The sequence below is a fragment of the Corythoichthys intestinalis genome, chromosome 18 (genome assembly GCF_030265065.1).
Source record: "Corythoichthys intestinalis isolate RoL2023-P3 chromosome 18, ASM3026506v1, whole genome shotgun sequence".
Taxonomy (NCBI): domain Eukaryota; kingdom Metazoa; phylum Chordata; class Actinopteri; order Syngnathiformes; family Syngnathidae; genus Corythoichthys; species Corythoichthys intestinalis.
The window spans coordinates 5,700,112-5,844,290 of NC_080412.1; the positions used below are offsets into that span (position 1 = coordinate 5,700,112).

At 40.0% G+C, this 144,179-nt stretch overlaps 2 protein-coding genes across 2 annotated transcripts; one reads left to right on the top strand and one right to left on the bottom strand.

Moving 5' to 3' along the window:
- The first annotated feature begins 3,060 nt into the window (after positions 1-3,060).
- Positions 3,061-66,420, top strand: jhy (junctional cadherin complex regulator). Its single transcript, XM_057821442.1, has 9 exons — positions 3,061-3,203; positions 5,710-6,043; positions 17,741-18,404; positions 41,896-41,982; positions 42,125-42,210; positions 47,434-47,707; positions 53,730-53,816; positions 56,374-56,502; positions 61,774-66,420. The coding sequence occupies exons 2-9, from the start codon at positions 5,865-5,867 to the stop codon at positions 61,975-61,977; spliced, it is 1,710 nt and encodes a 569-aa protein (XP_057677425.1). The 5' UTR covers positions 3,061-3,203; positions 5,710-5,864; the 3' UTR covers positions 61,978-66,420.
- Positions 66,421-83,145: 16,725 nt separating this feature from the next.
- On the bottom strand, positions 83,146-86,178 carry bsx (brain-specific homeobox). Its single transcript, XM_057821443.1, has 3 exons — positions 85,935-86,178; positions 85,143-85,333; positions 83,146-83,388 (listed from the first exon to the last, which is right to left on the bottom strand). Exons 1-3 carry the CDS (start codon positions 86,176-86,178, stop codon positions 83,146-83,148), a joined length of 678 nt encoding a protein of 225 aa, XP_057677426.1.
- Positions 86,179-144,179: the final 58,001 nt, after the last annotated feature.

Here is a 144,179-nt window from a genome sequence, read left to right on the forward strand (position 1 = left end):
GGCTTCTGGAGAGGTTGCTAATGACATAATCATTTGATTCAGGTGTGTTTGGGGAGTGAGACGTGGAAAACACGACAGGAAAAGTGGCACCGAGGTTCGGATTTCGTGAGCCCTGCTCTACACCATATCAAATTAGTTCGTTGAGTTTTAAGATGATTGCATAATTTTGTCCAACCGCTGTAGAATCTTCAGGCAAGAAGTTGATTCAATCCGATTTGTAATCAGCCTGTAACATAAAATGTGGAAATATTCAAGCGAGCTCTGAATACTTTCTGGATGCACTGCTTGCATGGTGCTAGAAAAAGTAGAGGACCACTTCAAAGACAGATCTAAGCTGGGGGGAGATCTTTCCTGATGAGTAGGTGATCATGTATTAGTACCAAAATTATGCCACATGTTTTTGGTAATGAAAAGGATCACCCTATAGAGGGGGAAATCAAAGACAACCCGAAAGTGATAAAATGAGGCAGCAAACAAGTCCATCTTGCCAAAATGCCATTGAAACAACTCTAAATGATTTGCAGTACTTCGTGTGGCCCCCACGTACACCTGCCTGACAACGTCGGGGCATGCTCCCAATGAGACGACAGATAGTGTCCTGGGGGATCTCCTCTCTAATCTGGACCAGGGCATCCCTAAGGTCCTGGTAAATCTGAGGAGCAACCTGGTGACACTGGATGGACCTAACACAATATACCGCAGGGGTGTTTTATTGGATTTAGGGGAGCCAGTCAATGGTATCAATTTTTTTCATCTTCCAGGGACTGCCTGCATACTCAAGCTGCATGAGGTCGGGCATTGTCATGGACCCGCTGCTTCTGCGGAATTTCTGACAATGGCTGATACCTAACAGAAGTCAGGGTGCCATTATCTCTCCTGTATAGGTGTGTGTGTCCTTCCAGGGATCTACCTCACCAGACCATCACTGACCCGCCACGAAACCAGTCATGCGGAATTCATGCAGAGGAACCGGTACAACGTTCTTGAATGGCCATCTTAGTCTCTTAGACCTGAATATTACTGAAAATTTGTCATCTGATTTCAAGCAGGCCATCCTTGCTCAGCAGCCATTAAAACTGAGCTGGAGATGTTTGGTAAAGAAGAATGGTCAAAATTACTTTCAACCTGGATCCAGGCCCTCACTGGTGGGCGTTTAGAGGCTTTTATTTCTGCAAAAGGAGGCTCTACTAAATATTGATCATGTTTTTCTAAAGGGGTGCCTAAATTTATGTACTGGCCTGTTTTCGTTTAAATAGTTATTGTGTATTTTCTGTTTATCTTATCAACTTCATTTTACTTCTCAAATATTACTGTGATCATCAGCTATATGAAAATTGAATTTTAGTGACGGATGGATATATATACATATACACACACACACACGCACACACACACACACACACACATTTATATATATATATATGCAGAGGCCCAATGGTGTGTTTGGGCTCAACATTGGAAGGGACTATATAACAGCATAACATGCATGTACACTTTTTGTTGGGGACGGGACAACCAAACAGATTGGGTAAATGGGGCGGTCGTACATTTCTAACGAATATGAACCTAATTAATTGATAGGCTAACTGTTCATTGCAAAATAAATCTGTATTGAGTTATTTTTGAAATATTTTCTGTTACACCCCTCATAGGAATACACTATGTGCTCATGCGCTGGTCCTCATGGGAAACACAGTCTTAAAAAAAACTACCGCTTTTGTCCAACAGCGTCGCTAAAATCGACCAAAACTAAAAAGTTACCAAGTGTTGCCACATAAGACCACATAAAGAAAACAAAAATGAAAATTGGGTAGAAGGGTGTAAACCTCGGTTCAATACATTTCTCACAGTTTAACTAATGTTAACAGCAGAAAATACATACAAAAGTGGAGGACACCTCTCTAAGCAGCTTCCTATTCGAGTTTTGCAGGTTAGCAAATTCACACAGTTTAATGTTATAAAAACTGATGCAGGTTGTAGCAAAATTTCAGTAGCAAAATTAGTGGTGTGTACCCCACCTTCATAACATTGACGTCTTTTTACATTAGTTACAGTGGCTGCTGCTGGCTGAAAAAAAAAAACCTTCCAATTTCCCTCCTCTTTGAAGGGGGCGGATGAGGCGGCATGTTGGCGACATGTTGTATTTTCGTCAGGTCAGTGCGTGTGTGTGTGTGTGTGTGTGTGTGTGTGTGTGGGGGGGTCAAGTTATAAGCTAATCAAACGTGAGTTGGGGGGGGGGGGAATTGACTAGCACATTCAGCAATTGAAAAAGGGGTAAATATAAGTCTGAACATACTGAAAATAATTCACTTTATAATGGTAGGGTCATTTGTATCCCTGCAATATGGGAAGGCAATCTAATTGACCTATATAGCTGAATGCAAATAAAGTTGCTTAAAAGTTGGTGGGGACAATTTGAGCATCCTGAAAAGTTGGTAGTGTTATGTCCCTACCGTCCCTATGCAAACCTATGCCCTTGCAGAGGTGGGTAGTAACATGTTACATTTACTCCATTACATTTACTTGAGTAACTTTTACTTAAGTAAATTTGTGAAGAAACGCTACTCTTACTCCGCTAGCCACTAGTTGTTACATTTTTCCTTATTTTACAAATAACCCTATACAGTATATGTATATACAGTGGGAAGAACAAGTATTTGATACACTGCCAATGTGAAAACACTTTTTTTCTCATTTTTTTTTAGATTAAAATTTCTTTTTCTTATTTAACAATACAGACACAAATCAACCTTCAACGGATAACACTAGTACAGTATTGTGTTAGAAATATGCCCATATTTTTCCTATAGTGGATCAAATTTGGTGTGATTTAACGCAGCCTGGGAAATACTAAACCTTTGCAGTATATTGTTTTTTTTTTTTTGTTTGGGTTAGAAATTGACCCGTGTTTAAGTTTGGGTATGTAAAACGTACTCCAAATCCGGAAACGGTCCAGTTTGACCCGAACTGAAAACAAGGGATAAACATGGATGGTCCAGTATGCGTCTGTCTCTATGGTTACGTACCGCCTCTCGTGTTTTCCTTATAATTGACGTCATTCGGGTCGACGAGCCAGCACGGCACTGCAGTTTAAACGAATATAAGACCAGAGTCGTCTCGACAAAATAACCAGATTAAACAAGAAGCGATTTGTTTGTCAAGGTTTAAGAATTTTGGCTACATTAGCCATCATAGGAGTCAAGGTAAGTTTAAAAAACGGTATAAGACATGATGTAGTAAACGATGTGACACTTGCTTAACGCGAATTTACGACAAATGAACTCAGATCACGTGTTTGTATGTCAGCCTCGATATATATATTTTAAATAATGACTGTGGTAAAGTAGTTGACAAGAAACACCTTGATGATCTTCAAGGACCTTTTAATCCGAGTGCAACCTCCTCCCACACTTCAAGTTAGCAATCAAAATGAAAAGCGAAAAAGTGACTCATTATCAATCCGTTCAAGATCGTTTAATTACTTCGTCAAGTCGTAATCTGTCAAAATGCATGACTTGTAGCCCACACCCCAGTCTTCCGCGGAAGTCTCATTGTCAACTCGTGTTTTTTTTTATTTTACTCTTAAATTAACAAGGTTCACAATTTCTTTGAGCCGATTGGTAAGTGTGTTGTTTTATTCAAAACTCGGTATTTGCAGTTGAATATTGGACACAACTGTGCGATGTACTTGGGGGTACCCCCCTGGTTGATAAATAGAACATTTATTGCTAGATGTCTCAAGGTGGAGTCGGCGACGTCAATAACTGGCGGCCATCTTGCGTCAGAAAACTTGCGAACACAAGGGAGTGATACCCTGTATAATTTGATATTAAACTCCTCTCAATGTTTTCGTTTTGATAAAATTATATACCGTACTTTATTACAGGAAACAAGCAAAATAAATTAAGATATTACTACCAAAGCATTTGAAATGGCATTTTCTGGGAGAAATTGAACATGAAGTAAAAGAATTGCAGGGGTGCCAATACTTTTGGCCAGCACTGAAGGTAGCATATTTATTCTATCATATTTTGTATCACTATTCCTGCTTTTCTTTTTTTCTGTCTTCCTAAAGCATATGCTATACATTAGCATCAAAAAGCGGGAGTCCTCTTACTGTATATTCGGGGTCTAGACATTATACCCATTCAAGACGCTAGATGACGCCAGATATCATTGGCAAGGCAAGGCAAGGCAAATTTATTTATATAGCACAATTCAACACAAGGCAATTCAAAGTGCTTTACATCACATGAAGATCATAAAAATCACATTTAAATCAACACAACGTAAAAACCAAGACAAAAGATCGCATTTAATCACAGAATAAAAATAAATAAATACAAATAAAATAAAAATAAAACAAAAACTACTACTACTAATAATAATTGAAATCAGCAGTGGAGATAAGCACAAGAGGAATAGAAAGCAGGTAGATTGAAATATATAGACAGTTATGGATATGCAGTGCTAAACAAAAGCGTTTTTAGCCCTGATTTAAAAGAGCTAACAGTTTGAGCATACTTCAGACGTTCGGGTAACTTGTTCCAGAGGTGAGGAGCATAATAACTAAATGCTGCCTCACCCTGCTTGGTTCTTGTTCTTGGAACATGCAGAAGACCGGTTCCAGACGAGCTTAGGGGTCTAGATGTCTCATAGGAATCTAACAAGTCAAGCATGTGTTTTGGTCCAAGGCCATTAAGTGTTTTGTAGACGAGCAGTAGTATTTTATAGTCTATCCTTTGACTCACTGGAAGCCAGTGTAGCGATTTCAAAACCGGTGTAATGTGGTCCAGCTTCCTTGTATTTGTGAGGACTCTGGCTGCAGCATTCTGTACTAGCTGCAGCTTCCTGACTGATTTTTTTTTATCAAGACCTGTAAATATACCGTTGCAATAGTCCAATCTGCTGAAAATGAATGCATGCATAAGTTTTTCCATGTCTTGTTGAGTCAGAAGCCCCTTAATTCTGGTTATATTTTTTACGTGGTAATAAGCGGATTTAGTGACGGACTTTAGATGGCTATCAAATTTTAGGTCTGAGTCAATAATTACGCCAAGGTTTCTGACTTGATTTGTAGCTGTAAGTGACATTGTGCTAAGTTGACTGCTTATCTTTGACCTTTCCTTTTTTGGCCCAAAAATGATCACCTCTGTCTTCTCCACAATGTCCAGAACCGAATTGAAGCGAATGCTCAGTGCTGAATTTGAGGAGTAATGTTCTGTCATGACAAATCTCAGCTACTCTCAAGTTTAAACAGTTTGCATTATTTTATTGCAATGTTTTTCCTTATTCAGATTTGTTTCAAGACTACAGTTACAGTTAGACCTCACTTTGATGGTTAATGCAGATATTGCAATTTTGTTGTTTTATCACAATAGATTGGTTTATTTACATTTCAAAAACCAAAAGCCATTCATTTAAAAATGGGGTTGCACTTTAGTTTACTTATTTAAATGTTCAGATATTAAGATTTGAATGAGGCAAAATACCATGCTTTTCTCTCAAATATATTGTTATAATCATTTGTTTCAGATGTACTGTAATTATTTTCTGTATAAAAATTAATTTGGTGTTCAAAAAGTCTTTTTTCAAACTTGAGTCTTGAAAAAGAGGGGCTGGTCTTATAATCAGGGCTGTGTTATATTCGGGCCAATACGGTATTTTTAGCATTTTATTAATCATGGCGTAATATATTTTCCTTTGCAGGGCTGAAGAGCGCACTTGGTGCAGACATTAATCTGCCGCAGACTCAAAGCTCACCCTCCTAATCTAAAGAGCAGCGTCTCAGACCAATCAGTGGGACACACTGAGGACAGATACAGAGCTTGGCCCATGAGAGAGTCAGCAAACAAAAACTATGGATGCACAATGGTGACTACATGAGGCTTTGGAGAAACATGGATGACAGTTTAGAGGGAGGAATTTGGGAGGTTGTCGATGCAAACGATGATCCAAGTGATGACAACTTGATTTCTGATAGTATCAATATAGATGCCCTTTCTCACAGAATAAGGGATCCTGGAAGTGACACTCAAAAAAGGTATGTCTACCACTGCTGATGCACTGAAACCGACGAAAATGTGCCGTTCTCTGATACAGTTGTTGTTATTTGCTATGAGTGATTTTATGACACTGTTCAGCACTGGATCTAAAAGACAAACAAGTTTCTATCATTGTGATATACAGGGAGTCTTTTGGTTACAATGTTCTTATGACGTACGAGGCTACGACGTTTCGACTTTAGGATGCCCGTGCCTCGTCTGCCATTTTTTTGCCCTCCTTTTTTCACATTATGGCCCCAAAGAAAGCTGGGTCTTCTAGGTCCAGCCAAAAGTAAAGCAATTACCATGGAGAAAAATGATGTCATTCATTTGTGCTAGGTTTGTGATTGTTTGTCCAGTAAAAAGATTAGTTTGTGCTGCTGTAGTTTTTGCGATATTAACAATTCTTTTAAAGGTCAAACTGAGGTCAACCATTCCCCCATTTTGATCAAAACGGTCTAAAAATTGTGTCTATCGTTTGTGCTACATTAGTGCTGGTTTGTGCTGCTATCGTTTTTGAGATATCGAGATATTAATTTCGAGTGATGATGTCATGCAGCCCGCCATTGATTGCAAAATGGAACCGAAATTGTGCCACTCGTTTATGCTATGTTTGTGCTAGAAAAATGTTCATTTCTGCTACTATCGTTTAATAGATTTTGAGATATTAATTTCAAATAATGACGTCACTTGCAGCTTTTCTGTATCCATTTCCAGCGGCTGACGGAGCATACCAACTCTCTCAATAACAGAGGGGTGTCCCAACAATTGGCAAAAATGTAACACATACGAATGGCACCCCTTCTGGTACATTTTTCTGTAAATGAGGGGCTTGAGATTTTAATTTTGAGTGATGACGTGACCCCAACACTGGTGTGTGTGTGTGTGTGTGTGGGGGGGGGGGGCATTTATCTTCTTGGCTGCTCAGCTTGTTTACAGAAAGGCAGAAAGGCATTTCACTGACTAGTAAAACACAAAATGTTGAATTATGAGTAGGCGTTTAAGCAATTAAATGACTAGTCGCACACATCCCTAGTAAGTACAGCATCTTATTTTTTAATTTATTTTCATATATTTGAGTTTTTCTCCACTTTAACAGTGTAATCAGACTCATGCGGAAATTCGGGTATACGTCGTTAGCGTGGGAACGGAACCCGTCTCGAGGACACGCTGTATATATGAACAAAATAAAGGGAAATCGTACCGTACACGAAATAGATAAAGTTTAAAGATTATTTATATAGCCCTAAAACCTCAAAAGATCCCCAAAAGAACAGAAACACAATCAACATTAAATCCATTGAATGAAAAGAGAAAAACAAATCAATGAATAAAACCAACTAAAAACACATCTAGGGAAAAGAAAACTAAAAGCGACCACTAATTGGTGGGACACCCTCTTTTAGTATGACGAGCCAAGGCACATATAAAGTATTTCAAATTGAAAACCTCTTCACAAAAAGAAATGACTTGGGAGTTGTTGGGACCTACTTTCTTCTAGCAAAAGGTCACTATTTAGGTCACTATTTGACATTGATTTTATATTCATAATGCATACAATGTATAAAGTAATACAATAAATATTATTCCAAAGGAGGCTCAACCGGTTAGTAAAAGCAAAGGCTCATATTTTTCTTCCAATATGTACAGGTATATTGATGTGCCGTTCAGTGAATACATGGAAGCATGCTGTCATTTTCTGGCACTTAATGCAATGCATTGCTTTGACATTGATGAATATCTAAACACGTTGAATGACCAATTTATTCTGAAATTCGGTTTATTTAAACAGATTCACTTACTTTTTGTTGTTACAGCGTGCACCATTCAAGGCCCCACAAAAAACATTTTTGTTTATTTGATCCAAGTTGCCAGTAGATGGCAGTCATGATCTTTGTTGGCTTGCTAGGAACAGTTTGCACCTTACACCTATTGATCCAATATTGGGAAGGGGATACATTTCCAACAATTTCATTGTATACTTGGATAAAATACTCTACTGTAAACAAATACCAAACTCCATTAACATTCACAGTGAACAAAAAGATGAATTTATGTTTCACAGATAGGTCAAGTCAGGGGTGAAAGTGGCTGGAATTTCTTGCCAGAACTCCCTGACATAAAGGTCGCCATGGTGCTAGAGCTTTTTTTTTTTTTTTTTTTTTTGGTGTCAAACCTCCTAAAATCACAGAAATGCAAAGAAAACGGCTTTTGGCAGTTATAACTACAACACACAATAAAACACAACATGTTTAACACGTGTATTAGGGTATTGCATTACACTTACCGCAACAAGGCATACATGAGAAACTAATTTTCATTCAAAATTCTATTTTGTTCAATGATGTGCAAAATAACAGTTAACGATGCGGAGTTGAAAGCACCGCAATTACCAAAAAGTGCAGATTGGTAACACAGTGTACTTCCGCCAGCTCTCTGATTGGTTGGCTTCGTGACACATTAGTAGCGTGAGCTGAATTGAGCGCGCAGAGAAAAAAATCAGACGAGCGTAGGAGTCAAGAATATGAGGAAGAGCTAGAGGTGTGCTCAAAATCCATTATTGCTCGCATACTGTGTAAATGCCATAGGCAGAAGGGGTGGGAGGCGCGTTCCTGTAAAGCCCCTAAATAACAGGGCGTGCAACTGAAAATGCCTTAATTTCAGGTAAAAAGGTGCATTTGTTGTTTTTATTTTGCCATGCGCTCACGTGCCACTGATTAACCCTTTCGCGTGCCAGTGCTGACACGCGCGTCCTAGGTTGCCCATCCCTGCCATACAGTAATGCCAACCTCCAGCTCTTCATTTTTATTTTCCCTCATTTCCTCTCATCTAAATGCAAAACTTCACTTGTAACTACTTAAGAACATAGATAGGATGTACATTAAAATTGAACATAATGTAAACATTCATTCATTCATTCATTCATTTTCCATGCCGCTTATTCCTCACGAGGGTCGCGGAGGTGCTGGAGCCTATCCCAGCTAACAACGGGCAGTAGGCAGGGGACACCCTGCACTGGTTGCCAGCCAATCGCAGGGCACAAGGAGACACACAACCATTCACGCACACACTCATACCTACGGACAATTTAGAGTGTTCAATCAGCCTACCATGCATGTTTTTGGGATGTGGGAGGAAACCGGAGTTCCCGGAGGAAACCCACGCAGGCACGGGGAGAACATGCAAACTCCACACAGGAAGGCCGAAGCCCGGGATTGAACCCTTGATCTCAGAACTGTGAGGCAGATGTGCTAACCACTCAGCCACCGTGCCGCCTAATGTAAACATTGACTTGTATATTTATATATACAGTGGGGAAAACACGTATTTAGTCAACCACCAATTGTGCAAGTTCTCCTACTTGAAAAGATTAGAGAGGCCTGTAATTGTCAACATGGGTAAACCTCAACCATGAGAGACAGAATGTGGAAAAAAAACAGAAAATCACATTATTTGATTTTTAAAGAATTTATTTCCATATTAAAGTGGAAAATAAGTATTTGGTCACCTACAAACAAGCATGATTTCTGGCTGTCAAAGAGGTCTAACTTCTTCTCATAAGGTCTAACGAGGCTCCATTCGTTACTTGTATTAATGGCACCTGTTTCAACTCATTATCGGTATAAAAGACACCTGTCCACAACTCAGTCAGTCACACTTCAAACTCCACTATCCCCAAGACTAAAAAGCTGTCGAAGGACACCAGAAACAAAATTGTAGACCTGCACCAGGCTGGGAAGACTGAATCTGCAATAGGTAAAACGCTTGGTGTAAAGCAGGGGTGTCCAAACGTTTTGCAAAGGGGGCCAGATTTGGTGCGGTAAAAATGTGGGGGGCCGACCTTGGCTGACGTCCTTTACATAGGACAATATATTTAAGCAAATTTTAGCAAGCCATTGGTTTGTGTCACATTTGCTTTAAAATAATCAGTAATTTCAACAATCTCGCAACTAGCCTTTGTGGCGTTCTCTTTCGACTCTCGGGCTCTTGCAAAATACTACTGCTGTGAAATTAAACTAGCTTCAAGTTGCTTCAATTTCTCGCTGCGTATCTTACCTATAATCTTGTCAGCGTGTCTTGTTTGGTAATATCGCCTCACATTGAACTCTCTAAAAACAGCGACTGTCTCTGCAAATGAGGCAGACACAGTTGTTGCGTATTTTAGTGAAGAAATAGTCTAATTTCCACCTATCCTTGACTTTCTTTTGTTGATTGTCACTATTTTAGAAAATTGGAAGTAAAGGGTCACACGAGGTAATGTTGCTTAGAGTGCTGCTGCCTTTCAGTGGGTAATTTTAGTGTGTAAGGTACTTCATATGCTCGTAGCAGTACTGCTGACCAATTTATCAAGTGGGCCAGTGTGCAGTCTGTATGTGGGCCAGATGTTATTGATTTTATGGAACAGGCTGGGGGCCGGATGAAATTTGACCACAGGCCGCATTTGGCCCCCAGGCCGGACTTTGGACATGTCTGGTGTAAAGTAATCAACTGTGGGAGCAATTATTAGATAATAGAAGGCATACAAGACCACTGATAATCTCCCTCAATCTGGGGCTCCATGCAAGATCTCACCCCGTGGCGTCAAAATGATAACAAGGACGGTGAGCAAAAAGCCCTAAACCACATGGGGGAACCGAGTGAATGACCTACAGAGAGCTGGGACCACAGTAACAAAGGCTACTATCAGTAACATAATGCACTGCCAGGGACTCAAATCCCGCACTGCGAGACGTGTCCCCCTGCTGAAGAAAGTACACGTCCAGGCCCGTCTGCGGTTCGCTAGAGAGGATTTGGATGATCCAGAAGAGGACTGGGAGAATGCGTTATGGTCAGATGAAACCAAAATAGAACTTTTGGGTAGAAACACAGGTTCTCGTGTTTGGAGGAGAAAGAATACTGAATTGCATCCGAAGAACACCATACCCACTGTGAAGCATGGGGGTGGAAACATCATGCTTTGGGGCTGTGTTTCTGCAAAGGGACCAGGACGACTGATCTGTGTAAAGGAAAGAATGAATGGGGGCATGTATCGAGAGATTTTGAGTGAAAATCTCCTTCCATCAGCAAGGCATTGAAGATGAGACGTGGCTGGGTCTTTCAGCATGACAATGATCCCAAACACACAGCCAGGGCAACAAAGGAGTGGCTCCGTAAGAAGCATTTCAAGGTCATGGAGTGGCCTAGCCAGTCTCCAGATCTCAACCCCATAGAAAATCTGTGGAGGGAGTTGAAAGTCCGTGTTGCCCAATGACAGCCCCAAAACATCACAGCTCTAGAGGAGATCTGCATGGAGGAATGGGCCAAAATACCAGCAACACTGTGTGAAAAGCTTGTGAAGAGTTACAGAAAAGATTTGGCCTCCATTAATGCCAACAAAAGGTACATAACAAAGTATTGAGATGAACTTTTGGTATTAACCTAATACTTATTTTCCACCATGATTTGCAAATAAATTCTTTAAAAATCAAACAATGTGGTTTTCTGTTTTTTTCCACATTCTGTCTCTCATGGTTGAGGTTTACCCATGTTGACAATTACAGGCCTCTCTAATATTTTCAAGTGGGAGAACTTGCACAATTAGTGGTTGACTAAATACTTATTTGCCCCACTGTATATATATTTTAAAAAGTAACATACATGGACAATAATAAGTACAACTGACTTACATTATGAACAGTGCAATGCAAGCATTGACTTTTTTATATTGCAGTGATCCCTTGTTTTTCACGATTAATGGTGACCGACCCCACACCCCGCGATAATCGAAAATCCGAAAAGTAGAGGCGGAGCTTATTTACATTTTTTGGTGTGGTGAATGTATTTATTGAGATTTAACATTGGAAAGTGATACATATAAGACATATCCCCCCAAAGTATAATTAAAAACAAAAAAAAACCTTTCATGTATATATATTTTGACTCTATAAACTCCAAGCATTTTTTGTAAAATTAGGGTTTGATTCTTTTATGAGTATTTATAAACTAAAAAAAGAAAACCGTTAAAACTGGCCTTGTTGTACATATTTGTATTCCTATATCATCAAAGGATTATGTCATGAATTTTTGTCCAAAATGTTTACATTTTTGAAAGTGTCATAGCCTGTTAAAGTTGAAGAATTTCGAATGCTAAATGGTGAGAATCACACACATTGTTTGATTACTGATAAACTATAAATCTCAGTAAGGTTTTGAAAACTCATAAGTAGCTGATAAGAGGTTTAGCAACTGAGCACAGAATAATTTACATTCCAAAAAGGGCATTTTTTCCCCTTCTTTTTTTACAATATTGTAAACAATAGACATTATTGAAACTTGAAAAATAACATTTTCTATTCATTTCAATGAAATGAAACTTCATCTTCTACATCTGGGAGGGTCTGTTCATGCCTCTGGCTCTACCTCTCGCCCTGCCCCTGGCCCTGCGTGGATTTTTGGCTCTGGCATTGGGTATTCTGAAAAGTGAAAAAAAAAAAAAAAAATTCTATTGTTTATGAATAGCCATTTTCGCTCTGTATTTTCAAATTCACACCTGATTATCTTACAAAAGTAAAATATAATAATGAAATCTCATAATCTATGAATGAATTTTTTGGTTTCTAATTGATTTTAGGAGTTTAGAAACAGAAAAAAACCCACATTTTTGTCATTGTACTCAATGATAAGCAATAATACAAGATGTTATTGATTCAGCAGTGAGGGTCACTCTGTTCAAGGTAGGTCTGGAGGGCTCAAATCTTATCTAATTTAACTGGGTCTGTGATATGTTCATGAGAAATGGAAATACTTTTTTCATTTTATTACCTTCTTTGAGGGGATCAGTGCAATTGTTTATCAATTCCTCTTTCTCCGAATCCATGTCCCCTCTTTCTGGAGACTCCCCGTCAGACTTGGCTTAATTTACTGCTCGTACTCTCCTCCTACGGACTGGATGGCCTTCTCCTGGTGTTCCACACCTTCTTCTACCCCTGCCTTGTTGTTGTGCTCCATAGTTCCAGTATATTTGTGATAAAAATTGATTATTCCAGCAGAGAGGACATAAAACTTTGATTCAAGATGGCAGCCACTGACGCGAAATTCGACTGGATATTTTCAGTCGCCAAATCGAATTTAGTTACGATGCGACAGTGCTGCCATTTGGTGTTGAATGAAAGAGCTACAGTTCTTCTATATACTGGCCAAACATGATGTCTTTATGACGAGTACAACAGACGTTATGGCCTAGAGAAATCAAAGAGACGCTGGCGTCCCCGATTGTACAGCGCAGAGTGTATAGGGTTAATAAATGGTTATTAAGCAATGCAAATGTAATAAATATGCTAAGTTTTAAACATGTTACTCTCCCACCGAATTATTTTTAAACAACAATGTAGCAAAATGCTCGTCTTCATTGAATGCTTCATTGATTGAGTCCACTCAAATCTGCTCAAGCTGCCGAGAACACTTACACACACGCAATGAGTTGCCACAGCACACTACCGCTAGTTTTTAACAAGCTAAATGACTCAGCTCCATTGAAGGCATCACTCCCAAGCTTCTCTGCCGAGATCAAAGTTTCAACGTCTGTCACTCATTGTTAACTTTAACAAGCAACCTACAGCTGCCATGGTGAGTAAGAAAAGCAGCAGGATGGAGGGTGAGAGGTCGTACGTGATCGCATCGGGACAACACTATAAAATACTGGATTTATTTATTTTTTAATTAAAAAAATAATAATAATCAGCGATGGAGTGAGGGTGCAAAGTTTGACGCGCGGAGTAGGTAGGGTTCACTGTACAAGGAAATAAATAGGTACCAGTAGCCTAACAAAAATAAGTCCAAAGTGCACACTAACTACAGTATATTCCCAAATGTATCACTTATTCGAGACAATCATTTCTGTACCTCATTGCAGTAAAAAGTTTTGTTCAAAACCTTATTGTGTTCAATCTCACTTTAGTTATATCTGTTTTACTATGAGAACTACATGCCATGCTTAATGTATCATTTATGGTAAAAATTACAGAACATACATGCAAATTATTTTTAATTTATAATATTGTATGTTTAATGACCACATAAAGCTTTCAAAAATAACCCAAAACATTTTCTGTTCATTATTTCTGGGGTCAGGTCAGGGTTAACATGGAAGATGTTCTGACCCTCCCCATCAGAGCAAATAAAATACAATAAAACAAAATAACTCTTTGACTCTTTCCTTTCTCTTAAAGATCTGATCAATTTTCCGTTGCATTGCCCTTTTTATATCGCATTAATTCAACAAGCTTGTTCGTTTTTGTTGTTGTTGTCCCAGAAACGTGCATATGATCCAATCAGAGCTAACTATCCATACTGATCACATGTCAGTATGTCAGCCAATTGAATGGACAACTAGAGTCCAGTCAGTGGGTTTGCATGCGCACATCCACGAGAGTCAATTGTCGTCGGACTCAGATACACAAGCTGGGAGAACTGTGGAATAAATAGATAATAAATATCGGTGGAAATGGATGACGCTACACAAGCACTTGTGTATGTAAATCTGACGTTAGTAGATTGTTTTTCTTCTTGGAGATGGGTGTGTGGCAGCCTGACAGTTTTTGTCTTTTTTAACATGGAAGTTTGATAGTTGCCGTCATATTTTCGGGATCAAAGCACTATTCCGCCCCCGATTTTTTTTACCGGAACAGCGTTCCAGCCCGCTTTCACCCCTTGGTAAAGTGAACACAACAAGAGAGTATCAGTAACATTCAAACGTCAAATGGATAATGGCCTGATTCCTGGAACAAGAAGAATAAAAGCCCTCATTTGAGGTCAATTATAGTTTTGGTCACTTGTGGACCCATAACAAAGGTAATAGTGATTGGAAAGGAGAGCGCGTTTTTTTTTGAGGGAAACTGTGTCTTGTCATGCTTTAGTACAGTACATACAATTCATTACTACCAATCTGTTTGCACTCTTCTCAACTCGAACTTTTGTCTGCTTCAGATAATGAGGGAGAGTAGATTACAAAAATGAATTTTACTCTCTTGCTGTTAGGACTTTGTAATAAATTCCATTCGTGTGCAGTATTGTTTCAGAGGAAAATAACCTTGATACATTTACACAAAGGGTTTCATCTCGTAGAGCTGTCGAACAGTACTATTCCCATTATCACGTACTCGGTCCATTTTATTGGCGCTTCAAAGCAGATAAGCCTTTTCACACAATGCTGCTGCATACTTTACTAACCCATTGGACATTCCTCATTCAAGTGAACAGATTTTTTTCAAAGCAGCTCCATTCATCTCTGTGTGCTATATTTTTCACTTATTTACTCAGTATTGATAGATAGTGAGGACGGTCCTTGGATCTATTTTCCTATTTTTCACTTGCTTTTGTATCCGGACCCCTGTACCCATGGGCAAATTTTGTATTTTTCCATCACACCCAGCTGCATGTTTTCCGCAAATTCTCTAACTCAATGATTCTCAAACAGAGACGCAAGAGATCAGGTGTGCTGTGATAAATGATCAAATGTAACCTTTTTGGATTCAAAATGAAGTATTTACAACAACAAGTTAGTTCATCTATCTATGCCTAAAGCAAATAGTAACAGGCATAACATTTAAATGTTACAGAACTCATCTGTGTCAATCAAGGGCATAGGTTACAAGTCAATCACATAATACTGGGTTCAAAACCTCAGATTGCTTATTTGTGTATGCTCCACCCCACCTAATCACATCTCTTTCTGACCCCCCCCCCTTTTTTTTTCCCTCCTCAGTGATCAGGCCCCCCACATGGTGTGCGCCAGAAATACAATTAGCTAATGATTGCACTACTCTATTAATAGTTTGTGTAGGCGTTGAATATATTCCTTGTTGTTGTTTGTTTTTGTCATCTGTCTCTCCTTTTCTATTTTCCTTTCTGTCCCCCCAAAACCCCTTCCCGCTCACTGCTTTCTCCTAATAAACGAAACACAATGAATGATCATCACAATGGGCGTATATCATACATAGTTTTAAAAATAAATAAATAAATACACAATACAAACTTGTTAATAATCTCTTTACTATCCAGGAATGCAAAAAACTTTTTTTCTTCAGACCACTCAGTTAAAATGGTTATTTTCATGGGAGAAAGTCATTTTTTAAAATGGGGGAATTTGCCGTTGCTTCATATAAAATTTACAAAGGTTTTTTTTTTGTGGGTGGGTGGCTAGATACTACTTAACCCAGGGGTGCTCATTGTTTTTTTTTGCTCCAAGATCTTTAATCTTTCAAGGAGACAACCTCCCACGATCTACCTTAACAGCAGTGGGGGTGTTAAAAAAAAAAAATGTGAGCAACATGTGAGGTTATGTTGCTCAAACAAGATAATTAACTACGTGCATTAAAAAAAAAAAAAAAAAATTCTTTTTTTTCCCATTGCCACGAGCTACCCACACTAGGGCTGCGCTCGACTGGTCGATTTCGATCGACGTAATGGGCACCCCTGACTTAATCTATACACGGAACTACACGTTAGCCAACATTGTCATTCACCATAAAAGCAGTACATTGCTTTGAATAGTTGTCTTTTTCATCTGCCTTATTTTCATCTCTAAAGTGCATCAGTGGCTTCAGCAATTATGGGAAAAAAAATCAGGATAATTTAAACTTTTTACCTTGATTATGATTAATGTATCATTATCTGAAAGAAAGTCTGCATAGGCTGCAAATAAAAATATTTTAAATAAATAATGTATAAAATAAATAAATACATTTTAATCAATAAATAAATGCACTAGGTATTTGGTTTCAAAAGTGTAACTCATAACATGCTCTAGCCTTCTTTCCTTCTAAACCAGGGTATTTACTAGAAGAAAAACACTGTCAACACTTTCAAGTAAAGCATAGACTAAGCCGCTTCTTCCTCACATTTTTCTGGTTTTATCGTTTCCAGCAGAGTTCATTACATTTTTCACAATTCAATTAACGTTAACAGTAGTAAACACATACAGGAGGACACTACTCTCTAAGCAGCTTCCTACTCCAGTTTTGCAGGTTAGCAAGTTTAATGCTATGCTAACTCTGATGCAGGTCGGACATTCCGGAGCAAAATTAGTGGTGTGTTTCCCACATCCACATCATTGTTATCTTTTTATATAATTAAAAGTGGCCACTGCTGCTTCTAGCTGAAAAAAAAAATTCTAATATCCCTCCTCTTCTGTCGGCGCTGTGTGCATGTGTGTGTGGGGGGTGTAGTTAACGTTATCAGCCAATCAAAGGTGCATTTGAGGTAAAAAAAATGGACCGGCAGATTCAGCAAGTGAAAAGGGGTATATGTAAGTCTAAACATCATGAATATAATTCTCTTAATAATGGTAGGGTCAATTCCATTCATACAACATATGGGAAGACAATCTAAATGACCTATTTGACCGAACTCATTATATTAAGCTAATAAGGTTGCTTAAAAGTTGGTGTGGAAAATTCGAGCATCCTGAAAAGTTGGTCGTGTTATGTCCCTACCATCCCTATGCAAACCTACGCCCTTGGTCTACTGGATTTGCAGGACAAGTTACCGTGACAGTTTCAGTTTTATTGAGAACTGACTCAATAATATAATGTAATAATAAATAACCTTTTCAAAGCACCAACAAGTGCACACTAAAAACATCTTGCACACAAGCTTGCTAAAATGTGCATACAATAGTTTTATTGAGTGGCTTCTTGTGTTTTTCTTTTTCCGTATAGCAAACTGGATGCCAGTGTCTACTCAGAATTGGGCTTTGACCCAAAATGGAGCAACACAACAAAGGAAGATGCCATCACTGGGAGTTTAATAGATACAGTCCCGAAACATCACCCCTTTTCTAGACAAATGTCTAGTCAATCAGAGAAGCAATTTATAAGAGGATATAGATACATAGGTGACACAAGTTCAACAACTGTAACAGTTCCTCGCAGTGATTATAATCAGCCATACCACCTACACCCCCAAGAAGACCAGATTAGTTTAATGACAACTCAACTCAATCATAATGACGCTTTGTATCATAGCTCACCGAAATCCAACTTATCTCGTAGTTGGTGTGATAGCACGACTCAAAAGCAGTTAAAAAACAAGACGCAGACGAGCTTTTCTAGTTTGGAAGATAATTTTAAAAGACCTCTTGAGCTGCCAGAGGACATGGAGGCAACACCGGCCAATTGCTTGAAAGAATACCAGAATACCTACAACCAGAAGGAACTGCAACAGTCCACCACTAAAGAGACTATTGGAAAGAAAAAACGATATTCTCAAACAGAAGACCTTGTAGAACGTAACAAAATAACATTGGGCCGCAGCACATCTGGTTATGGATCCTATGTGAATATGTTTGCGCTTCAGCAGAAGAAACCTCACATTCTGAACAAGGTATGTATAATAACTGATATTTCCCTTCCTATTGAATTGGCCGCACTGTTCATATCTTAGCTAACGTTTCATTTGTGCTATAAAGTCATTTTTTTTGACTGAAAGTGGCACAGTTTGAAATGGTATAGTAATTTTGATGCACTGACTTGAAGAACCCTCTTAGCATTTTATCGAAAGCATTTTGTGCATCTCATGATAAAACAATTTCTTCAATCTTTTTTACATTGTGCTAAAAAAGGGAGCATGCATATTTTAAATTACCAATAAAAAATCCATATAGTGTCTTTAACACTTAACAAATGCATTTAGTCAAATTTACATACAGTGAGGAGCAGAAGTATTTGCACCGCTTGTGATTTTGCAAGTTCACCCACTTAAAAAATAGGTAGAGGTCTGAAATTTCAATCGTAGATGCATTTTCACTTATTGAGACATAATCTAAAATTTTTTTTTAAAAATCCGAAACTCACATTGTATGATTTTTCAATAATTTATTTGTAATTTAAAGGGGTTCATTAGTATTTGTACCTATGATAAAATCAGCGCTAATTTTTAGTGCAGAAGCCTTCGTTTTAAAGGAACCTGACCTTCTAGCCAGACTGCCGAAATCGCGCCAGCTGAACCGCCGGACCCGCGCAGGCGCAGATCCAACGAGCCGGGCCGGCGGGATCCCGGCAATCCGGCCAGAAGGACAAACTCCGCGCATTTACCTTAGACTTAACCCTTTGTACTGACTCCATTTTGAAAGGTTTAAAGAAGGCTCTCCCAAAACAAGTTGACAATTTATTCAGGTCGACAGAGATCAAAATGGCAAGGCAAAACAGAAACACTCAGGCGGGGAGGCAAGGTCACTCTATCATACATCAACAAAAGGTTCCTGAGAAAAATGACAACGATTAGTCAAACATTGTCTTTTGAAGGCTCTTGCGGGGTATGTTTGGGATTAATTTCTGTTTGTGGATTGGACAGAAGGATTCAGGAGTTACTGTTGTTCGGGCAACAAGGATTGTGGATTTTGCCACCTCAGCGTCAAAGGGGCTTTTGGAGTCTTGTCAGTTGTGTTATCAGTTGGATATCAGGCGTTCTGTGTTCCTTGTGTTAGGACAGACGGTCCCGCCATTTGTTGTGGACTGTCCGGGAGAACTGATTGCGAGACTTTGTGGTGCAGATGTGTGCTTGTCAGCGTCAATCTTTCTCAGTTAGGTGTATGACGCACGCGCTGGGCTTCCGTGATAAGAAGGCGATGTTTATCTTTTATGCCTTATATTCTGCTTGTTTTCCTTAAACCAGGGGTTTTCAACCCAGTCCTCAAGGCACACTGTGGGTCCTGGTTTTTGTTCCAGCCGATCCAGCAGAGACAGTTGAACCAATGAGGCTTCTGCTAAAACAAGCCACACCTGACTGCAATCAACTGATTGCACTTGTAAAACACCAGATTGGGGAAAAAGTGTTGTCATCTTGTTTGGTAAGAATGAAATCCTGCACCCACAGTGTGCCTTAGTGGAATAGGTTGGGAACCCCTGCCTTAAACTACGGTATAAGTGCTATTTATTTTATATTAAGTGTGTAAGAGTAATACAAAACGTTAGGCGGTGCCTACAAGAAAAGGTGCTATCTCCTTCAGTTTACAATTGCAGTGGTCAGACGCTTTCTGTAGTTCTTCACCAGGTTTTCACATATGGAAACAGGGATTTTGGCTCATTCCTCCACACAAATCTTCTCTAGATCTGTCGGGTTTTGGGGCTGTCGTTGAGAAACACGAAGTTTCAGCTCCACCTATAGATTTTCTATTGGATTGAGGTCTGGAGACTAGCTAGGCTACTCCAGAACCTTGATATGCGTTTTACGCAGCCACTCCTAGGTCAGCTTGGCTCTGTGCTTCGGATCATTTTCATGTTGAAAGATCCAGCCAAGACTCATCTTCAAGCCTCTGACTGAGGGAAGGAGGTTTTAGCTCAAAATCTGACGATAAACTTACAGTACAGTCGTTCTGTCCCCTTTTCAAAAAAGCAGCCCCAAAGCATGAGGTTTCTACCCCCCATACTTCACAGTGGGGATGGTGTTCTTGGAATTGGACGCATTCTTCTTTTTCCTCCACACACGATAAGTAAAGTTTGCATCAAAAAGTTTGTTCTGACTTCCGGGACGCGTATGGAGTAGACGCGGGTTTTTTGAGCTCCCATCCGCCGCTTCATATTTTCCTTTCTTTAAGCCTCACCTACACTTTTTTTTTAGGTAGAACTTGACGTCTTCGTGACTATTTGCGGATATCAGCCTAAAGTCCTAAACAATTTCGAACATGGCAACAAAAGCTACCAGAAAGAAGTGTGACACGCTGGCCCCAGCCGTACCCGAGGATTGCATGGAGGCTCTTGCGAAGTTACTCGAAGAGCATAAGACTGCACTTTCCGCGGAGTTCAAATCGGCAATCGCACCGCTGGAGGCGAAATTGGACGTCGTGCAGACGACAATTATTGATCATGGGCAACGTATTTCCTCACTCGAGGCGAATGCTAACGAACTCAGCGACAGAATGGAAGCACTTGAAGCCAAATGCGCGGCTATGGAAGACAGCTACAACAAGCTAAGAGCCAGAACCATCGATCTCGAGTCACGTAGCCGCCGCAACAATATAAGAATAGTTGGTCTCCCTGAGTCGATTGAAGGCACGCAGCCCACATTGTTTTTCGCCGAACTATTGAAGGAAATCATCGGCGAAGAGATCCTCGTCGATGCCCCTGAGCTCGACCGGGCTCACAGACTACTTGTAGCCAAGCCAGCTCCAGGATCCAAGCCTAGGGCGGTGATAGCACGCGTCCACCACTACCAGACGAAGGCGTTGATCATACGGGAAGCCCGAAATAGGAGAGGCAAGCTTACCTACCGAGGAACACCGGTTGCCATCTACGATGACTACTGCCCTGAAGTGGTGGAACAACGCCGGATTTACGCGGAGGTGATGTCGCGGCTGTATCGACAAGGCTACAAACCAGCGCTCCTGTATCCAGCCAGGCTACGGATCACCACCAAGGACGGGAGGAAAAAGTTCTTCACTTCTGTGGAAGACGCCACAACCTTCTCGAAAGCACACCGTGACAAAGCGCCAGGACCCTCGGCTGGAGAGTAGGGGTAAACGCTAACATTTTAGTTGATCTCCGCGTTGACATTTGACTACCTTTGAGGCGTCGATAACCACAGTGTTTTCTCCGGTCGCCTCTCTTTTCCATTTCCTTTCCCCCCTCTCCTATTTAGATCACAGCACAATTGACTGATGCGCTGATTCTTAATTTATTTTGATAATCATGTTTTTGTGTCGCATTTACTATTTGACTGGGGGTTCTGATGCCGTTATGTTAATAGTTCAACCCGGCGAATGCTTTCATTATTTTTATTTGTCATCATTTTCATCATTATTTAATTTTGTTATTATTATTATTTTCTTTTGTCTGTTTACTTCTTCAGCCTTTCATGCTGGGCAAAACGATTAGACACATTGGGGCTACTAATTTAGTGGCACTGTTGCACATATGAGAGTGGGATCGAGATTAAGTGGATAGGAATTAGGAAGTAAATGTATCGTATAGGGAAAGTTAGGAAGAGCTTGCAACTTACTGTTGCTATCTGTAAAGTTTTTTGGAAGGTTTTTTTTGTGTTTTCTTATTTATTTCAATGGGTTGGGGAATGGGGAGGGAGAAGCAGTTCTTCATGCTCTAATTTAGGCACTTTAAGGGCTTGTATTTTTATTTTTTATTTTGATGATGATGTGGCAGCGCTATCACAAAGCTTTATATTATATTATGTCAGTACCAATATACTCTGCAGATTAGACAATACATGAATGGTGATCTTAATTTGGTAAGCTGGAATGTCAAGGGCCTAAATCATCCAATCAAAAGAAAGAAGGTATTTAACCATCTAAAGCAGTTTAAACCAGACATCGTCTTTTTGCAGGAGACACATATACGAGCATCTGAGCACCTCAGGCTTATGACGGGCTGGTCAGGGCAGCACTTTCACTCTGCATTTGAAGCCAAGGCAAGGGGGGTTTCTATTTTGGTTGCCAAACATATGCATTTTGAACCAGACAATGTCACAGCTGACTCAAATGGGAGATATATAATCGTTACTGGGAAACTTTTTAACACCAAAATTATATTTGCTAATGTTTATGCTCCTAATACGGATGATGTCCGCTTTTTTGATCATTTTTTCTCCCTTCTTAATGGGTTGGATACACATTACTTAGTTTTAGGGGGGGACTTTAATTGCTGGCTGGACCCGAGTCTCGACCGCTCCTCCAGCAGATCAGCAGTAGTGAGTAGATCTGCATCATGTATTCAATCATTCATCGCTGAATTTGGGATTTCGGATATATGGCGTTTTCTTAACCCTAGAGAAAAACAATTCTCTTTCTTTTCCAGTGTCCATCACACTTATACTAGAATTGATTATTTTTTTATTGATAGCAGACTTATCCCTCGGGTCAACTCTTGTACATACCAAAGCATAGTCATATCTGACCACGCCCCTATCGTGATGTCGGTGTCATTTCCCAATGTTCCCCGGCCTATGAGGCACTGGCGTTTCAACCCTGTTGTACTTTCAAACCCACAGTTTTTTAATTACATAAAAGACCACATTACTCTTTTCTTTGAAATTAATTGTTCACCTGGTATATCCTCTCTTCTGGTCTGGGACACATTTAAGGCATATATTAGAGGGCAAATTATTTCATTTACTGCAAACCTGAAGAGACAAACGCAAAAGGAGCAATCAGAGTTGATATCAAAAATTCAGGAGATTGATTGTCACTATGCTCTTGATCAAACCTCAGAGCTATTTAACCAACGTGTAGAATTGAAAACAAAGCTGGACCTTCTCACTACTTACCAAACTGAAAACCTCCTGTTAAAAAGTAAAAGCATGTACTATGAGAACAGTGAGAAGATTGGGAAATTGCTAGCTAATCAATTAAAAGGCCAAAAAGCTAAACAATTTATAACACGTATTCAAACAGACAATGGTGATATTTCTCTCGATCCTACTGAAATAAATGACACCTTTAAAAGTTTTTATGCCCAGCTGTATACCTCGCAATTTAACAAGTACGATGATGATGATGATGATGCAACTATTGCAGCCTTTCTTGACCCTCTACCCATCCCAACCATTCCATCAACATTACTGGGGAAAATGGAGGGTCCTGTGTCCCAGGTGGAGATAACCCGGGCTATTGCATCCATGCAATCTTCGAAGATGCCTGGCCCGGATGGTTTACCATCAGATTTCTATAAGACATTCTCAGCATTACTCTCACCGTACCTTGTCACCGTTTTCTCTGAGTCACTCAGGCTTGGTTCACTTCCTCAGTCCATGAATGAGGCTCGTATAACTCTCATTGCCAAAAAGGGTAAGGATCCCACACGCTGTGCTTCTTACCGACCAATTTCTTTGCTGAATACAGATGCAAAAATTTTTGCCAAGGCAATAGCACACCGGCTAGAGGAAGCTGCCACTTTAATAATAGCGCAGGATCAGACAGGTTTCATTAAAAACCGACACTCCTTCTTTAACACTCGGCGGCTCTTTAATATTTTATACTCAAGCCCGAGTAATGTTCCTGAATGTATAGTCTCACTTGATGCCGAAAAGGCGTTTGATCGGGTAGAGTGGAAGTACTTGTTTAAGGTCCTGGAAAAGTTTGGTCTTAGTCCAACACTCATAGCATCGATAAAATTGCTGTATTCTTCTCCCATTGCAAGAGTTCAAACAAATAGCATAAGTTCTCAGCCCTTTGCATTGGGTCGTGGAACCCGCCAGGGTTGTCCACTAAGCCCCATTCTTTTTGCCTTGGCAATTGAACCACTTGCAATTGCACTCCGGAACAACCAGGATATTTCTGGTACTTGGAGAGGAGGTACTGAGCATAAGGTGTCTCTGTATGCAGATGATCTCCTCCTGTATGTGTCTGACCCCAACACCTCGCTTCCAGCTGCTCTTACATTGCTTGAGCAATTTAGCTCAGTGTCTGGATACAAAATCAATATATCTAAGAGTCAATTATTCCCAGTTAATAGAGAAGCGCTGGTTTTGGACCATAGCAGCACCCCGTTCCAGATTGAAGAGAGACAGTTTACATATTTGGGAGTGGTCGTTACACGGCAGTTTAAGAATCTTCTAAGAGATAATTTTACTGTTTTGTTAAATCAGGTTAAAACATCATTATCACAGTGGTCTCCCTTAACATTATCGCTTGCCGGACGTATAAACTCAATAAAAATGAATATACTTCCAAAATTTATGTACTTATTTCAGAATATTCCAGTACTTATTCCAAAAGCCTTTTTTGTTTCCCTAGATTCCATAGTTTCCTCGTACATATGGCAAGGAAAAAGGCCTCGGGTCGGTAAAGCCATATTACGGAGACCAAAGAAGGACGGAGGTATGGGGCTCCCAGACTTTCGTCATTATTACTGGGCTGCTAATATTCGCTGTATCGCTTTCTGGACTCATTTTTATCTTCAACTGGATGGTCCAGGCTGGACGTCTTTGGAGCTGGACTCCTGTGAAAATGTCTCTCTTCCTGCACTTCTAGCTGCATCATCAGACTGTCAAATACCAAACTCACTTAACCCAGTGGTACGTCACACCCTTCGTATATGGGTCCAGTTTAGGAGATTCTTTAACTACAAACTGTTTTCTCTCTTGAGTCCGATTGCCTCCAACCACCTTTTCATCCCCTCTTCTTGTGATTATAACTTTCGGATATGGCACGATAAGGGTATCAAATCATTTGCTGACATGTTTGAAGATGGACACTTTGTATCATTTACTCAACTGACTGAGAAATATAATCTACCCAGAACTCACTTTTTTCGTTATTTGCAAGTCAGGCATTATGTGCGCTCTAATGTGCCCAATTTCCCCTTAGTACCCAGTCCTAATCCAATCGACCGGTTTCTCTCCTTTGATCCACTTTCCGAAGGTGCACTGTCAAAACTGCATAACTACATTTCGTTATCATTGGGTTCAGCTATTGATAAGGTAAGGGCAGCTTGGGAACAAGATTTGGGGCATCTCCCTGATAATTTGTGGGAATCTATACTATCTTCAATACATAAATCATCAATCTGTGCTAGGCACTGCCTTCTTCAGTTCAAGGTGGTGCACAGGGCTCACATGTCCAAAGCTAAACTGTCCAGTTTTTACCCGAACATTACGGCCACCTGTGATAAATGCAAATTTGGGGACGCTACATTGATACATATGTATTGGCTGTGCCCCAAACTGCAGAAATTTTGGTTTAATATTTTCCAAACTCTGTCCACAGTACTAAATAAGAATATTAACATCAATCCTACCCTTGCTTTGTTTGGTATTTTTCGTGAAGATAATGATCACTTGTCATCTACAGAACAACGTATGGTCACCTTTGCTCTGCTCTTGGCTAGACGCACAATTTTGCTACAGTGGAAGGGGGCTGCCCTGCCCACGCTTATCCAGTGGCGTCGGGATTTAATGTCTTGCCTCAAACTAGAAATGTTGCGCTTCTCTTTGACTAGGTCAAGGAGAAGGTTCCATACGACGTGGGATCCTTTTCTGACGTACTTTCACAAAACTCAAACAAAGCCATGAGATATGCTCAGATGTTCGGAGGGAACCCTTGAGACGTATGGATAAATACAATCATTCTCCTCCTATTTTTACATTTTCTCTCTCTAAAGATAAAGATATATACAGATATGGACATAAATGCAACAGCTTTTATTTTGTGATGCACTGCCTTTAACTCATCATTGATATGTATTTGTTTGCCTAAATACTATAGTTATTCAGGACATTTGGGGTTGTGGGTGGGGAGGGTTTATCTTGTGTTGTTTGTAAATTTCTGTTTATATACATGAAAAAATTGAATAAAAATATTTGAAAAAGAAAAAAGTTTGTTCTCATCTGACCACATAACTTTCTCCCAAGACCCCTCTACATCATTCAGATGGTCCCTGGGAAACTTCATACAGGCCTACACATGTACTGGCTTCAACAGAAGAACCTTCTGAGCAATGTATGATTTTAGACCATTGTACCGTAGTGGTCTACTGACAGTAGCCTTTGAAACTGTGCATCCTGCTGTCTTCAGGTCATTGACCATCTCCTGTCGTGTAGTTCTAGACTGAGCCCTCACTTTTCTAATCATGAGTGATGCCCCATTAGGTGAGATTTTACATGGAGCCCCAGTCCAAGATAGAAGCTGCTTTCCAGTAGCGTACCACACGAATGCTATTTTTAGACCGTGACAACGCCATCGTAACCCGGATGTGGGTCAACATAGACACGTCCTCGCATACAACTCATGTTATTACTATTTGTTTTCTGCCAGTAATCTTTCAAAAAAGAACATGCCATGCCATTGTCCCATAGCTTTTTCCAGCTTTGTGGAGCTCAACAATTTTTTCTCTGGTGTCTTTCGAAAGCTCTCTGGTCTTGCCCATGGTAGCAGTTGGATTGTGACTGACTGTGGGGTCCACAGGTGACAATCATGAGCTCAAACGGGTGGTGGGTGGTTCCTCATGGGGTAAATGTGGACTTTTTTTTTTTAAAGGTAGATTGACAGCTCTTTCAGTGTCATAATTCTTGCTGCTTCTCAGTGGTACAAATACTTATGAACCCCAATAAATTACAAATACATTATACATGTGATGTCTAGATTTTTTTAAGAGTATGTCTCTATGAGTGGAAAGGCATCTATGTTTAAAATTTCAGACGCCTACCTATTTTCTAAGTTGGTGAACTTGCAAAATCACAATACTTCTGCTTCTCACTGGATGAAACAATGAAAAAAATAAACTGAAAATATCCAGGACCAAATTTGAAATTTTTACAGAACATATAGTACTCTTGCATGACGTTTATTTCTCCAACAATAGTATTGCCAAATTCTTTTTATGCAAACAAACACACAAAACATGAGAAATAAATTGTATTTAAAACATTATAAAAATTAACACTCATAGGGTCTTTTAAGAAGGTATGTTTTACTTTTTATTATTATTATTATTATTTAAAGAAAAGAACATTGCAGTTATTCTATAAACAAGAACAGCTTTGTGTATGCGCGCACCATGGCCACTGGGAGGCAGCATATCGCAGAGAAGCTCTCGCCTGTATTGTCACACTGGTGGGAGAAGTACAATTGTTGTTGATCTCAGTTGATGGTTAATATCACTTGTTTTCCCTTCAATGAACATATGCCTTTGAGTGTTATATTTCTTGTGTGCTGGAGTATATGTGTGGAAATACACATCTGTCAATCCAAGGTTTCTCTTATGAAACATGGCTAATTACTTAAATACTACAGTGGGAGGCAGTTTCTTTCCATGAGATGTCACCACACTCAAATCAAGTTTGCACTAAAATGTGACTATCATTGCACTGCTAATGCCTTAACATTTTCACATGTATCTCACTAATGTGTTCTCAGACATCTGTCTCAGTCTGGGTGCTGCATAACCTGGGTACAATCTGTACAATATTTGCACAGTTACATTATAGCATGTTTGCCTTGTTACATCAATATCTATGCACAAACTGTCATTTGCACTATTATAGGTCAGCCATCTAGTCTGAGTACTGTAAATTGTTATATACATACTGTTATATTACGACTACATCACCACTTGCTGGTCACTCTCGTTGTACTCTGTACAATGACAATAAAGACTTTCTATTCTATTCTATTCTATTCTATTCTCTTCTATTCTATTACTTGAGTGTTTTTTCACCGAATACTTTTTTAAAAACTTGTCCTCGAGTAGATGTTTTTATTTTAATTTGATAACTGCGTTTATTTATTTATTATTTTTTTTAAGTAACATGACTCTTACTTGAGTAAAATCTTTGGCTACTCCACCCACCTCTGAAAATCTTTCGTATCCATATCCAAACCCTAGCAAAAAGTATGGATTCACCAGTCTCAGACGAGCACTCTCTCAGACATTTTATCATGTAGAACAAACTAAGATAAAAAGCTTGAAAAATAATAAATTAGTTCAAAAGTGCAACTCTTTGGCATTCAGAAACACTAAAAGAAATGAATAAAAAACAGTTGTCTGATAAAAACCAGCTGTCTAAAATTTCTTCGGGCAGTCATCATTGTAAATCTCACGGGAACAGCACCAAACAAAAGTTCCAGCATCATCACCTTGTCAAGAGTCAAGAATCTGCATTGGACAAGGTGTCAAGAGTCAAGAATCTGCATTGGACAAGGTGATGATGCGTGAACTTTTGTTTGGTGCTGTTTCAGTGAGATTTACAAAGATGACTACCTGAAGAAGACATCAAAATTCCCTCAGTCTTTGATGATATGGGGCTGCATGTCAGGCAAAAGCACTGGGGAGATGGCCGTGATTAAATCTTCAATTAATGCACGAGTTCACGTTGAAATTTTAGACAGCTGTCTTATCCCTTCAATTGAAAATATGTCATTTTCCAAGATGACAATACATCATGCCACAGAGCTAAAACTGTTAAAGCATTCCTTGGAGAAAGACTCATGTCAGTCAATGTCATGGCCTGCAAATAGCCCAGATCTCAACCCAATTGAAAACCTGTGGTGGAAATTGAAAAAAAAAAAGGTCCACGGCAAGGCTCCGACCTGCAAGGATGATCTGGCAACGGCAATCAAAGAGAGTTGGCACCAAATTGATGAAGCATACTCATCAAGTCCATGCCTCAGAGACTGCAAGCTGTCGTAAAAGCCAGAGGTGGTGCTACTAAATACTAGATGTGCTTTGATTGTTATTTCTTTGTTTGTTTCTCATGATTCCCTATTTTTTCCCTCAGAATGGAGTGATTCCATATATATTTCCGTGCACTTGCTCTATAAAAGTAACATTAACTGACCACCACAATGTTTTAGTGTTTCTGAATGCTAATGAGTAGCACTTTTGAATTAATTCCTTATTTTGAGTTTGTTCTACATGATATAATGTCGGAGTGAATCCTCGTCCGAGACTGGTGATTCCATACTTACGTAGTGTTTATGGTCCTGTCAGTCATGAAAACCAAAACGCTGTCCAATTAAGTTTAACTCCGGCTGGAAAATTGATTTGCTGGGCTTCATTTTTTTCTTTTTCACCGCATGAATGAGCCATACATATCTGGCTGTCTATGTAGTGCTTATTATGACTTGATGTGTCCAAGCAGAAACATGCTTTCCAATAGGCTCTCAGACATCCATGCACCTGGCTCAGTGGCATAATTGGTCTGGAAAGCACACATTCACCATTTGTTGGGCCACGGGACTGTTTTTCTGGCTATAATACCCTCAACCTTGTCCATCCATCTGAGCCCCAGTCCTCTACAATGTCTCATATCACCATTTGCATAGTCAAGAGCTGTTAGCTTTGTGTGGTGGTAAACAGAGCCAGAGGCTTTCCCTCTCTTGAACCCTTGGGTTTTGTCAATATCACTCTGAATTTGCTCATTAGTTTTCAATTGGCAGACACATATTACTTAACAATAATTGTTCTCATTCAATTAGTTCACTCAAGATATGAAATTTTCCATTCAAAATGTGTCATTTATGTTTACCAATGATAATATTGGAACAGAATACCATAGGACAAGGGGTGTCAACCTCATTATGGTTCATGGGCCACATTCACAGCGAATAGATCTCATATGGGCCGGACTATTATAATTTTGGCGGAATAAATTAATTCACTGGCTGCCATTGATGGCGCTAGACGTCCAATCCATTTTGGAGGTGAAGTCCAGTTAAATAGAATTGCCCATCGAGAGCCGCAGGCGGCACTCAAATATGAGCATTTGCAGCTACTCGTCTCAGGTAGTTATTTTGGACAGCTATTGTTGTTAATGGAAGCCATACAGTATTTTTTGGGTCACTTCCTTATAATTTTAAGGTACTTATGGTACTTGCTGTACATTTTGGGTCATCCCGTGGTCACTTCCTGTACATTTTGGTCATAGTTGGAGTTTGACTTTTGTGGCAGGGGGGCGCAAAACATGTTGATGACCCTGAAACACAGTGTCAGCAATAAAATTAACTTACAAGATATATGCTCAGAGAGTAGCTTAGCCCATGCTCGCTACCCAGCTGTGTGTGTGCGTGCGTGTGTGAGCGCACGGTTTTTGTCTTACCTAGTGGAGAAGTAGACGCCGCATCATTTTTGACTGAATATTCCAGTCAGAATTTGTCCTCAGGTGGTTTTGGCTAAGCAAAGCAAATGGCCGTCTCTAAGGTGCTTGTCACCTGATGTGTCGAAAAATAATTTTGTTATGAATGCTAAAAATATATATTTTTTTGTCCATTTCATTCATTTTTGTGTTGTTTGTTTTATTGCTTTCATCCCTGTCAACCCGAGGCCGTTGGCAATCTTACAAATAGTGACATATGCCCTTACAAATTGGTGATTAATCTTACAACGTTGTACACACTATATAGAATGCAATATGAAACAAAAATAAAACTCAATTTTTAAATTATATGAATATATTGGGTATATTGTAACATATAACCTGGTGCAATCAAAGAACAATCAGTATCTTCAGCTACATCATGATTACTAAAATTTAACAGTGACTTTTGTTATAACTCTATGTAGCACTTTTGGCAATTTCTATCTCATCTTTTGATGGCTGCACTTCAGCTTGCAAATCAGTTTGACTTGAAGGTAGTTCGTTAGTGTGTCCGATTATAAATTAAAAAGGTCAATTGATAAAATAAGCTTACCGATGCAATCTTTGAGTCAGGGAACATTTCTTTTGCTAATTCTGAGAAGTGATCAGCAATAGTTGCAGGCAAATTGTGTTCGGCAACAATTTGGCAAAATAAAATCTCCGCTTTTCGTCACTTTTCTTTCAGCGGACTGCATCTTTATGACCAGTGTTGTTAATCTTACTTTAAAAAAGTAATTAATACAGTTACATATTACTTCTTCCAAAAAGTAATTGAGTTAGTAACTCAGCTGAATGTAAGAGCAATTAGTTACTTGGCAAAGTAACTGGTGTTACCTTTCATGTTTTTTTTTCTTCATTTTTTCAAAAAAAGAAAAAACATAGTAACCTTTGCTATGTTTGGAAGTCATTCAATGTTGTGAATCAACTCTTAAAGTTGTTAAAATTGCTCCCGTTTTTGCATTAGTTCCCTTTGGTCTACTTTGGACGTGTGAAAGTTTTAAAACAGTTTCATCATTCAAAGATAGATTCAAGTCAAGATTTTGCAGATTTAGGAGTATTTTAGATAAAAAGTTACTTAGGTTCGCTAAGAAGGTTCACTACAACAGAGCCTTTCTGAGAAGTCGACTGCTTTAAAATGGCGACTGTTTACTAACGCCGCCGAGTCTGTCATTTCGCATCGAGTTCTATATGCATGTGATATCTAAGCGTAGCTTGTAGACTGTCGGCTACAGTCAGGAAATATTGGAGCCATCTAACCTAGCATCGGGTTTTCAACAGCATAACAACACTCTTCCCTTCTTCCCACTCCCGCTCTTCTCTCTCCGTGTCTCTGACTTTTCTCGCGTCATTCAACCAACATAGTAACGCATTGTAACGCACATTGTCTCTTTGCCAAAACGGTGACAAAATCCGAACAGAGAAAAAAAAAAAACGTAATGCACGAAAAACAGACAGATTTTGAACGTACGGTGTACACATTTAAAAATCAGTGCTCACTTGTACAAATTACGCCGAAATCTTACAACTTGACAGGTATGTGCTTTACAACTTTCATAGACAACATTTTACTGGCAAAGGCTTAATTTTAAATTCATATACAAAAGGCTGGACAATTACATGCAATGACATTATCGACCACCAGCCCCTTCGGCACCCCCTTAATCTCTGCGTATGATTTTGGTTTGTTTTCTGTTAAATTTAGCATTTCTGGGCCGCTTCCTGCGGTTTTGAGGCATTACCAAGTTGCTTCCTGTTGATTTCAGGTCACTTCCCCTTGGTTTTGGGCCATTTTTGAGTCACTTCCTTGTTAGCTCATTGGCTTCTGTTGTTGGCATTAGACTTTTAATCCATTTTGACTGAAAAGTTGTAAAAAAAAACAAAAACAAACAAATGTGACACAAAAGGACATCAGGACAGCAGTTGTGCATGCACTCATTCACATAAATCACAAAATCGGTTTTACAGCACCGATGGCAAAAATAAAAGCATGTGACAGGGCTCGAGACTACTAGACTAACATTTTACTGTACGAGCACAGTGGCCCCTAACTTAAAATTTTAGGGGCGCTAGCAGAAGATTTGGGGTCGCACAGTGTAAATCGATATGCAAAGTTTTCCTGAAGTTTTCACTGTTTAACCAATAAATACTTTCATCATAAACGCATAAAACTACAAACTTATGAATCTATAGTTTACACTCTATCAGTTTTAACACCAACCAGTATACTGCTTAGAAATGAGGTGAAAATGGGAATTTTGTTCTGTTTCTGTCCCTGTCACCTGGCACAAGCAATCAGAGATGGGTTTATTGATTGACAAATCACCTGCGAGGACACTGAGAAGGCAGCCCAGAGCCGAGTGACAGCTGCTACAAACCACGCTCCCGTGGAAACCACACCTGCTGTTGGTTCGGTGGCGTGAAGAATTCGTTTACTGTGTGAAGTTTAAAGGGTTTTTGGGACAATAGGCAATTCGTTACCTTAAACTTAACTAGACACATGGTTATTGCGGACACAGGGACCTACCTGGACATAACTAGATTGTAACCTTTGCTATGTTTGGATGTCATTTAATGTTGTGAATCAATCGTTAAAGTTGTTGAAATTGCTCCTGTTATTGCCTTATTGCTTTATTTCCCATCTTTCCACTTTCGACATGTGAAAGTGTTAAGACTGTTTGAGCACTTAACTCATTTGCTCCCAAAAACGTATAAATATGTTCTATTTTTAATTGTTTCAGTGTCCCAAAGATGTCTTTTACGTTTTTTTTTCATAAGAGACATCTCTGGGTTCTGATTCAACAGAGCTCCAATGCACAAAGCTGAAAATCCATTTTAAAGCAATAAAACTGGCCACTGAAGGGCAGTAGCGCATTTGGTAAGACCCGCAACCTGATTCAACGGCAACGAACGGCCGGGCAGCACGGCCAGGGCTGGTGGATGCCAGGCGGCGGACGACCGAGCAGAACAACCGAGAGCATGCCCGGGATTCCAGGTGCTGGACGACCGAGCAGAACGACCGGGACCATCAGTGCAGCGGATGATGTCGTTGTGTCCGTACTGCTTGCCGAGCAGACCCCGCAGAGACTCAAAAAAATCCATCTTTATGAGACAGGCGCCGATGAGGGAAAAGTTTACGTGACTGTCGCGGCAACAACAGTGTCATCTTTCAGTTAGTTATGTGTAAATAAATTGTTACTTTGCTATCAAAAGCTCTATTTGCTTTTTGTTTATGTTATTTTGTAAAAAGAAAACATTATTCAGATGTGTTTTAAAGTCAAAGTTTTATTTGAAATGTATGCTTTCACAAAAAGCTCAGTTTCTCTGTTTTTTTCACCAGAAATTGGAAAATTGCTCAAACTAAGCTATTTTCTAATGCTGATTTCGAAAGAATGGAAAAAGATATGAACAAAATTTTTTTTCCTGCTGAAAGAAGAGAATCTAATCTTTGTTTTTTGCTGGGTTCCATGTTTATATAGTAATAGAACAAAATTTTCTGTGGGCCTTGCAAAATCAGTCAAAATCCAGTAAAACGGGCGGGAGCAAAGGGCCTTGCTCCGGTGAAAATGGCTGGGAGTGAATAAGTTAAAGATAGATTCAAGTCAAGATTTTGCCGATTTAGGGGTATTTTAGATAAAAAGTTACGTTAGGTTCGCTACAACAGAGCCTGCCTGAGAAGTCTACTACTTGTTGACTAACGCTTCCAGGGGTTTGTCATTTTGCCTCTAGGTCTATATATGTGTGATATCTATTAGACGCATCATGTGGGCGTAGTTTGTAAGGGTGTGGTTTGTATGAGGCGTGGTTTGTAGCAGGTATCTCCTGGCTCTGGTCTGTCGTCAGGTATTATTGGAGACACTGGCCAACCCGGAATTTGACATCCACACGCCACACTTTGTCAACACGGAGGAGTATATCATTTTAGCAGTGTGCGACCAGCACATACTTTGTGATACCTATCGGCATGATTTCCAGTACATAAATAAAAAAATCAGTCGTATGGAAAGTTGGTGCTCAGAAAATTATGAAATACCCTCCAAATTCATAGCTAATCAGAGACGAGCAATGGCGCGCGGGCAGAAGGCGGTGTCTGTTGCTGCCTGTTGCTGCTGGAGTCGCATTGCAACTGCTGTCAAGTTTTCGCGCGTTTTGCTGGTTTTCCCTCTTGCAAAGCATGTAGAGGTCTGTAATTTGTATCATAAGTTCTCTTCAACTGTGAGGGACAGAATCTAATACAAAAAAACCCAGAAAATCACGTTGTAGGATTTTTAAATAATAAATTTGCATTTAATTGCATGAAATAAGTTTTTGATACATCACAAAAATCGAACTTAATATTTGGTACAGAAACCTTTGTTTGCTATTACAGATACCAAACGTTTCCTGTAGTCCTTGACAAGGTTTGCACACACTGCAGCAGGGATTTTGGCCCACTCCTCCATGCAGATCTTCTCCAAAGTCTTGAGGTTTCGGGGCTGCTGCCAGGCAACACGGACTTTCAGCTCCTTCCATAGAGTTTCTATCGGGTTAAGATCTGGTGACTGGCTAGGCCACTCCAGGACCTTAGATGCTTCTTATGGAGCCACTCTTTAGTTGCCTTGGCTGTGTGCTTTGGGTCGTCGTCATGCTGGAAGACCCAGCCACGACCCATCTTCAGGGCTCTCACTGAAGGAAGGAGGTTGTCAGCCAAGATCTGGCGATACATAGCCGCATCCATCCTCCCCTCAATACAGTGCATTCGTCCTGTACCCTTGGCAGAGAAGCAGCCCCAAAAAATGATGTTTCCTCCTCCATGTTTCACGGTTGGGATGGTGTTCTTGGGGTTGTACTCATCCTTCTTTTTCCTTCAAACACGACGAGCCAAGTTTAGACCAAAAAGTTCAATTTTGGTCTCATTCGACCACATGACCTTCTCCCATTGCTCCTCTTGATCATCCAGATGGTCAGTGGCAAACTTCAGACATGTCTGGACATGCACTGGCTTCAGCAGCGGGACCTTGCGTGCGCTGTAGGATTATAATCCATGACGGCGTAATGTGTTTCCGATGGTTTTCTTCGAGACTGTGGTTCCAGCTCTCTTCAGGTCATTGACCAGGTCCTGCCGTGTAGTTCTGGGCTGATCCCTCACCTTCCTCATGATCAGTGATGCCCCACGAGGTGAGATCTTGTATGGAGCCCCAGAACGATGCAGATTGACCATCAACTTGAACTTCTTCCATTTTCTAATAATCGCTCCAACAGTTGTTACCTTCTCACCAAGCTGCTTGCTTATTTTCCTGTAGCCCATCCCAGCCTTGTGCAGGTCTATTATTTTATCCTTGATGTCCTTACACAGCTCTTTGGTCTTGGCCATTGTGGAGAGGTTCGAGTTTGTTTGTTTGAGCATGTGAACAGGTGTCTTTTATACAGGTAACAAGTTCAAACAGGTGCAGTTACTTCCGGTAATGAGTGGAGAACAGGAGGGGTTCTTAAAAAAGAACTAAGACCCGAAATATTTACGAGTTGGTAATGTATCAAATACTTATTTCATGCAGTTAAATACAAATTTATTATTTAAAAATTATACAATGTGACTTTCTGGATTTTTGTATTAGATTCCGTCCATCACAGTTGAAGAGAACGTATGATACAAATTACAGACCTCTACATGGCTTGCAAGTGGGAAAACCAGCAAAGTCGGCAGTGTATCATCAAATACTTGTTATATCTTGTGGTATATCATTTTAGCAGTGTGCGACCAGCACATACTTTGTGATGCCTATGGGCATGATTTCCAGTACATAAATAAAAAATCAGCTGTATGGAAAGTTGGTGCTCAGAAAATTTTAAAATACCCTCCAAATTCATAGCTAATCAGAGACGAGAAATGGCGCGCAGGCAGAAGGCGGTGCGTGTTGCTGCCGGTTGCGGCTGCAGTCGCATCGCAACGCTACCTCAATTATAACCTCCTCCAGAGAGTCCACACTCCACCTGCCTCCACCTTCTTTTTCTTCTGTTGTATTTTCCCTTGGCAAACCAGCTCGTTACATTCCCGCCAACTAATGGATTTAACCGCAAAGGAGTTTGTCAGCATAAACAAAAAGGCAAAGTTACTGGTCGTGGATGTGTGAGTAGATGATAAAAATACTCACACTGAGTCTAATTTTAGTCGCAAAATGCAACCATTTAGTCGCAGTCTGGAGCCCTGTCCAGCAGAACAACCGCGTGAGCCGGATTGGACCCCCTCTCTGGCCGTACTCTTGACACCCTGCCATAGGATATCAGTAGTATTTAACAATTGTTAAGAACTAAGGATGCTGATTGTCTTACTGGATTAAAAATATAATTCAATTCAAAAAAATGTCAAGACAAGCCAGATGTTGCCATACCACAAGACCCCATTTTGACTTTTATATAAATCCCAATGTAATTACACACTATAAATGTACACCAGTTTCTAATGCAGCAATTGCTTGCGCCATCAAAGTCGCCCTGCGGCAGTAGCAATGAGTAGGTTTGTGGAGACTAGTATTCTTTGATAATAACAGAAGTAGTGGATCAATCTTCTGCTATTGCACTCACGGTCCCCTCTCCTCTTGCAGGCCCTCACTTCAAAGCCAGGGTAACATAATGTACAATCTTTTAATAGCTTTAGACCAAAGCTTTGGGAAGGCCTTTGCCCCTGCCTCAGTCTAAACACCCAATCAAGATTACCTAGGCTGTCTACAATAGCAGCTAAATGCAATTCAAGATCCACATCCTCTTTGATGTCATCATTGCAAAAAGATGTTTCTTGGGTACAGGAGGTAATACAGCCAGGTATAATTGCCAGGCTTTGTTGTGACATTGCCTCATAGAGAAGCAATTACTGGTCTGCCAATTTAGAAGAAAATATATTACACAGGTTACCATCTTTCAAATTCAATTCTGGCAAGATTATTTGCTCCATTTGATCATGAGGTCCGTAATCGGTGTCAAAAGGTAAAGACGGGGACAACACACATTTGTGACCTTGTCATAGTATTGAATATACTGCTGATTATACTGCAACTGTAAACAGAGGTGGGTACAGTAGCCAAAATTTTTACTCAAGAGTAGCACATAGACTTCAAATCTACTGACATGACAGAGGAAACGGAGTCGATTCGTAGGGGGCCTATTGTCAAAAACTTCAAATTCAAATATTTTCCATACCAAAGCTGCTACCGACAAAACAGGCACCTACCTTAGCCATATATGAGTCTCCATGAGCAGCGGCATAAAAAAATTCAAAGTCGTAAGAAAACTTAAAATGGCTATAAAATTCTCAGATTTTACACTAGATGCACAAAAATCACCAAATGCAGAGATAATCACCTATATTTCCAGAATAAATAGCAATATTTAACATATAACTTTTTGGCCAAAATACCAACTTATTTTTCTTTTATTTACTGCATGCTTTCAACAGCTAATAAATCACTCAATTTTAACATCAGAAACTTAATACTTGAGGAAAGCATGCAGAATATATATATAATATAATAATATATAATATATATAATTATATATATATATATAAATATATTACCAATATCAATAATAACAATAATATTACCAATAAATTATATATACAATCACAACTTTTTATAGAATAGAATAGCTCTTTATTGTCATTATACAGTTGTACAATGAAATTGTACAGTTGTACAATTTCTGTGGAATTACAATTCCCTTTGCATTGCATGATAAGTTCAAATCTCAAAAGTGACTTGCAAGTATGAAATCTAAATAAACAAATATAAAATGCGTATGAGATAGCCCTATGTTCAGGCAGTGAAAAGATTTGAAGTAAAGTAGCAGTTTGACAGTTAAGGCTTTGAATATTGCTGGTGAATAAGTATTGCATATAGAATATTGCATATAATTTAATATTGGACTAAGCCTTTGAGCATTTCCCTTTGCAGTGCATGATAAGTTAAAACCTCAAAAGTGACTTGCAAGTATAAAATCTAAATATAAAATGAGTATGAGATAGCCCTATGTTCAGGCAGTGAAAAGATTTGAAGTGAAGTAGCAGCAGCTTGACAGTTAAGGCTTTGAATATTGCAGGTGAGTGAGTATTGCACATAGAATATTGCATATAAATGAATATTGGACTAACTAAGACTTGGAGCATTTCCCTTTGCAGTGCATGATAAGTTAAAACCTCAAAAGTGACTTGCAAGTATAAAATCTAAATATAAAATGAGTATGAGATAGCCCTATGTTCAGGCAGTGCAAATAATTGGGAGTGAAGTAGCAGCAGTTTGACAGTTAAGGCTTGAATATTGCAGGTGAGTAAGTATTGGACATGGAATACTGCATATAAATGCATATTGGACTCTGCCTTGGAGCATTTCCCTTTGCAGTGCATGATAAGTTAAAATCTCAAAAGTGACTTGCAAGTATAAAATCTAAACAAATATAAAATGCGTGGGTGCTGTCTTCGGCTATTACGAAATGTAGCCCGGCCCCCTATTATAAGGGGTGACGCAAAGAATGACGAAGTGTCAGGTCAATAGATTATGAAGTCTATGAGTAGAGTTAATTCAAAATAGTACAAGTAAAAATCATCCTCCTGAAAATTTTATTCAAGTACAAGTGAAAAAGTTTTCAAGAAATGATTTTTTTTTTTTTTTAAACCTATTTTTTCTCAGCATGTCATCAATATGAACTATTATTATTATACTGTACCATAACCTATTACACGACCACATTAGGTCAGAAAAAATACACAAAAATAATTGATTTCTAACTCGAAAAATCATATCTCTGGTTTTCTGTCTCTTGGTGCCGAATAAAAACTATTAGAGAGGCTGATATCCATGCTTTTGAGTAATGCTGATGGCAGCGCACTATGTCAAAGAGTGGAGTTTTTTACGACACTTGAAAGACGCCACATGATTGAACGGGCCAGCGTCATCATAGGACTCCTGACTGCCAGGTTGTCATGTGACTATTGTGACGTCTGATTGGTGCGATGGAGTCATTGGTGAAACTGGTAGCCGCTGTTTCCTTTCTTTAAAGTGCATACGACAGAATAAAAAAAGTCTTAAATAGCATTATTATGTGAATTAGAATCATATTTTGAGACGATTCGACTATATATATAACAATTTGACAAAGCGCAGATGACGAGAAATTAGTCTTTAGCCACGCCTACCATTATAGGGCTCTAGCATCCCCAACAGGAGGATGACGTTGGCAGGGTCATGGTTCCATCTGATTTAGAATTCCGCCCATTGAGGGGGAATTATTCAGAACGAGGAAAAAGCGACAAAGTTAGCCGCAAAATGTCATCGTTTCAGTCTCTCTCGTCCAATATTTTTATAGGATATTCTTTTTATCGAAGTATTTTTTCCCTTATTGCTAAATAAATGGTACGGTCATGACAAATAACAGTCTTGTGCTAAATGGAATATGAAATAATAAAAATGCATTTATCCAGTACAACATGGCAAAAATACTCCATAATGGTCAAAACTGTTGACTTCACCTTTATTGTCGCACCTCCCGAACGATATTTTATGCCACCGTAGTTAGTCAGGCTTTTGTCATTTCCCTGTCCCGGCTTCGGAGAATGTAAACAAACCAAGAGGCGTGACAGCTAGCCGACATCCTAACCTGAGCCGAGTGACGTCTCAAAGTCTTATTTCTGCTTTTCGAAGCAAAAAATCACTCAAAACTACTCAGGATCATGTCGCACAGCTGCGGGGTTGTCGATTGTCTTCGTCAATTGGCAACCCGGCCGGCGGCGAGCAAGTTACAGCTCGTTTCCCTGCTACGGACAGGAGAGCTCGCCGGGGAAGCAGCTGGAGAGTACTGCTGGACAAACCGGCCGACGTCGGAGGAGCACGTAGCTGCCACATGGTCAACACGAATATGGCGTAAAAAATGCTTTGCTACACGGCTAAGATGTAAACAGAGAGCAGCGTGCAGTTGTTGTGCAGCTAACATGGCAGGATGTGTCTGTCTGAGAACTTTTTTACATGTCTGTCCATCATCAAATGTAAGTAAATAGTCCTTTATTTAAAGAAAGTTTGTAGTATTTACTTTTTAATCTCTGTATTTGCGGCCATTTTTAACAAAAAGTTGGAATTTCTGATGGGGTTGAAAATTTGACAGAAAACCGGGCACACAAAGAGGGCAATAAGCCGAGTATAGAGGCGCGTGTGCAAACAAGTCACTGGTCGTCGGCCGAGTGGCATTTTTTATTTTTGATGGAATGGTGCCACAGTTGTAGGGCTTGTTTTGGCCAATATCCGCTGTGAACGGGAACCTTTTGAAACCCAAAATGGCATCAACAAGGCATTTCCGCCCACAGAACTGCCACTCACTGGATATTTTTTCTTTTTCGGACCATTCTCTGTAAACCCTAGAGATGGTTGTGCGTGAAAATCCCAGTAGATCAGCAGTTTCTGAAATACTCAGACCAGCCCGTCTGGCAACAACAACCATGCCACGTTCAAAGTCAATCAAATCACCAACTGTGTGATGCCATCATGTCAATATGGACCAAACTCTCTGAGGAATGCTTCCAGCACCTTGTTGAATCTATTCCATGAAGAATTGAGGCAGTTCTAAAGGCAAAAGGGGGTCCAACCCGTTACTAGCATGGTGTACCTAATAAAGTGGCCGGTGAGTGTAAATTAAACGTACTTTTTGGTGTCATATGCACTTTAAACCGTGTATATAAAAAAACAAAAATTGAAAAGTAGTCATGATTAGTAAAAGTCATATAAAATTATAATTGAAAATGATTATTTAAAATTACAGTGCATCTAACACATTTTAATGGTTAGCCATTTTAAGAATTATTATTTCCTATTATTGTTATTTCATTTATTTTAATTACAATGCATCTAATGCATCTCAATGTTGTCATAATTACAGATAAAATGCAATTTTTTGAATTTTTTTGAATTGTGCTTCCAAATCAGAAATGATTTGCAGTTCACAGCTCCACACGAATGTGCAAGATTAATTTTTATGTGTGTGTGGGGGGACGGGGTAATTATGTCGCATGTCTCCTATGACAAATAGTCCAGTCATGATCGGTTCAATGTCCAGCTCACAAAAGAAGTGGCATTTACAGAATACTCCAGGCATTGGTGGTATCAGATTTGATATTGTTGTAAAGTAAACCGTTGCTCTGCATGTTTCATATCACTTTAACTTGACTTGTTCTTTTGATTAGGTGTTATGAGACTTGAATAATACAGCATGAAAAAAAAAAGATTAAGTGTCCAACAACACTGCATTTATTGAAGTTGCTTTCTTTTTCAACTTTTTTAAGCTGCATAAAACTGCTGATGTGGTGGCCACTGCTGCGTTTCAGAAGGAGAGTTCAAATCCAGAATTAAGTTTGATCCAGCAACTGGAGGTATGGACAGTATGTTAAACCTTTGCAGACAGCTTCCACAAGAGTGTATTTTATGAGCAGATATTTATTTCATGTGGACATCCTTTATTTGTGATTAAAGTGTTAAACAATGATTAAAGTGTTAAACAATCTCCAAACCCAGGTCACCCATATCAATGATGGAAGCAAAGAACAGGTGAATACAGAGCCTTCCTACAGAAGCATGGAGAAAAGCCCTGAATTGCAAAGGTGATTTACTGTCATGTTGAAGTCATAGACTTCATAATGATATTGACAAGTCACAGGGCCGATTAATAGGGGGCCTGCATTGTTGGCGTGGCCGTCAAAGCTGACCGAGTGGAATCACTGACAAAGAGCTTTTTTCGGTGAAAATTCTTGTGAATATATGCTTAAATCCCTGAATTCTTCATAGATATGGGCTAAAAAACAGTCTCGCTTCTTGGTGAAAAGCAGAAAAAAAAAAAAAAAAAAGTGCAGTTTGCATTTATTTTACTTTTATATTTATTTATTCTATTTTAATATGTCTTAGTATGATTAGTCAATGTGGGGGCCGCCATATGTAAACAGAGATTTTCCGGTGAAAATTCTTGTGAATAAATGCTTAAATCCCTGAATTCTTTATAGATATGGATGCAAAACAGTCTTGTTTAAATGCAAAAAAAAAAAAAAAAGTGCATTTAGCACTTATTTTACGTAAATATGTAGAAGTACGATGCTAATTTGTTAGTCAATGTGGCAGCCGCCATATGTAAACAGAGGTTTTCTGGTGAAAATTCATGTGAATAAATGCTTAAATCCCTAAATTCCTCATAGAAATTGATGTAAAACAGTCTCGAGTGTTGGTGAAAGGCAAAAAAAAAGAAAAGTGCAGTTTCGTATTTATTTTGCGTAATTATGTATGATGCAAGTCTTTTAGTTAATGTGGCGGCCGCCGTATGTTAACAGAGCTTTTTCTGTGAAAATTCTTGTGAATAAATGCTTAAATCCCTGAATACTTCATAGAAATGGACGTAAAACTGTCTCAATTCTTGGTGAAAAGCAAAAAAAAAAGTGCAGTCGAAGTACGATGCTAGTCTGTTAGTCAATGTGGTGGCCGCCATATGCATAGTTTTCCGGTGAAAATTCTTGTGAATAAATGCTTAAATCCCCAAATTCTTTATAGATATAATGTAAAACAGTCTCGATTCTTTGTTAAAAGAGCAAAAAAACGTGCAGTTAGCATTTATTTAATGTAAATATGTCGAAGGATGATGCTAGTCTGTTAGACAATGTGGCAGTAGCCGTACAACAAAGAGCTTTTTACGTTGAAAATTCCTGTGAAAAAACGAAAATACTTACCATGAATCCTGAAACAAATCACCCCTGAGACAATCCTTCCTGTTTGTATGCGGTACAGCTTTCATACTTTTTCAACCTAAATTTGGCGTTGGATCGCTGCATGTGTTGCTGCGACTGATTGCGAATAACTGAAGCGGATTGTGAGATGGCCCTCTATTTGAAAGTGTAGCGCAGTGGCAGACCGATGTAACCCGTCAATGCAATTATGAAGTCTATGTTTTAGTGGTGTTGTTCAAATGTATACAGGTAGTCCCTGGGTTACGATGTATCTGACTTACGTGATTTCGACTTTGCCACGCCAGAGTCTCGTCCGCCATTATGTCTCCAGTTTTTTTTTTTTCAAGCCGCGTAAGCGGTACCTTTTTTTACTTTATTTTATCAATATGACTGTTTTGTACTTTGACGAAATGTGTATTTGATTATAATATTTACTTCTGTTTTGTGATGCATGCCTTTCTTTAGGCGCGGGAAGCGTAGAGCAGGTAGTACTTCCTCACGCGAGGACGAGCACATGTACACACGAAGAAGAACGCACCACACACACAGGAGGAAGAGTGCATTTGCTCTCACGAAGAAGTCGCGCAGCCGACTGAGAGAGAGAGAGGGGAAAAATTACAGCTTAGCTAGCTGTTTAGCTAGAATTTAGCTCCAACGTCTTGGCGAGGACAGTACAATGTTTTTGGATTTGGATTTTGAGATTTTTTGGATACTTATGGGTCCTTAGGGGTTAATTCCGTTTTCCGCGGAACTCGTTCGTAACCTGGGGACTACCTGTTTATTTTATTTTACTGTAATCAATTTTATATTACATTTTCGTTGAAATGAAGAAATCCATATGTTTGCTGACGGTATCTGGCTCCATTGCTCCTTTAAGCGAGATGACCCCAGTGGGCTAAATTCCTTGAATTTGAATGAATTTCTTGATGGAGATAAAACAATGGCAACGTTTTTTTTTTTTTTAAACCTGTCCTGTTCAACTGTTTGACACGGAGAGTGGAAGTCTTGAGTGTCCGGTTGGTATTTTAATGTTTCACGTTGGAGTATGACCTACTCTCATTGTCCTCATTCAACATATCTCATTTATTAAGACAAAGCAGCAAACAGGAGGGGATTATGGGGAAACAGAAGAAAAGAAGGAGAAACAGAAGAAACACAAACAACAACAAGAAATACTTTGAATGCCTACATTAATTATGGCTATGTTGGTGATAACGTCAGCTAGATGTATTTCCGGTTGACACCATGTGGGGAGGCCTGTGAACTAGGGACAGAGGGGGAGTCTCGAAGATAAGTGATTGGGAGGGGTGGAGTGTACACAAATCAGTCCTATGATCTAGAACCCAGTAATCGTGTGAATCCCTTGTGAGTGTGAGCCCGTTGGCAACGTATGCTGCCCCATCGCCAATCCCGGCACCGAGGCCCGCCACCCGAACGTGCCCAATCACATCCAGCCACGCGCGAATCCCATCACACACGCGATAGCCCCGCAGACGAGCGGAGACACCACCCCAGGGCCACCCCCCCAGTCAACCCAGGGGGGAGGAAGGAGGGGGAGCAAGCCAACGCAGCCCATCCCTCCTCCCGCTGCCCGGCAAAGGGGCCATCGTCACCCCTCAGGGACGCCCCCATCGACTGGCCTTCGGGGTTGGGAAGCGGGGACGCACCACCAACTCCCATGCAGGCGACATCCAGCCGACACAACGGCGTCCAGCCAGCAACCCGCGCTGGAGCACGAGTTGGATACCTAGGCAGAGAACAGAGGGGAAGGCGGAAGCCAAAGAACACAGAGGAACCACTGCAGGGCGGCGCGAGACCAAAGCCCCGATCTCTCCCCACCCCAGCAGTTGGCAGCCCAGCCAGAGGGGAGGCCACCCCCCATCGAGAAAAAGTGTGGGACCCACCTACCACTCTATTGTTGCTGCCTGGTCCCCGTAGTATAAAACAATGGCAAAGTGATAACACTTTGCAGTTAAAAGTGGACAAATCAGAGACCCTGTTTATTGCCCATGATGATTTATTTCCTGGGGACTCTGGATAGATCCATCGTTTGTTAAGAAGGAGCAGAGCCGGATTTACCGGTCAATCTACGTTCCTACCTTTACCTTTGGTCACGAGCTGCGGGTCACGACCGGAAGAACAAGATCCCGATACAAGCAGCCGAAATGAGTTTCCTTTGCAGGGTTTCAGGGCTCTCCCTTTGAGATAAGGTGAGAAGCTCAGTCATCCGGGAGGTGCTCAGAGTAGAGCCGCTGCACTTTTGCATCAAGAGGAGGTAGATGAGGTGGCTTGGGCATCTGATTTGGATGCCTCCCGGGTGCATCCCCTCGTCCTTTCCCTGAGGGCTGAATAATGGGATGGTCCGGGGGACCGCTCTGGGTCCCGGCGGGATGTCAGTGGTTCCTTTGCCGGAGCTGCAGGGGGAGGGGTGTACTGCGCTCACTACCCCCTGATTTGTGGGGCGGTGCCGGGGCCCCAGGGTGATCCCCGTGTAGCATTTCCACTTTTCAGCTGGACTATTACAGGTCTTATTGGGTTCTCGCATGTCTAGATGCAAGTAGACACACTCAGGTAAATGAGATCTTCGGTGCCAATATTAGCGATCAGGTTGCATAGAATAGGATGTCAACATATCAACACTTATTTATTTATTTATTTTCCCTTCAGGCATGACAAATCCGAACAAACATACAGGATTTATATTTGTTTACAATTAATTCAATCCGAAAAGAAAAGGGCAGACGGGAGAAGCCGAAGCTTATTGAAACCCGCCCCCAGTATACCATATGGGACGCCGAAAATATCGAATAACAATTTTTGAGACTCAGATTTCGTAGTGATCACAAGTTTTTCTTTTTCTTTTTTTTTACCATCCCTTCTGATCTGATCTGTTCATTTTCCCAATAGTCCATTGTTGATCGTGGCAATGTGCTCGTTATGTTCATTAGATCCAGTGGATTAGTTCATAATTCAGTGGTTAGTTTATTCAGTTGATCCGATCTAGAAGATAGGGAATAGCTGCGGACTGATGGCAGGCCGTGTCCGCCACCCCCCTTTCGTCGACTTAATCCTCGTCGCAGTTTTCATTCCTTGCTTCCTCCCGATGAACATTCATCTCAAGGTTGCGCAGCTTCGTAGTAAGTTGCATCGCCATTCCGGTTTTGGATTCAGGGCCTGGGGTACTGTCGTCGCTAGGCCCTTCTGACCTCATAAGGACCATCCCAGCGTTCACTGTCCCACCTGGCACAATCTCCAATCCCCTGCAGAAGCCAGCAACGCACCAAAAAGAAAACATCCTCGAAATCGTTCCACTTCGAGTGTGGTCAGACACAGCGGCCGCCATCTACCCCAGCTATCCTCCACATATCCAGACTTTAAGGTGTTTTCCGGGCAGGTGCGTCTGACCGCATTGTAAAGATCTTGGCCAGGGCACACAGTGGCCAATCGACCAGTTCCGTGTCTTTACAGAATTTGAAGTCAGTTGTCTGTGCATTTACAGCCAACAGCTGATCTGTCCTTGTGAGTTCTGTTTGCATTGGCTTTGTGTCACCTTTGTTTATTATTTATTTTTTCCTCTTTTATTTTTGTCCTCCTTTGTTTTGGGTATACTCTGTTTTGTTTACAGTTTTGAGTTGCCACACAGACATTATTTACCATTTCTACAGTTTTTTTTTTATGTCCAAGAGTTAGCTTGAGTCAGCAACATATATTTTTTTAAATAAAGTTTGTTTATACTTACAGGTGATGTACATAATACTGGGTTGAACCCAGTGGGTTCCCCACCTCACATCTTGGGAATTGTGTACGCTCCCGATAACGATGACACCACTATGTTCATAGGTTGCATAGGAAATTAATGTATTTTTTTGTTGTCGTTTGTTTTTCACCTTTTCTGTCTGTGTGCGGGGGTGGGCCATGAAAATCTTCAAAGAACCGCCCCCCTTATGATTCTCTAAAGGGGCGCGTTGATCATGTTTGCACCCAGGCCCGTTCACATTTGTACCGCCACTGTACTGTCCCATTATTTTTTTCTTTAAAGTGTGTCTTTAATTGTCCTTCATGTTGTTATACCACAATATACATTTATCATGACCAAACAATATTTCTGTCTTTCAGCACACATGCAAGTGCATTAAAATGCCACTTTCCCATTGAGGAATGTGAACAAAAGTGGGGTCCAAATGAAGATTGCAATAGGCAAAGTCTCGAAGTCTTCGCGATACCTTCAAGTACTTCACACAATACCGGTGTCTATACAAAGCTGCCACCTATTATGCCGGAGCAGTTCTTGAGTCAAAGTGTGAAGGCAATCAAACTCCAGCATATAAACAGTACTCCTGATTTCTTGGCACAGATGGAAGATAAGATAAGGAAAAAAGCCAATTATAAGGTTGGTTTGAGCTACAATATTCTGTCTTTTTCCTTTTTGTGCTTTCAGATCTTTTACTGGATGCGCTACAAGGCCTTAAATCAAGCAAGCATTCTGTGTATTCACAAAATACCCTAATTAATTGGTTGAGGAGCTGTGGTTGTTTATTGCGGCAGCAAATACTTAAATTGTGCGGCATCTCATTCTAATCCCCATATACTGAAGAGGTTATACTACTTTGAAGTCACAAGTAATCCCCTCAGCAGTCTCCATCCAGGGTATGCCTAATCCATCCAGAGGGTATTAGTTACTCAGGGCACAAAACATCAGGTTAATTGTCTTGCTCCTCTAAGAAACACTTAATTGCAATAAGATGGCCAGAACTGCTGGCTCTGTAAAGCTGTTTTAAGATGTGTTAGACGATTAAATGGTTATACAACAGGGACCGTGTAAGGTGTAGGCGTAATTTATGGAGAGAACATAGGACATGCCCCCAGCTAAAAGGTGGTTTTAACAACCCTTGTTTTTGAAAACTATGATGGGAATAGATGGCAACACGACAATCACTTGTGCAACTGTCTACCTTTGTGATTTTGTGCCATCTGTCCTTGAAAGAAATGTGTTTGCCAGTCTTAAATCAATCTGTGAGTTGAGCTCAAATGATAGCAAGGATTAATGACTTATCAATACAGTGAGTGCTCGAGTTACCTGACCAACGACGTTTCAACTTTACAACGCCCGTGCCTTGTCCTCCATTTAGTCCCCAGCACCATAGCTTCTGCTGAGCTAGTGCGGCGTGCTTGTTTGTAAGGGTGTAACGGTACATGTATTTGTATTGAACCATTTCGGTACGGGGTGCTCGGTTCAGAACGGAGGCGTACTGAACGAGTTTCTGACGTAGTGTAACCCTTACTTTTCGAGGCTGTGAGTCGATCGGGTTACAGTTTCTTTGCGTAGATTATATTTACTCCGTCTTCTCTACTATAATGAGGACCAACACGGTGGGACATAACCCAGAAACGTCAACGGCGCGACAACGTGGCTGCCGCGAGAACGCAGTGAAATGCGGCCGTTAATCAGCTAATGCATACCAGTCGCAGTGCGGCCGCGTGTTAGACACGTCCCAGAGGCGGCTCAACGCGACGCACGCGAAAACAACGGCAGAGTTTATTATTTGACGCGAGACGCGGCACTCCTGCGTAAATACTACTAGCTAGGACTCGTGTAAAAATACAGTGGAAATGGTCGATTTTCAAACTAATATGCAATTGTAACCCACTTTTTGAGTCCATCAGATCTCTTGAGTGGTAGATCGGGGCGCAGTTGACTTGTTTTTGTTGATTTACTGCTGTCTTCTCTGCTATAATAATAACCAACATGGCCCCGTGTTCAATACAAAACCCTCCTACCACAACAAAACAAGTAGAAACTAATATTCACATAATATTTATTTATACAAAATAAAATATACAATACAAATGAATAATACATCACATTTGTAAAATATAAACACAAAATAAATAATAGCCCATTTAAATAAAATGAATTAAAATGAGCTAAAACATCTGTAATTAAATAATAAGAATAATACACAGATCCTGCTTACACAATTAAATTTATTAATTTCTGTTTAACTTGAGAAAATCCACCAATAAAGCTTTTAAAAACCGTTCATAAGAAAAATAAATGATTCATTGAGGCATTTCATTTGTAAAATGCATGTTAAAATTTTTGTCATTGGGATTCCTTTTCTCTTTAGCACATGACTTCTTTTTTTGTTCTTTCTTTCAGAAAGATAGCAGACCAATACGTGGGGTCTGAAAGGCAAATTGTTGTTGGATTATTATCTTTAAATACCCGCTAATTTTTGAGCAGAATTCTAGCTTTGTATAGGCTAATGGTCCTATTGTTGAAAGCACAAAAATGTGTAATAAAGAACTAGCACATTTATATTTTGCATTTTGTTTTCTTACTGTACCGAAAATGAACCGAACCGTGACCTCAAAACCGAGGTACGTACCGAACCGAGATTTTTGTGTACTGTTACACCCCTACTTGTTTGTGTTTGTGCACTGGAAGGGTCTTTGCCTTTTTCGCCTTCCTTAGCCTATAGCCATTATGGCTCCAAATGGGTCTTTTAGGTCTAGCCAAAAGAAAAGCAATTACCATGGAAATGAAGCTTAACATCACAAAAAGAACGGAGAAAGGCGAGACATTGATAAACATCGGTAAAGACTTGGGGCAAAACACATTGTAGTCGATGAGCGATGAAGAAATGCGAAAGTCAATGCCATCGTGCTGAAAGCCAACACACTGGGCGTGATACGACTGTAGCGGCAAGTGACAGCGACATGCATCCCCCTCTGCCTGTGCGTCATCGCTCATCTCTGATTGGCTATGAATTTGGAGGACATTTTAAAGCCAACAGTTCCCATACTGCAGTATTTTTATTTATGTCCTAGAAATCATACCGAAAGGTATCATAAAGTACAGTCATGGACGAAATAATTGGCACCCCTGGAATTTTTCCAGAAAATACAGCATTTCTCACAGATATTAATGAAATTACAAATGTTTTCAGTATGAGTGTCTTTATTTCTTGGATGTGCATTGGAAAAACACAAAAAGCTGAAGAGAAAAGCCAAAATGTGCACCCTCAACTCAGTATTTGGTTGCGCATCCTTTAGAAGAAATAACAGAAAGCAATCGCGTTCTATAACCATCAACAAGTTTCGTGCACCTCTCAGATGGAATTTTGGACCACTCTTCTTTTGCGAATTATTCCAGGTCTCTCAGATTTGAAGGGTGCCTTCTTGCAACAGCAATTTTGAGATCTCTCCATAGTGTTCAATATGATTTAGATCCAGACTCATCGCTGGCCACCTCAGAATTCTCCAGCGCTTTGTCTCCAACCATTTCTTAGTGCTATTTGAGGTATTTTATGGGTCAATGTCCTGTTGGAACACCCATGACCTCTGACGCAGACCCAGTTTTCTGACACTCCACCCTACATTCTGGCCCAAAACATTTTGATAGTCTCCATATTCGTGACTCCTTGCACACAGCACCAGAGGCAGCAAAACTATGCACTGTGTTTATTTCTTTGTAGGCCTCATTGTTTTTTCTGGCAATGGGTGCCTTGACAGTGTGCAAGGAGTCATGAAATATGGAGACTATCAAGATGCTTTGGGCCTGTCATGGGTGTTCCAACAGGACATTGACGCAAAACACACCTCAAATAGCACCAAGAAATATTGACAAAGTGTGGTGTGTGGATGTCAATTTCCAGGTTGGCCAGTCCTCGCAGGTTATTTGTCGATCAATAAATCCGTTGCTGATTAGTTGTAGTGCCAGGTGACAGTGACAGAAACAGAACCATTTTCTCATACAGCATCACTGGTCCGCGTGTGCATGTGTACGTGCACGAGCACGAAATTTCACATGCAAGAACATCGCCTGTCGCAATAGGGTTGGCGATTTTCGCCTCGTCTCGCTCATTCCATAGAACAGGGGTTTTCAACCCAGTCCTCAAGGCACACTGTGGGTCCTGGTTTTTGTTCCAGCCGATCCAGCAGAGACAGTTGAACCAATGAGGCTTCTGCTAAAACAAGCCACACCTGACTGCAATCAACTGATTGCACTTGTAAAACACCAGATTGGGGAAAAAGTGTTGTCATCTTGTTTGGTAAGAATGAAATCCTGCACCCACAGTGTGCCTTAGTGGAATAGGTTGGGGACCCCTGCCATAGAAAATGTATTGAACACGAGCGACATTGCCTCCCACGAGTTTTGCCCCTTATACTGGGTTCAAACCAAAGTTAAACCATCACATTCACACAAACCTTGCGTTGCCAAAAGTCAAAGCCCGCGAAACCAAACAATTTCCAGTTTGCGTACCCTAAAAATAAGTACTGTAATGTAACGAATCGGGTCGCGTGTATGCTTCAGTTCGCAGTGTTGATATGTTGAGTGTTGTGTTTTCTGGCCTGTCCCTAAACTCACCACGTTTCAGCAGTGAGAGAAGGAGGTGTGAACAAGTTTGCTGGAGCAAGAACGCTGTTTTTTTTGTTTGTTTTGATGGCGTCACAATAGTTGTGTTCAGTGCTTACAGTTGCAAAGAAACCATTGAAAACCCAAACTCTCCATCCACCGCCCAGCATTACTGGTAGTTCAGCCACTTATTATTTTTTATTTCAAGGGATTTTATTTTATTTATACGAAGTAGTTTGACGCAAATCTACACTTCAATGGTGAAATCTGACTTATATGGAAATTTGGGTTACGCCGCCAGCATAGGAACGTAACCCGTTTGTAACTCAAGGACTCCTTGTCATGTGTTGGCCGCCCGAGTTCAATTTTGAATACCCTGTCATCATTATAATCGAGTAAGCCATAAATTGTCCTTAGATACTTTTTCTTGTTTACCTTAGCGAGATCAGCTTTTTACATTTTTACTCCAAAGCTACCTCAAAATAATACCCCAAGTATCACCGTAATCACCAAATTTTTGTTCCTCCAAGACCGATGTTTCTTTGTCATGCCAATCAAATTTTACGCTCAAAACATCAAACTTTTTTTTGACAAATTGCCTGCAGTCACTCATTCCACAGTGGTATGAAAAAGTATTGGAACCTTTTGGAATTCCTCACATTTCTGCATAAAATCACTGTGCTAGTGCTTTCTGTAAGTGTCTAGCAGACACTCTAGGGTTCTTTTTTACTCCCCAGAGTATTCTGCGCTGAACTCTTGGCATCATCTTTGGTGGACGGCCACCCCTTGGGAGAGAAGCTGTGCCAAACTCTCTCCATTTGTAGACAACTTCTCTGACTGTCGATTGATGAACATCCAGACTTTTAGAGATGGTTTTGTATCCTTTCCCAGATTTATACAAAACACAACAGACAGCTCTTTTGACCGAGCCATGATGCACATCAGATAATGCTTCTCATCAAGACAATTCTTACCAGGTGTGTGTTTTGTAGTGGGCAGGGCAGCTTTAAATCACTTATGAGTGATTGGGCACACACCTGACTTAAATGTTTTGGTAAAAATTGCTTTCAGTTGCTTTAAGTCTCCTTCGGCATAGGGTTCACATAGTACTTATTTTCCCCCTTCTGTCATTGTTTGCATGCTATCCTCATTAAAAATTGAAAACCTATAAATGGTTGGGTGGTTTTAGTTAAGGCAGAGTTTTTTTCATCTGTGTGATTTTGACAAAGATCAGATCACATTTGATGGTGTTTTTTTGCAGGAATGTGAGAAATTCCAAAAGGTTCACATACCTTTTCATTCCACAGTATCACTTTCTATGTGCGTCACTCTTGAGGTCGGCTTGAATCGGGGATCTGCGACGTGTTCTGCAGTTTTTTTTTTGTTTTTTTTTTTTACTGGAGAAATGGCTAAATACATTCTAGCTGACAAAGTGAAGATGAAAGAGCGATGTATGTGCTGAAACTAGTGGTATTTTAAGCACTGATTGAAAATTACATATACAAATTAAAGCGTAAAGAGATCAAGAAATCTAGGCAAACACTAGCGACACAAGGAACTTTGCAATAGTTTGGGAAACAGCCTTTCGTACAGACTTAATCCAGGTATCTGGATCAAAAATGTTAAAGGTATTTAAATTAAAAAGCTCAGGTGGAAAGCCAATCAAAACCTTCAAAATGGTACCAAGATCATGCCATTTCGTTGACAAATAAGGGAGCTATAAGGAGCTTTAAAGGTTGCTGAATACCTTTGTTTTTCCCATTACTATTAAATATAATGCTTATCTTTTGGTATAAATGACCTTCATGTGAAAGATGGTTGGTCATGATGGCAAACCCAGATGCAGTCTTTTTTTCTGCGCTGCCTCAGGACCTTTCACACTAAGCTTGCGCTTGTGAGAAAATGCTTGAGTTTTTATCGCAATCAAAGCAAAAAAAAAAAAAAAAAAGACGCAATGTTGTTATCTATTGAGATAGAAGAAGAGTTCAACTAGACTTGACCGTGGTGCACAGAGATAATAACAATGTATCACAATTCTCTCTAATATTCTCAGATATACAGCCTGAGAGAATACAAGGAGTTGAAACTAGATGTGAAGTTGCAAGGTCTAGGTCCTGACTACACAGCAGTAAAGAAGCTTGTAAGTATCGCACTTAAAATGTTCCATCCATCCATCTATCCAGCAGGGGCAGCAGCTTCAGCAAGGAATCCCAGACGTCCCGCTCCCCTGCAACTTCATCTAGCTCCTCCAGTGTCGCACGAACTTACCCTATCAAACACCTATCTTCCCTCTTCGCTTTTCTTATCCTTCAGTTACTAGACCACCCCCCCCCCCCCAACACGGTGTCCTCTGGTACGAATACAGGTAGTCCCCGGGTAACAAACGAGTTACGTTCCTACACTGGGGATGTAACCCAATTTTCCGCGTTAGTCGGAATTAAACGTTTAAGTATTTCTAAATACTTCCTAAATCGTAAAATGACTATCCAAAAACATGTTTCATATGTCATTGTACTGTCCTCGTCAAGACGCTAGAGCTAAATCCTACAGTACTGAATACTAAACAGCATTTAGATCCTGTTTTGCAAGCATAGTAAAAAAAAATATGAAAATTATTATTCCTATGAGGCTCATTAATGCACTGTTGATGATACTCCATACCATCAAAATACAGTCCTGGCCAAAAGTATTGGCACCCCTGGAATTGTATCAGATAATGTTCCCAGAAGATGATTGCAATTACAAATGCTTTGGTAGTAATATATTCATTTATTTTGCTTGCAATGAAAAGACACAAAAGAGAATGATTAAAAAAAAAAAAAAAAAAATCATTATCATTTTAAACATAACTCCAAAAATGGGCCAGACAAAAGTATTGGCACCCTCAGCCTAATACTTGGTTGCACAACCTTTAGACAAAATAACTGCGAACAACTGCTTCCAGTATCCATCAGTGGGTTTCTTACAATGCTCTGCTGGAATTTTAGACCATTCTTCTTTGGCCAACTGCTCCAGGTCTCTGAGATTTGAAGGGTGCCTTCTCCAAACTGCCATTTTCAGATTTCTCCACTGGTGTTCTATGGGATTCAGGTCTGGATTCATTGCTGGCCAAGTCTCCAGTGCTTTCTCTCAAACCACTTTCTAACGCTTTTTGAAGTGTGTTTTGGATCATTGTCCTGCTGGAAGACCCATGACCTCTGAGGGAGACCCAGCTTTCTAACTCTGGGCCCTACATCATGCTGCAAAATTTGTTGGTAGTCTTCAGACTTCATAATGCCATGCACACGGTCAAGCAGTCCAGTGCCAGAGGCAGCAAAGCAACCCAAAAACATGAGGTAACCTCCACCGTGTTTGACTGTGGGGACCGTGGTCTTTTCTTTGAACTCCTCGTTTTTTCCCCCTGTAAACTCTATATTGATGTCTTTTCCCAAAACGCTCTACTTTTGTCTCATCTGACAAGAGAACATTCTTCCAAAACGTTTTTGGCTTTCTCCGGTAAGTTTTGGCAAACTCCAGCCTAGCTTTTTTATGTCTCTGGGTCAGAAGTGGGGCTTTCCTGGGTATCCTACCATAGAGTCCCTTTTCAGTCAGACACCGACGGATATTACGGGTTGACACTGTTGTACCCTCGGACTGTAGCACAGCTTGAACTTGTTTGGATGTTAGTCGAGGTTCTTTATCCACCATCCGCACAATCTTTTGTTGAAATCTCTTGTCAATGTTTATTTTCCGTCCACATCTAGGAAGGTTAGCCACAATGCCATGGGCTTTACACCTATTGATGACACTGCGCACGGTAGACACAGGAGGGGTCTTGTAGCCTTGAGACTGCCCATGCTTCCTCACAATTTTGCTCCTCAGACAGTTTTTTGGTCTTCTTTCTTTTCTCCATGCTCAATGTGGTACACACATGGACACAGGACAGAAATTGAGTCAACTTTAATCCATTTTAACTGGCTGCAAGTGTAATTTAGTTATTGCCACCAACTGTTATGTGCCACAGGTAAGTAACAGGTGCTGTTAATTACACAAATTGGAGAAGCATCACATGATTTTTCAAAGGGTGGCAATACTTTTGTCCGGCCCATTTTTGGAGTTTTGTGTAAAATGATCATGATTTAATCGTCCCCCCCCCCCCCCCCCCCCACCCCCACCCCATTCTCTTTTGTGCAAGCAAAATAAATGAAGACATTACTAGCAAAGCATTTGTAATTGCAATAATTTTCTGGGAGAAATTGCGCATTATATGACAGAATTGCAGGGGTGCCAATACTTTTGGCCAGCACTGTATATAACTCTGAAATATATGACTTCCAAAAGACATGAAGGAAAATCTTTTCAAAGTTATCTCCCTGGCTGAGTTTTCAGTTATCACTTATAGACTCACTTGCTCCTCTACAGATAAAATGCATTTACAAAGCAAATGAGAGTACCCATAAGAAGTCAAGTGTGCTTTGGCTTCAATATATTTTAATCCCCTATTGTACAAAGTGAGCATGTTTGACTAATTTACTCTAAATTGAGGCCTGCGTACCTCCAGGGCCGTGCCCATTACTGAATGATACGTATAATTGTTGATAGGCCAGGCAAATAGCTTCTTGGGTTTGGTTATATTGGGTTGTCTGCAGAGGCTCCTTTTTATATTCTGCATGTGAATGTCTTCTCATTTTCAATATTCTATTTTTCCCCATTTCCAGGCTGAAAAGGTGAACCAACAGAAGCTATATTCAAAAAGCGTCCGTGAGAGGAACAAAAACATGAGTAAGATGCCCTTTCTGTTGCCCAAAGACCCAGTAGTTAAAGACAGAAAAGTTGCCAGAATTAAGGTGTGTATGAATTTTTGCATACTCAAGCATGTGTGTCTGTACTTTTGACTGTGATAAGAAAAAACACAGCTTGTGATGAACAAAATAAAATTAAAAAAAGCCTTGAAGATTCTTTTTTAAATTGTTGTACAAACATTACATATTGACATTCTATACTAAAGTAGTATTTGCTCCTACTAAAATGTGATTTCTTTTTTTTTTTTCTTCTGATAACGGCAGATGTTGCATACAGTATATAACAATGGTATAACCTGTTCGTATTGTCCATGATTTTCATTTTGCAAATTGCATTCGATTTTTTTAGGGTACATTTTATTATGCAAAATGCCCAACTTGTATACAGCAGGAGTGTCAAACTCATTTTGGTTGATGGGCTACATTCACGGCTATGAGATCTCCAGTGGGTCTGACCAGTATATGTTTTCGCTAATAAATTAGAAATAACAGCAATGAAATAATCCGTTTCCCATATATAAGTACACGTAATACATACAGTCATAGACTTCATAATATATTGACACGACACGGGACGCGGGGTCGATCCATAGGGGGCCTAACTCCTTCAAAGCTGACCAAGTGGAAACACAGACGAAAAGCTTTTTGCGTTGAAAATTCTTGTGAATAAATGCTTAAATCTTTATAGATATGGACGAAAAACAGTCTTGATTCTTGGTTAAAAGAAAAAAAACAACAACAACAAACAAACAAACAAACAAACAAAAAACGGCCAGTTAGCATTTATTTTACGTAAATATGTCGAATGTGCTGCTAGTCTTTAAGCCACTGTGGCACCGCCTTATCACCACAAAGAGCTTTTTATGTCGAAAATTCTTGTGAATATAGGCTTAAATCCCTGAATTCTTTAAAGATATGGATGTAAAACTGTCTTGATTCTTGGTTAAAAGCAAAAAAACGGGCAGTTAGCATTTATTTTACGTAAATATGTCAAATGTGCTGCTAGTCTTTAAGCCGCTGTGGCACCGCCTTATCACCACAAAGAGCTTTTTACGTTGAAAATTCTTGTGAATAAATGCCTAAATCGCTGAATTCTTTATCGATATGGATGTAAAACAGTCTCGATTCTTGGTTAAAAGCAAAAAAAAAAACAAAAACAAAAAACAAAGAAAAAAATGGGCAGTTAGCATTTATTTTACGTAAATATATCGAATGTGCTTCTAGTCTTTAAGCCACTGTGGCGCCGCCTTATCACCACAAAAAGCTTTTTACGTTGAACATTTTTGTGAATAAATGCTTAAATCCCTGAATTCTTTAAAGATATGGATTTAAAACTCTTGATTCTTGGTTATAAAAAAAAAAAACGTGAAAGCTAGCATTTATTTAATTAATTTATTTAATTTATTTTTAACATTTCAAAATGCATGCATGGTACAAAAAATGTAATAATTACCTTGAATCCTCGAATAAATCACTCCTGAAACAATCCTTCCTGTTTGTATGCGGTACAGCTTTTTTACTTTTTCAACCTAAATCTGGCGCTAGATCGCTGCGTGCGTGTGTTTGAGAATAACTCCTCTTGATGCTGGGTGTGGGCAGGCCCCCTACTTAAAGGCGTGGCGCAGTGTCTGAGGGGTATGACCCGTCAATAAAATTTATGAAGTCTATGATACAATATTCCCACCCATAAATATTCACATTTACTGATGATTATCATGTTATGAATCTTTTTTTTGTAATCAACAAAACAAAAAATAGTGCCAATTTAACAATACGATGTTTTCATTTATTGTATTGTGTCATTACTGTATTGTGCAATCTCAAAGTTGTAAAACTACTACTTTCAACTCAACTATGAAGCTCCATCCACCCATTCCACTGTCAACATCATGAAAGAGTAGGATGTAGACATGATTTTAAATTTACATACATACATACATATCCATCTTGAAATCATGACAACTTCTACTTGACTCATCACACCCTACAAACTATAGTGGCAACTTTTCAGAATAAAAGTCCACTTGTGCTAAATGTAAGGCATCAAAATGTGTTGGGGCGTTACAGTGACATGTAGCTCCACATTTCCATTTGTAGAAACGTTTAACGAAGCATGCAACTTTTCATATTCATTTGTAACTGTACATGGAATTGCTTTCCAAACAATATGAAGATGTGATAAATAGAGTTGGGTAGAGTAGCCAAACATTTGAGTAGCATTACTTCAAAAATATTACTCAGTTAAAAGTTGTCAACCTAAAATTTACTCAAGTAAAAGTAAAAAAAAATAAAAAAGTATTCTGAGAAAAGAATACTCAATGAGTAACTGCTTACAATGTCATTTTTTTTTTTTTTTTTAAATAGCGGTATATGGCGGAAAACACCCAGGTGACTTAAAGTTCCGCTGTGAGACTCCCAATTTGGCCAACTTTCAAAATTGTCTGATATGCATGTGTGATACATCATTGGAAAGCTTAAAATCTCAATTTTCTGGGCGAAGAAAAATTTTGAACAGGAGGGCATTTAAAAAAAAATAAAAAATTTTTAAACAGCAAAACCCTATCTGGAGGTGAGAGCACGCGAGAGCAGAATTACAGACGCCATGACTTTAACGAGATATTATCGCGTACTTACCTTGCTTCGATCCAAAAACTCCATGTAGCATGTATCACTGAGTGTCAAGACACAGCTGTGAATGGCCACAGCTGGATTTTTTGGGGATTTTATGGGTGAAACATGGTAATATAACAAGGGTCGCGATGGAGAAATCGCAGACATCAAGGAATGGTCGAGATTTTCTTTTTCATATATTTACCCTTTTAAACTTTTTTTTTTCTTCCAATTTTTCTTTGGATCAATTATTTATCATCTAACATATCGGAGAAAATGCGACAGTAACAAAAAATACAATTAAGTGATAGTTATTACGTAGATATCCGTGACTTTTTTACAGATATTTTTTTCATTGTGACATAATTTGTTTAAAGGTTTAAAATATGTGAATAATTTTTTAAAGTCGTTTTTTTTTTTTTTTTTTTTAAAAACGAAATACAGTATAAGACATCAATTAATGATTCTAAGCTAAAAACCTTTTGAATAATAAATATAATTAATTCCCTTCGTTTTAAGGCTGGGTTGAAACAAAAGAGGTTGCGCGACATCTGTAAACGGGGGTTTTCAGGGTTAAACGGACAAATTAAAAATAGTTCGGGGGCCTAATGCGCCATGAATCTGCTATGGCAGCATATACATATTGTTCGATCAAACACAACAGTTCTTTTTGCTTAAAATACAGCAGTTTCTTTCAAAGAGGAGTGCAAGAGCAGAAACTGCTTTTTCAGTCTTGTCTGTGTTTTCCGCCATATAAATGTATTTTTCCACACATCACAATGTCATCTATGAACTGTTATTATTATAATACTATACCATGACCTACTACATAATGTTACTCAGTTAAAAGTTAAACCTAAAATTTACTGAAGTAAAAAAGTAAGTAAGTGAGTAACTGCTTACAATGTCATCTTTTTAAAACCTGTGGCATATGGCGGAAAAAATAAGAAATAAAAAGCGTTTTTATTATCACCTTAACTTACTGGCGAACGGAGCTTGGAAGAGACCGAGTGCATTTGTGTAGGTAGGGGCATAGACCTCATAGCCCATTGACATGACACGGGAAACGGGGCAGATTCGTAGGGGGCCTATTTTAAAAAACTTCAAATTCAAATATTTTCAAAACCAAAGTTGCTACCGACCTAAAACCAAACCCAGCGCCTACCTTTGCCATATTTGTTTCTCGATGAGCAGCGGCATCAAAAAATTCAAAGTCGTTCCCTTATAAAATCTTGATGAATTATTTTTTATATACAGTAAGTATAACACAACTTAAAATGGCTATACAAGTCTCAGATTTTATACTACATTCACAAAAATCCCCAAATGCAGAGACAATCACGTATATTTTCAGGATCAACAGCAATATTTAACATATCATATAGGTTTTTGACCAAAAAAGCAACTTTTTTTCTATTTACTGCAAGTTGTCAACAGCTGATAAATCACTCAATTTAACATCAGAAACTTAATATTTGAGGAAAATGCAGAATCAATTATAAATAATATTTAAATAGATTATTAATAAATTCTATATACAATCACAACTTATTATAGAATAGAATAGCCCTTTATTATCATTATACACTGTATTCTGTTAGTGAATGAGGCTAGCGGCCGCCTGGCGTAAACAGAGCTTTTCTGGCGAAAATTCTTGTGAATAAATGCTTAAATCCCTGAATTATTTATGTATATGGACGTAAAACAGTCTCGATTCTTGGTTAAAAGCAAAATAAACCATGCAGGTAGCATGTATTTTACGTAAATATGGCGAATGTGCGGCTCGTCTTTAAGCCACCTCCATTTCTAAACAAAGTAGAATTCTTGCGAATAAACGCTTCAATCACTGAATTATTTATAGATATTGACGTAAAACTGTTTCGATTCTTTGTTGAAAGAGCTAAAAACCGGGCAGTTACGCATCTATTATACGTATTTATGTCGAAGAATGATGCCAATGCCGTAGCGGTTCCCATTCTCCCGTTAATTTTTTTCACAATGTTTCAAAATGCATGCATGGTACGAAAAATATAATATTTATCTTGAATCCTCCAACAAATCCTTAGAGGATCCTTCGTGTTTGTATGCGGTACAGCTTTCGTAGTTCTTCCAAAATCCAAGCTTAAACCCGGCTTTGACATGACTGTGTGCCGCCTTCGACTATTACTAAATGAAGATTCAAGCTCGGCCCCTATGGTAAGGCGTCGCGCAAAGAATGACGAAGTGTCTCGTCAATAGGTAACGAAGTTTATGGTAGGGGGACCGGTGAGCTGCGTAGTTTAGCCATTTCACTCACACGCACACCATGCTCATATTTTTCTATTATTTTAATGGTCAGCATCACCTTTTCCTTTTTTTACCACCTGCACTAACCTTGGGACCCATGTTGATTTCTCTCACAAGAAAATCTGCTGTGTGTCGGTCTTATGAGAAAACAATTAAATTGCGACACTGTTATAAATCGTCGTATTTCGAGCATAAGCCGAGATAAATGCATGTCAAATTTTACGTGTGATGTCAAAAGGATCGTATGTCGATGCGGTTCTATGTCGAGGTACCACTGTATAAATCGCATCCGATTACAAGGCTCATTGTCAACTTTTAGGAAAATTGAAGACTTTTTGGTGTGCCTTATTGTGCGGGATACGCTCATTTTAATCCGTTTGAGTCCCAGCATCTTACAATAAGTCTTTCTTTCACTCTTAGGCTTTAGAATATGCTAAGACCATCGCCAAGCCTCTTACTCAGCACCCTCTATCAAAATCAAGTAAAAAACCACAGTCGGGAAGTTCCAATGGACACAAACCTTGTTTAGAGGATTGGAAAATTTCACAGCCGGCCACAGTGGACCTCGTGAAACGTCACCAAGAAGAAAAGGAGGCCCTCTTCAAAAAGGTGCATGTGGTTTGAGGAAATCTCAAGTCATTCTACTCAAAGACTGGATTCAATTAAATGCTGTAATGAAAAGATTATGTACTTGATCATGATATGAATAGTTATTAATCCTGGTTGCACAGCGGGTAATTGGTTTGCTCACAGTTCTGAGATCAGGGTTTCAATCAAGGGTGAGCAACGTCCAACTGGAAAAGCTTGAGATACAATGTATCGTAGCTAGGTATGGGAATTGATAAGATTTTTACGATTCCATTATCGATGTTGCTTAACGATTCAATTCTTTATCGATTCTCTTATCGATTCTAATTTGGACTAATGGACTCTATGAGGTTCTGTGTTCAATGTTTTATGGTTCATTCGCCTTGGGGTGTCTGTTAGAACACGAGGAGCGGAGAGTGGAGTTGGTATTTGGCACTTTTAATCTAACTTGGCAACAGGCACAACTATATACAGGCAATGGCACTTGATATGAGGATCGCTCAATGAGCAGATGAGAGCATGCGTGGAGAGATGTTGATGTAATTGTATGTGTGTGGACGAAGACTGGAATGAGTGGGTACATGTGTGGTTCTGAAAGGAAAGAAAATTACATCATATTAGTGCTGATGCAATGAACAATGCAAGTTGACTGTAAAGCAGTCACAAACAATAATGCACATACATGACTCGCGCAGTATAATGAGCACAAAGGTGGGGGGGGGCACACAACCCGGAAGCACGCTGCGTGCACGTGCAGTCATCTTAGCCATAAAGTGTCGAAAACTAACATTTACACTCATATGGATGTACAACATCATTTTAAGATGCTAAACTAACACATTCCCTCTTAACACAAATGTGCAACGCAGCGAGGACGAGCGGGAGCAACCAGCTGACGTAACAGTAAAAACATAAAATGGTCGCGCTGATAACGGTTCTAACTTATCATAAGAACTTTATGACATGAATAGGAAATGCTTACATTCGTTCATGGATGCACACAGATTAACACTTCCTCGCAGACATTTTACCAGGTGGCCGCACTCTGCTCAAAATGCACACCTTACACCTATTCTCGGTCCCAGAATACGCAGCGTGTGTGACATAGGACAATAACAGGAAGTAACTGACTGGTTGCTATGGGAACCAACGCTTACCCAAGGAACCTTTCTAACAGTAGTCTCTCTTTGAGTAATCATGTAGTCTTACTTGCCGAATTGACTGTGTGTAACAGGCGTAAATTACAAAACGTAAATCGTGCTGGTTGGAATCGATAAAAGAAAATTGTTAGATAAACTGCCAAACGATTCCATAGAATCGGAACACACGGAAGCGGTTCTCTATAGGAAGCGGTTGTCAATTCCCATCCCTAATTATAGCTGGTGTGGCAATGCCTATGAAGGCCCATGGAAAAGCTGGACCAAGTTGCTGGGGAAACTGACTGTTAAAGATTATTCTATATTTATCTTTTTCTCTTTTGGCCCGGGATCACCAAACCACTGACTGACCACAGCTTGACGACCTTCCATGATATAAATTCAAGCATGCATGAAACATGTCCACAGGGTTTGACATGGCAACAAATCTCCCACTTTTACCATCACCAAAGCACCTCAAAACCATTACATTACCTCCATCATGACAGATGACATCAGGCACTCTTCAGGGTGCTCTTTAAGGTAGAAGGTATTTTGAATACGGAAGGCTATCATTCATTTTCCAACATCATGTCATTCTTCCTACAACAAGACAATGACCCAAAGCACACTTTCAAATTACAGAAGAAATATTTGGGGAGCAGGTAGCTGCTACTAGCTAGCACAGGCGCCATATCTCCTAACCCCATAACCCCATTGAACTGTTTTGGGACCAGCTTCACCGTATCGTACGCAAAAAGTACCATCCAATTTATGGGAGGGACTTCTGGAAGCATGGGGGATAGGGTTGCCAACTGTGCCTTGAAAAATGTCAAAAAATATTCAGAAGCAAAAGTACGCGTCCCTTATTGAGTTTTCAAGGGAGATGCTTTGTCCCCTATTATCATCAAACTAAAATATAGTGTCTTATTTGTAGAAGTAACGAATACTGGTATGGTGCTTTCGAAGACGCTTATCCTGCTTTTTGACCAATGAGCTGACAGAACAATGATAATACAAAATCCCACTCCTCTCATTGGTCGAGGTACTGTCGCTAACAGACGACAACATAAGAATGTGGAAGAAAAGAGGTTTTGTGTGAAGTAAGAGTAAAAACCATGTTCAAAATGATGATAATTTTTATTCTTGTTCTTCTCTGTGTATTCCATATTCACTCACGTATTGTATTATATTTTTTGTGGATGTCCCTGATCCGATCACGTAATCGGAAATCAGGCCGATCCCGCCATTTTTCAGAGGATCGGAATTGGGTGAAAAAGATCGTGTGTTTAATCATAAACAAAATAATCCAGAAATACAATGGCATTGCCAGAAGACACAAAAATATATACGTTTTAAGCTCCACAAAACTCCTGGAAAAAGTGGAAGAGGAAGTACTGAAACTGAACAGTATTGTAACACGTTTGAAGCTTTTGTTCAAATATTAAAAAAATGGAAAAAATTCAGATTAGTATCTAATCGGGACATGGTAGCGGCAAAATTCAAAATGAGATGACTTCTCCGCTGCCCCACGGTGGCTTTTTGGCACTCTCGCCCACTCCAGGTAGGGTCACTGTCCTGCCCCGTGCATAGTTGGCCGTGGGGGTCCGGCGGTGTCCCATGTCGGCTGGGGTGTTCTGGCAGTGGCTGGGTTTTGGTGGTGGTGGTGAGGGGGAGCGGTGGTGCGTCCCTTATCCCTTGGCTAAAGGATGGTTAACGGGGCGCAGATAGTCCAGGAGAACACCCTAGATCCCGGGGGAATGACGCCAGTCTCCTTGCTGGAGCTGCGGGAGGGGGGATAGGCTGCGCTGGCTCACCACCCCGATCGGCGCGGGAGAAGCTGTGGCCCTGGGGCAGCCCCCGCGCAGCATTTCCTCTTGTCTGGAGGACTATCACATGTCATCACGCATGACCGGGTGCAATTAGACACACTCAAGTAGAGAAATGATCAGTCCCCAGGATTAGCGATAAAGCAGCATAGAACAGGATGTCAACATATCCACACTTACAAGTGATTCACAAAATAATGGGTTCTACACCTTACATTGCTGATTTGTGTATGCTCCATCCACCTAATCACTTCTCCCCCCCCCTCCCCCCTCTCCTTTTCCTTCTCGGTCATCAGGCTCCCTACAATATGTCAACCCGAAATACAATTAGCTAGCAATAGCTTTACAATCTTCATAGTTAGTATAGGCTGAACGAAAAAAAGCTGGCCAGATTCCGACTTTAAAGTGAGAATTCTGCAGATAAAAGTCAGAATAGTCAGAATTCTGGGAAGGAAGTCAGAATTCTTACTTTAGTCTCAGAATCTTGGCCACCATTTTAAAAAAAAAATTTATCTATTTTTTTATGCAGTACCCCTAATCCTCTTCCGTATATTTGGGGTGATCATTTGTGAAAATGTTATTGCTGAGGGGACTTTGAATGCACCTAAATTGAAGAAAAAAAAAACAACAACCTTTGCCTGAGAGGTTGTTTGTACTTTTTAAAACATGTATTTAAAAAAAAACGGCCTAAACCACACACATATACAGATACATAAAGGCTCAGGACCTTTAGCATTAATTTATTCAGTTTTTGGCAGGACAGATTTAATTCTAGTATATTTTGTACTAAAAATACATGGCTGATAATTCTTGTTTTTTCTATGTGCTTATATAACTCCCATATGCACCTAATTAACTCAGCCTTGAGTAAAATTATTATATTATCATTATAACAACAACCACATAATCATAATCACGTTTTCAGACCGGCAGGCTCTACCAATGAGGTGTCCCTTTTTTTCAGGGAGTTGGCAACCCTAATGGGGGACTTCTGGAAGCTTGGGGTGGAATTTCTCCAACACTGAAATCTTGTGTCTCCTAATAAAACAGCTGCATTTTTCTTGGGAGAAGAATGTCCCCTCACCCAATAGGTGGGGAGTCCCTCTTTGTGCAGCCTCACGGCGTTGCTGGCTGGCTGCCCCCTGCATTGTCTCTCTATGTAAAGTCACATGATTACAGATAGCAGATCCATGTGGAATCATTTTAGCCTGGTTAAACAAATTACTACACATGTAAATTTTCAAAAAAATAAATGTCGTTAACTCTTCAGATCCAACAATCTCAACATATTAACAGCAACAAACAATGCTAAAGGTCTGCAATGCTATAATTATTGCACATTGAGCATTTTTTGATGAAAGCATAGTTTGAAGGAAAAAATATTTCAAATAAAAAAATCATTATTTCTGACGATGCCAATGTCTTGACTGTATATTCTATTTATTTTGCAACTCATTTAATAAAAACGTGTGACTTTTCATCGAATATTGTCATGAAATAAAACTTGTCTGCGAATGGCGCAAAGACTTGTGGGGTCTCCTTCCCGTAACTGTGAACTTACAGTTGTGGTCAAAAGTTTACATACACTTGTGAAGAACATAATGTCATGGCTCTCTTGAGTTTCCAGTTATTTCTACAACTCTGATTTTTCTCCGATAGAGTGATTGGAACGGATACTTCTTTGTCACAAAAAAACATTCATGAAGTTTGGTTCTTTTATGACTTTTATGGGTTAACAGAAAAAGTGACCAAATCTGCTGGGTCAAAAATATACATACATGGATCTGAAAAAGCGAATCATTGACTTGAACAAGTCAGGAAAGTCACTTGGAGCCATTTCAAAGCAGCTGCAGGTCCCAAGAGCAACAGTGCAAACAATTGTTTGTAAGTATAAAGTGCATGGCACTGTTTTGTCACTGCCACGATCAGTAAGAAAACGCAAGCTATCACCTGCTGCTGAGAGAAAATTGGTCAGGAGGGTGAAGATTCAACCGAGAATCACCAAAAAGCAGATCTGCCAAGAATTAGAAGCTGCTGCAACACAGGTTTCAGTGTCCACAGTCAAGCGTGTTTTGCATCTCCATGGACTGAGAGGCTGCCATGCAAGAAGGAAGCCCTTGCTCCAAAAGCGGCACCTTAAGGCTCGACTGAAGTTGGCTGCTGATCACATGGACAAAGATGAGACCTTCTGGAGGAAAGGTCTGTGGTCAGACGAAACAAAAATCGAGCTGTTTGGCCACAATGCCCAGCAATATGTTTGGAGGAGAAAAGGTGAGGCCTTTAACCCCAAGTACACCATGCCTACCGTCAAGCACGGTGGTGGTAGTATTATGCTGTGGGGCTGTTTTGCTGCCAATGGAACTGGTGCTTTACAGAGAGTAAATGGGATAATGAAGAAGGAGGATTACCTTCAAATTCTTCAAGATAACCTAATGTCATCAGCCCGAAGATTGGGTCTTGGGCGCAGTTGGGTGTTCCAACAGGACAGGACCCCAAACACACATCAAAAGTGGTAATGGAATGGCTAAATCAGGCTAGAATTAAGGTTTTCGAATGGCCTTCCCAAAGTCCTGACTTAAACCCCATTGAGAACTTGTGGACAATGCTGAAGAAACAAGTCCATGTCAGAAAGCCATCAAATTTAACTGAACTGCACCAATTCTGTCAAGAGGAGTGGTCACAGATTCAACCAGAAGCTTGCCAGAAGCTTGTGGATGGCTACCAAAAGCGCCTAATTGAAGTGAAAATGGCCAAGGGACATGTTACCAAATATTAGCGCTGCTGTATGTATATTTTTGACCCAGCAGATTTGATCACTTTTTTTCTGTTCACCCATAATAAAGTCATAAAAGAACCAAACTTCATGAATGTTTTTTGTGACAAAGAAGTATCTGTTCCAATCACTCTATCAGAGAAAAATCAGAGTTGTAGAAATAACTGGAAACTCAAGAGAGCCATGACATTATGTTCTTCACAAGTGTATGTAAACTTTTGACCACAACTGCACATAGTTGGTGAATTCATAACCTGTGTGAATGAACTCTTTAAAGTGCCTGTGACAGCATAGTACAAATCTTATAATAACATTATTATGTGAATTACAATCATATTTTGAGAAGATTCGCCTATATACAACAATTTGGCAAGGTGCAGGTGATGAGAAATTAGTTTTTTAACCCTTTAACACCGAAGCCTATTTTGGCCGAATTTGCATGCCTCTGATGTTGCCTTTATATTTCAAAGAAAAAATTGTTCACAATGGCCAGGTTGGGTCCCTTTTTTCAGGACACCATAACCTCCATGTCCAAACTGTTGTTTTCTTCACTAATCAATTATAATCAACATTTTGGACCCACAAAGAGAAAGAATTTGCAAAATCTTTTTTTCAAAATTTGTAATATTGACGTCCCATTGACAACCAAACATGCTCGACAAACCGTTTTGGAGCTTGATACTATTTATTCAACTTGTCAGGATAAATATTCAATAGAAAAAAATAAGACTGAATAGTTTTATGTTTGACAATTCAACACAAACAGCAGGTATGGTCATACGCGTTTTTTGCCTCTACACATACTATGGTCAAAACACGTTATATACAGCGCAAAATAGTGAGGATTAAAAAAAAAAAAAAAAAAAAAAAAAAATATATATATATATATATATATATATATATATATATATTTTATCATCTGACACAAAAAGGGTTTGGAGGATATCTCTTTGTGAGGTTAGGTATTGTACCCATCACCTTATCAAAAGTATATACATGCAATCAAGCTTCTCGAGTACACACACCTATATACAAATTGAAAAGATTAGTAGAGAAGAAAAAAAATGAAATATTATGAAATATGAATAAAAGTATTTTCTAAAATATTGACAAGTAGTTCAGTTCAATTTTTTCAGGCATACGACTCAATAAAGTTTTTTTTTTTTTTTGCGACTCATTAGTTTCCTCTTGAACAGGACACGGAACTACGTCACAGATGTCACACAGCCTACTCTTCCGCCGTTTGCGCACTGCTGTGACACTTCTCTCTCCGTCACTTGCTGACTCATCCGAGGAAAACAACGAAAAATACGTCTGATCCTCTTCCTTGACTTCATGAAATAATGCATTCATTTACACTAAATTTAGCTCGCCAATTTATTAAAAATGTTCACATTAGGTTCGTCCTTCTTGACCTCACAACAGCTCTTTGGATATGTAGTCTTTCGTGCTGCTTTCGGTCAGTGGCGCCTCCAGAAATTTTTCATAGGGGTGGCCAGATGGGGCCACTTAAAATCTTGAGGTGGCACACCAAAACTAAAAGCCATAATTTCAGGTTTTCATTATATTATTGCAGTAAAAAGGTCAAGGGAAAACTATGAGAAAGACTTAAGGACACGGCTACTGATATACTTTGGTGTATTGTGTAATATTTGATGTTACTAATGATTTGTTGTGCATAGTCCATAACTGTCCAATCAACATTTTGAGTTCCACAGCAATTCTTATTGTTTTGTGTATATATATATATGCCATAAGGTGTAACATTTAACAAAACAAAATCATTTCTGGGGAAAAGCAGGTGCTGGCAGATAGAAATTAAAGCAAGTACAGAGGCAATCATATCTTAACTGGATATTTCGCAACCCAATGTTAATGTGACACAAAAATAATTATTAATGAATGAACAAAACGTAAAAAATACTTCCCAACAGGGATCAACAGATTACCAGGCTATGCCGTATGTGCAACATACACTCATATCGTTTTTTAATGTAACGCAAAAATAATTACTGAATTGTCTAATGGGATGAAATGCATAACTGATGCTACAACAATCTAACGATACAGTGCCCTCCATAATTATTGGCACCCCTGAAAAAGATGTGTTTTTTAGCTTATAATAATTTTTTTTAAATTCAATAATATGGGACCTTCGGGGTGCCAATAATTATGGAGGGCACTGTATACTGGCAAGCAGGGTGGCCAATGGGGTGGCCAACAAATTTATAGGTGGGGCCGTGGCCATCCCTGGCCACCCCCTGGGGCGCCACTGCTTTCCGTTTTGAAAAAGGACAAAAAATGACGGAAATATGGAGATACGCATGGTCCATGCAGCGTTTTAATGCTTATTTATGAGTGCAATAAAACTATAAAACTCAAATGACATTATCTCCTGTTTTACTTGGTCGATTGACTTTAAATAAAAGCTGGTGTGGACATCAACTTCCGCACTTTCAAATGAGAGCAACCAGCGGCACGTGGGTGACGTAATTACAGCGTGACGAGGCTTCAAAGATGATATGTGTAAACATGTCGCTGCCGACACGTTCGGTGTTAAAGGGTTAATCTGCCATTTAGCCCCGCCTGTCAGTATAGCGTTCTAATGTCCCCAGCTGGATGATGACGTCGGCAGGGTCACAATTTCATCTGATTTAGAATTCAGCCCATTGAGGGGGAAGATTCATAATCAGGAAAATACGACATAGAGCAGCAAAATGTCATCATTGTTTTAATTCTCTACTCCAATATTTTTACAGGATATTCTTTTTATCTAAGTATTTTTCCCCATTTGCTAAATAAATGGAATGGTCATGACAAATAACAGTCTTGTACTAAATGGAATATGTTATATTAAAAATGTATTTATTTAGTACGGCAGGGCTAATTTACTGCATAATGGGCAAAACTGCAGACTTCTTCCTCTCCCGAACGGTATTTTATGCCACCGGAGTTAGTCCGGCTTTTGCCATTTCCCTGCCCCGGCTTCGGAGACACAGGAAAGAACAGCTACCTGACATGCTAACCCGTACCGAGCATCTTTTCCAAGTGTTATTCTCGCCTTTTGGACTCATATTACATGGCGGCGGGGTTGATTGTCTTCACCGAATGGCCAGCCAAACCGGCCGACGTCAGAGTGTGGATATGAATATGAATATATGAATATGAAATTAGCTGTTTACAGTCCCTGACAAAAGACTTGTTGCTTATCCATTTTGTAGAAACAATTGCTAATAACCTGACTTTTAATTATTCAATTGGTTTCAAAAATGGCTCATATGAAAGCTAAGACCCTCCCAAATGATCTTGAATGCACAAAAATATATTTGTTTCACTGAAAAAAGATTTATCATTTAATAAAGACATAAAGGTCAAATTTTGGCAAGACAAAAGTATCGCCTACAGAAAGTAGTTTGAAAATTGAACAAAAATGTACTTCAAATTCAAAAATATGTTACATAACATAAGCAGATTAAGTAGTGGTGCTGTGAGATCCAAATTTAATATTTTGTATTACTTCCATGTGCTTGAAGGACTGCATCCATGCGGTTCGGCAAGGATTCATACAATTTATTGATGAAGTCATCAGGAACATCAAAGAAAGCAGTCTTGCATGCCGCCCAGAGTTCATCAACATTCTTGGGTTTCGTCTTCCATGCTTCCTCTTTCATCCTACCCCTGACATGCTCAATGATGTTCATGTCTGGTGACTGGGCTGGCCAGTCCTGGAGGATCTTGATCTTCTTTGCCTTGACGAACTTTGAGGTAGAGATTGAACTATGCGATGGGGCACCATCCTGCTGCAGAATTTGTCCCTTTTTATGGTTAGGAATGTAAGAGGCAGTTAAGATTTGTTGGTATTTCAGACTATTTATGTTGCCTTCCACCCTGCAGATCTCTCAGGGTGCAGACAATTAAAAAACCGTGTGGCATTTGCCAAGGCCCACAGCCTGTCAAAAGGATGGATGCTCTTTTTTCAGTGAAACAAATATATTTTTGTCCATTCAATATCATTTGAGAGGGTCTTAGCTTTCATATGAGCCTTTTCTGAAACCAATTGAACAATTAAAAGTCAGGTTATTAGCAATTGTTTCTACAAAATGGATAAGCGACAAGAGTTTTGTCAGGGACTGTAATGTGTGTGGCCTGTTATAATGTCACCAAGCAGGCTTATGTTTTTATTAGGGCTGTCAAAATTATCGCGTTAACGGGCGTTAATTAATTTTTTAAATTGATCACCTTAAAATATTTGACGCAATTAATGCATGCACTGAATGACCCGCTCACACATTGCCTCAAACAGATTACAATGATGCCATTTATGGACATTAAGAGTGAAGAGAATGCCACCGGCCGCTTGGGGGCAGCGCCGTTCCATACTAATGTTATTCCTTCTAAACGTGGGAGAATTAGTAGTTGTGAGACGTTTATGCTGTTGCATTGTGCTATTTGTGCTCCACACATATTTCTGTAAGTTTTCTTTCTTTTACTGGCAATTATGTGTCTTGTTGTATTTTGGGTAAGATATGTAGAGAGATGTTATAAAGGCGAGTGGACACAGGCGTTCTTTGGACCGCGCCGTTTGTTGGCATAAGCTTCGGCAACTCCTTCACATCAAACATAAGTATCATTTAGTGAAAGCACAACAAAAATAATATTCCTATCTCTCTAAAAAAAATAATGTTCACAAAAAGAAAAGCACTTCCGTCTGTAGTAATGAGGCCCTATTCTCACACAGTTAAACAACAATGCAAAATGAACTGGCATTCCATATCAAAATAGCTGTGCAAAATACAAGTAAAACTTACTCAGACTTTGGTCACTCTATTCTTATTATTGTTATTTTTATTCCTCTTATTATTATTATATTAACTCTACTTTTGATTGAAAATTTTACAAATTTTATTAAAACGAAAACATGAAGAGGGGTTTTAATATAAAATTACTATAACTTCTAACTATAACATTTATCTTTTAAGAACTACAAGTCTTTCTATCCGTGGATCACTTTAACAGAAAGAATGTTAATAATGCCATTTGTGGATTTATTGTTATAATAAACAAATACAGTACTTATGTACAGTATGTTGTATGTATATATCCATCTTGTGTCTTATCTTTCCATTCCAACAATAATTTACAGAAAAATATGGCATATTTTAGAGATGGATTGAATTACGATTAATTACGATTAATTAATTTTTAAGCTGTGATTAACTCGATTAAAAATTTTAATCGTTTGACAGCCCTAATTTTTATATTTAGCACTTGCAGCAGCAATCATGCCTCGAAAGGAAAGAATAAGAAAATTAAAATGTTTTGTTGACCCTTGCTAGTTTGGAATAGGTTACTATTTATTAAAATGAATAAATATGTAATTACGTATTACATCTGCAATGTTTTTTCTTTATTTTATTAATTCACATCGTTCGAAAGAGGTAGCCGGGCTGGCAGTTGCATACGCTGCAAAAGGTGCCATTTTTTCCCCCTCTGAACACGTGCCCCTCATATTGTCTATGTATGTCACTGAACACAATAATAACAATGAACAAATATGTATCATCCTATGTAATTATATTAAAATTTATTTCTACAGTACCCAGTCCATAGTTAGCTGGAATAGGCTTAGCACCCCCGTGACAATGGTGGGGATAAGTGGTACAGAAGATGGATCAATAAACCAGCATGTGCCTACAATAATAAGAAAATGTTGGTTGTAAATAACCCTGGTCAGCCATTGGGTACTCCTGTTTTATAGCTTACCATACTGTGCCAGCATTAAACTATGAGATTCAATTGATCCGGTGCCACTCATCCATAAAGAAGTGTTCCAAAGAACCGGCCCCGTCCTGGGGAAACACTCTAACATCGCTCCTTTTACTAATTGTGCTCTCAGATAATTATCAAAGCTCTATTTACCTCTGAAATATTTTAATTAGATTACTGTCTCTATTTAACCTATTGTGGACTCTTTGAAGCTCTGTTTTGGTGTTAAATCCTCAGATGCCTGATAGGAAACAAATGGCACAGCCCTTTCATTTGATGAGAACCATTGCCTATCGAGACTCAGTCGCTGCATCTGTTTTCAGTTCCACCTACTCGTTTTTACCCCACTGAAAGCCAGTTAATTGAAGGAGTCTTTCACTGCTAGACATGAAGGGCTTCAAATTAGCATCCTTTTCTGCCCATTGGGAAGATGATGCGGACGTGGAAGCTTTGATGTGAGAAGTGCGCTTCAGTAGGCGGCAGCCTTCGAGAAAATGAGCTGATGGCCGTGCTATTAGGGCCAAATGCAGATGCGGCCATGTGTTGCAAAACGCTTAATCTTTTAATTGATCACCTTCTGCACGGCCTATTCTCGTATTTCCCCCTGCTGTCTGATAATCTGAAACGCATTAGGGCATGGCGCGGTGTGGAGTGTTTTTCAAAAGGTAGACATTTTCAAATGGCATGACTACAAATTCAATACAAAAGACACAAGTGTACGCTATTTGAAAACATCATTGAAGGAGAGCTGCAGCTCATTAGTCCTCAAATTATTAAATTGGCATGCATGAAAGGCACTGACATTATTTCATCACATCAGTTCTATTTTAGTGTTACCAAGGCAATAATTAATGACAAATCAGCTTTTCCTGTGAACATATGAAGAAGGCCTGAATAAAAAAATGCACCACTAATGATGCTGAATATGAAACAAATACAAATACACACACTAACCACATACACTAGGCAATTAATTCAATGAATAATGCCTATAGGAAGGTACACAACTGCTGAGCATTAATGAAGTTCAAGTATATAATCTGGAAAATCCAAAAGATAAATACAGTGGTACCTCGACATATGATCGCATCGACACACGATCTTTTCAACATCCGATCTAAAATTTGACTCGCCATTTGTTTCTACATCCAACGACATGCTTGAAATACGACGATTTATGACAGCGTCGCAATTTCTTTGTTTTCCCGCAAGATGGATGCAGGGCGGATTTTCTTGTGAGATCAATCAACATAAGTTCCAAGAATGTTAGTGCAGGTGGTGAAAAAAGGAAAAAGGTGAGGCTTACCATTAAAATTAAGATGGGAATGATACAAAAATATGAGCATGGTGGGCACGTCCATAAACTGACTCGACAATACCATCGTAAAATGTCCAGAATCTCGATAGTCTTCCTCTGACATCCGTTCACCAGTCTTTATAAGTTAAGGTGACGATTATTATTTTGGTAACATCGCCAAAAAAACCCGCCAGCTTCGTCAGGTTTTTAATCATTTATTTCAGAACTTGTGAAACACAACATGCCTATTGTCCGCCTCAGCTGAACAAAGTAAAAGTAAAAAGTCCTCCCTCCCTCACTCTGTCAAGTCAGCCGCGCGGTGCGTTCAGGTACACCACGTAAAACACATCTGCCAAATTAGAACCCCATTCGTTACATTATTACAGGTATTATTATCATTTCTATTATAATATTATTTTTCCTCTTTTTTTATTCATAATTTATTTGTTTTACTCTGTGTACTTGCTAATTGCAATTGTACCGGCAGCATTTATTAAGGATTTAGTGTAGGTTTTCAGGCTGTGGAACGAATTAATACGATTATAATGGATTTTTATGGGAAAATCCTGCTCGACATACAAACATTTTGACTTACAAACAAGGTCCTGGAACGAATTAACTTCGTATGTACTAGAGGAACCACTGTACAGAAACGAAACATCGCCCACCTCATCCCAAGAGCATGAGTGCTCGCTAGTGGATAAACATATTTTCTACCACGTAAATAAAACGATCATACCTCTAGTTTTCAGTGGTCTATTGTAAGGTTGACGGCAGTACTCTATGTGATATGTTTATTTTTTACGGTGCTTTAAAGGCAATTATCAATACAACCAATATTAGTTTATCTTTATTACGGTGCGTTAAAGACGCCGTTTATCTTTTGTACGGTGTTTTAAAGACGCCACGTGATTGAACACCCCAACATGATCATAGGACTTGCAACTGCAAGCTTGTATATGGTAATTTGATTGTATTGTTACATCTCATTGGTATAATGGAGTCATGTAATTATGGCTGCTACGTCAGATTGGTGTAACTGAGCCATTGTGGGCATCCCTGACAAACATAAAGATTAAATAAAGAGTCTAGAGTAGCCTAAAGTAGTGGAGCAAGAGTAGCGTTTCTTCTTCTCAAATCTACTCAAGTAAAAGTATAAAGTATGGCGTTGTAGAACTATTCTTATAAGTACATTTTCATCAAAGCTTTACTTAAGTAAATGTAACAGCGTAAATGCAACGTGTTAATACCAACCTCTGTAAATTGGACCTTTACGTGCGTGATTCTCCAATATACGACTGCATTGAAGTCAGCACGAGATGACAACAGACTAGCAGTTTCTGTGAGTGTGTGAGTGACAGGCAAGTGGCAAGTTGTTTTTCTTTGAAAAAGCGAGGGACCCATGTAGGACAGATTATTAGGCTCAAAGAAAGAAAAAAAAAGGACAATGAGATTAAAGTCATACTCTTAGTATGAGAATAAAGTCGTACTATTAGTACGAGAAAAAACGTCTTACTAATTAGTACATTATTAAAGTGCCTACGACAGGAGAAAAAAAGTCTCAGAGAGCATTATTATGTGAACTACAATCATATTTTGAGACGATTCGACTATATACAACAATTTGGCAAAGTGCAGATGACGAGAAATTTGTCTTTTAATCTGTCGTTTAACCACACTTACCATTATAGGGCTCTAGGGTCCCCAACAGGAGGATGATTTTGGCAGGGTCATGGTTTCATCTGATTTAGAATTCAGCCTGTTGAGGGGGAATCATTCAGAACGGGGAAAATGCGACGAAGAGAGACGCAAAATGTCATTGTTTCAGTCTCTCTACTCCAATATTTGTACAGGATATTCTTTTTATCTCAGTATTTTTCCCCAGTTGCTGAATAAATGGTATGGTCATGACAAATAAGTCTTATGCTAAATGGAATATGACATTTTAGAAATGCATTTATTCAGTACGACATGGCAAAATTACTTCAAAATGGTCAAAACTGTCCACTTCTTGCACCTCCCAAACTATATTTTATGCCACCGTAGTTAGTCAGGCTTTTGTCATTTCCCTGCCCCAGCTTCGGACGAGTGTAAACAAACCAGGAGGCGTGACAGCTAGCCGACATGCTAACCCGACCCAAGTGATGTTTCAAAGTCTGTTCTCGGCTTTCGAATCGAAAAATCACTCAAAACTACCCATGTCACATGGCGGCGGGGTTTTCGATTGTCATCGCCGATCAGCAACCCGCCTGGTGGTGAGCCAGTTACACCTCGTTGCACTCGAAACAGAGAGCAGCGTGCAGTTGTTGTGCAGCTAACATGGCAGAATGTGTCTGAGGAGAACTTTTCTACATGTCCCTCCACGATCAAACGTAAATAAATATTCCTCTATTTAAAAAGTTTGTAGTTTTTACTTTGTAATCGCTGTATTCGTGGCAATTTTTAACACAAAGTTGCAATTTCTAATGGGGTGGAAAATTTGACTGAGGGCAATAAGCAGAGTATAGCGCTCTCCCGGCGGGGTGTGTGCGACAAGCCGCCGGTCGTCTGCCGAGTGGCATTCTCGGTGGACAAGGAGCATGTCAGCCAAAAAATGCAAGCCACCTTTATATTAAAACGTGTGCCATGATCCCAGTATTTGACATGCGATACAAAATACGATGTTTACTCACTTCCTCGAAAGTCCAATGGTCCCACAGTTGTAACACACTTATTTTGGCCGATCTCTGGGTAAACAGGAACTTTCTAAACCCAAAAAGGCTCACACGCCTCTCCCTGGTGCAGCTACAAAAGCCTGCAGCCGTTTGGCTGGCGTGATGCGAAAAATAAACAAATTCATCCGCAAAATCAGCTGAATCCGCAGTCCATCTGCATGCTATACAGCAATGCTGTATTGTGAGATGCTGACCCGGGTGACGTCACATTTGCATTTGTCCTAAACCCAAGACTGGAGCCGGAAGTCACTCATTTTCATGGCGCGGGATTCAAAAATTGAACATGTAAAACGATCGCTTCCACACACATCCAAGCGGTCTGTTTCATTCATGAGCATAAAACACCATGTGAAAAATGAAATAAACATGCTTTTTGGTGTCATACGCACTTTAAAGACATACTATTAGTATGAGAATAAAGTATTATTACGTAAGGTTAATGTAGCTGAATTAACTTCACGTAAATTAGCTTACCTTAGTTGGGAGGTACGATGATGTACTGGTAGTCTCCGGGTTACAAACGAGTTCCATTCCTACGCTGGCGACGTAACCCGAATGTCCGCGTAAGTCGGAATTAACCCTTTACGTACCCCTATATCTCATGATAACTATCCAAAAAGTCCAAAAGTATTGTATTTTGCTTAATGATGAAGGATAAACTGCCCTCTGGTGGAGCGTTGGGTCTGGCTGGACTGTCGCCTTGTTTGACTGAGAAGCAGACTCAGACGTTGTAACAGTCACCTCTGTAAATGGTGTACCTCGCGACATCCACCACGCGGTGGCGCTGCTTTATTTATATTGAATGGTTTCTACTTCTGGTACTGATTACTTTTTGTAAGAGCTCCTGAGTAACGAGTGGTCAAGGAAGATTGATATATTTTTTGTTAATAAAAGTGCATAAGTGGAAGCCTGTCCCCTTTTTTGTTAATTTTATGTACACATCCTACCTGTCACACGTTACAGCATTTGACATGGATAAAGGATAGCTGCACTCTAGTTTGGCCCACATAAAGCTGTAAGTTGTTTCAGATAATATATGTTTGTGTATGCATTTGTAATTAGGCTTACAGCTACAGTTTGTGGAGTTACGTGTGAGCGATTTGATGTGAGAGTTGTAAATTCGTTAGCATTCGTAGCATTTAAGGTAGCAGACTAATTTACATATTGAAGAGACTAGATCAGGGGTCCCCAAACTTTTTCCTGTGAGGGCCACATAACTTTTCCCTTCTCTGATGAGGGGCTGGGGTCAGTTTGTAACAGAAAAAGTGTGACGATTGCTGGAGTGCCTAAATGTTTTTCAGAAAGCCGTAGTTAAATAACCCTTTCTGGATTCTTCACGGAACAAAAGTAAATAAAATAAAAGTAATAATATAATAATAATAAATAATAATAAAATTATCAATTAAATAGATCATAACCAAATAACCCTCTCTGAGTTCTTCACAGGAAAAGGCCAGGAAATAAATAACACTATTGAGAAAAAAAAAAAAAAAAAAAAAAAATTCAAAATGCTCTCTGGTATTGTTCAGGGGGCCGGACTAAATGTGGGCCGTAGTTTGGGGACCCCTGGACTAGATGGATGTTTGAACACCAGTTGTTTTGTATCAAGTGTTTTATTGTTAAAATGCTTGTCGTTTTGACCATAAGTGTACATTTGTTTGTTACAGCTTTACAAATTGTCAAAAGTGAAGGACGTAAAAAGCTTCAAAAAGCACAATTGCAATTACAAAATAACACACAGGATTAAATTAAATCTACATTTACTCATACACCAATTTCCTTATTTTTTGTACATCCACCCACATGTCTTAGTACATGCATATTGATGATCAAAGACTTGAGTATACAAAGGGGGATCATCTTGAAGTGTTTGTTACTTATTATGTACCAGGATGGGTGTCCAAAACCTTTTTATAAATGAGAAACTTACAGAAAATTCCAAAGATCTCAAAACTGTCTATTTTTCACTCACCTGATTTGACCTACTACCTCGTGTTTAAAATCTATGTTGCCCCAGAAGGCAGAAATTTTAAGCTTTCCAATGTTTTTGAAATTTGGCCAAGTTTGGGTTCTCAGAGAGGAACTTCAAGTCACCTGAGTGTTTTCCGCCATATATTGTATATGGCATGGCATATCGCATTTCCCCCGATATGTTAGATGATAATCGATCCCAAAAAAAGAAAAATGAAAAAAAAAAAAAAAAAAAAAATTTCAAAGGGTAAATATATGAAAAAGAAAATCTCGACCACTACTCATTGTCAGCGATTTCAGCATCGCGACCCTTGTTATACAAGTATTCCCATGTTTCTCTGTTAAAATCCCCCCAAAATCCGGTTTTGGCCATTCACAGCTGTGTCTTGACACTCAGTGATACATGCTACATGGATTTTTTGATTGAAACAAGGTAAGTATACGATAATATCTAATTAAAATCATGGCGTATTTAATTATGCTTTCTCATGCTCCCACCTCCAGTTAGGGTTTTGCTGGTTTTTTTTGTTTTGCTTGAATATGAATAACTGGGAAACTTCAACCTTTAAAGTGTGATGAAATAGGGCCAGAGTTAATATTTCATGTAAAATTTATTTCAAATTCATTGCTCAGCTTCCAAAATTAAACAAATGCTAAAGAAACTCCCATCCTGGCTAAAATATTAGTTGACAAAGTGGTTAAAACAAGTATAGTTCCAAAATTATTATGATTTTGTTTTAAGTTATATTGTAATTATTTAAAATACAACAAAATAGAATTTTTCATCTCTCACAGTTGCCTGCAAGTGAAGATAAAGCTTTCCAAAGACCCTGCAGAGAGGAGCCTGAGGTAGCTTCCGCAGTGCTTACTACAAATCCTATCCCTGATTAGAATATTCTCAATATGCACCCTTTTCGTAGGGTCTGCAAGTCACAGGATCAATTAAGTACGCAAATATTATATGCTCTTTTACATTCAAATTACAAAATCACAAAAAAATTAGCCTAATTTGCCCAAAAAAAGTTTGCTAGCTTGAAGGCTACGAATGCTAACGTATTTACAATTCTCATAGCGATGTTTAATTTCAATGCAAACCTGTTTAAATTGTTAATATTTGACATAATCGCAATGCAGCCTCCAGTATACCAAAAAATGGAACAATAAATATTGTTGTGTGTTTATTTAATTATTAGTTTGACACTGTCCTCTTTACGTTGGGTCCGGTCGTTTAATCATCCCCCTTTCTGTTTATGTCCATGAAGAAGCCTACACGACTGGACAAACTTTTGCTAGCATACTAAGTATATACCTGTACATATGGTGGAAAACACAGACAAGACTGAAAAAGCAGTTTCTGCTCTAGCACCCCTCTTTAAAATAAACTGCTGTATTTTAAGCCAAAAGAACTGTTGTGTTCGATAGAACAATATGTCAATATGCTGCCATAGCAGATTCATGGCGCATTAAGCCCCCGAACTATTTTTAATTTGTCCGTTTTACTCTGGAAACCCCCGTTTACAGACGTCGCGCAACCGCTTTTGTTTCAACCCAGCCATTAAAAGAAGGTAATTAATTATATTTATATTCAAAATGTTTGTCATTTTTGGCTTAGAATCATTAATTGATGTCTAATATTTTGTTTGAAAAAAAAAAAAACTTTAAAAAGTTATTCACTCGTATATTTTAAACTTTTAAACAAATTACGTCACAATGAAAAAAATGGCGTCTGTAAATAAGCCAGGGATATCTACCTCATAACTATTGCTTAATTGTATTTTTTTGTTTGTTACTGTTGCATTTTCCTCGATGTTAGATGACAAATAATCGATTAAAGAATGCTTGAAAAGAAAACGTTTAAAAGGGTAAATATATGAAAAAGAACATCTTGACCGCTCCTTGATGTCGGCGATTTCTGCATCGCGACCCTTGTTATATTACCATGTTTCACCCATAAAATCCCCCCAGAATATGGCTGTGGCCATTCAGATCTGTGTCTTGACACTTGGTGATACATGCTACGTGGAGTTTTGGATCGAAACAAGGTAATACACAATAATATCTCGTTAAAATAATGGCGTCTTTAATTAAGTATTAGTGTTTCGCTGTTTAAAAAAAAAAAAAAAAGAAAGCCCTTCTGTTCAAAAAAACTTTTCCCCACAAAATTGAGATTTTCAGCTTTCCAGTAATGTATCAAACGTGCATATCGGACAATTCTTAAATTTGGCTATATTGAGGAGTCTCAGAGCGGAACTTCAAGTCACCTGAGTTTTTTTTCCTGCCATATACATTTCGTTGTCATTTAATTTGTATACTGGGGCATTTTTTCATCACTTTTGGTGGCATGGTTGTCATTTAGTTGACTGTTAGATACTGCTGTGCAATAGAAGTTCAACTCAATAAATGCAGTCCTGTTTTCTGTTGTGATTGTTACGATACAATGTAAAGTCAACACCACCAATTATACACACACGATTTCTGTCTATATCAAACTTTGATTCCATGTATAACTGACATATGTGGAACCCCCCACAAAAATTCTTGCCTCCCTCTCGCCATTTGTAAATACAGTACTTTTTTTGTAGATCCGCCCCTGCTTGTACAGTGTCTGGAGGAAATTATTTTTCGTTGTAATTTAGAAAAAAATGTCTGTTTTGAATTGTATTTTCCGTTGATATCAACTTAATTTCATGGAAGGCTAATCAACAAAGCAACAAGTTTTTTTTTTTTTTAAATAAAGAAAATCATTTGCCCCCCCCCCCCCCAAAAAAAAGTAATTTCAATTTCATACGAACAAAATAAAACAGCAATAGCAATAAAGCAAACTAAGTCGTCAGAGTTTTATTAATTTATAGAATAAGCACACTCTTCGAGTATCACACAGAACACCGGTCAAACACTGTGGCTTACCCGTAAAAATTCCTAATTACTCGGGGAAAAATAGAGATGATCAATGTCCCGCGTTGTTCCTTCCACTTGCCAATCTGCTAGAACACACAATTTTTATTTATCTGCCACTTGTTATTAAGCACAACACACAACAGGCTAACGAATAACCCGACTTCATAATGGGTCCAAAACGGGGTCCGTGATCAGAGTGCGTCTTTTCAAAAATGGTTTGACTGATAAACATCAGTGATGAGGGTATAATGTGCATGAAACAAAAATGAATATGGTTTATTTAGCGTTTTCCTAAACAGGACAGTAGAAAAAACTAATCCATTTTAAAATTAAACAACGGGTGTGCTTTAATTTTTTCCCCTCCAATAACTGATTTACTGAGAAATCAATGCACGCCAATGATTTTGATAGTAAACTTTATAGAAGTCACTCGAGGATGTAAATATAAATGTGTGTCTAGCCTTTATGAACATTGACAAGCTATTAAAAAAAAAAAAAAAAAAAAAGAGCAATCCTTCGGTGTGTCCCAAATAAGCCACCGTTCTAAAATTCAAAACATATAAAAAGCAAATAACGTGGATAAATTAAGTAATTTAATAGCTGACATTTAATGTTAGATTTCCTCATATATTTTGAATTTATTTACAAAGACGTACCGATTTACTTTTTAAACTGTCAACAGGTGCATGATCGCATGCCACGGTAGGCCTATCATTTTTCAACGATAAATATTTATCATGACAATAATATAAAGACAGCGTTATTTACAAACGTATATACAATGTGCGAGTAGCTGCGTGTAAAACAGCCACGCGTCCTACTATAGGAGATGATCCGGAGAGCAAATGTCATCCTCAATATCCACATCGTCGTCGTTTTCTTCTAGCAAATATGTGTCCCGCTCTGTTGGTCTTTTCAGTTCCTCGCCGCTCTTCTCGGTCAATTCACTCTCACTCAAGTTTTCTACCGATCTCTCCATCTGTCCGGGTGTCTTGTGCTCATCCTGGGCTTTCCTCAACTGCTTCTTGTGCTTCATCCGCCGGTTTTGGAACCACGTTTTCACCTGCAACCAGTAAAGAAACGCATTGAAAATAAATAAATAAATATATATACTTTATATATAAATATATATATGTTTGGTCTCAACATTGGTAGGGACGAAATAACAGCAGAACCTCCACGTACACTTTTGCTGGGGACCGAACATTAATAATACCAATTGGGTGCCAATAATACAGATAGGGTGAACGGGGGTCAGGGCTACATTTCTGACAAATATGAACCTAATTAATTGATAGGCTAAATGATCAATGCAAAAGCAATCTGCATTGACTTATAGTAACTTTCATATGTCTTGGTTCAAGTGATACACCGTTCGAGTCAAACCTTTGTTTTCAAAAACTACTAAAGAAGCATTAGAACACATTCCAAAATAAATGTCTGGATTTTTTCAGCAAATTTAAATTGCAATATTTGAATATAACTTAAATTATGTTAACATACACAATAAATACCAATTTGTTAACTATCCAGTGATGCAAATAAATAAATAAATAAATAAATAAATATACATAGTCAGGGAATAACAAAAATAAATAAATGAAATGGAGCCTTCCTTCAGGTTTAAGACTACTTATTTTGCCCACAAGCACTGCAGCCAAACTCAACAGAAATGAAAGCTCCTTTGGGCTGCTTAACCCTTTATTGCCAAATGTATCACATTTGATACACCTAAAATTTCATAATTTTGAGACTAATTCAGAATTTTGACATTTGTTTTTTGTAAAAAACAAAAAAAATGATGGATGCAAGTCAACACATGCATCTGCAGGTTCCATGAGGGAAAAAAAAACAGGATTTAGCAAGGGTTATAGATATTAGAGCACTTATTACACATAGAGTCATTTCGACTTTTCTTTTTACAAATTTGGAAAAAAAAAAAGGTTTCATTAGGACCTTATTTTTCAGATTCGGGGATTCTCTGATAATTGCTTCATGTTGCGGGTATTTAAGGGTTAAGCACCACATAAATAAAATAAAAATGACAACAAAAAATGACAGTGGCTGCTGCTGCTGGCCCAAAAAAAACTTCTAATACCCCTCCTATTTGATGGGGGCGGAGGAATCGGCATGTTCTCACATGTTCTATAAGTCATCAACCAATCAAACGTGTGTTTGAGAGGAAAAATGGACCGGCACATTCAGCAAGTGAAAGGGGTAAATCTGAACATTATGAAAATGATTCACTTAATAATAGTAGGGTCAATTCTATCCCTACAAGATATTGGAAGACAATTTAAATTACCTATATAACTGAAGTCATGAATCATGGTATAATGCATATAAGGTTGCTTAAAAGTTGGTGGGGACAATTTGAGCTTCCGAAAAAGCTGGTATAGTGTCATGTCCCTATACCGTCCCTAAGCAAACCTAACGCCCTTGAATGTGTGTGTCTGAATTAACGCATAAATGAAATATCCCACGGATCCTTGAACTGAAATGCATGTTCTACAGCGGATCTCTCAATTCATGAAATGTTTCATGTTTGGAGCATCAATTATTGTTTGCTTCCATTTATCCACCAATTGCAATATTTTTGTTTATATGAACGTTCATCCAAAATAAATCTTTGGCCGTATACAAGAGTGAAGTCAAGTCGGTCGTTTTGAATAGTTAAAATGATCTCTACAATCCATTCGCATTCGTTTCTTGATTTAAACAAAACAAACATGAATTTAAAAAAAAAAAAAAAAAAAAAAAAAAAAAAAAAAGCTGTAAAAAATGTTATATATTTTTCCTGTCCTTTTTCTGTTGTACCTGCGTTTCCGACAGGCTAAGCGCAGTGGCAAGCTCCACTCTCTCAGGTGTGGACAAGTAGCGCTGGATCTCAAACCTCTTCTCTAAACCAGAGAGTTGCGAGTCGGAAAAAACCGTCCTTGCCTTCCTGCGTCTGCAATGCTTCCCCGGTAAATCTGCGTGGTGCTGGAACAAGGCCGGCATCTGCATTCCTAGAGGGGGGGAGGACGAAGCATAGAAACTAAATAAAACATAAAATTACTATAAACCTATAATTGTCTTTAATACTAATTGGTAAATGAGTGTTTTGCATCAGAAGACAGTAAGGGAATCAATTAGACTCTGTCCATAAACTTGTAGAGTAATAAAAAACTATACATTTCAAATTCATCATCAATATTAAATATTCAGACTTCGCAATTTACACCAATAAAAAATGAGATTGCCAATTTTTAAAATTTGGACGTTAGTATGACGCGAGGGCCAATCCAAACAGTATTGTTATAGTTGTAAAGACACTTTCAAATAAATATTTTTAAATGGGCAGCATTCCCTTTGATGTGGAATTCGTTCATTTTTCAATAACGAATTGCCAATTAGTTTTTGTGAATTAAGAATAACATATTGCGCTTTGGAGAGGAGGGTCATTTAAACCTCAATGTCAATTTCATATTTGCTTGGATTTTAACCTTGAACTTTAAAATGTAATACGTGAAAGCCAAATTATAATTTCTTGATGACACTTAAAAAATATATGTATAAATGTTCGATGGTTCAACCTAACCAACTATAGATTATTAGATCTCTACTTACCAGATGTAAAGAAGTACTGGTGATGTTCCGGTTTGTGGAGCGGATGGTGCGGATGCGGGGCCAATACTGGCGTTGGCATCAATGGGTACCCATACTCCAGGATCGGCATACGCGAGGCCACGGTGCTACAGAAAGGCGATTGAATAACCTCTCTCAACGGCTTGGGCTTGTGCAATAAGATGTCTTCTATAAAAAATGACGTTGACCTCTGCGTGGGACCCGGTGTTGGATAGTTCATGCTCATGATGATAGTTATTAAAATAAGCCCTGCTGTTATTCAAACATGCAACAGCGCCAACCTCCGAACTCTTTCTTGGATTTAAAATGTTTCCCGTCAACACGTCCTATATATCTCGGAAAGGGCAGATTGCCATCAAGTTGTTCTTCAGACAGAACTGTGGAAATTGGTTTACCCATCAGCCAATTAGAGTACAGATGGGCGGGAGAGAGATATGACGGACTCCGTCTGAGCTCCTATTGGTTGAAATGGTACACTTCAAAGGTGATCATCCAGAAAAGCAGCGTGTTAAGCACATCGTAATTCGACTGGAAACAATTTAAAACGGTGCTTATTGGTTTCCAAGCAACAATGATGTTTTTATGCGCAATCTATACCAACTGAGATACAAGCATTAAAAAAAAAATTACAAGAAAACAGTCATTTTACCAAAAACTGTAAAACTATATTCTCAACTAAATAACCACATAAAATAAATATATGCGTATACGGGAGAACGAGGATATGCAACGATGCTGATTAGAATATATTTAGTCATTCATTTATTTTCCCCTCCCTTACTTTGTCATTCTCAATCAGTCATTTTTGAGGGATTCATTTTTGTTGAGAAACTGGTTGTGCTGACCGTTGGTGTTTTGTGCATCTATATCAGGGGTGGGCAAACTATTCCACAAAGGGCCGCAGTGGGTGCGGGTTTTTGTTGCAACCCATTAAGAGGACACTTTTTTTCACCAATCTGCTCTTGTACAAGTGCAATCAGTCGATTGCAGTCAGGTGCTTCTCATTCCTGCTGAAACCGCATTGGTTAAACTATCTGTGCTGGGTCAGTTGGATCAGAGACCAGGACCCACTGCGGCCCTCGAGGACCGGTTTGCCCAACCCTGATCCATATAAAGTTTTGCGGGGTTTATTTTTTTTATTTCAGTTTTTGAAACAAGTGTCACTGGAATAAGAAGTTCCCTCAAGTCTGTCTTGCGGTAATTGTTTATGAGAGTACAAATAAAGTGTCGTGTCACTTTAAGATTTTTTTATATGGCGTTGTCGTCGCATTTCCAATCACAACAGTTCATGCAAAAGTGCCTTAATGCAGGTGGAATCCGCTTGCAATGATCTGTACAGGCATTTAAGAAGATATTACAGCGGAAACTTTCAACCTGGATGTGTGGGACAAAACAACTTCAATGGATGGAATGAATGAATTGGTGGCAAAGTGGAGTGCTTTCACAATTTGACATAATTGGATGTTTGTGCCTCTTTGCGGGATTTAATTGTTAAAATAATACAAATTGTATTTGTGATCGTATTATGACTCTATAAAACATCGCGAGACCAATTGAAATAAGTAGTTTGAAAAATAAAAGTGTATTTTGAGGCTTTAATTACAGGAAAAGCATTTTCTCCAATTGCCGTCTGTCTGTCGGAATATTTTACGCAGAGGAAATAGAGAAAAAAAGGATCAAACGCCGATTCAAATCGCCTTTAGGTTTCGTTCTTTGGACACCTTTAAGCGGCTTTGCGGCAATTTCATCAAGTATAAATTGGAGTCGCATGGAAGTATATACGTCACTTCTTTTAAGTGTTACATTGGATAACAAAACACGTGATGATAATAGGTTTTGAAATGTCTAGAGTTTAAATTCACACCATCAAGTAGTTGTTGTTTACTTGTATAAGGGCGAGGGAATATGTTATTCCCGTGACACCGATTAAAAACAAAAACAAAACTTTGACAAAACACCAAAGTTGTCGATCAAGCGCAACTAAGATTTGCATCAGAATTGAAAACATTGCGAGTGACAGTTGTTAAATATTTAAATATATATGTTTATGTGTATTCATGATCAGTGGAGTCATCTCACAAGGACTGTTTGATCAAAAATGTTGAATGAGATAATGCACAACACAAAACAGTCATTTCTGAATAATAATTTGTCCAAAGAGAACGTGTTCATGCTGTGTGAATTAAATACAGGCGGGTTTCATAATTTGCGTCATGTTGACGGCAATATCATTTTACTAATTAAATCGGGTTGCATGAGTGTTGTTGAAAACAAATGAGTGATATTCTATTTCCATTAGTTCATTTTCAGCGAATTACATGTCTTATGGGAAAACTGGATGGGCGGTAACTTGCGACGCACCTACAGTTCATAATGAGCGCCCTTGTCATCCTCAACCGGTACCTGGGCGTCCCTCGTATACATCGACCTCGGCTTTCTTCTGTTCTTCTAGTGTGTTCCGATGTGCTCATACTTGCTTCTTTTTTTCGACTTCTTGTTCTTTGGCTTATTTTTGCAGTGACATTTTCACATCCATTTTTGTTTTTTCCTCCCTCCCTCCTCACCGATTTTCACCTTTTATTAGTTTTTTTTTGCGTGCTCCATTTGTTTGCGCTCCCTTGTTTGCTTCTCAGATATTAAAATGCTCAGAATCCATTTTGTCTGTGAGAATGTATTGGGATCCAACGGCTTGCCATTTCATACTGTAGTATATCTTCCTTATGTCTTTCAGCAGTTTCAAGTTATTTCATTCAGCATTATGGGTTTTTCTTCATGTAAGGGCAACAATTGATTCGTTTACTTGTGTACAGCATGTGTATACATTTTCAACATGGTTTTCCTTTTCATGGTTGCGAAGTGCTGATAATCATTCACACTCACATACAAGACAACTGCTGAGAAGGAAGTACTATAAATTATTCACACTGCCAGTACTATATATACATACACACATATGTGTATATATATATATATATATGTTAGGGCTGTCTAATAATTAAAATTTTTAATCGAGTTAATCACAGCTTGAAAATGAATTAATCGTAATTAATCAGAATTCAAATCATCTCTAAAATATGCCATATTTTTCTGTAAATTATTGTTGGAATGGAAAGATAAGACAAGACGGATATATAAATTCAACATATTGTACATAAGTACTGTATTTGTTTATTACAACAATAAATCCACAAGTGGCATTAACATTATTAACATTCTTTCTGTCAAAGGGATCCACGGATAGAAAGACTTGCAGTTCTTAAAAGAACAGTCGGGAACCTGGCAGCCACAGTAATAGGGTGGTAGGTGGGTCCCACACTTTTTTATATGGCGTGGCTCCTGGGGTGTGGCCTCCCCTCTGCCTCGGCTGCCGGCCGCGGGAGTAGGTTGGGGGGTCGGGTCTCCGATCTTGCATCGCCCCGTGGCAGTTCCTGGGCGTTCTCCTGCCTCCGCCTTCCCCTCTCTTCTCTGGCTGGGCATCCGCCCTGCGCTCCGTCGCGGGTCGCTGACTGGGCGCCGGTGTATCAGCGGGGCGTCGCCTGCACCGGCGGGGGACCCTGCCTTGCCTGGGGCTTGGTGGGCCGCTGGGGGTCCCGTGGCGTGCCGTGCCGGTTGGGGGGCTGCGGCTGTGGCTCGTGGCCCGGGTGGGCGGGCGGGGGTGGGTGTAGGCGTGGGGTTGGTGATGCGTCCCCTCCTGCCATCCCTGAGGGCCGGTTGATGGGTGCGCGGGTGGCCCGGGGGACCACCCTGGGTCCCGGGGGGGGACGATGGCTCCTTTGCTGGGCTGCGGGAGGAGGGATGGGCTGCGCATGGCCCCCCGCGCCCGCCCTCCCTCCCTCCCCGGGCTGGCTGGGTGGGGGCTGTGGCCCTGGGTTGGCGCCCGCGCGGCTTCTCTGCCCGTCTGCGTGGCTGTCGCGCGCCCGGTGGGGCCTGCGTGCTGCTGGATGTGGTAGGGCATTCTCGGGTCGGGGGTCCCGGTGCCGGGATTGGCGATGCGGCGGCGTAGGGTTGGTCGCCAACGGGTTTACTCATAAGAGATTCACACGATTACTGGGTTCTAGATCACAGAACTGATTTGTGTACACTCTACCCCTTTCAATCACTTAGCTTATAGGCTTATAGACACCCCCACCCCATTCTCCTCTTTCACTGGCCAATAGGCCCCCACATGGTGTAAACCGGAAATACATCTCGCTGACGATAGCACCAGCATATTAGTAACTAGTTTAGATGTTCAATGTATTTCTAGTTGTTGTTTGTGTATGTGTTTCTTTTCCTTCTTCTCTTGTATTTCTTTTCTTCTTTCCCCCCATAATCCCTTCCTGTTCGCTGCTTTGTCATAATAAAAAGGTATTTTGAATGATCACAATGGGAGTATGTCAGACTCTCAATGTGAAACATTAAAACTGTTCAGAATCTGGGCACTTAGACTTCCATTCTCTGTGTCAAACAGCTGAACAGGACAGGTTTAAATAAAAAAAAAAAAAAAAAAAAAAAAAAAAAAGAAAGACTTGCAGTTCTTAAAAGATAAATGTGAGTACAAGTTATAGTAATTTGATATTAAAACTCCTCCTAATGTTTTCGTTTTAATAAAGTTAATACCTCGCCATTGTTGACGTCGCCAAGCGGGACGTCACCAGAGCTCCCTGCCGTTCTTCCACAGTCTATAACTACGGAAGGTAGTGATTGAAATACACAACAAGGTGTCAATGGCGAGTTTTAAATTATTTAGAGGTCCAGCCAACGAGTGCGTTGACGCCGTAGTTTCCGAGTTCATTGTACCTTACGTTCATTTGAGTGTTGACTTCACAACATACGAGATCTCTGATAGTTTGTATATTGTAAAATTGCCATCCAATGTATTGAGCTAAACGAAATGTTTGAATAGAGTTTGACCAAAGTCTGAGTAAGTTTTATGTGTATTTTGCGAAACTATTTTAATTGTGAATGCCAGTTCTCTTTGCATTGAGCGCTTTTCTTTTCGTGAACATTATTTTTTTTTGAGAGATAGGAATATTATTTTTATTGTGCTTTCACAAAATGATACTGTAGCGACTTATATGTTCTGCCAAAATGCATGATGGGAAGTTGGGCAACCCTGACTGTTGTTTCTGGTTCAGCGCGAAATCACCGCCAAATAAAGAACCTCAACTAATATCCATACAAGTTCAAGCTGTCCTGCAGTCCGAGGATACAACAGGGTCAACCCGTACTATCCGTCAGCGTCTGAATGAAAAGGGACTCTATGGTTGGATACCCAGGAATACCCCACCTCTGACCCAGAGACATAAAAAAGGCAGGTTGGAGGTGAGCAAAACTTACCTGAGAAAGCCAAAAACGTTTTGGAAGAACGTTCTCTGGTCAGATGAGACAAAAGTAGAGCTTTTTGGGAAAAGGCATGAACATAGAGTTGGGGTTGCTATGCTACTTCTGGCACTGGACTGCTTGAGCGTGTGCATGGCATTATGAAGTCTAAAGACTAGCAACAAATTTTGCAGCATAATGTAGGGCCCAGTGTGAGAAAGCTGGGTCTCCCTCAGAGGTCATGGGTCTTCCAGGAGGACAATGACCCAAAACACACCTCAAAAAGCACTAGAAAATAGTTTTAGAGAAAGCACTTCCACTTGTTACTTGTGTTTTTTGGTATTTTGTTGCCCTCTGCTGGCGCTTGGGTGCGATTGATTTTATGGGTTTCAGCACCATAGTTATTATTGACATAAACAACGGCGAGCTACTAGTTTATTTTTTGATTGAAAATTTTACAAACTTTATTAAAACGAAAACATTAAGAGGGGTTTTAATATAAAATTTCTATAACTTGTACTAACATTTATCTTTTAAGAAATACAAGTCTTTCTAACCATGGATTGCTTTAACAGAATGTTAATAATGTTAATACCATCTTGTTGATTTATTGTTATAATAAACAAATACAGTACTTATGTACAGTATGTTGAATGTATATATCTGTCTTGTGTCTTATCTTTCCATTCCAACAATAATTTACAGAAAAATATGGCATATTTTATAGATGGTTTGAATTGCAATTAATTACGATTAATTAATTTTTAAGCTGTGATTAACTCGATTAAAAATTTTAATCGTTTGACAGCCCTGTAAAAAACAACCTAAAATGACAATTTATAATGCAAATTGATAAATTAATGTTGTTAAAATTATCTTATGTAATTCCATGCACTAACTGCGAAACAATGTGGTTATAAACTAACAACTATCAATATTGTCTTTGTCACACTTTGTTTGTATTATTTTGTTCTGTCCCTTGATCTTATGGGGACTGTATACAGTGGTCCCTCAACATACGACCGCAATGGACATGCAATCCTTTCGACATCATTGCATCATTTGTTTCGACATGGGCGACATGCTCGAAATATGATGACTTATGACAGCCTCGCAATTTTATTGTTGCATAGCAAGGCGGCTGCACGGCTGATTTTTTTGAGACAGAAATCAACATTGGTACCAAGAAGGTTAGTACAGGTGGTGAAAAAGGGTGATGCTTATTATTGAAATTCAGATGGAAATGATAGAAAAATATGTGCGTGGTGTGCCGTCAGTAAACTGGCTCAACAATACGGCCGAAATACAGTATGTCTTTAAACTTTAAGGTGACAATTATTATTAATATAACATCGGCAAGGAAGTCACTAGATTTGTCAGGTTTTTAATCATTTATTTAAGAACTTGTGCAACACAACATGGCTACTGTCCGCCGTAGCCGATGCCAACAACAACATGAAAAGAGAAAGTAAAAACTCTTCCGTACCTCTTTCACTCTGTTGTCAGACACATGGTGCGTTCAGGAACAGCATGCAAAACACAACCGTCATATAAGAACCCGATTTGGTACATTATTATTATTATTCCAATTTGTATTTATAATTGATTTGTTTTGCTATGTGTAATTTCTATTTGTAATTGTACCAGCAGTAGTTATTTAGCGCAGGTTTTTGGGATGGGAAACAAATGAATCGAATAATAACGTATTCTTATGGAAAAATCCTGCTCGGCATGCGACCATTTCGACTTACAAACGAGGTCCTGGAAGGAATTCAATTCGTATGTAGAGGTACCACTGTATTTTAGGTTTATTTTAAAAAGATGAATTGTTCATCTGTCCACAAGATGTCGCCGTCGTGACTCAGGACTCCAGGTTCTTTCTGTGGTGTTGCCATGTGCGCTTGGTGTACCCTAGTGGTGACTTACTGGAAGCAGCAGGCAAAAAGAAATTGGCGCTTCAGTTGAAGAAAGTCCTCGAGGTGTTCAGACGGTAGGTACACACTTTGTCTGTATTATCCATCATTGGGAATCCGTGATATACCAAAACTTTGCGCCTGTTAAGATAGGGTTTAATGTAATTTTGTTCCTTTGCAGTCATTTGTGTTAAGCGAAGCAACACATTTTTTGTGCTAAGCTAAGTTAGTCAATCCATTAGGTGTTCTCATTACCAAACTAGCTTTCTGTTATTTACTTTAAGACATGATTATTGTGTAGTAATATATGTTGGTTTATTGTGTGAACATTAAGAAACTTATGTGTGCTTTGTTGTATTCTTGCAGTTTCACAAAAAATAATTAGAAGGTCCTCCATTAAAGATGAAGGTGAAAGACTACAGTCTCCTGTCATTGTTTGAACTTCATTTCTAGTGTGTTTAGCTTGCTGTCAAGGTTGAGAAGGCATACATTCAACTGAGGGCAGAAGAGTATAAAGATTCTTAACACATCAAGCACATAAAACAGGGGTGGTGAAACTATTCCACAAATTGGGTGCAGGTTTCTGTTCCAACCCATCAAGAGGAAACCTTTTCACCAATCTGGTGTCTTGCAAGCACGATCATTTGATCACAGTCAGGTGCTTCTTGTTTCAGCAGAAACCATATTGGTTAAACTGTCTGTGCTGGATCAGATGGAACAAAGACCAGGACCCACTCCGGCCCTTGAGGACCGGTTTGCAAACCCCTGACCTAAGATGTCTCCACAAGACATTTCATCACCTACCAGCCAGGTGGTGGTCAGGTCAGAGGCCAGTTGTACCCGCTCTTCACGTACCAGTCAAGTACCAGGCAAGCTGTTGCACAAGCATGGCATGAGCAGACCCCAAAGCTGCCTACGCTAGAGCATGGTACATTAAATACCAAATCGACACAGATGTTGAGAAAGGCACGCATTGCAGCAATGCTACCCGCTCCAAAGAAGGAGGGTGAAGGGGAAGCAGCACTCGCCACAGCTAAAGTTTGAGAAGCAACATTTGAAGAAAAGGAGTGCCACAACATGAACCTGAAAGGGAAATTTTCCCAAGACACCACACTCCATCAGATGTGAACAAGAGTATGCGCATGCTCACTTTGATGAACAAAGTTTGCAATTAGATTGCATCCAAACGCCAAATGTCACAATGACTCTCAACAACCAGAAAAGACCAAAAACCATTTGTTGCCGTGCCACATGCACGTCCAACCAACATTGTTGACAAAGAGTATCTCCCACCTAATCGCACGAGAACAGACACTTTACAACAGCCTACACCCTCCACAAAGTGAACTATCTGACTTAGCAGCCTATCTAGCACGACTTGATCTACTGACATCGGGGTTCAAGGTTTATGATGACCGGGCAGAGTCTTACCATTCCTGGAAGTCCAAATTCTGCAATGTGACAGAAGGGCTCAATTCCAAGCCCAGGAAAGAGCTCGGCCTTCTCACCAAGTAGCTCGGCGGGGGAATCCCTCCAATACGCTCTGAGGATCAGGGCGGTCCACGTGAGAAATCCACAGGCAAGGCCTCCAAACGCCTGTGGCAGCGGCTGGACAAGACTCACGGCTCTCCAGAGGAAGCATTACTCTTCCAACGGTTGCAGACTTTTCCAAGAATCTCCAATGCAGGAGCTTGCTGATCTTCTGCTAGAGCTTGAGTATGCCAAAAGTTAAAGCTATTTGCCAGGTCTTAGCTTTCTCGACACACCGAGGGGGATAAACCCAATAGTTGAAACCACCCCACATGGACTCAAGGAGTCATGCGTTACGCAAGGGACAAACTACAAAAAGGAAAATGGTGCAGTCACTCCAATTTTTTTAGTATTTTGCTGGGTTTGTAAATGACCATGCTGAAATGAGAACAGATCCCAGCTTTATGTTACAAGTTTTAAACAAATTAAGCCAAGGGTTGATGAAAAACTGGGAAAACAAGGCAAATACAGAGTTCCATTGTCAGTAAATAAACCAGAGATCAGTCCAGCTAAACTGACGGCACTAGAGCCAGACAAACAATGTCCTATCCACTAAAAGCGACATTCACTCGCTAAATGCAGGGGGTTTAAAATGAAGTCACTGAACGAAAGAAAGAGTATTCTCAAAGAGCACACTATTTGTTATAAATGTTGTGCTACCACAAATCACAAGCTCAAAGACTATAAAGCCATGATCCCATGCTCAGAATGTAATAGTAACGCGCACGTGTGTGCCATGCATGTCAGTCCACCACCGTGGACACCTAAAGATTTTAATCCTTCACTCCAGAGTCACAGCAGGAAGTGCCCGAACCCTGTGACCACGCCAGTTGCACAGAAGTGTGTGGGCAAGGCGACAAAGGCAAGTCATGCTTAAATACTTTCTTCGTCAATGTCTACTACCGCACTTCTCCCCCCCAAAAAAGGTATATGCCACGTCCGAGTTTTTGCCTCTGTGACCACAACAGCTGCACTTCGCTTGGCCCGCCGGTACCAGTCAGCTGTCTCAAGAGACTCACAGGCCAACCATGCTCTCTAGGCCTCCTTCTTCAGCCTGATGGCACCCCTCACCTCTTGTGTGCACCATCTGGTTCGGTGGTTTCCGCCACGATTGGCACCAGCAATTTTGCGGCCACAGCTCTCAGCAGCCGCCTCGACAATGGCAGAACGAACGAAGGACAAACAACTACAACTACAATATCTCGAATTTCCAGAATGTACAGTACACTTCAATATCGGTGTTTTTAGCTCAACCGATAGGGATCGATGTATTCTGTGATGCTTCCACAAAGGCCATAGGTGTTATTGTGTACCTCAAACTCACAAATGAGGATGAGCAGAGTGAAGTGGGCTTGTGTCTGTGTGTTTCGGCTATCACCGTGGATCGGTTGAGCCGGCTCCACCCACTGACATAGGTGGAGATTCAAAGGAATTTGGAATTCACAAGCGGTCCCCAAACGCACATGTATACTAATGGTGCTGCTGCTGAGAGGTGTTGCCAACCCATTGGAGGGCAAGTTAGGGTTCAGTGCCCTGCCCAAGGGCATTTCAACAATAGGCAGTCGTAGCCGGGAATCAAACTGCGGACCCTTCGGTCCCAGGACAACTCGAACCACCACTGTGCCATGGATGCTCAAATGGGCGTCCTCCTCAACAAAGTGCGGTTGGCCCCTAGACCACATATCACTCTACTGAGACTTAAACTTAACTGTGCAGCAGTCCTGGGTGTGCAGGTAGCAGAGTTACAGTCGATTGGGTGAATTTTTACACCGACTAGTGCTCGGTTACATCTCAAACACCAAGGGACGGTTTCACGTTTATGTGCACAACGGAGTCAAGAGCATCAGGCGCTTTGCACAAACTCACTAGTAGCATTACTTGCCCACCCTGTTAAATCTAGCAGATCATGATACACAGACTTTGCCCGCTGAGCAGCTCTCTAGCTCCACCTGGCTCAGTGGCCCAGCTTTCCTCTCCAGTTCAAATCAAAGCCAAGTACGAATCCAAACCTTTGACCTCATAGACCCAGAGACCAAAAATGACACCAGCGCACTCAGCGAATCCCTCAAGGACAATAAAAAAGATAATAAACCAAAGTTAATGTAATAATGAATAAGCCTTTTTGCCAATTACACTTCAGTTGGATGTAAACGTGACTATTTACTGTGGGATGGGAATGAGCCATGAAATAATATTTTGCCTATGTCACTTGCCTAAAAAAAAGATGGTCAGTGCAATATTTGCATTCCTTACTCTAGCACAGGGGTCCCCATCTGCTGGGCCGCGGACCGGTACCGGTCAGTGGCGCATTTGCTACCGGGCCGCACAAAAATAATATTTTATTAACGACCGCATTCTGGCCGAATTAACTTTGACCTGTGCCCCTGCTTAACACATCAATATCCCTGTCTACTCTAGATATAATGCTACAGTATAGATTAGAATGTCGTCATAGAAATCCATGATTGGACTGCAAGCAGTACATCTTGTTTTGTATATATAATATATCTATGTGAGCTTGTCCTCCATAATAACGTATGACTAGGTCGAGGGCGCAGCACATTTGTTCCCCCACACAAGCGAAAATGACTGTTTTACGGCGAAAAATGGCACCTGAAAAGCCAGAAGATGAGCCTACAACCTCGAAGACCCACGAACTGCGGAGGAGTGGATTCGTAACCCGTTTGTGAATAAACTGCGTGATTCGAGCATGTCTGTGCAACAGGAGGATCAGCTTGTAGAGATCACAAATGAAGGCGACCTTAAACGTACATTCGAGACAATTAAAGTCATTCCGGAATATCTTGACAGCGCTACGAGAACACTGAAAACCTTGCTACAATTTCCAAGCAGGCTTCTTAATTAATGCTTTACGACACGGCGAAGGCGTTAACGGTGAGAGTGCGTGTGCAGTTAACATGGCAGGATTGGTCTGAGGAGAACAATTTTTCTACATGTCTGTCCACGATCGAACGTAAGTGAATATTCCTTTCTTTAAAGAAAGTTTGTAGTGTTTACTTTGGAATCGCTGCATTCGCGGCCATTATTAATATTACGCCATGCACAGAACCGCATAGTTGCAGTTTTTTAAATGGTTGCAAAATTTGTCAAAACACCGGTCCGTGAAAAAAAGACCCAAATCACACCGGTCCATGGTCCAAAAAAGGTTGGGGACCCCTGCTGTAGCATTCTTGTGTCAGTTATAATCTAAGTCAATGTTTTTTTTTTTATCCTTGTTTCCTACACACACACAAGGTGGGCCACCCAGCACAGAAATGCCAGATCCAGCCATTTTGTTTTTTGGTTCCAGTCCACCCCTGGTTGTAGACAAAAGCTGTAGTCTACAGAGGCTAGAGATGATAAACCCCATGTCAGCATGAGTAGAACATGCAAACCCACAGGAAAATGTCAACATCTTTAGATTACAATCCAGAACTTTGAGGCAGACATGCTAGCCTCATGTGGCACCACAATGTCCTTTGTAAAGTTAGCCACATTCGATTCGTCTACAGTGTAGGTGAATGGATTCATCTACAGTAGATTCTACATGAATCCACCATTGAATGCCCTATCTACCAATGGTTTCATTGTACGTGATAATTTCCCAGTCATACAATAGCAACACAGACCTTGTGCTGCTTGTAATTACCGGACTGCCGATGCTGCTTGCAGTTTCAGTTGCTGTGGAAACAATCAAGATGATGTTACCCATGCCTGCACAAAACATGAATCTTTACAACCGGCACCTTTAGAAACAGGTCATTTATCCACACCTCCCTCCACTCCACCTCACATCCAACCCATTTCCGGACTTGCAGTAGTATTTGTATGAACAAGCATACAATATAATACAATATAAAAGAATTCAAATTGTTTTATTTTGATCCCGAAAGAATGAGACCTGAGTTTAAAACTGACATCAAAAGCGCAATATAAAGACATGGAGCAGTAGAGCCTGGGTGCTATACTATAGTTAAAATGTTCAATGTTTCTGTCTAAACAAACTCTCTAGTCTAAAGTCTTCAATCCCATTTATTTGCAAATGGGAAGATGTATTATTTGGGGCGTGGTGTCTTTAAGAAAGAATCCATTAGTTCAGGAAATTCAGTGAGCTATGCACACTTCAGGCAACAAGAGTGTGTGAGTAATTGCTTTCTAATCAACAAATTACTGCTCCTGAATTGAGCGGCAGGGTCGCCAGTTTGTGTATAGTCCCCTTCATTATCAGTCCCTGAAGAGCGGCTTACACGCACCCTTATTGTTAATGCGCGCGCACATCTGCGTGTGCTTGCACCAGCATGCCCTAAATTTAGCTTATTTTGTGATGTTAAAATGCTCATTGCATTTCAATGTTTTGCAATTATACCCTAACCTTAAAACAAATATTTAGTAAATTCATTTGAGGCGATTGGTCACTCAAAATATATAAATGAAAAAAGCTTTTACAATTAGTTGGCTTTTTTTTCTTTATAAATATATACCATAGTTTTTGGACTATGAGCTGCTGAGAAACAATAATTTTCCACCTTCTCTGCAGATCTGTGCCGACATAAAGAAGGGATTTTGAAGAATTACGATTAAAGGAAAACCCATCCATGCACCTGTCTCGCTCATCATTTTGTACTCCCTATTCTATTTAGGGTCATTAACAGATGATTTAGTGAGAGAGGCGGGATGCACTCTAGACATCACCATCACCAATTGATGGGGCAGAGCTTTGGATGGTGAGTATATCGAGACACATAGAGAAGGGTGTCGCCAGACATTTTTCACTGAGGCATGTGCCCAAGTATAAATTTCACCCGTAAAAAAAAAAAAAAAAAACTTTCGGGGTTTGAATCTGCATTGCATCATCTATTGGGATGGGATTTGATAAGATTTTTACGATTCCGATTCCATTATCGATATTGCTTAACGATTCGATTCTATATCGATTCCCTTATCGATCATAATTTGGATTAATGGACTGTATGAGGTTTTGGGTTCAATATGTTGTATGGTTCATTCGCCTCGGGCTGTCGGTTAGAACACAAGGAGCGGAGAGTGGAGTTGGTTTTTGGCACTTTTAATCCAACTTGGCAACAGGCACAACTATATACAGGCAATGGCACTTGATATGAGGATCGCTCAATGAGCAGATGAGAGCATGCGTGGAAAGATGTTGATGTATTTGTATGCGTGTGGAAGAAGACTGGAATGTGTGGTTCTTGAGGGAAAGAAAATTACATCATATTAGTGCTGATGCAATAAACTATGCAAATTGACTGTAAAGCAGTCAATAACACACATACATGACTCGCACAGTATAATGAACACAAAGGTGGGAGGGCACGAGCGCGTGCGCACAACCCGGAAGCATGCTGCGTGCACGTACGGTCATCCTGGCCATAAAAGTGGCGAAAACTAAGCACTTTACACTCATATGGATGTACATCATCATCTTAAAGTGCTTGTGACACAAAAAAGCATGCTTATTTCATAATAAATAATACATACATAATACAAAATGGTATTTTATGCTCCTGAATGAAATAGACCACTTGGATGTGTGTGGAAGCGATCGCTATATTTATTTAGTTTTTTTAATCCCACGCCATGAAAATGAGTGACTTCCGGCAACAGTATCGAGTTGAGAAAGAGGGCGCGGTGATGTGTACGGAGGAAGGAGTCCTCTTCACTATACAGCCGTACTGTTGTATGAGAAAGACTAAGAATTCAGCTGATTTTGCGGATTAATACGTTTATTTTTCGCATCATGCCAGCCAGGCGGCTTGTCGCACAGCCCCCTGCCGGGAGAGCACTATATTCAGCTTATTGTGCTCATGTGCCCGGTGTTCTGTCAAATTTTCCGACCGATCAGAAATTGCAACTTTGAGTTAAAAATGGCCGCGAATACAGCGATTACAAAGTAAACACTATAAACCTTCATTAAATAAAGGACTACTCACGTTTGATCATGGATGGGGATGTAAAAAGCTCTCCTCATACACATTAGCTGCACATGTTAGCAGCACAACAACTGCAGCCGCCCACCTCCACTGAGTCTCTCTGTTTACGACTTCGCCGAGTAGTAAAGCATTATTTTGCCATAGTCGTGTTGAACATTTGGCAGCTACACGCTTCTCCGACGTCGGCCGGTTTGTTCAGCGGTCATTGTCCAGCTGCTTCCATGGCGAGCTCTCCTGTCCGTAGTAGTAGGGGAACGAGCTGTAAATTGCTCTCCGCCGGGCGGTTTGCCCATCGGCGAAGACAATGGCCAACCCAGTCGTCATGTGAAATGATCCGGGCTAGTTATGTGTTATTTTCCTCTTCGAAGACTTTAAAACATCACTCAGTTTGGGTTAGCATGTTGGCTAGCTGTCACGCCTCTTGGTTTGTTTACATTCTCCCTGAAGCCGGGGAAGGGAAATGACATAAGCCCGATTTAGGTGGCATAAAATTTCATTCGGGAGGTGCGACAGTAAAGGTGAAGTCGGCAGTTTTGACCATTATGGAGTAATTTTGCCATGTCGTCTTAAATAAATGCATTTTAATAATTTCATATTCCATTTAGCACAAGACTGTTATTTGTCATGACCATGCCATTTATTTAGCATTTATGTATTTATTTTGGGGAAAAAAATACTTGGATAAAAAGAATATCTTGTAAAAATATTGGAGTAGAGAGACTGAAACAATGACATTTTGCGGCTCTCTTCGTCTCATTTTCTTCATTGTGAATAATTCCCCTTAAATGGGCTGCATACCAAAACAGATGAAATCGTGACTCTGCTGACGTCATCCACCTGTTGAGGACGCTAGAGCCCTATAATGGTAGGCGTGGCTAACCGGCAGATTAAAAGACTAATTTCTCGTCATCTGTGCTTTGCTAAATTGTTGTATATAGTCAAATCGTCTCAAAATATGATTCTAATTCACATAATAATCCTATTTAAGACTTTTTTTCTCCTGTCGTACGCACTTTAAGGTGCTAAACTAACACATTCCCTCTTAACACAAATGTGCAATGTGATAATAATGTAAACAACGTTCTCCTCAACGCAGCGAGGACGAGCGGAAGCAACCAGCCGACGTAACGGTAAAAACACGAAACGGTCGCGCTGATAACGGCTCAAACTTAGCATAAGAACTTTATGACATGAAGAGGAAATACTTACATTCGTTCATGGACGCACACAGATTAACATTTCCTCGTACACATTTAACAGGTGGCCGCGCTCTGCACGAAATGCGCACCTTACGCCTATTATCGGTCCCAGAATACGCAGCACGTGTGACATAGGACAATATCAGGAAGTAACTGACTGGTTGCTATGGGAACGAACGCATACCCAAGGAATCTTTCTAACAGGAATATTAAAATGGCTAATAAATTCGTTTAGGATGATTGTAGATGCATATATGTTATATTTCTCTTATAGAGTATATATAAGAGGAATACTATAGAACCATTAATAGACTTTTTGGGAAAATTCACAATTTCTTTAAGTAGTCTCACGAATAATGACCTGGCCTGTGAAATTCATTGCAAACTCACTCTGTGACGACTCTCCAGATTATACTTGATGAGGGGTCTCTCTTTGAGTAATCATGCAGTCTTACTTGCCGAATTGAATGTGTATAACATGCGTAAATTATGAAACCTAATTCGTGCTGATTGGAATCGATAAGAGAATCGTTAGAAAAACTGTCGAACGATTCCATGGAATAGGAACACACGGAACCGGTTCTCTTTCGGAACCGGCTCTCGATTCCCATCCCTAATCATCCACAGAATGCACCCTGGTGGCCGAAAAATGTCATTGCATGTAATTGACTTTCCTATGTATGATTTTAAAATTAAGAGTTTTCTGGGAAAATATTGTCCATAAAAGTTGTAAAGCAATAAAACAACAAAAATAAATGAAATGAACAATTAAAAAAAAAAATTTTTTATAACGGGTCAAAATTATTTTTCGAACAGATCATGTGACTATTGTAATGATATGAGCATATCGTATCTGCACATTTGATTAGTTATGCCTGCTCGTCACAGCACACAGAAGTCAGAGATACGCAGCGAGCTCGAGACAGCTGATAAAAAGCCCGCCAGTGGACAGTTAATGTTGATGATGCCTCTCTTCTGTTCTGTAACTAAAGATCTGTCAGTAAACTCTTTCAGTAAGTTTTCTTGTTCAAGAAACCCACAAAGTAACACAACTCGCACCTTAGACGGTCATTTGTTTTGCTTAGCCAAAACCACCTGAGGAACGAAGAGGCAAGACGGATATACGTAATTTTTTCATATTTTTCACATTTTTTAAATATTTTGCTCCCAAACCTGTTGAGGCGGTGAATAAGCCCTTTTACGTTCAATTGGATTCTCAATGTTATCCACAGGTGTTAATTAAACAAGTAGCATCGTAAACATACACATTCCACATGAATATGGCGTAAATTAATGCTTAACTACACTGCGAAGACGTAAGCAGTGAGAGAGGGGCGTGCAGTTGTTGTGTGCAGCTAAGATGGCAGAATGTGTCTGAGGAGAACTTTTCTACATGATCAAATCCACATCCATGATCAAACGTAAGTAAATATTGCTTTATTTAAAGAAAGTTTGCAGTGTTTACTTTGTAACAGCTGTATTCACGGCCATTTTTAACACAAAGTTGCAATTTCTGATGGGGTGCGAAGTTTGACAGAACACCTGTTAACACCGGCGGGCGTACCCTATTCAATGGATGACAATCTTGGCAAAAGTATAGCTGTCCTAAGCAGCCTGATTTAAAATTACCTTAAAAAATGATGGGAAACTAAAAACATTTATTTTCTTGGAAATTAATTTTATTGCTGAAACTAAGTTTCGGGTTCATCAACATGTTGGGCCCCCCCATACTCCAAAAGTCAAATTCCGCCTATGACCTGCTTTATGGGTTAGTAACAGATATACTGCCCATCCTTGTTGTCTGATTTTACCTCTGCGTTGATGTTTAAGGTCATGTTAAAATTATATGTGGTATTTGAACTGTATCAATACTGATGGTATTTATTGCTATTTGTTTATATGACCAAAATGAATAGAATCAATCTGTATGAATTAATTTCTTATCTTTGGGATATAACTTCTTACAATTTTGTAAGTGTGCTCATCATAATTTTCAGTTGTTTTGCAAACATTTTATTCATTACTACAGTCCCTGTAATCTGTAACTATTAATTATTTCTATTTGACTCAAACAGCATGGCAAATGGATATTAGAAAGTTATTTGCTCGCAGCAAGGAGGAATGAGAGAGATAATATAGGTAACCCATGTCGGCAACATAAACCTCTTTTAGGTCACAACCTACCAGTTGAGAAACACTGATTAAATGCATAACAGGTACAGTGATATATCCCCATTTCTGTCGAGACAAAGTAGAGCAGCAGGAAGAAGCGAAGGAGAGATCGAAGTTGATGAGCATGAGAAGAGGTCAAATGACAATCAAGAAGGTCCCAATTTTGATTTTGAAAACTGATGGCTGAAAAAAAAAAATCACTTTTTTACAGAAACCTTTATTTTGGTTTGATTATATACAGTTTAAAGCACTATTTCTGACTTATTATGTTAGATAAGTGCTAAAAATGTTTTTGCTCGCTCGCCAGTACCCCGCTATTCCCCAGTATTGTATTAGGTCTAGTGACGCCCTGCACATAGATAAGAGAGTTCTGGACTATAAACTTTTTACGTTACCATTTCATTAAAACAATATATTTTTAGAAGAAAAATAGGTGATGTTTGTTGTATTCCTGAATGATCTGGAAAAAGGACTCAAATGTCCCCACCATGTAAGACATTGACTGACATCTTTTTTCCACAGTAACAGTAGTGAAATCAAGACTCAAATTTCTCAACTATTTTTAGAGTTGTAAAATGAACTTCCCATCACTAACATAGGCAAAAATTGTACATTTATAAATTTGGAGCGCATGCGGTATAGTACATAAACCAGGCATATACAGTAATAGTACACAGCAACCATGGGCAGCTGCCCTCAGCATAGGCAAGCGAGGCGGTTGCCCATGGGGCCATCTAGTGGAAGGGGAACCAAATTGATTTGGAGGAAAAAACATACTCCCAGGGAATAAACACTCATGCTATGCTTCCCGAATGTTTTCTAACATATTAAGTACATTTCAATATGCAACATAAACAAATTATATTAATTATTTTCAAAATGACTCCTGGTCTGAATCCATCACTGTGAGTCAAATCATGTTCTTGCCCTGCCAACCTCTTGTTGCTCCTGTTTTGTTAGCCTATTGCGATAGGTAATAAGTCAATTAATCGCACGTTAAATCAAAATGAGGTCGGTAATTTTCCAGGTTGCGATTTTTTTTGTTGTGTGTGCGCATGTGGCGTGCATGCACTTGCCACACACGCATGTTAAAACTTCCCTACTTATTACATATGAGACTCCAGTTCTTTTTACAAATGTTAACTGGTCATCAGCACTTGGAGTGGGAACCTCTTGGTACCTCAAGATACGATTCGATTTGCGATACAAAGCTCATGATAATGATGATCTGACGATATGCCGATACAACGGTCAGGAAATCATTCTAGGATATTATACAAACAACTAATAAACAGAAAAACAAGCTTCTGCTGTGAATTGGAATGAGTTTATCACTTGTAGATGTCCAATCCATCTGAACTGGGATGTTATTTCGCTGCCATCCCTCCCACTTAAAACGGATTGAACATCTACGGCCGGTAGTGGCAGCCAATGCCAGGCAATGAGGTAATTTTGGGCAATTTAAGGTCATTTTCCTGTTGATTTTCAGTTACTTCCTGTTAATTTTGGGGTGTATTATGGGTCTCTTCTTGTTCAGTTTGAGTTACAGAACAGGAAGTGACCTGGGAATCACTCAAAAGAATAGGCAGTGACTCAAACTCAACAGAAAATGACCTGTAAATGCCCTAAAATGAACAGCGAGTGACCTTTAAATGCCCTGAAAATTGGACAGAATGACTGTGAATGCTCTGGTTTCGAATTAACGAACGTTCCCAGTCTAAATAGATTGGACGACGAGCACCGTCAATACAGCCCTAGATTTAACTGAGACACTATTATGATGGAAGATTTTGGTAGCAACTTGTTGGTTCATTTATTTTTTTTTTTTAGACATCGACACCTTTTTAAAACAATATCTGGATTCTTGCCAGGAGCATATCGATAACCTTTTGGGATACAAAGTATCAGGATATATCACCATTTCGATATTTTGTCACACCCCTAAAGAGCACACTGTAGAACTAAAGTTCAGATCAACTAAATCAGAAAACACATAGGCCTATATATTACACATTGTACAGTTTTAGCATTGCTACATTGAGGCTAATGGCGAAAGACAATGTATAGTTGTACTTAAGTTGTATTTTGGAGTTAAAAAGTGATACTTCAAACATGAAGACATTTTGAAATAATGCGAAAAACAGAAACAAAATGTACAACTGACATCAAATGCTTGAGGAAAATGCACTTTTTCCACCAAGTCTCAAGCTTAACGGCTTAGTTAGCGGCTTCGCGCGTGTATTTCCGGTGAACATTTAAAAAGGAAAAGCAGGTTATGTTCAACAAATGCAGGTGCTTGCAGTTTCTATCACGTATTGCAGATTCTATACTAAGTTAGCTTTCAAATGACACCCATTATGACAAATATGATGGTCAATATATGATTTGTCTTCAAATTTGCCAACTTGCTCACTATGAAGCCCAAGATGACCGTCATTTTGGATCAAATGAACGCTTCTGATGGACTCTAATGGGCAGGGAACAAAATTGGTATTGGGTTTCTCACCTATTTCATGTTCTCCAAGAAACTAGCTTTCAAATGACATGTTATACATTGTAACTTTTCTTAAAAGAACTATATAGTCTTTTTAGAGTTAATTTAAAATCCTTCTCTATTCCATGTATGCTCTACCCGATGAGTACACATAGCCCTGACATTTAAATTGAGACTACCCCAAGAAGTCCTTTTTCTTACTGTCAATAGACAGACTTCAAGTCGAACACTCTGGGCAAACAGCGCCTGTGCACGTAAATGGGCGACGCCGCGGCAGCTTTGCCGTTTCACTGAGCCGCAACCGTGTCTCTGCTTGAAAAAACACTTTTCTAACCCACTTAAGACTACTAATAGTAAACAATCACGTTTGCTGTTTTTACGTTTGTGGTGGTGATCTGATGGGGCAAACACTTATTTACATAAAAAAAAAAAAACATTTTTGGGGTGTGTTCAATGTGTTTATTTAGATTGAACAGCATTAGAAAGAGATACATATAAGACGTTTTTCCACTTTCCCCCCAAAGTATAATCAAAACAAAACAAAAAACCCCCAACAACGGAAAAAAAACCTTATACACTATGTACAGTATATGTATATTTTAATAAATGTTTTTTAAGGACTGTAAAGGTATAAATATGATAAAAATGAGATGAGAAAACAATGATTTGTATTTTTATGCATGTACTGGACTGTCTCAGAAAATTAGAATACACAATATTCTAATTTTTTGAGACAGTCCTGTGTATATATACAGGACTGTCTCAGGAAATTAGAATACACAATATTCTAATTTCCTGAGACAGGAAATTGAGACAGGAAATTAGAATATTGTGTATTCTAATTTCCTGAGACAGTCCTGTATATATACACAGGACTGTCTCAAAAAATTAGAATATTGTGTATTCTAATTTTCTGAGACAGTCCAGTATATATCTTAACATTTTTAAATAAAATACTGAATTAATTAATTTTTCTAATTGAAAGTCTAATGGACTGAGGGCACGTAGTTTGAAGCATGGTATAACTAGAGGTCATGGTAGTCCCTTTACAAATATTTATTTGTGTGTTTGGTTGGGCTCGTGTGTGGCTGGTCGTGATGGGGCGCCCTTGGGTGGGGGGTCTCGTTGCCGGAATTGGCGGTGGGGTGGCGTAGGGTCGGTTGCCAACCGACTTACACTCCCAAGGGATTCACATGATTACTGGGTTCTAGATCACAGAGCTGATTTGTGTACACTCTACCCCTCCCACTTTGCCTATTGTCTCCCCCAACCCCCTCCCCTTCTTTCCCTGGTCAACAGGCCCCCCACATGGTGTCAACCAGAAATACATCTAGCTGACGATAGCACCAACATATTAATAGTTAGTGTAGGCATTCACTGTATTTCTTTTTGTTGCTATTTTTTCCTTTCTTTTCTTGTATTTCTTTTCTTCTGTTCCCCCATGACCCCTTCCTGTACGCTGCTTTCTCATAATAAATGAGGTATGTTGAATGATCACAATGGGAGTGTGTCATACTCTTAATGTGAAACATTAAAACTGTTCAGACCAACCGGACACTTAGACTTTCATTCTCCGTGTCGAACAGCTGAACGGGACAGGTTAAACAAACAAACAAACAAACAAAAAAAACAAACAAACAAAAAAAAATGTGACACGACCAAACACTACTATGATGCGTGCTAACTACATATAGGATAAGAAAATGTCATACATTGTGAACTTATGACAGAAGCTTTGGCAAACTTTCATCTCGTTCTCGTCTCTTTAGACGGAACCAGGCATCCATCTCATTATGTTTTAGTCTCCCAAAACACGTTTTTAGCATAAGCGGAGTTTAAGGGGGCCCCCCCCTTGTTGGCTGAAAAGTGTCATTGCATGTAATTGACTTTCCTATGTATGATTTTAAAACTAAGAATTTTCCTGTAAAATATTGTCTATAAAAGTTGTAAAACAATAAAACAAACAATAAAAATGAATGAAATGAACAAAAAAATATATTTTTATAATATGTCAAAATTATTTTTCAAACAGATCATGTGACTAGGACCTTAGATGGTCATTTGCTTTGCTTAGCCCATAAAAACCACCTGAGGACCAAAGAGGCAAGATGGATATACATAATTTTTTAAAACCTAAGCTTTCAAAAGCGAGAATAACTACTGCGCAAGAACCAAGGATTGAAATGTGGACCATGGAATTTGCACTTGCCCCACTAAAGACGCTAATTGTACAACAGAGTCTTGCCAACATAGTTACCCCAGTCAAAAATTGTTTCGCCTGGCTGCGGGAGCGCACAAACACACATTAGTTATGAGTTATGTCTACTTAAACAGTTAATTGAAGCCAGAAAAGAACCGCTGTTATATATTTTGGACATTGACGTTAGGGTTAGTGTTAAACTGGAGAAACTCCATGCAGGACTTGAATTACAGTAATAGCAGTTATAGGTCATCTTACGAGCAGTGTTGGGCACGTTACTTTAAAAAAGTAATTAGTTATAGTTACTCACTACTTCTTCCAAAAAGTAACTAAGTTAGTAACTGAATTACTCCATAGTAAAAGTAACTAGTTACCAGGGAAATTAATTATTTCCGTTACTTTAAAAAGTTGTTGTATGTCAAAGAATTTGAAATTTTCTGAGCAGTATTTGAGTTAGTTGAATAGAGAAGATCAGAAAGGTAGTTGTGTTATAGAACCTTGTAATATTTATTGAACCTCACCAGCAACAGATTTATCTTACACTTGAAGTGCAACAAAAATAAACAGTAAACAATATAATAAAATAACAATCAGCAGTAAACAATGTAAAGTGAGTTTAATGAATTAAATCTAACTCTCACAAACTTAGACAACTGGTCAAGTAGACATAGCCTACTGTACTTCAAGTATTTTGACTTGAAATAGTGTTTATATCTCCACCTCGTAAAGGACAGATTTTCCTCTGAATACTCTGCCATCATATCCCTCTGCATCTGTTTTGCGTGTGTGTTTGCCGCACGCGCTGTTCCGGTTTGCGTGTGAAAACACCGGCTCTGATTGGCTTACCATGATACATGACTCTAACCCTCAGCCAATCATAATCACTTCCATCGCATCTATCCAGGTGGTGCATTCAGGTAGCCTCGTCCCCCTACTCCTCCCGTCAACCCGTCCTCAAGATGGAAGCAGCATTCTTGCTGGCTGACAGTGCGGGATGGGAACGAGGCTAGCATTCAGGTGTAGCAAACACAGAAACGTTAGCAAGCTTTGGAAAGCATTGTCTAATTGAATGAGCAGGGACAAACAGCCAGGAGTCATATGAAGTACGTGCTGTAATATTCTGATACATAATTATCCGAGGCACCCTAAAGTGCACACAGCGCTAATATTGTTTTGCTCACATGATGCTGGAGTGAGTTCGAGACACGGCTTGCCGAGAGCCGTACGTTTGTGTTTATGTTGAAGTTATATGTGCTATTAAAGAAACGAAGTGCCAGCACGTCCTGTGTGCAGTGTTGTTTGTTAATCTTACTGAAAAAAAGTAATTAATTATAGTTACAAATTACTTCTCCCAAAAAGTAATTGCGTTAGTAACTCAATTACCTGAATGTAAGAGTAATTAGTTACTTGGCAAAGTAATTGGTGATAATTACTTTTTTTTTTTTTTCCTCAAAAAAAAAAAAAAAAAAAAAAAAACCATTGGCCACACTATGTGAAGTTTTTTGTGAAGGTTTTTGGTACAATTGGCCCGAGCCCAATTCTTTACCCTAATTTACCATTTACCCTGAATCAGCTGTTAAAAGTTGTTAAAATTGCTCCCATTATTGCATTAGTTCCCTTCTCTCTACTTTCGACATATGAAAGTTTTAAAACTCTTTCATCATTTAAAGATAGATTCAAGTCAAGATTTTGCCAATTTAGAAGTATTTTAGATAAAAAGTTACTTAGGTTCGCTAGGAAGGTTCTCTACAACAGAGCCGTCCTAAAAAGTACTGCTTTAAGATGGCGGCTGTCTACTAACTCATTTAGTGCCATGTCTGTCATTTTGCATCTACTTATATCTATGTACAGTACGTCTGATATCTATCATGTCTACCATATCTACCATAACATGCGCGCGTAGTTTGTACTAGCTATCGGCTACAACATGTATTATTGGAGCTACCTAGCATCGCGTTTGCTCGGCGTCACAACTTTCTTGTCTCCTCCATACTCCTGCTCTGTCGTCTCGGTGAGTCCGTCTCCCTCAGACTTTTCGACCAATATAGTAACGCATAGTAACGCATGCCTTTCCGTCCTCAGTAACGGTAACGGCGTTGCCAAGATGAGAAAAGTAATTAATTAGATTACCCACTACTGAAAAAAATAACGCCGTTAGTAACGCCGTTATATTGTGACGCCGTTATTAACAACACTGCCTGTGTGGTATATCTTTGCTAAGAAAAAGCACAAAACAAAACAAAACAAAACACGTGCGCTATTCTCGAACCTGAACGCACCCCAAGTCTTGGATGACAAACAGAGCAGAGTAGACTCTCTTCGGCTGGTAGTTTCTTCAATTTATTCAGAATAAGTAACGCACCGCTTTTGAACGTCAGTAACGGTAACGGCATTGTAACGGCGGAAAAAATAATTAGTTAGATTACCCCGTTGCTGAAAAAATAACGCCGTTATGTAATGGCGTTATTTATAACAGCGTTATTCCCAACACTGCCTACGAGTAAAACAGTAAAACATTGCCCTTTTTTTACGTTCAGCACGTATGTCACGTTATACGACAGGAAAACAAAGGTTTTCTTTTTGATGGATGGGCCATATTTCAAAATACGACAAGATATTATCACGTACTTACCTTGTTTCGATCCAAAAACTCCATGTAGCATGTATCACCGAGTGTCAAGACATAGCTGTCAATGGCCACAGCTGGATTTTTTGGGGGATTTTATGGGTGAAACATGGTAATATAACAAGGATAGCGATGCAGAAATCGCAGACATCGAGGAGTGGTCGAGATTTTAATTTGAATATATTTACCCTTTTAAATATTTGTTTCCTTTTTTTCCCTATTTTTCCTTTGTTTGGATCGATTATCATCTAAAATATTGGGGAAAATGTAGCGACAAAAATACAATTAAGCGTTAGTTATGAGGTTGATATCCATGACTTTTTTACAGACGCTGTTTTTCATTGTGACGTAATTTGTTAAAAGTTTAAAATATGTGAGTGAACATTTTTTTAAAGTCATTTTTTAAAACTAAATATTAGACATCAATTCTAATTCTAATCAATTCTAAGCTATAAATTAAAGACATTTCGAATAATAAATACAATTACTTCTTTTTAGGGCTAGGTTGAAACAAAAGCGGTTGCGTGACGTCTGTAAACGGGGGTTTCCAGGGTAAAACAGACAAAATAAAAATAGTTCGGGGACTTAATGCGCTATGAATCTGCTATGGCAGCATATAAACATATTGTTCTATCAAACACAACAGTTCTTTTGGCTTAAAATACAGCAGTTTATTTTAAAGATGGGTGCAAGAGCAGAAACTGCTTTTTCAACCTTGTCTGTTTTTTCCGCCATATATAAAAAGTCATTTTTGAAGGGGATCCTTGCTACACTTTTGCCTAGGGCACCCAGTCACCCAGGGCCGGCCCTGACAACAGCTAACACCTGTGAACATCTCTTATTGTGCTCTGACTAGACTTCAGTGTGTATTTTCTCTATTGTGCCTCTTACCCATATCTAGGTTCACATTGCTTTGACACACACATGCACAAACCTTGAAGATGAAAGGAGAAGAGTAGCTCCATTAACTGCATTACATCAAGTTGCATAGACCAATTGACGGTGACAAAAATGCCCCAGAAAAAGCTTTTTTTTTTTCTTCCCCCACAGATTTGAGTGCTGTACTTACATGTAACTTCATTTTTATAGACCACAGCCTATTTTCTTCCACCCTGAGTGTTGCAAGCAGGGGGCATTCAATATCCACAGTCAAACCAGACATTATACCTGTGACAGAAGAGAAAATGCATGTTTTTCCAATTTATCCGTTTTTTTTGGAAAGATTATTGGACGTCTTCTTTCATATTGTATCGTCAATGGACAAGGTGGTAATTATGAACTCCTTAAAAAAATGTATTGTAAATATGATACAAACTGTATTAATTCAATGCAACTGACGGGTATTCTCAATTGTTAAATTACATATGATAAAACTGTCCTTTATGATATACTATATTTGCTCTACATGATCAATAATTTGATTAGGGCCTCTGATTTAAGCGGAGAAAAAGTGCTGTGATGAAACGGCAATAATTTTGTCTTTGTGATTTGTGCAAAAACAACAACAGCAACAACAACAAAAAGACGGAAGAGTTGTACTTATCCATTTAATCGCTTGACTTTTACCGCTTAGCTAGTGGTGACCGCTGGTGGGTAAAACAGCCAAAAATTCCACTCAAGTAAGAGTAGTGTTATTTCAAAAATAAAATTACTCAAGTAAAAGTGGTCATCCCAAAAATTACTCAAGTACAGGTAGAACCGTATTTGGTGTAAAGAATACTCAAGTAGTGAGTAACTGCTTTTAATGTAAGATTATTATTATTATTTTTTTTAAACAACTGTATATTTTTTTTCTCAGCACAACGTCATGAGTATGAACTGTTATAATACAGTGGTGCCTCTACATACGAACGTAATTCGTTCCAGAACCTGGTTTGTAAGTCGAAATGGTCGTATGTCGAGCAGGATTTCCCATAAGAATACAATATAATTTGACGAATTTGTCCTACAGCCCAAAAACCTACGCTAAATCCTTAATAAATACTGCTGGTACTAATACAAATATAAATTGCACATTGCAAAACAAATAAATTATAAATAAAAATAAGAATAATATAACAATAATAATGATAATAATGGAATGCTTAATAAATTACACTACCGTTTAAAAGTTTGGGGTCACTTAGAAATTTCCTCCTTTTTGAAAGAAAAGCACTTCTTTTTTTTTCAGAAAAACACTCTATACATTATTAATGAGGTAAATGACTATTTTAGCTGGAAAAGTCCTTTTTTAATGCAATATCTATGTAGTTTTGTAAAGAGGCCCATTTCCAGCAAACATCACTCCAGTGTTCTAATGGTACGTTGTGCTTACTAGTTGCCTTAGAAGGATATTAGATGATTACAAAACCTCGTGCAATTTTGTTGGCACAGCTCAAAACCGTGGTGGTTAGAGAAGCTATAAAACTGATCTTCCTTGGAGCTAGTTGGGTATCTGGAGCATCACCTTTGTGGGTTCGATTAAACTTTCAAAATGGCCAGAAAAAGAAAACTTTCATGTGAAACTTGAAAATCTTAGAAATGAAGGCTATTCCATAAGTGAAATTGCCAAGAAATTGAACATTTCCTATGACGCTGTTTACCACTCCCTTCAGAGAGCAGCACAAACAAAATCTAACCAGAGTAGATAGAGAAGCGGAAGGCCCCGCTGCACAACCAAGCAAGAAGACAAGTACATACTGTAAGAGTCTCTAGTTTGAGAAATAGATGCCTCGCAGGTCCTCATCTAGCAGCTTCATTAAATAGTACCCCGTAAAACGCCAGTGTCAATGTCGACAGTGAAGAGACGACTCCGGGATGCTGACATTCAGGGCAGTGTGGCAATAAAACAACAACAACAACAACAAAAAAGTAAATAAAACAGCCATATCTGAGACAGGCTAATAAACGGAAATGATTAATATGAGCAAAAGAATACTAACATTGGACAGAGGAAGATTGGAAAAAAAGTGTTATGGACAGACAAATCATAGTTTGAGGTATTTGGACTTTGGATCAAAGACAAGAACATTTGTGAGATGCAGAACAACTGAAAAGATGCTGGAAGAGAGCCTGATGTCGTCTGTCAACCATGGTGAAGGTAATGTGATGGTCTGGGATTGCTTTGGTACTAGTAAAGTGGGAGATTTATACAAGGTCAATGGGATTTTAAATAAGGAAGGCTATTACTCCATTTTGCAATGCCATGCCATACCCTTTGGACAACGCTTGATTGGAGTCCATTTCAGCCTACAAAATGACAATGACCCAAAGCATGCCTCCAAATTATGCAAGAACTATTTAGGAAAGATATAGGCAGCTGGTATTTTATCTGTAATGGAGTGGCCAACACAGTCAACAGATCTCAAACCCATTGAGCTGTTGTGGGAGCAGCTTGACAGTATGGTATGCAAGAAGTGCCTATCAAGCCAATTCAACTTGTGGGAGATGCTCCTGGAATGTGTGGAGTGAAGTTTCTCCAGATTACCACAACAAATTAACAGCTAGGATGCCATAGGTCTGCAAAGTTGTAATTGTTGCAAAGGAAGCATTCTTTGATGAAAGCAACGTTTGAAGGAGAAAACTATTATTCAAAATAAAAATCCTTATTTCTAACCTTGTCTATGTCTTGACTATATTTTCTATTCATTTTGCAACTCATTTGGAAAATAAAAGTGTGACTTTTGAAGGAAAACACAAAATTGTCTGGGTGACCCCAAACTTTTGAACGGTAGTGTATATTATTGTATTAAATAATGGTTGTGTTTTGCATGCTGTTTCTGAACGCAACGTGTGACTGACGACAGAGTGAGAGAGGTGTGGAAGTCTTTACTTTCTTTTTTCATATTATTGTTGGCATCGGCTACGATGGAGAGTAGCCGTGTTGTGCTGCACAAGTTCTGGAATAAATAATTAAAAACCAGACAAAGCTGACGTCTTCCTTGTCGATGTTACAACAATAATAATTGTCACCTTAACTTATAAAGACTGGCAAACAGAGGTCGGAGGAAGACCGTTGAGATCGTAGACATATTTGGGCCGTATTGTTGAGCAAGTTCACAAATGCGCACCACACGCTCATATTTTTCGATCATTATCATCTTAATTTCAATGCTAAGCGTCATCTTTTTCCTTTTTTCACCACCTGCACTAAACTTCTTGAGACCCATGGCGGATTTTCTGTCATAAGAAAATCTGCCGTGGGTCCGTCTTGCGGGAAAACAATGAATTTGCGACGCTGTGATAAATTGTCGTATTTCGAGCATGTCGCCATATGTCGAGACAAATGACCAGTTAAATTTTACGTGAGACTTCAAATGAATCGTATGTTGAGCTACTACTGGACTGTACCATAAGGCTATTACATGACCATATTGGGCCGAAGAAATACACAAAAATCATCGAATTTCACCAAGAAAAATCTACAGAAATGAAGCATCACCTGTCCAAAGCAGTGTTGTTTTTGTCAACGATAACGAAAATATTTCGTCAACGAACAATTTTTTCATGATGATGATGAGACGATAACGAGCTAAAAATGTGTCTTAGGGGACTAAAACATAACGAAAGGAATGCCAGTTTTCGTCTGACGAGACGAGAACCAGACGAAAATGCACCGTAGTTTTTGTCAGATGATCACAATGTGTAACATTTTATGTGTAGTTAGCCTGCATTGTAGCAGTGTCTGCTTGTATCAATCATGTGACATGCTGCGCAGCCCCCTAAGTCACCAGGTTTGCTTGTTTTGAAACACACAAGGTAATATTTGTTTTATCTTGTCAAGAGAGAAAATGCAATGTTGCTTTAGCCATTAAAGGTCTGTGCTGAGTGATCATTGCACATTAAATGTAACTCATAGCATTGGCATAGTATTCATGTTTGCCTTAGCTTTAGGGTAGAGCTAACCGCGAGCGTCCTCTTTAACTCTCTGAAACGTTTTCTTACATACAGTTTGTGGTTCCAGGGGGGTATTAATTGAAAATAAACAGTTTTCCTGCTGAGTTTGTATTATCACCAAGTTGGCGTTGTCCTTGTAGACGCTACAATACACTGCTAGCCAAAAGTATTGGTACCCCTGCAATTTTGTCAGATAATGCTCAGTTTTCCCCAGAAAATGATTGCAATTACAAATGCTTTGGTAGTAATATCTTCATTTATTTTGCTTGCAATGAGAAAACAAGATTAAATCATTATCATTTTCCACAAAACTCCAAAAAAGGGCCATATAAAAGTATTGGCTCCCTTTGAAAAATCATGTGATGCTTCTCCGATTTGTGTAATTAACAACACCTGTTACTTACCTGTGGCACATAACAGGTGGTGGCAATAACTAAATCACACTTGCAGCCAGTTAAAATAGATTAGAAGATAGAAGTTGACTCAACCTCTGTCCTGTGTCCATGTGTGTACCAGATTGAGCATGGAGAAAAGAAAGAAGACCAAAGAAATTGAGTATATTAAAAGTAAGTAGGTAAAATTGAAATATTACACATTAGGCCTGGCGCCCCCTAGCGGGAACAGGAAATGCCATTTTTTTATGAGACAGGCTCTTCCTTGAAGGGAAAAAAATCTATTGACCTCAAACCTGTTTCAGGGAAGCCTTAAGACATGTGTGCAGGTGTCTGATGAAAAATATTGAGGTTTCGTTGAAGCGGAGGGGTCCAAACAGGAGAGTGGAAATGACCGTTGCCATTTCGTCTCACCACAAATTCTGAACAGTCATAACTTGGCAGACATACAACATATCTGCGCCAAAGAGTCGTACCCTGAAAGGTCCTGTAGAGGTAATTTGCATCAACTCTGTAGCGCCAACTAGTGGCAACAGAAAGTCACTCATTTTACTTATACATGTCCAGTTCTTTTCAGGTTGGTCACTGTAGTTTCAACACCTTTTGTAAGACTACAATTTAAGGCCCATGTCCACACGTTTCTGTCTGTTGAGTGACGACCCTTTGCTCACCATTAAAAGGAAGTAATTTTTTTTCAGGGACTTAGGCAGCTTATAGACCCACAAAATCTGGCACACTTGGTCGAAATGGCCCATTTAGAAGAGTCATTTTGGTGTTGAATATGGGCATGGCTGCACAGCTCAGTAGTGCCTCCTTTTTGTACGACTATCCTCAATAGGGGCTTTTTCACCTAGGTCAGACATGTCTAAAATCCGGCCCGGGGGCCAAATGCGGCCCGTGGTCAAATTTCATCCGGCCCCCAGTCTCTGTCATAAAATCAATAACATCTGGCCCGCACACAGACTTAATAAATTGGTCAGCAGTACTAATACCAGCATATGAAGTAGCCTACATGCTAAATGCTGCTCCTCATTTACCCATTAAAAGTCAGCAGCACTCTAAGCAATATTACCCCGTGTGACCCTTCCAATTTTCTAAAATGGCGACAAAAAAAAAAAAAGTTGACTGCGACAGACGACGCTTCTAGGATAGGTGGAAATTGGACTATTTCATCACTAAAATATGCAACAACTGTGTCTGCCTTATTTGAAAAGAGACGGTTGCTGTTTTTAAAGAGTTCGATGGGAGGCAATATTACCCAACAAGACACTCTGACATGTATGACAAGATTACAGGGAAGATACGCAGTGAGAAATTGAAACTAGATTAATTTCACACCTGCAGTATTTCGCAAGAGCCCGAGAGTTGAAAGAGAACGCCACAAAGGCTAGTTATGAGATTGTTGAAATTATGAAAAAAGTCTCTTGCACCCATATTCCAAACCCAACAGGAAATCGAGTATTTTGGATTGAATATTGAAAAACATGCCATTTTTGTCGAAAACCAGGGTACACGTTTGAGACCATTGCGCCGAGGAAGTTAGTTGGATCCTCCTCAAAATTGGTGCGACTCCTCATGAGGCATATGAGATGTTAAGTTATCAAAATGGTGAGTTTTCATTCACGGGCCTGACCTGGGCGGAGTACCAAAATCGGGCTTATTTGGGGATTAGAACTAGGGCGTCTTCAGGGCAACTTCAGGGCAAATGAAAATGGCCAATTTGAAGTTCTAAACATGCTCGAAAACTCACCAAAATTTGTACATATCAAGCCTGACCTGTGCGGGGCATTTTTTTTTTGTGTTAGGGTTCACACTCTGCTACTTCTTCTGTGGGAGGAAAAAATACTATATTACTTTTCAATGAAATATATTAGGGATAAAAGTACTTCTGTGGGAGAAAAAAATACTATGTACTTTTCAATTAAATATATTATGGATAAATTGGTTCATCTGATGACATTAGTGAAGAACTAATTTGGCTCATTAAGGCTGTTGCTTCACACTCTGCTACTTCATCAGTAGGAGAAAAAAAAGATACGATGTATTTTTCATCGTGCCAAAGTCGATGGGGCGCTAAAGTCGTACATTTTTTTGACAAAACACCAAATTCAGAAAATGACTAATAACTCCCCCATACAACGTTCAATATTTTTCATATTTGGCATTGTACGTGATTTATCTCAGCCTGAACTCGACTTCATTGAAATATCACCCATTAGGCCTGGCGCCCCCTGCTGGGAACAGGAAATTGCCTTTTTTACGAGACTGACTCCTCCTGGAAGGGAAAAAAACGTAATGACCCCCCCAAAAAAACACCAAAAAGAAATTGTACAAATCGACACAGGACTCCCGAGGGCCCGTTGAGTCCTGCTTGCAGGGTTAGTTGTATTTGTTTTTGCATTTTTATTTGTTTCTATTTTCACTTTTACTTATAATTTTGGAAGCTTTCTTCCTCCATACCATTCTACATTGATATATTTTCAATTCAATTTCAATTCAATTTTATTTGTATAGCCCTAGATCACAAAAATGTTGTCTCAAAGGGCTTTGCAGAGGCAATATGATACACAATCAGAATACATATACACAATATATTTTGATATATTTTCTTCCATAATGTGCAGCATCCAACAGATATATACAACTAACTGATATATGCTGCCACAAACATCAAATTCCTATCTATGCAAAATAAGTATTTGGTATTAGATGACCTTTTATTTAAAAAAGAGTAACATCTCATCAATAAATGACCTGTGTCTCCATTGTGTGACGTTGACAATAACAAGTAATAAATAGACATTTCACTCTTTTCCAGCCGTGCCATTTATGAAGCACAAAGTCAGAACAACATTTAATGGGCTTGTAAAATGATTGACATTAGCGTAGCAAATGCTTCTAAATCTTTATGTTTGAGACATTCTCTGCCTAAATGGTTAAATCAACTCTTCTGGATGGTGTTTTCAAGCCTTCAAATGGCAAATTTGTGCAGCAAGTGCTTTCAGGGTTTTCTCAGTAAATGAATGACAATTCCCATCCATCTTGTGGACGGCGCCGCCTCTCCTCACCCACCCATGAGACAGTTGCGGGAGGAAAAACCTCTCCACTTAACTACTTAAATGAATATATCAAGAAACTAATTTACTATTTTAATTGCACGATTTAGGAAGACTCTACTTCACTCACTCTCCCTCCATCTCGGTTGATTTCCAATGTGAGCACACATTAGATTGATCTATGAAAGACTGCAGAAATCACAACACTTAAGTCTGTTTATTTTCCCTCCCTAATGAAATAATTGAAATTCCTGTCAGTGTCTGCACTTAAGGATGAGAGATTGTGGGCTTGCGCTGTGGCTGAATGAATTTTAAAAGGCTTCTTTTCACCTTTTTATTGTTTGTAGCTTGTGCTTTTCTTTGTGTGCGACTATTTCTTCTTGTTTATAAAGCCAGAGAGTCAATCTATCTACACAGGCCAGAAATAGATAGTGCATGCTGTTTTTTTTTCTTTCCATTTACCCATCCCATTAAGTGATTGCTTGCAGAAATGGCAGGGGACATTTCTTTTGATACGTTTTCAGAAACAGTGCTGGCAGACATTAAGGACACATTATTGGGTCCCATTTTCTCTCAGCTACAAGGGTATCCATTAGAGTGGCACATAGCTCTAAATTTTTCCATTTTCTCCCTCACCAAACTTGACTTTACACATAATTCCAACTTGTGTTTTGTCATTTTCCGCCACAAATTACTGTATATCAGAGAAAAAGCCATTTTGCAGTGTGTCGCTTGTATTCCTTTGGCTGTTGCTGTGACTTGATTCTGAAGTGTCCGAAATGGCCCATCGTTATAGATAATCATGACTGACACCAGAGGTGCTTTAAAGTCTTTTCAACTTCCTGACTCTAAACTTGCGGGTTTTTTGTGTGTTTTAGTGCATGCACTGGCCAAACATTGGGACAAGGGCGTAGGTTTGGTCTCAACGTTGGTAGGGACAATATAACAGCATAACCTGCATGTACACTGTACATGACAAATAAAAAGACCAAACAGGTCAGGGTTACATTTGTCACGAATATGAAAATAATTAATTGATATATATACAGTATATCCACTATCCAGGAGGAAACTACATCCCTCCAAGAGTACATCATGAAAATGGCCCCCAGTGATGACCTGCTCGGTGAATGCCTCAGGCAACAGAAGCCCAGTAAGGAAGAGGACCCTGAGGAGCTATCATGGAAGGACAAGCCCCTGCATGGTATGTACCACTGACCGATTGAGGGGGTAGCTGACATGGGAAAAACATACCAGCGGCTGAAAAAGGCCGGACTGAAAGACAGCACGGAGGCACTGATCATGGCAGCACAAGAACAGGCACTAAAAACAAGATCAACAGATGCCGGGGTCTATCACACCAGACAGGACCCCAGGTGCAGGCTATGCAAAGAGGCCCCTGAGACAGTCCAGCACATCACAGCAGGGTGTAAGATGCTGGATGGCAAGGCATACATGGAACGACATAACCAGGTAGCAGGCATAGTGTACAGGAACATCTGGCCGAGTACGGACTGGAGACATTTAACAAGTTCAAAACGTCCAAAACTTATTTTAATGCTGGATTGCAAGCAATTATCAGGTGCACACCGCCACCTGCTGTACAGGTGTGTGGTGATTGAAATTGGTCAATAGCTTGTTCACCTGCCTAATCTTGCTTGTACTTGTGTTGCAGACTCTAGTGCTCAAATACGGTATAATTTCACGGAGCTTATCGATTGCATCGGAGGCATGAGATCAAAACTCAATTCACAATGAGAAAAAAATAACAAACTAACAAACTAACGTGTAATGCAAGCGACAACTTTCATGTGTATTGGCTAAGGTGATACAACGCTCGATTCAAACCTTTGTTTTCAAAAACTACTAAAGAAACATTTTGAAGTGCAAGTCCCTGTATTAAAAAACATTCGGGTGCTATCCAAGAATGGGTCCACTGGAGGAAGCACCCCTAGACTCAAACTAAAGTATTGTAATATAAAAGTTATTTGGGAAAAAAAAACAACTGAGCTATCTAAGGACCAATCTACATCAGCCATACAAGACGACCCCAAGACTCGAACCACAGTACTCTCATGAAATTCTGATGTGCGATTTAACCTTTTAACATTGGAGTCTATTTTGTCCGACTTTGCATGCTTTTAATGTTGCCTTAATAGTTCAAAGAAAAAAAATTGTTCACAGTGGCCTGATTGGGTCCCCTTTTTCAGGACTCGATAACCTTCATGCCCAAACTGTGGTTGTCTTCACTGACCAATTATAATCAACGTTTTGGACCCAAAAAGACATTAAAAAAATCCCCAAATAGTTGTCAAAAATTGTAATATTGATGTCCCATTATCAACCAAACCTGCTCAACAAACTGTTGTGAAGCTTGATAATATTTATTTAACTTGTTAGGAAAAACATTCAACAGAAAAAATCTTATTATCTTATTCTTATCAGAAAAAAGTCTTATACAATGATCCCTTGCTACTTCGCGCCCTGAGTTCACCGCAGATTTTTTTCAATTGGAAAAAAAAAAAAAATACAGATGAGTAGTCTCATTCTCCCTCCCACTCCCTACTCTTTGTTGCCCAGGCAGTGTACTGGTGTTGCTTATTAAGGTTAACGATGATTGACAGACATTTAATGTTTGATCTTGACACAGATGCCTGCAACCTGAAGCTTCAAAGCATCGCATGCGTCAATCATCATTTAACTTATTAAACAGTTGCTGTGGCAAGTCATTGTGTGTAAATGAGCAACTTGAGCGGATTTGAGGGGACTCACTCAATGTAGCATTTACAGTGCCTTCCAAAAGTGTTTGGCCCCTTTGAACTTTTCAACCTTTTGCCACATTTCAGGCTTCAAACATAAAGATTTAAGATTTTACAATTTTTTTTGTCAAGAATCAAAAACAATTAGGACACAATTGTGATGTGGAATGAAATTTATTGGATAATTGATACTTAAAAAAAAAAAAAAAAAAAAAAACGAAAAGTGCGGTGTGCAATATTATTCGGTCCGTTTACTTTCAGTGCTGCAAACTCACTCCAGAAGTTCAGTGAGCATCTCTGAATGATCCATTGTTGTCCTACATGACTGATGATGATAAGTAGAACCAATCTGTGTATAATCAAGTCTTCGTTTAAATGCACGTGCTCTGTGATAGTCTCAGGGTTCTGTTGAAAGTGCAGAGATCATCATGAAGACCAAGGAACACACCAGGCAGGTCCAAGATACTGTTGTGGAGAAGTTAAAAGCTGGATTTGGATACAAAAAGAATTCTCAAGCTTTAAACATCTCAAGGAGCACTGTGCAAGAAATCATATTGAAATGCAAGGAGTATTAGACCACTGGAAATCTACCAAGACCCGGCCGTCCCTCTAAACTTTCACCTCGAACAAGAGATGCAGCCAAGAGGCCTATGATCCCTCCGGATGAACTAGAGAGATCGATAACTGAGGTGGGAGAGTCTGTCTTCTAGTGCTCGCTCGGCTATCAGCCTCCTTTGTTCACATCAATAGAGGCCGATGTAGCTGTCTCTTCGGTCCAAGCACACCTTGCCGAGTGTGCCAAGGTCTGGAACCAAACCCGTGCTGCGTTAAGTTGTTCATCTCCATGTACTCAGAAACAGGCCAAACACCGCCGTACGCCAGCACCTACCTACACGGTTGTCCAGAAGTTCTGGTTGTCCTTCAGGGATCTGCTGCTCAAGACGCAGTCAAGGAAGTTGACTCCGCGATTCATCGGCCCTTATGAGATTGTCAAGGTGGTCAACCCATGCACCATGCGCCTTAAACTCCCAGCAGCCTTCCGCGTTCATCCAACCTTTCATGTGTCCCATGTAAAACCTGTCGGGTTGAGTCCCTTGTCCCCCCTCTGGGCCCGCTGGTTGACTGACATGGCTGGGCCTGGATCTGCTGGCGGCGCAACCCGCCACCAAGTGTCCCGAGCTCCCACAGCAGATGCATAGCCCCTCATGTTGTCGGCGCTTGCGTTCCTCAGGGGAGGTACATGTGGGACCAAGTTGCATGGGTATGGCATCTTTGGACTCCCTAGAAGGTGAGGCCGGCGGGGTGTGGGTGCGGCGAGGTCCAGACTGCTCCAGCGACTGGGGAGGTGGTTTCACAGCTTGGATTGGCCGGCTCCTACTCAACTCCTCAAGGCGATGGTCGGTGCATATGGTGAGGGCGATGAGGTCATCCAACCCCTCCGGGAGGTCGAGTGGTGCGAGGACTCCCAGTCAGCCATGGCCCAGGCTCGGGCCCATCCCGACATTTGGGACACCATGAAGGTGATGCGAGAACGGTCAGTGGTGAACTTGTGGGGAGAACAGTCAAAGTGCATGCTGCATTCCATGATGAAAGCTTGGCTTGTACCTGGGTCCCAGCAGAATCGCTCTGGCGGCGCCAATCTTGGTCCTCTTCCGGGAACCAGGGAGGGAGAAGAAGGAGGGGGGCAGGCAGGGGTATCGGCAATGTAAGCTGTTTGTGCTGGGAGCAGCCGGGCTGTGAGCTTCACCAGCTGATTGTTCATTTGGACCAACTGTGCAGCCATCGTGGCTTGGACGTCCTCCTGGTGGGTGAGACGGGCCGATTGCTCTGGGAGCGTGGCAAATAATTTGGGAGACTCCGCTGGGTCCATTTCTGGCAGAAGTGTTCTGTCAGGCCGAGACGACGAGGCAGACTCAGCTGCGGAGGTTCAGGCAAAACTTTTATTTAGAAAACAGAGGTTCTTCCGCTGGCATGCAGGGATGAGGAAAAATACCAATATAAAGCGCTCCAAACGGAGCAATAAGTCAGGACAACCACGATCAAAAATTCAAACAAAAAGGCACTCCAAACGGGAGAAAAGGCAAAAATGCAGAATGCTCCAAATGGAGGAAAAAGTCAAGATGGCTAGGTTCAAAAAGGTTTAAACACAAAGCGCTCCAAATGGAGGATAACATGTAGGATAACTATGATAGGCTATGGCAAGAGGCTGACGTGACTGACCTGAGAAGAAAGACACTTATGCACAAGACAAGGGAAACTAGGGCATTATATACACACAAGGTAATTGGGACAGGTGGAAACAATTGGTAATTAGGTGACAAGAGGAACGGCAAGTACGCGACTACGAAGAGGGCGAAGCCTTCAAAATAAAACAGGAAGCGACGTGGCATGACACATAATGATATTGACGGGTCAGATTTGACCTTCACTGCGCCACGCCTTCAAGTAGGAGGCCATCCCACAATCCGTTTCAGTTATTCGCAATCGGTCGCAGCGACATATGTAGCGATCCAACGCCGGATTTATGTTGAAAAAGTATGAAAGCTGTACCGCATACAAAGAGGAAGGATTGTCGCAGTTTTGTTTGAGGATTCAAGGTAATTACCCGTATTGTATTTTTCGTTTTTTTTTTACAAGAACTTTCAATGTAAAAAGTTCTTTGTTGGATGGCTGCCGCCACATTGTCTAACAGACTAGCATCATTCTTTGACAAATTTACGTACAATAATTGCTAACTGGAAGTTTCTTTGCTTTTAACCAAGAATCGAGACTGTTTTACGTCCATATCTATAAAGAATTCTGGCATTTAAGCGTTTATTCACAAGAATTTTCACCGGAAAAGCCCTGTTTACATTTGGTGGCCACCACATTGACTGACAGACTAGCATCGTACTTTGACATATTTGCGTAAAGTAAATGCTAACTGCACGTTTTTTTTTTTTTTTTTGCTTTTAACCAAGAATCCGGACTGTCTTACGTCCATATCTAAAGAACTCAGGAATTTAAGCTTTTATTCACAAGAATTTTCAACAAAAAAAGCTCTTCAGTGCAAAAAATGCCACTTCTAAAACGGGTAAAAAAAAGGATATGTAGGAAAATTCTGCGTATGGAACATGCAATTATTGTCTTGCTAAGAATTCTTAAAATAAGACCTCCATTCACTATGAACTTGTAAAATATAACTAGTTTCAAGATCTCGTTGAACTAGTAAAACATAACTAGTTTCGAGATCTCATTCATCCTGAATGGATGTCTTATTTTAGGAATTCTAACCAAGACATAAGTTGCTTGTTCAATTGGCAAAATGTTCTTGTTATAAGCAAATCTTTTCTGATTTCACATAATTTTTTACTCGTTTTAGAACTGGCATTTTTTTCCAGTGTTTGTCTGTGATTCCACTCGGTCAGCTTTGACGGCTACGCCACCAATGCAGGCACCCAATTAATCAGCCCCGCGCCCCGTCAGTATCATTATGAAGTCTATGTTATGTATATATTTATTATTATTTTTTACCGGTGAAATTTAAACTTGGGTACTGCAGATCAATACTGGGGCTTGTGCACCAGTAAACTATGTCTGGCGACGCCCATAAGTACCTGTAACGCGTTACTACCCACCTCTGAAACTTAGTTGTCAAAAATGGGCATGGAGGAAGGACAGTGACTCAGGCATGGGAATGATTTGACATCAACACAACATGTATCATGACTTGACAAAGACTAAACAGCTACAGCGTAACTTTAATTTCAGCACTTATAATCAGTGTTGGGAATAACGGCATTATAAATAATGCCGTTACATAACGGCGTTATTTTTTTCAGTAACGACGTAATCTAACTAATTATTTTTTCTGCCGTTACAATGCCGTTACTGTTACTAACGGTCAAAAGCGGTGCGTTACTTACTCTGAATAAATTGAAGAAACTACCAGCCGTAGCGAGTCTACTCTGCTCTGTTTATTTGTCATCCAAGACTTGGAGTGCGTTCAGGTTCGAGAATAGCACACGTGTTTTGTTTTGTGCTTTTTCTTAGCAAAGATATACCACACAGGACGTGCGGGCACTCTGTTTCTTTAATAGCACATATAACTTCAGCATTAACACAAACGTACAGCTCTCGGCAGGCTGTGTCTGCAACTCACTCCCGCAACATGTGAGCAAAACAATATTGGCGCTCTGTGCACTTTAAGGTGCCTCGGATGATTCTGTGTCAGAATATTACAGCACGTACTTATGACTCCAGGCTGTTTGTCCCTGCTCTTTCAATTAGACAATGCTTTCCAAAGCTTGCCAACGTTTCTGTGTTTGCTACACCTGAATGCTAGCCTCGTTCCCATCCTCCACTGTCAGCCAGCAAGAATGCTGCTTCCATCTTCAGGACGGCAGACACTTTTGAGGGTGACGGGAGTAGTAGGCGGACGAGGCTACCTGAATGCACCCCCTGGATAGATGCGATGGAAGTGATTGTGATTGGCTGAGGGTTAGAGTCATGTGTCATGGTAAGCCAATTAGAGCCGGTGTTTTCACACACAAACGCGCGTGCAGCAAACACACACACGCAAAACAGATATGATGGCAGAGCATTCAGAGGAAAATTTGTCTTTACGAGGTGGAGATATAAACACTATTTCAAGTCAAAATACTTGAAGTGCAGTAGGTTATGTCTACTTGACCAGTTGTCTCAGGTTGTGAGAGTCAGATTTAAGTGATTAAACTCACTTTATATTGTTTACTGCTGATTGTTATTTTATTACATTGTTTACTGTTTATTTTTGTTGCACTTCAAGTGTAGGATAAATCTTTTGCTGGTGAGGTGCAATAAATAATAGAAGGTTCTATAACACAACTACCTGTCTGTTCTTCTCTATTCAACTGACTCGAATGCTGCTTAGAAAATTCCAACGTATTTTTAAAGTAACGGAAATAGTTACTTTCCCTGATAACTAGTTACTTTTACTATAGAGTATTTCAGTTACTAACTCAGTTAATTTTTGGAAGAAGTAATGAGTAACTATAACTAATTACTTTTTTTTTTAAAGTAACGTTCCCAACTCTGCTTATAATTCTGTAATTCTACAGCCCTTACTTTTCAAATACGCAATGTATGATGTAAGCTTTTTGCCCCTTGCCTTATTATTTCCATTTCCTGCAGAATTGTTTTATTTCTTAATTGTGTCTTAATGATTTTAATGTGATTTAAAGCACTTTGAATTAGATGGCGCTGAATTGTGCTTTTCGAATAAATTAGCCTCGCCTTGACATAAAGTGTGGTTTTCACACATTAAGCAACTCTAGAATATTGCTCTATGAACACCACTTGAAAAATGCATTCAAGACCAGGTCCACCAAGAGGTCAAGCCTTTTCACAGTGTTGTGGAGAGCACAATCGCAGAAGCGTCAGAAGGCAGCTCAAAGGCCACAGGAGCCCCATGCCGAGCTGACATTCTCATCGTGCCTTGCCCATTAATTCGGTCATTGTTGCTGCCCTGGCCTCCCGGAGTCCTATCAAAGACTCAATAACCGCTGCTTAACCAAAGTCCATCGCCAATTCTCCTTATTGCTCCCTCTCTCTTTGCTGCAAACCATCTGACAGGACACGGGTGTGTTTGTAGCAACTGCCTTTCACAGCAATGTGGCTAGACTGAAAAGACCATTATTACCCTGTAATTGTGAGAGTCAAACCCAATTAAGCAAATCTGTATGGGAGCAGATGCTGCACCCCCCTGCTCGCTCACCACTTCATTTACTCTTTTCTCCCGCTTACTGTTACTTCACTTACGGTGGCTTGATCTCTGATACCGGATAAACAAGTAGTGTCTCAGACTCCCTATTGGGTGGGACATGGCTAATTGAGTTCTTGCTGGTCATTTACTCCCTCAAAGTGAGCAAGAAGAAAAACAGAAAACTGCTGCCTTGTCCGCCGAGGCCATGGGAAGAAAAAGTGAAACGTTACTCATGTTGACAGAAAGCAAAGGAAAAGAGGCTCCTGAAAGCCATTTAATCCACAGGGAAGACAGTAAGAAAGGAAGGGCTTATATTTTCACTTGCTACAGCAGGGATCCATGCAGGAGAAAGGGTCTCCAAAAACAAATGCTCCTATTGACGCATCAAACCACTTCCTGTCTCTTGGAGGGTCTCTTCAGAGTAGAAATAAACCAATGTTCACGCTTACTTGGATAATCAGTCACAGTACTTTCTTGGCTTTCAACTAGGGCTGGGCAATCTTGCGATAAATATATATATGTATAATAAAAAATATAGGTATAAAATTTGCATATATAGAATTTTTAGTTTTTTTAGTTTTAAATACATCTATTAACACGAGTTGGCCAATGTGTTTACCTTAAACAATTCAAATTTTAGCCGCATAAGAAAGAGAAGTTGGGCAAATTTACACTTGTAAATATGAATTAACCATCATTCTTCCTCAAATAACTTAGCGACGAAGAGTGGTTAGCGCATCTGACTCACAGTTCTGAGATGTAAGGTTCAATATATCATTTTTTTATCATTTGTTTAATATCATTTATGGTCCTCCGGGCCATCCGCACCCCAATGAACCGACCCTCAGGGAAGGGGTGAGGGGATGCGCCACTGCCCCACAACGCCCGCCCCCACCACCGACCATCAACCCAGACCAACAGCCACCGTGGGACCTCCATGGCCTGGGGCAGGAAAGGATCCCTACCTGGAGGGGGCGACACCCCGCCTTGGGTGCCGGCGGTCTGCACCAGGGCCCATGGAGGATAGAATAGAGAGAGGAGGGTGGAAGCAGGCGAACGCCGAGAGGCCGGTGCAGGACTGGAGCCGAATCCGAAGGCCCAAGCGAAGAGGAGGCCCCGCTCGGGGAGGCCCGCGATAAAGAAAAGTATGGGCTGTGGCTGCCAGGTCCCCCAGTGGCAGTCACTACCCAGCACCGTGATGGGATTGTGTAGGGAGGTCAGTGCAGGCTATGCATTAAATAGGAGAGCCCAGCTGACAGGGCAGTGGGACCGCCGCTTGGAAGTTTTTCTAAGCTGCACATCCCACCGCCCCTTGTTGTAGCACCTCCGTGGAGTATAATGCATGTGGTGCGTTAAATGAGGTGAGGGAATGGCGGGGCTTGCAAAATGCATAGTTCTAAATTTGAAGATCTATCATATTTATATGTACATTGTTCATTAGGCCATGAATGTGTTTGACCTGACGGATTGTGTGATGTGTGGATTATGAGGTGCTCATAAACCGAAGGGCTCTTTCTGTTTGTTACCTTCGCTATTTGTGTTTGTTTAGACAAGGTGATTGCAATCTTGGATATTGTAATTATTGACTAACAGCTGTGCACTAATCATTAATTTGTGTAAGACCTGAGAGAAATATGACAGGACATCACCCTGAGCCTTGCTGCCTACCAACTTCACCTGACTGACTGGCTGGCTAGCTGGCTGGCAGACTGACTTGCTGACAGACTATTTGGTTTACAGACTGATTGACTACCTTTTCTCCTGTTTGTTTTTGTTTCAATTGTAAATGCACTTTCTCCTTTCATTATCACTTTAATTAAGAACAGAGCTGGAGTCCGTTCTATAAATAAAATCCCCTTAATCCCAAGAGATTGTTCTGGGTGTAACAGAGTTAAATTCACTGGCACTAATAAAGAAAAAAAAATGTAAATAGAAGGCATTCGGAATACTTTGTCATTATTTTTATTTTGAGGATTAATTCGTTTATTTTTCGCATCACACCAGCCCAATGTGCTGCAGGCTTTTGTTGCTTCACCAGGGAAAGGCGTGTGACCTTTTTAGGTTTCAAAAAGTTCCCGTTCACTGCGGATAATGGCCAAGACAAGTCCGACAACTGTGGGACCATTGTGAGGTGAATGAGCTACGTGTTTTATATTATGTCAAATACTGGGATCATGGTACACGTTTTAATAAGAAGGTGTCTTCCATTTTGTGGGTGAAAAAACTCCCTGTCTACCGAGAAGGCCACATCGGCGACGACCGATGGCTTGTCCCACACCACGGTCGCAGGCCGATAAAGGCGTGCCCGCCGAGAATGCGCTTTCCTCAGCTTGGCCACGAGCAGAGCCCCGCTTCGACGTTGGCCGGTTTGGCTGGCCGATCCAGCCCGCTTGGTCCTATTCACGTGCCCGCCAAGAATGCGCTTTCCTTGGCTTAGCCAAGAACAGCCCCCTGTTCCGACGTCGACCAGTTTGTCCGGCGGTCATTTTCCAGCTGCGTCCCTGGCAATGAACACTCCTGCCCACAGCATGGGAACAACGAGCCGAAACTTGCACATCGATGGCCGATCGGTGAAGACAATCAACCCTGCCGCCGTGTGTCCGAAAGGCGATATAACACTTGGAAAAGCTGCTCGGTTCAGGTTAGCATGGCGGCTAGCTGTCACGTCTCCTGTTTTGTTTATGTTCTTTCCTCAGTCTCAGAAGCCGGGGCAGTGGAAATGACAAAAGCCAGACTAACACCGGTGGCATAGAATACCGTTCGAGGAAAAAGTCGGCAGTTTTGACCATTATACATTAATTTTGCCCTGTCTTACTGAATAAATGCATTTCTAATATTTCATATAGCACTAGACTGTCATTTGTCCATACCATTTATTTAGCAATTTAGGGAAAATACGTAGATAAAAAGATTATCCTGTAAAACTATTAAAGTAGAGCGATTGAAACAATGATGACATTTTGCTGCTCTGTGTCGTATTTTCCTTGTTCTGAATCTTCCCCCTCAATGGGTTGAATTCAAAATCTGATGAAATCGTGACCCAGCTGACGTCATCATCCAGCTGGGGACGCTAGAGAGCTATAATGACAGGCGGCAGATTAAAAAACTAATTTCTCGTCATCTGTGCTTTGCCAAATTGTTGTATATAGTCGAATCGTCTCAAAATATAATTCTGATTCACATATTAATGCTATTTAAGATGCTTTTTTAATGCTGTCACAGGCACTTAGAATTTTGTGGCAGCAGAATCTAGACCTTGAAATCATTTTTTGGTAGGTTTGAAGGGGATCATTGAAAACAAATTATTTTCGGTAATATTTTCATTTTAACTGTCACTATCCGCTCCAAAAGTGAGATGGGTAGATTGTTCCTATGTATTTAAGTCCCTATGACAGCAAAAACATGTTTATTTAATATTTGAGGCGGTGTTTTATGCTCCTGAATGAAATGGACCGCTTGGATGTGTGTAGAAGCGATCAATATATTTATTTAGCTTTTTGAAACCCACGCCATGAAAATGAGCGACTTCCTGTTTTGACGAGGATTGCTAATGTGACGTCAGCGGGATAGTCATCTTCAGTATACAGCCAATACTACAGTATGCCGAACGACTGCGGATTCAGCTTGTTTTGTGGATTAATTCGTTTATATTTGGCATCACGACAGCCAAACGGCTGCAGAAAAAATTTGCTGCACCAGGGAGAGGTGTGTGAGCCTTTTTGGGGTTTCAAAAGGTTTCCAATCAACGGTGGATATCGGCCAAAACAAGCCCTACCACTGTGGACCTACGGGGATGTGAGTTAACATCGTGTTTTGTATTATGTCAAATACTGGGATCATTTTAATACGTAGGTGGCTTGCATTTTGTGGCTGACATGCTCCTTGTCCACTCAGCCAACGACCGGCGGCTTGTTGCACATCCCCCCGTTGGGAGAGCACTATACTCGGCTTATTGCTATCTTCATCTGCCTGGTAGTCTGTCAGATTTTACACCCGATCAGAAATGACAACTTTGTGTTAAAAATGGCCGTAAATCCAGCAATTTCAAAGTCACACTACAAACCTTCTTTAAATAAAGGACTATTTACTTACATTTGATCATGGATGGGCATGTAGAAAAGCTCTCCTCAACTCCACATTCTGTCATGTTAGCTGCAAACACTGCAGCCGCTCCCCTATGAGCAGCCGCTCTATGTTTAGGTCTTCGCCTTGTAGTAAAGCATTATTTTGCCACATTTGTGTTGACCATTTGGCAGCTACGCTTTCCTCCGACGTTAGCTGTCGCGCCTCTGGGTTTGTTTACATTCTCCGAAGCCGGGCCAGGGAAATAACAAAAGCCCGACTAACTACGGTGGTATAAAATATCGTTCGGGAGGTGCGACAGTTAAGGTGAAGTCGACAGTTTTGACCATTATGGAGTAATTTTGTCATGTCGTACTGAATAAATGCATTTTTAATATTTCATATTCCATTTAGCACAAGACTGTTATTTGTCATGGTCATACCATTTATTTAGCAATTGGGGAAAAATACTTGGATAAAAAGAATATCCTGTAAAAATATTGGTGTAGAGAGACTGAAACAATGACATTTTGCGGCTCTCTTCGTCACATTTCCCTCGTTCTGAATAATCCCCCCTCAATGGGCTGAATAATAAAACAGATGAAACCATTCTCCTGCCGACGTCATCCACCCGTTGGGGACGCCGGAGCCCTATAATGGTAGGCGTGGCTAACCGGCAGATTAAAAGGCTAATGTCTCGTTATCTGCGCTTTACCAAATTGTTGTATAAAGTCGAATCTTCTCAAAATATGTTTCTAATTCACATAATAATGCTATTTAAGACTTTTTTTCTCCTGTCGTACGCACTTCAGGTCGTCACATATTTTTGTTATAAGTGGTATATAAAAACTTAATTCTCAGTTTTGATGAAATGTTAACTCCAAGATACATTATGTTCCCAACTGGAATATTGTGATTTGAATTTTGATCTGCAGGATTCCATGAGTTTGAACAAGTAATAGCATAGTCTGATATTTGTGAGAATTTTTTTCTTAAAAAGGCACCCTACCAGTTTGTTCAACTAAACAGATATTATTTTCGAGTTTCATGAAAAGGACAAAGTGCGTCCCTTGAAAGTTCAATACGGGACAAAGCAGACTTTTGTTTCTGAATACAGGACAATTCCGTTTTTCAACCTTCAACATTGATGGCGACTCATTTATACTCTTTTGTCCTAATACTGAGTTCACTACCACACACGACTATCATTGCTTCCTCACTCCCCTTACCCATTAACACGCCTGCCGGCCCATATTAACGACGTGCAAATTAGTACAATCGATAAACATTAATGCTGTCAGTTAAACACGTTATTAACGGTGCTAACGCAACCCCCCCTTTGACGCTGTCAAATTTGTGAGCGCGCGATTAATTATGGCTCTGCTCATCCCTTGTAGTCTGGACTTCGAGATATCGCACACACTCCAATGGCCGCCGGAGTTGGCCTGGAGCACCAAAGTGAAATACTCGTTATCACTTACTTTTGGGTTTTAATGGACAAAATGGGGCACGCATGGGGGCCCCTAAGGGAGCATGAAAGCAGTTTGTAACAGTGTCACCACACCCCCCACCTGTCCTCCCCCCTCCCACTCTACACTCTCCCAGGAAGCTGTGAAGCGGTGACAAAATCAGACAACTTGCGCTTCATTCAACCAAATTGTAGTAACGCACCCCTTCACATTCTCAGTAACGGTAACAGCGTTGCAAGATAGGGAAAGTAATTAATTAGCTTTATCACTGAAAAAAATAACTCCGTTAGAAACGCTATTATACTCTAATGCCGTTATTAACAACACTGGTCCCTAAAATCTCACTCAATTGTATTATCTGAAGTTGAGGGACTAACAACACTGCTAATAAATACAATGCTGGCCAAAAGAAATTGCACCCTTGCAATTCTGTCAGATAATTCTCAATTTCTCCCAGAAAATGATTGCAATTACAAATGCTATGGTAGTAATATCTACATTTATTTGCAGTGAAAAGACACAAAAGACATTGAAAAAAAAAATCATTATCATTTTACACGAAACTGCAAAAATTGGCCGGACTAAAGTATTGGCACCCTCAGCCTAATACTTGGTAGCACAAACTTTAGACAAAATAACAGCCAAACAACTGATTCCGGTATCCATCAATGAGTTTCTTACAATGCTCTGCTGGAATTTTTGACCATTCTTCTCTGGCCAACTGCTCCAGGTCTCTGAAATTTGAAGGGTGCCTTCTCCAAACTGCCATTTTCAGATCTCTCCAAGGGTGTTCTATGGGATTGAGGTCTGGACTCATTGCTGGCCACTTTAGAAATCTCCAGTACTTTCTCTCAAACCATTTTCTAGTGCAAATTGAAGTGTGTTTTGGGTCATTGTCCTGCTGGAAGACCTGTGACCTCTGAGGGAGACCCAGCTTTCTCACTCTGGGCACTACATTATGCTGCAAAATTTGTTGGTAGTCTTCAGATTTCATAATAACATGCACACGATCAAGCAGTCCAGTGCCAGAGGCAGCAAAGCAACACCAAAGCATCAGGGAACCTCTGCAATGTTTGACTGTGGGGACCGTGTTCCTTTCTTTGAAGGCGCCGTTTTATTTCCTGTAAACTCTATGTTGATGCCCTTTCCCAAAAAGCTCTACTTTTTTCTCATCTGACCTGAGAACATTCTTCCAAAACATTTTTTGGCTTTCTCAGGTAAGTTTTGGCAAACTCCAACCTGGCTTTTTTCATGTCTCTGGGTCAGAAGTGGGGTCTTCCTGGGTATCCTACCACAGAGTCCCTTTTAATTCAGACGCTGACGGAAAGTTCGGGTTGACACTGTTGTACCCTCAAAATGCGTGACAGCTTGAACTTGTTTGGATGTTAGTCAAGGTTCTTTATCCACTATCCGCACAAACGTTCGTTGAAATCTCTCGTCACTTTTTCTTTTCCATCCACATCTAGGGAGGTTAGCCACTGTGCCATGGGCTTTACACTTATTGATGACACTGTGCACGGTAGACACAGAAACATTCAGGTCTCTGAAGATGGACTTGTAGCCTTGACATTGCCCATGCTTCCTCACAATTTTGCTTTTCAAGTCCTCAGACATTTCTTTGGTCTTCTTTCTTTTTTCCATGCTCAATGTGGTACACACAAGGACACAGGTTGAGTCAACTTTAATCCATTTCAACTGGCTGCAAGTGTGATTTAGTTATTGCCACCACATGTTTAGTGCCACAGGTAAGTAACAGGTGCTGGTAATTACACCAATTAGAGAAGCATCACATGATTTTTCAAAGGGTGCCAGTACTTTAGTCCGGCCAATTTTTGGAGTTTTGTGTAAAATGATAATGATTTTTTTTTCCCCTTTCTATTTTGTGTTTTTTCATTGCAAGCAAAATACAGTAAATGAAGATATCACTTCCAAAGCATTTGTAATCACAATCATTTTCTGGGAGAATTTGAGGATTATCTGACAGAATTGCAGGGGTGCCAATACTTTTGGCCAGCAGTGTATACTTTTATTATTTAGTATTTTTTATGGTTTGATACTATGTCAGGGTACAGTCCAGTGTGCACACTATAAAGCCTCCAAAGTGCTTGTTACTGAAGAAACATTGTCGAACATACATTATATGATAAGTTTATTGGCAATACATTACAGATTGATGTAAAAGGGTAACACATTCACTTGTCATACATGGAAAAACATAACCACTAAGTAATAACACGCACGCGTACGCGCACACACAGACACCCAATGTTCATTTTCTGTAAAAAAAAAAAAAAAAAAAAATCAATTGCACCTACCTCTTAAATAAAAGCAAATACCAACAATTCTAAGCGCTTTCAAACGATGAGGCTCTCAGTATGGTTTAAAATGCAGATAATGAATGAAGAAATGGAAAATGGAGGCCAAATTGACCCTTGCACAGCATGTTAAGTCAGTTTGTATGGGTACCTGGAGTGGCTGTCCCCCTTCTATCAATAAAATAATTTAAAAACACATTAGACTCCTTTCAAAGGGCCCATTTGTCAGAGCAGGTGACTCTTAAAAGACCGAGTGGATTAGAGACACCCTGCATTAGCTACTTTTTAATTCAGACAAATCGATTGACTTCGGTTGCTGTTGTGTTTAGAATAAATATTAAAATAAAAAATAAATAAATTAGACACAGTATTTCAGCTATAATACATTATCTAATAAAATGCTAAATGAAATATAATTAAAGAGTCATATTAACATTATTATCACAGACGAAAACCATGAATCTTTTTTTTTTTTTTTACCTTTTTTTTTTTTTTTTTAACCTTTTAGATGCCAAAAAAACATGAGGAAAATTAACCAGTCATTATTTTTGTTTGGCCCTTTTTGCAAAATAAAAAACGAACAGTTTCGTACATCTGTCATTTTTCTACGTCACAAAGACAGAGAGCTCGTTGATTCTTCTTCTTCAGTGTCTTTTTCTTCTTCAGGCGTAAGTGGTATTTGGCAAACCAACCAAAAAGTGCGTAAATAAGGAAAATACAATGAATGATACATGGCGGAAAACAGTCAGGTGACTTGAAGTTCCGCTCTGAGACCCCCAATTTGCCCAAATTTCAAAATTGTCCGATATGCATGTGTAAGACATCACTGGAAAGCTTAAAATCTCAATTTTCTTGGGGAAGAAAAATTTTGACCAGGAGGGCATTTAAAAGAAATGAAAAAAAAAATTAAACAGCGAAACCCTAACTGGAGGGGAGAGCATGAAAGAGCATAATTAAAGACGCCATGATTTTAACGAGATATTATCGGGTACTTACCTTATTTCGATCCAAAAACTCCATGTAGCATGTATCACCGAGTGTCAAGACACAGCTGTGAATGGCCAAAACCGGATTTTTTGGGTATTTTAAGGGTGAAACATGGGAATACTTGTATAACAAGGGTCGCGATGCAGAAATTGCAGTCATCAAGGAGTAGTCGAGATTTTCTTTTTTATATATTTACTAGGGCTGTCAAAATTATCGCGTTAACGAGCGGTAATTAATTTTTTAAATTAATCCCGTTAAAATATTTCACGCATTTAACGCACAAATGCCCCGCTCAAACAGATTAAAATGAGAGCACAGTGAAAGGTGTACTTGTTGTGTTTTTCGGAGTATTGCCGCCCTCTGCTGGCGCTTGGGTGCGACTGATTTTATAGGCTTCAGCACCCATGAGCATTGTGTAAGTAATTATTGACATCAACAATTGCGGGCTACTAGTTTATTTTTTGATTGAACATTTTACAAATTTTATTAAAACGAAAACATGAAGAGGGGTTTTAATATAAAATTTCTATAACTTGTACTAACATTTATCTTTTAAGAACTACAAGTCTTTCTATCCATGGATCGCTTTAACAGAATGTTAATAATGGTAATGCCATCTTGTTGATTTATTGTTATAATAAAGAAATACAGTACTTATGTATTGTATGTTGAATGTATATATCCATCTTGTGTCTTATCTTTCCATTCTATAACAATAATTTACAGAAAAATATGGCATATTTTATAGATGGTTTGAATTGCGATTAATTGCGATTAATTAATTTTTAAGCTGTAATTAACTCGATTAAAAACCCCTAATATTTACCCTTTTAAATATATTTTTTTTTCAATTTTTCTTTGTTTGGATCGATTATTTATCATCTAACATATCGTAGAAAATGCGACAGTAACAAAAAAAAAAAATAATACAACTAAGCAACAGTTATGAGGTAGATATCCGTGACTTATTTACAGACACTATTTTTTTGCATTGTGACGTAATTTGTTTAAAAGTTTAAAATATGTGAGTGAATAATTTAAAAAAAAAAAAAATAATTTATTTTTTTTATACTAAATACTAGACATCAGTTAATGATTCTAGGCAAAAAATGACAGACATTTTGAATAATAAATATAATTATTTACCTCCTTTTTATGGCTGGGTTGAAACAAAAGCGGTAGCGCGACTTCTGTAAATGGGGGTCTCCAGGGTTAAACGGACAAATTAAAAATAGTGCTGGGGCTTAGTGCAGTATGAATCTGCTATGGCAGCATATAGACATATTGTTCTATCAAACACAACAGTTTGTTTGGCTTAAAATACAGCGGTTTATTTTAAAGAAAGGTGCAAGAGCAGAAACTGCTTTTTCAGTTTTGTCTGTGTTTTCCTTCATATAAATAGAGAATACACACCAATTTTTTTTCTGACCTGTGCATGAATAACAGTGAATTAGGCATTTTAGTTTGTGTCCTCCCCAGGTAAAACAAAGTGAGCGAGAACTTGAGGCCTCCCTCCAGGTCGTTTAAAAATGTTACTGAGTGAAATTATTTTTGACTTGATATGTTTGCCTTTTATTATTTGAAAGTTGCAAACACTGTGAATGTCTTTCAAACAACTTTCAAAATCAAGTTTTCTGCCACATTCTAATCGTTTGTGTGGATAGTTATTGCTGTATTAGCAGCTAGTTATCAACGTAAATATGAATTGCTTTTATTGAATGTGAAACTGATTTAATTTCATTTCCAATTTTTCAGCTGCAGCCTCCTGACTGTCCGGGCCCCTGGCTTGGTGGACGTCCTCGTTGACAATGCAATGACGTAAAATACATGTTTTTGGATGGTTATTTTGGAATTTGCGGGGTATTTTGGGGTACTTAAAGGGTTAATTCCGATTTACGCATAAACCCGGGTTCCAGCGGAGGAACGGAACTTGTTTGTAACCCGGGGATTACCTTTACATTGATCCTCTTTTTTTCAAAAAAAATTTTTTTATTTATGTTTTACTGTCTCTGCTCAGGTATTCTAATTAATTTTTCCATCCATCCATCCATTATCTTCCGCTTAGTCCGGGGTCGGGTCGCGGGGGCAGCAGCTTTAGCAGGGAAGCCCAGACTTCCCTCTCCCCAGCCACTTCAGCCAGCTCCTCCGGCGGGATTCCAAGGCGTTCCCAGGCCAGCCGAGCGACATAGTCTCTCCAGCGTGTCCTGGGTCGACCCCGGGGCCTCCTGCCGGTGGGACATGCCCGGAACACCTCTCCAGGGAGGCGTCCAGGAGGCATCCGAACCAGATGCCCGAGCCACCTCAACTGGCTCCTCTCAACGCGGAGGAGTAGCGGCTCGACACCAAGCCCCTCCCGGATGACCGAGCTTCTCACCCTATCTCTAAGGGAGAGCCCGGACACCCTGCGGAGGAAACTCATTTCGGCCGCTTGTACCCGGGATCTTGTTCTTTCGGTCACGACCCACAGCTCGTGACCATAGGTGAGGGTAGGAACGTAGATCGACCGGTAAATCGAGAGCTTCGCCTTTTGGCTCAGCTCCTTCTTCACCACAACGGACCGGTGCAGCGTCCGCATCACTGCAGACGCTGCACCGATCCGCCTGTCAATCTCCCGCTCCCTCCTACCCTCACTCAAGACCCCAAGATACTTGAACTCCTCCACTTGGGGCAGGATCTCATCCCCGACCCGGAGAGGGCACTCCACCCTTTTCCGGCTGAGGACCATGGTCTCGGATTTGGAGGTGCTGATCTTCATCCCAACCGCTTCACACTCGGCCGCGAACCGCCCCAGTGAGAGTTGGAGGTCACGGCTTGATGAAGCCAACAGCACCACATCATCTGCAAAAAGCAGAGATGCAATGCTGAGGCCACCAAACCGGACACCCTCAACGCTTCGGCTGCGCCTAGAAATTCTGTCCATAAAAATTATGAACAGAATCGGTGACAAAGGGCAGCCTTGGCGGAGTCCAATCCTCACTGGGAACGAATTCGACTTACTGCCGGCAATGCGGACCAGACTCTGACACCGGTCATACAGGGACCGAACAGCCCTTACCAGGGGGCTCGGTACCCCGTACTCCCGGAGCACCCTCCACAGGACTCCCCTAGGCACACGGTCGAACGCCTTCTCCAAATCCACAAAACACATGTGGACTGGTTGGGCGAACTCCCATGCACCCTCGAGGACCCTGCCGAGGGTGTAGAGCTGGTCCACTGTTCCACGGCCGGGACGAAAACCACACTGCTCCTCCTGAATCCGAGATTCGACTTCCCGACGGACCCTCCTCTCCAGCACCCCTGAATAGACTTTACCGGGGAGGCTGAGGAGTGTGATCCCTCTATAATTGGAACACACCCTCCGGTCCCCCTTTTTAAAAAGGGGGACCACCACCCCGGTCTGCCAATCCAGAGGCACTGTCCCCGATGTCCACGCAATGTTGTAGAGGCGTGTCAGCCATGACAGCCCCACAACATCCAGAGCCTTTAGGAACTCCGGGCGGATCTCATCTACCCCTGGGGCCTTGCCACCGAGGAGTTTACCAACCGCTTCAGTGACTTCAACCCCAGAGATCGAAGAGCCCACCTCAGAGTCCCCAGACTCTGCTCCCTCAAAGGAAGGTGTGTCGGTGGAATTGAGGAGGGCTTCGAAGTATTCTCCCCACCTACTCACGACGTCCCGAGTCGAGGTCAGCAGTACACCATCTTCACTATACACAGTGTTAATGGTGCACTGCTTTCCTCTCCTCAGACGCCGGATGGTGGACCAGAATTTCCTCGAAGCTGTCCGGAAGTCGTTTTCCATGGCCTCGCCGAACTCCTCCCATGTCCGAGTTTTTGCCTCGGCGACCGCCGAAGCCGCAGTCCGCTTGGCCAGCCGGTACCTGTCAGCTGCCTCCGGAGTCCCACAGGCCAAAAAGGCCTGATAGGCCTCCTTCTTCAGCTTGACGGCATCCCTTACCGCTGGTGTCCACCAGCGGGTTCGGGGATTGCCGCCACGACAGGCACCAACCACCTTACGGCCACAGCTCCGATCGGCCGCCTCAACAATGGAGGTGCGGAACATGGCCCACTCGGACTCAATGTCCCTCACCTCCCGCGGACAAGGGAGAAGTTCTGCCAGAGGTGGGTGTTGAAACTCTTTCTGACAGGGGATTCTGCCAGACGTTCCCAGCAGACCCTCACAATACGTTTGGGCCTGCCAGGTCTGGCCAGCAACCTCCCCCACTATCGGAGCCAACACACCACCAGGTGGTGATCAGTTGACAGCTCCGCCCCTCTCTTCACCCGAGTGTCCAAAACATGTGGCCGCAAGGCCGATGACACGATTACAAAGTCGATCATTGAACTGCGGCCTAGGGTGTCCTGGTGCCAAGTGCACATGTGGACACCCCTATGTTTGAACATGGTGTTCGTTATGGACAAACCGTGACGAGCACAGAAGTCCAATAACAGAACACCACTCGGGTTCTGATCGGGGGGGCCGTTCCTCCCAATCACGCCCCTCCAGGTCTCACTGTCATTGCCCACGTGAGCGTTAAAGTCCCCCAGTAGAACGAGGGAGTCCCCAGAGGGGGTGCTCTCCAGCACACCCTCCAAGGACTCCAAAAAGGGTGGGTATTCTGAGCTGCTGTTCGGTGCATAAGCGCAAACAACAGTCAGAACCCGTCCCCCCACCCGAAGGCGGAGGGAGGCTACCCTCTCGTCTACGGGGGTAAACCCCAACGTACAGGCACCAAGCCGGGGGGCAATAAGTATGCCCACACCTGCTCGGCGCCTCTCACCGTGGGCAACTCCAGAATGAAAGAGAGTCCAACCCCTCTCGAGAGGATTGGTACCAGAACCCAAGCTGTGTGTGGAGGAGAGTCCGACTATATCTAGTCGGAACTTCTCTGCCTCACCCACCAGCTCAGGCTCCTTCCCTGCCAGAGAGGTGACATTCCATGTCCCAAGAGTTAGCTTCTGCAGCTGGGGGTTGGACCGCCAAGGCCCCCGCCTTTGGCTGCCGCCCAACTCTCTACGCACCCGACCCCTTTGGCCCCTCCCACAGGTGGTGAGCCCATGGGAAGGGGAACCCATGTTGCCTTTTCGGGCTGTGCCCGGCCGGGCCCCATGGGGACAGGCCCGGCCACCAGACGCTTGCCTTCGAGCCCCACCTCCAGGCCTGGCTCCAGAGGGGGGCCCCGGTAACCCGCGTCCGGGCAAGGGAAACTGGAGTTCATTTCTTTTTATCATCATAAGGGGTCAGTTTGAGCCATGCTTAGTCTGGCCCCTCACCTAGGACCTGTTTGCCATGGGTGACCCTGCCAGGGGCTTAAAGCCCCAGACAACATAGCTCCTAGGATCCTTGGGACACGCAAACCCCTCCACCACGATAAGGTGATGACTCACGGAGGAGTAATTAATTTTTAAATGCATTTATTGCTCTTGTGAAATGAAAATGCAGTTCTGTACAGTTTGAACAATTACTCAGATATTTTATTTTGCATGTTCATTTCATGCTGTTTTGGGTGCAATCTTGGCACCAATGGATGTGCAGGTCTAAATACAATGGTACCTCTACTTACAAACGTCTCTACATATAGAATTTTCAGGTTAAGACACATCTCAACAAGAAAATATTGCCTCTTGTTGCAAAAGCAATTTCAGGGTACTTGCAGTTCCTAGAGTTTACTAAATGCTACATAATTAGTTGCTCTGCCATTAGCTATTGCTTAGTGTTCCTTGCATCCCATTGGCTAAGAAAGACCTATACTGTAAGTGTTATTAACATTGTAAGTGAGAATGTTAATAATGTTAATGCCATCTTGTTATTGTTAGAATATATCCGTCTTGTGTCTTATCTTTCCATTCCAACAAAAATTTACAGAAAAATATGGCATGTTTTATAGATGGTTTGAAATGTGAATATTTACGAATAATACAAATTTTAAGCTGTAATTAACTCGATAAAAATTTTAATCGTTTGATTGCCCTAATTTTAAATGAACATTGACGGATGAGCACATATTGTAGCGTGTCTACAAGGACAACAGTAACTTGGTAAAAATACAAACTCAGCAGGAAAACAGTACATTATTTTCAATGAATTATACCCACTTGGACGCCACGAAACTACGTAAAAAAAGTTGTACAAGAGTTTAAGAGGATGCTCGCTGTTAGCATTAGGCTAATGCTAACGCGAATACTATGATAACGCTACGAGTTACATTTAGTGTGTGATGATCACTCAGCACAGAGTACAGACCCTTAAAGGCTAAAGCAATACTTCTCTAATAGTGGGACTCGCCCCACATGTGACCTCGGGGAACATACTTTTTTACCGTACTAGAATGAATTGAAATGAAATGAATAGTGTAATTGACAAAATATGACAAATAACAGTCTTGTGCTAAATGAAATATGAAATATTCAAAATGCATTTTTTTCAGTACGACATGGCAAAATCACTCCATAATGGTCAAAACTATCGACTTCTTGCACCTGGCAATTATATTTTATGCCACTGGAGTTAGTCCGGCTTTTTTCATTTCCATGCCTGGCTTTGGAGAGCGTATATAAACCAGAAGGCATGACAGCTTGCCGACATGCAAACCCGACCTGAGCTGCGTTTCAGTCTTTTTCTTAGCTTTCCAAGGAAAAATCACACAAAAAAACCCCGGATCATGTCACACGGTGGCGGGTTGTCGATTGTCTTCACAGCATGTCACAGTTCCAACACATAACATGAGACATCTAGCCCCCTAAGGTTGTCTGGAACCGGTCTTCTGCATGTTCCAAGAACAAGAACCAAGCAGGGTGAGGCAGCATTTAGTTATTATGCTCCTCACCTCTGGAACAAGTTACCTGAACGTCTGAAGTATGCTCAAACTGTTAGCTCTTTTAAATCAGGGCTAAAAACGCTTTTGTTTAGCACTGCATATCCATAACTGTTTATATATTTCAATCTGCTTGCTTTCTATTCCTCTTGTGCTTATCTCTATTGCTGATTTCAATTATTATTATTATTAGTAGTTTTTGTTTTATTTTTATTTATTTATTTTTATTGTATTTGTGATTAAATGCGATCTTTATGTATAGTTTTATTTCTGATTTTGATTGTCTTGGTTTTTACGTTGTATTGATTTAAATGTGATTTTTATGATCTTCATGTGATGTAAAGCACTTTGAATTGCCTTGTGTTGAATTGTGCTATATAAATAAATTTGCC

Coding starts and splice junctions, on each gene's coding strand:
- jhy (XM_057821442.1), top strand. CDS start 5,865: ATGCACAATGGTGACTACATGAGGCTTTGGAGAAACATGGATGACAGT. Junction 6,044..17,740: donor GGAAGTGACACTCAAAAAAG/GTATGTCTACCA, acceptor TTTTCCGTATAG/CAAACTGGATGCCAGTGTCT. Junction 53,817..56,373: donor ACACAGCAGTAAAGAAGCTT/GTAAGTATCGCA, acceptor CCCCATTTCCAG/GCTGAAAAGGTGAACCAACA.
- bsx (XM_057821443.1), bottom strand. CDS start 86,178: ATGAGCATGAACTATCCAACACCGGGTCCCACGCAGAGGTCAACGTCA. Junction 85,334..85,934: donor CCAGTACTTCTTTACATCTG/GTAAGTAGAGAT, acceptor CCCCCCCTCTAG/GAATGCAGATGCCGGCCTTG. Junction 83,389..85,142: donor TTAGCCTGTCGGAAACGCAG/GTACAACAGAAA, acceptor TACTGGTTGCAG/GTGAAAACGTGGTTCCAAAA.